Genomic DNA, 144,179 nt, shown 5'->3' with positions numbered 1-144,179 from the left:
AGAGTAAACAACACTAACAGGGAAAATTTCCAAATGAGCAGGCCAGGTAGACAACTTTTTCTTCCCAGGACGAACAGTTTTTACAACACGATCACAGCGCACTAAAAGATTTTTCCCAAGTAGAATGTTGGCAATCTCCTCTGTCTCTAAATTCCTATCTGATTCTAGAATATCCTTGAGCTCCGGATTGTTTTTCAAGAAGCTCACAAAATCCTTCCCTCTAAAATACTCAACACGAGTCTCCTGTAGAACAGCCCATCTCGAAACCAATTCCTTGTGGTCTCTAACCTTCTCAGCAAACACCTGGAACACATCTTTCTTGACAGCTTGTTTCTGAAAACAAAGAAACCCCAACTCAGTCACAAAATAACATAAACAGCTCTTTTATCGGTAAATAAAAGAGGCAGAATAGCAAAAATCGAAGCCTAAATCAATAATCAAAACGGGAAATGACATTCTACAAACGGGAACAAATAAAAAAAAAATAGACATTTCAGCATATATCGAAGCCTAAATCAATAATCAAAACTACACACACCAGATCAAATGTCAATAAAAACTCAACCTGGCTTGCCAAATTCTCTTTTGCCATAAAAAACACTAGTGAAATTGAAAATGGGGAAGAAAATATTACAATCACAACAAAAACCCTATTTGGAGAAATTAAAAAAAAATTGAGCTGAAAACATGGCACTATCACACACTCACGCCAAAAGTATAGTGCTTAACATTCTTCCGCGGTTACAATCAGTACATTACCGAAAGCCAAACCCCCAAAAAAAATTGAAACCCAAAATTTGATCCGATGTGTGATTTGGTGACAACGAAAATGAGAAGAAAAGGCGTAGAGTGAGATTAAGAATGAGAGAAAGATAGGAGATAGAGGGATTTGGAAGTGGAAAATTGAAGATGGGAAATGAAAACCCTAACCCTAGGAGGGACGTCGGAGGCGGGATCTGGTGCGGAGGAGCGTCGGGGCCTCTTCTTGTCACCTGCGCCTCCCGAAGACTTCTTCATTTTCTTGTCTCTGTTACCCTACTCTTTCTCTCTCTCCTATTTTTCTAACATTTTATTCACACTCTTCTGAATCTTTAGATTCAACTTATACATGTCCAAAAAGAATATCTTCAAATTCAAGTGTAATTTAACTAAATTTTTGACAAACAATTATACTTATATTTGACGTTTATTATTTTAAATATTAATTAAATAATTTAAAAAAATTACAAGTATATATATATATATAATACTATAAATTATTTAATATAAAATAATATTATTTTCTTTTCTCCACGAAAAAAATCATAATTACATAAACATGCAGTAATAACAAGATACATTTAAAAAGTTATAAAAATATTAAAATTAATTTACCATAACAATAATAATTTAAGATAGAGATAACTAATGGAATGGGACAAGATAAATACGCATATACCTAGAATTATATAATCAAGTGTTATTTATATAGGTTTACGAGAAAAAAATAATAATATACATTCACGGCTTCATTTAATTGCAAATTATGTGAGAAAAGTATTGGTTTGCTATTAATTATTTTAAAAGTTATATTGGCAGTTTTTATTTCGCTGACAGTATAAATTTGTCACTTCATCTTCAATAAAATCATAGTTTTGTTGCATTTAAAAGATTGAAAAAAATACGTATTCACCCATGACAAATTTGTTAACTTATAATAATTATCTTAACATATCAAGTAATATAAAATTTCTTTCTTTTAATTCTTTTAATTATCATATTTCTTAACTGAGAATGATAGACATTAATCTTAAAGTATCAGAACATGTTTAAAATAATATATTCTTACAACTATACGATGCTTTTACAAGGTCGATGATCTTCTGTGTTCAGGAGATATGATGTGTCTCCTAATACACTTTAACATTCAGATTAGTAAAGTAACAAATACGATAAAGAGTAGCATGTATAATTTAAGATTTTCACATATTTATGTTATTATATTAGACTTTTATTTGTATAGGATGTATAGCCAAAGGGTGTTCATGCATTATTGTACATTTTTAATACATTTTTCTATAATTAACATTTTACAAATATGAAAATATTTTATCCATTATTGCACCGAAAATAACAAAGAGTTGCTAAATTATTGGCAAAAAAAATAACTAAACAAATGTTGTGAATGATTGAATTTTAAACTTTCACAAATTTTACATATGACAATACTAAAATTATATATATATATATATATATATATATAATCAATTAATAATATAATTTGGTCTCTATTTTAGGTTGTTACGTTTTGATTTTCATTTTTTTTACTTTAATTTTTATTTTTTAAGACTCAATGTGATATCTTCTATTAAATTAGAAATATCATTTAAAAAGTGTCGTGAAAATATATATTAATCACTTGAAGTCCTTCCACTGGTCCAACAAAGGTTATAGACTATGGTTATTTTAGGATTTACTCAACCGTTATAAAATTGTAGTATATCAAATTGTAATTTAAAACAAATATCTCAGATTACGATTGGAATCATAATTTTTATTTATAGACCATGACTCTTGTACAAGGTCGATTCAAGATTCAAGGGTAAAGCAAGTAAAACACTCGCTAATTATAAAATTATGTCTAAAAAATGCCTCAATTATTTTTTTACTTATATACCCATATCAAATTAATTATAAAATTATGTTTAAAAAAATGCATCAAAAAAATATTTTATTACTAATATAGCACTATTAAATTAATTATAAGTTGATGTTTGAGAATAAAATTTAATTAAATTATTATTAGTGTGTTATTTTTTATTGGTATTAAAAATGATGATTAATGAATTAAAACTTTTATTTAGTAAATTATGATTTTGTTTATGAGAAAAAAATGATTAGTTATCTTTATTCTCTTATAATCAATTCGAATTTTATTTTTTTCTCTTCTCTTTTTGTCTATGTGACTTATGTCTCTCCTTACTTTCTTCTCTTACAAGAGTCATTTTTTTAAGGTTTTGCTAGATTACATTGTTTGAATATCATATTATCCATGTAAACCAATTTTTTCATCCTCATATTTGGCTAGTATGTTTTTCTTTTCTATTTGTGTTGTTGTTTTTGTTCTGGTTTGAATTTGTATGTGAATTAGAAATGTGTTTTTTTTTTCCAATTTAAAATTTCGGTGTTTTTCGATTTACGAGTTTCGGAAGTTTTTTTGCATATATCTTAACGACGAACTTGAATTTTTTTACAAAACTATTACTTAGATTAGTGTGTTTAGTCTTTTGATGGATAATAGATTAATTGGAGAATAATTCAAAGTTGGATTTTTTGTAGAAAGATAATTCAAGTTCAGAAAAAGAAAGACTTACCATCAAGAGTTGAGAAGAACAATAATTTGTTTTAATTATTTGTATTAATGATTAATCTTAATTAAACTCTGCAAGTTTGTGAAAAGTGTTAGAATTGAGAAGGAAAAAGATACCTGAGAGACTTCAAGATACTATAAATCTACTTAGAAGTTTACTTTCTTGACAACCATAACCAAGTTTTATTGTTTTAACTCATTCATTTTATATACTTATCTTTAGTACTGTTTTATATATATTATAATTTTTATTTTATATAAGATATATAGATATGTCAACTAGAAAATTTGAACAAACTATTAAAAAGTGTAAAAAAGAGGAGAATTGAGGCTTTAATTGCATCGCATAAAGGAGTTATGAATAAATTTATAAAAATAAATAAGAAAAATGAATTAAGAAATGATGCTTTTTGAATGAACAAGATAATAACAACATAGGTACAAATAAAAACAACAACAATAGAGAGAGTAGTAGTTAGAGAGAAATAGTTAATGACGGGGATAATTCTGATTTCAAACTCATGGTAACGAGGAGGAGATTAAGAGACTAAATCATGATTGTACTCTTGACAAAAGTATATACATCAAAGCCAATGGTAGAAAGAAATTTCTTAAAGATAAAGATAAAAAAATATATTTAAAAGCAACAATATCTCAAAATAAATTAAATGTTTTATTATCTATTAAAAATTGTTAAATTAAATTAATTATCACAATTTTAGGTCTTCCAAACTCTTGAGTCAACGAAACCAAATGTAATTTCAAATATACTTCAACCTTAATATAATTAAAAAAAACGTTAAAATAAACACCAAATAGATTTTTTACGATACAGCAATACTATATACTTTTATTATTATTTAATTATAAATATTAAATATGACAAGACCAAAGTGCCCTTTAAGATATCTATATATCACACATGGAAGGTTGGATTTGATTAAATTTGAGTAAATTCCTTACCAATTCCAACAAAAATATCTTTAGATGAATTGAGTTGGATTTCTCTATTTTTCTGGTAAAATTTATAATTTTAAAATATCTATATTATACTCTTCTCTAAAAAAACAATTTATTTAATATTTAAATATTTAAATAATTTAATATGTCATCACATTTATAAAATTTTAGTTGATTAGAATTCACCTAATAAAAAATCACTGTGCGACAAACAATAATACTAAAAATCATAAAATTGAAAAGGTCGGTGTCATGAACACCAAAGGTAAAAGACACAACATTATCTTCAATTTCAATGGTTGTGTGTTGTGTGTTAGATATTTGGGGTGAGTGAAGGAGCAGTTCCAGTTTCCATTTTCCATTTTCAATTTCAAATGCTCTCATCCATGCAACTTCTTTGCTTCTACCAGCAGCCACCATCATCATCACTGTTTGTTTTGCACACTAATGGAGCCATTTTCAAGAACAAGAGGTTCATCACAAACCCTTCTTCTTCTTCTTCTTCTTTCAGTTCTTGTTCTGGGATTGTTCATGCATCATTGAAGGAAGATTCACAGTCACAGCAATATGAAGTAGAGCCAGAAAAAGCCAGAGAAGCACTCAAAAAGCTTGATGAACAAATGCAGTCTCTCTCTAGTAAAAAACTACCCTCCAATAATGCTCCAAAACTCAAGAGTACTCTCTCTCTCACTTCTTTTCTTCTTTATATCTTCAATCCATTTCTGAATCTTTTTCTGCTTTGAATTTTTCAGTGATTGATGATATATATTATATGATTTCCAGTGACCCCATGAGAGAAAATTTTGAAATTTAAGTTATTTTACAGTGTTTTTAAGGTGTAATTTTTCTGCTATTCAGTATGATTCTTGACCTGCATATTTTTCATTATTCAACCTTTTTCAGTTCCAAAAGTGAAGCTTCCCACAGAGCAGAGAATTGACAAAGACAAGTTAGAAATTTCAGATTCGTTTCTTGGAAGTGTAGCTGGTGTTCTGATTCTCTTCACTATTTTCTATAATGTTCTGTTTTATACAGTGATTAAGCCTTCCATTGATGGTTCATAACATGTGGTGCTGGTGTGTGTGTATACATAGAAAAAAGTAGAAGAGAAAAGCATAAACTTTTTATAGCATAAGAACCTCATTTCATTTTATATGTATATGTATATGATATGATATGAAATGCAGAGTTGGACTGTATCAGTGTTCTGAAGATTAGAGATTCAGAATTTGGATGCCATTTTGGAAGAAATCACTATTTCATCTCACTTCTTTGAGTTTTCTACAGCATTTACACACCACTCCATTCAATTAAAAGGTAAAGTAAAATTAGAATCTAGAACTTGTAAGAAATCTGATGTTAATTAGAGATAGATTTTATCTTACCAAAGAGTTTGGTTAGACTAAATTAAGTTTAAAATCCTTTGAGATTATAATTTATTATCTAAAGTTTTAATTTTATAAGGTGGACTCAAGGTGTTTTTGGATTGGGAAAAAGATAATAGGGAGATGAGGTGGATGAATTCGAGGGAATATAGAGAGAATTGTGGTGTTGTTTATTTTAAAGGATGAATAAAGGAATTTGGAAGAAAAATTTGTGAAAATTTATAAATAATTTAATTGATGTGATGGATAAAAAAATATTTTAATAGATAAAATGTGTAGATTACTATTTTGTGCTTATGATTAAAATGAATATACAATAAAAATGTAAATGATATTATTAATAGGGTTAAATATGTTTTTGGTCCCTCAAGTTTGAGCGAAATTTGGGTTTAGTCCCTCATAAAAATTTTTGACCAATTTAGTCCTTCATCTTCCAAAATGCGTGAATTTAGTCCTTTTAACCAAATTTTGTTAAGTTTATCTGACATTTCAAGCGCATTTCATAATAGTATTTAAATTATTTATACTGTTTGACACATTTTTGCTTCAATGTTAACTTAAATACTATCATGAAATGCGTTCGAAACGTCAGACTAACTTAACAAAATTTGGTTAAAAGGACTAAATTCTCGCATTTTGAAAGATGAATGACTAAATTGGTTAAAAATTTTGATGAGGGACTAATTCTAAATTTCGCTGAAACTTGAGGGACCAAAAACATATTTAACCCTTATTAATATAACAATAATAATTATCGTTGTATTGTTATTATTATTATTAATTATAATAATTAATATTATTATTATTATTGATATAATTGTTACTATTAATAATAATATTATTGTTAATGTGATTATTATTCTTTAAAATTGTTGATATTAATAATTAATATTATTAATTTTTAATATTATAATTAATATTAGTATTATTAAGCGTAGTTGTTTTTTGTTTGTTGTTATGGATTTCGTAATTCGTTCAACATGTCGGTGAAGCTTTAATTTAAAACGAGGACGAAGTTATTTTTGGATTTATGTGAATATGGATGTTATTATAATCTTTCCATTCATGTTGAGCAATATATTTGCATCCGTCCCTTTTGTTGGAAGAGTTGTTGTTCATAGGATTTTCAGTTGAATTACTTTTTTTGGTAGAAATAACCATGATATAATGGGTTTTTTGGTTACTCGTTTCGGTTTCTGTAATGAGCTATATGAAGCCACTATTACCATTGAATAAAATCAGGCTTTAAGAAGTACAATTAACAATTTTTGACCGTGACACCATGGGCTGCTTCTTAGAACTCCAAGCAACTAAGCCATTTTAGGCTGAATTTATTTTTGCATAACCATTTTCATAGCTTGTTGATGCATAATTGTTGGAACTTCTATGAAACGAGTCACCAAACTCATAACATACATTAGGCTTGGCCTAGTGGCAATTAAGTAACTAAGACTTTCCACCATTTGCTTATATGCAGTAGCATTAACCTTCAACCCTCCAACATTCTTTGTGAGCTTACACCATAGAAAGATTGGATTTTTGACAGATGAGCAATTTTGTAATCCAAATCTTCTCAGCACTTCATTAGCACACTTCCTTTGACAAATAAAAATACCATTTGAAGTTTGTGTGACTTCCACGCTAAGAAAATATCTCATGCATCCGAGATCAGTCATCTCAAATTCCCTTTAATTGAGCTCTTACTCTTCAAAAATTTTCTCACTCTTTTATGTAAAAATGAGGTCATCTACATACAAATTCTCAATAAGAACACATGTCTCCCATTCATTCTCTATAAACAAAGTGTGATCATTTGTGCTTCTTTCAAAACCTTCACAAAGTATGATTTTGTGAGGATGGTTCATCCAGAACATCCCTTCCAATCCATTTGTGCAAACACTCTCAAATGCTAAAAAACAAACACATCATCACACAACCGTCCATGCCTACGATTCATCCCTTAATCCAAACACAAGTTATAAGTCAAGACTAAATTATAATGCAACAATTGAGTTAATAATATAATTCAATAATGCACAAGAATAAAAACTTACTCAAAACCGAAACCAACCTCTCTTGAAATAATTTTTCATAAAACATTAAAAATTAGTCCATCCATTTCAAGTACTAAAATCATAAAAAAAAACACCTTTCATACCATAATTTGTTTCCACAAAGTCCATATTCATTTATCTTTGAAATGTAAATAAAATTACAATTAAAATATGGAATATTTCATCTCTAAAAATTTAAGTCGTAAATTCTTACCAATAACTAAAATATAAAGATTATAAAGCTTAACTAAATTTTTCCAAACCATATCATGCATTAAGGGTTTTAAAAGGGTTAAATATGTTTTTGGTCCTTTAAAATTTATTGAAAATTGAAATTAGTCCATCTTCAAAACTTTGAACCAATTTTATCTCTCATCTTTATAATACGCAAATTTAGTCATTTTAACTAAATTTTATCAAGTTTATTTGACGTTTTAAACATATTTCTCAACTAACATTAAAATGAAAATGTATCATATGATGTAAACAACTCAAGTGCTATCATGATATACATTTAAAACGTCAAATAAACTTAATAAAATTTGGTTAAAATGACTAAATTCACGCATTTCTAAAATTGGAAGACTAGATTGTGTCAAAGTTTTGGAGACGAATTAATTTCGATTTTCATTGAAAATTAAAGAATCAAAAATATATTTAAACCAATTTTAAATAATGTACACAAAAATCTAAGTTACCTATCGTTTTAAATATATACATGCAAATCAATATCCAGCCTACCAACCCATTTCTTCTTCACACTTAAAAGAAAGAAATGTGAAGAAAATAACTTACCTTCTCTTATTTAATTATGGTGTGCAATATGCTAATCTAGATATTTAAAGGATTTAACTTAGAATTTTCAAAACCTATGAATCATAAAAAGTTTAGTTTTTGAGAAAAAAAAAAGAAATGATGGAAAAAGAATTACTAAGCCAAAAATTAATTAGTTCTCTCTTATATAAGGGTTAAATATAAGGTGGTAAAATGGGCCACGGTCGTGGGCCGGTTTAATCCGTTGCTCTGTTTTGGCCTGATCTGCCAAATTGATAGACAAAAGATAGGTAAGTCCGCTAGCCTGTTTTTTAAATTTAAAAATTAAAATAAAAAATAATTTAAAAGATTAATTTTTCTAAATAATATTTTTTAAAGATGTAAATAGATAATACTATTGTAATTTAAATCATTAACAGTTACAAATTAAATTTTAATTATTAGTTTAATAGTAATTTAACATAGAAATCTAATATTTATTTTAATTAATTCAATTAAAAATATTAACTAATCAATTAAAAACTTACAAAATATTTATATGTTTAAATATGATTTTAATACTCATTTATATGTATATTTATAAACAAGTTTTAAAAGTAAAAAAAAAAAAAGGTATCCGGCAAGCCTTTCAACCAATCTTATGGCAAGACAAGTTACACCTGTTAGCCTGTTTAGTTTCGTAGGCTAGGCCGACACGCCTTGTTTTTGGCAGACCAAGGTTGACGGGCCAAAATAGGTCCGATTGACCTTAAATATCTTTCTTAGTCCTTAAATATTGATGCAAAATTATAATTTATGTTCCAACCTATAATACAATTTAGTCTCAAAACTTTAAAAGTGAAAAAATATATTTCTCCCAACTTAGCTGCATTAAATTTTATTTGACGTATTAAGCCACGTTTTATATAAAAAAAATAATTTTACATTTAAATTTAAATTCAAGGAGGGATTATAAAGATCTTAAACCCTTTTTATAATTACATTGTTGATAACAAAATTATGCGTGTGTTTTTTTTCCTTTTTTATATATTTTAGATAAGTAATTGTAGAAGCATGTAATATGTTGTATTATTATGGATAATGATCATTTACTATCACATTTTGACAACATTTTGACTCCATGACGTGGCGAGCTGACGTGGTAATGATTTTGAAATTTAGTGAGTAAATTACGTGGCATTTGTTTTTGAAATGAATTAATGTAAAATTAAAAGAGAGTATGGCTCGAAGAAACCCATGTGAAGTGCGGTCTCTCTGCCATTCAAAGTTTCCATTTTGTTTTTCCTTCCATCTTTGTGTTTTCTGCAGTGCTCTTTCTCATTCTCCTTTTATTCCAGTAAATGTTTGTGTTCATGCATTTTGATTGAAGTCCATCTAAAGCAAAGAGAATGCAAATGAGTTGTCTGTCGCGAGAAGGAGTAATAGCAGAGGAACAGAGGTGTCTGTTTTTAGAAGAAGGAATGGCAGAGGAACATAGGGTTTCTCCACCATAAAAAAGCGAAGGTTTCTGTGCCCAGTTGGCAGTGTTGTGGGGTTTGTGGTCTTGACCATTAAAGTAAGAAAACAGAAGCGGTAGTAAGGGTAGGGAGAAGAGTATTGTCTCTGTCGTTGGGGTTAGGGAGAACAGGTGGAGGTGGTTGCTGTGTCGTGCAGAGGAGCAAAGCGAAAAGACATGAACTTGAATTGCTATTCTTGAATCCCTAAGGCGAAGCCCCTCCTCCGTCACCCTCTGTACAAATTTACAATCTTAGATCACTCATAAGGGAGAAAATATGTTCACTACCTTTAAGAAATCATACCATGCTAATAAATTGTTTTCAAGGTTAAATAATATTCGGGTGGTTTAAAATGTGATAACTTGTCCAAATAATCCAATATCACATGATCTCATCTCACTGTAACTATTACTTGGTGACCAATTAACAATTAAATGGTGACCAATTTATCCATTTTTGTACAAGATCACAATCTCAAATTACTCATAAGGGAGAAAATATGTTCATCGTCTTTATACATGCTAATAAACTGTGTTCAGGGTTAAATAATATTCGGGTGGTTTAAAATGGGATAACTTGTCCAAATAATCCAATATCACATGATCTCATTTCACTACAACTATTACTTGGTGACCAATTAACAATTAAGTGGTGATCAGTTTATTCTTTTTGTACAAGATCACAGTCTCAAATCACTCACAAGGGAGAAAACATGTTCATAGCCTTTAGGAAATTATACCATGCTAATAAACTATTTTCAGGGTTAAATAATATTTTGGTGGTTTAAAATGGGATACATTGTCCAAATTATCCCATGTCACATACCTCATTTTCCTGCAACTATTACTTGGTGAACAATTAACAATTAAGTGGTGACATTCTTATCACTTCTTGAACAACATCAAAATATCATATCACCAATGGGTATAAAATATGACCACCACCTTTAGAAAGTCATACCATGCTAATAAATTGTTTTCAAGGTTAAATAATATTCGGGTAGTTTAAAATGAGATAACTTGTCCAAGTTATCCAACATCACATGACCTCATTTCACTGCAACTATTACTTGGTGAGCAATTCACAATTAAATGGTGACCTGTTTATCCTTTTTGTACAAGTTTACAATCTTAGATCACCCATAACGGAGAAAATATGTTCACCACCTTTAATTATATTATATCAAAAGTTGTTTAATGTGGCATTAATTGGCCAAAATAGCCAACAACACATGACCTTATTTGACTGCAAATTTTATGTATTCACCACTCAATAATTAAGTTCTGACCTCTGCTCATATTTTTTGCACAAAATCAAAATCTCATATTTTAGAAAACCAATTTTACTTTCTTCTTCACCATAAAAATATGGTTCGCACACCTTATAACAACATAACTCAAACTATTCAATACACAAAATATGAATCAAAAACACAAACTAATGCAAAACACATGCAACTAAACTTGATCCAAAACTACAAAGGGAGTCATAACCCTAAAGGCACAACATCAAAAACAATAATCCTTCAACCAATTGGGTTTGAGATTGCGTTAGGGTTCAACAATAAGATAGAAACTTCGGAAAATAGGACCATAGAAATTCGTCTTCTCCCACACCCTATTCTGGATTTAACTTCAACCCTAGGTTCACCAAAATGGTCGCGCTTCACCTCTTCTCCCAAATCACTTCAACACGAAGAAAAATCTCTTCTCCTTACCACTTGTGATAATGCGCGAGAGAGAAAACACAACAAATCTTCCACCTAACCCGTTCTCTCTTTCCCTTCCTTGGTGAAACAATCAATTGTTTCGCCGAGACAGTAAAAATGTTCGAGCATGGTAAAAGACTTTATGCGAGAGCCACTTTTTTTTTTTAAATTGAAACTGTCACCACAATTTTTACCTAAGTTCTTTTATTAAATAATTTTAAATTAAAAAACAAAATCCACGTTTGCAAGCCATGTCAGGAAGTCAGCTTGAAGTTAAAAACTAGTAATTAACATACCATTATCCTATTATTATTAGGTTAAAATACCTTTTTGGTTCTAATTTTAGTCAAGTTTTTTCAAATAAGTCCTAATTTTGGTTTTGTGTTCAAATAGGTTTCAATTTTCGTCAATTTTATTCAATTGGGTCCTTTTTTGCTAACATCGTTTAAATCATTAACGACCATGAACAGTGACTGCCACGTGTCACTTCGTGGTTTTTTTGAATTATTTTTATTTTTATTTTTATTTTTTTTAAATGTTTTTTTCAAATTTTTTAATTTTTTTTAAATTTTTTTAAATGTACACGTGTCAACCCAAGAGTGTGACACGTGTCACTTCGTAGTCTTTTTGAATTTTTTTTAAAATTATTTTAATTTTAATTTTTTTTAAATATCCACGTGTCAACCCAGTAGCGTGCCACGTGTAAAAGTCAATGTTCTAAATTCAATTTGGTCCCTATATTTGTTATTTTTGTTCAATTAGGTCCCAATTTTTGTTAACATTGACCAATTTGGTCCCTCTCCAAATTAAAACCAAATTTAATTTTTATATTAAAATTTATTTTTTTATTAAATATTTTTATATAATATATTAAAATTCACATCATTATAACTTTGATATAAAAATTAAATTTAGTCACATTTTTGATAGGGACCAAATTGGTTAATGTTAACAAAAATTGAGATCTAATTGAACAAAAATAACAAATATAGAGAACAAATTGAATATAGAATATTGACTTTAACACGTGGCATACTACTGGGTTGACACGTGGACATTTAAAAAAAATTTAAAAATTTTTAAAAAATTTAAAAAATATAAATAAATAAAAAAAAAAAATTCAAAAAAACCACGAAGTGACACGTGACAGTCATTGTTCATGACAATTAATGATTTAAACGGTGTTACCAAAAAAGGATCCAATTGAATAAAATTGACGAAAATTGGGACCTATTTGAACACAAAACCAAAATTAGGACTTATTTAAAAAAAATTGACGAAAATTGGGACCAAAAAGATATTTTAACCTTATTATTATTATTATTATATATATAATTTTTTTTCATTTATTTCCATATCATCAATATTTGTAGTTTTGAATTTTTTCAATCTCTATTTTTTGTCTATTTTGTTAATTTCAGTCATTCATCTCATTTTTAGTGTTTATTTTTAATCCCTTTAGAGAAATATTAAAGAGTAAACGTAAATTATTCACATACTTAAAAATAAAAACAATAATATTTTCAGAATTATTTTTAAAACAATTTTATTAAAGCAAATAATATATATTAATCAGCAAAAATATTCAAGCTCAATTTTCTACAAATTTCTCAGGTAAAAAGACAACACTTCATCCCCTTGTTCCCCACCTGTGCGTGAGTTTCCACTACAATCATCACACACTGCTCACAATAATCACAGTTACTGCGAATCTTTCTACTCAAGCTTGAGAAAAGTGCTTCCCAGATTCGTTGCTTCCACCATGGAGGAACAAATCCCGTTTAAGAATCTCCATAGCCGAGAGTATTCGGGTCACAAGAAGAAGGTACCCTTTTGCTCCCTCTTTCTCATTCATGGTAAACGCGTTCAAAGCTCGTCACTTTCGTGCCTCTTATGCTTGAAACCTTTGGTTTGTGTGGAAAACAAGCCCCTTTTCAATTTTCTGCTTCAATTATGAAATGGGTGTTTTTTGTTTTTTCCCCAATAGGTGCACTCTGTGGCGTGGAATTGCATTGGCACAAAACTTGCTTCTGGCTCTGTGGACCAAACTGCGCGAATATGGCATATTGAACCACATGGGCATGTGAGATTACTCCTCATTGCTCCCCTCTATTTTTGTGTTTGTGGCCCAAATTTTAATTTTGCATTGATATATAATAGCTGTCTGAAGAATGAGACAACATGTTATCTTGTTTAATTTCATTGATTAAATTATATTAGCCTTCGGTCCGGGCCGACTTGTAGGTTGTTGTACCTGATTATGGCTTGTGGCTATGGAATAAAAGTGTCATTATTCACGAAGAGATTCTGTCATTTGATTGGAGAAAGCATAAGTTAGAGTTTACAAAGAATGTAGTAGGAGTGCTGTTTGTGAAAAAATTGAATACCCAAGTGCTGATATCTTGTTTAATAATTTTCACTTTGAAATTACTTTGGGAAGCTTTTTACTTTATGGGGATTAGATAAGATGACCTCTAAAGGATTTGGGTTTAGAGATTTAACCAACGGTTAATCCTTGAAGTATGTTAGCAGAAGGAAGAGTTAAACTTAATGTGGAGATGTATCTAGAGCAGGGAAAGGACTAGAGTCTGTTGGAATCAGTGGATGAGGGTTTTCAAATTGATTACTTCTGTGATCCAAAACGACGGTAATGTTAGAGAGGATGTTTCTATTAGAATTCGATCTTGTTTGATCAAATCAATAATGACATTGTGAACTCTGCATAATCTGAAAGGAAATCCTTACTGAAGCTTTAGGTCAAATGTTTATTTTTCCAGTCTCGTTCAGTAAATGAAACATGATGTTTATTGTAGGGCAAGGTCAAAGATATGGAACTGAAAGGTCACACTGACAGTGTGGATCAGCTATGCTGGGACCCCAAACATGCTGATTTGATTGCAACTGCATCGGGTGACAAGACTGTTCGCTTGTGGGATGCTCGAAGTAAGTGATTATTCAGATACACAGATTATTTTAGAGTGTCATATCAGAAGGGAGGAGATTTATTGTGGCTTTTTATACTTTGGGAGACCTTAATGCATTGCATGGTTATATTTTTTCTTGATCCAATACAAACCTATACCATAATGCACAAATAATTGTTTTTTTTACTTGAAAATATTTCTGTAGGTAAGATACGTGCTTTTTTTGTTAATAGTTGGAAAAAATGCTAATTGAGTTAGCTCAACGGAAGTCTAAAATGATGTAAACAGATTATTTATTATTTTGATGGAGGGCCAGGGAGGGGGCTTGGAAAAGGTTTATGATGTTTGGTTTCTGCAGGTGGAAAATGCTCACAACAGGCAGAACTTAGTGGGGAGAATATCAACATCACTTACAAACCTGATGGGACTCATGTAGCTGTTGGTAACAGGGTATGTGACACAATCCATTTGCTTTAAGCTCTGAAATGCAGTTGTAGTGGTGATTGGATATCAGTACCAACTATAGGCTGTTTTGCTTGAATTGTTTCTTGCTCTAGAATCATTAGATCTGTAGTTATTAAATAGACTATGTCTATGGTTCGCTTGCTGTTTTGGTGTGGTAAAGTTATTCCTTGTTTTGTGTTTAATAGGATGATGAATTAACAATACTGGATGTTCGGAAGTTCAAACCAATTCACAGGCGCAAGTTCAATTATGAGGTATAAACTAGTTTATACTTCATTCTTGTTGTTGGATCCGTTTCTTTCAATTTGTTAAAGCTGTTATTGAGGATAAGAAATGATGTTGGAACTTGAAAATTATGAGTAACTTGTCTTTAATTAGCCTTTACCAGCGTAATTGGTAAAATACATGTTATGTTTGTTTATTCTTGAACTATTGAGCCCATAAACCCATTAGTATATGTTGTATATAAATATATCCCTTTATTTTTTATTTTAAGGGAATACAATTAAGTTTCTACATGGTTTTAGAGCGAGGTTTTTTCTGCCCTTTATTATTAAAAAGATGTCTAGTTCATCCTCTTCCAAGTTCGTGCCTTTTTCTCTGCTTTCACTTCTACTCCAGCCATTGCAACAGAGAAAGTATGGGGTTTATCCATTTATGTTTTGTGGTCCAAGGCTGTTGAGAAGTGGTGTATTGGACAAGGATTGAAGAATCACCTCTACACTAAGCTTGAAGGTGTGAAGAGGATAGGGAAATTTGCTAAAAATGATACTTTGTTGTTCTGCACTCTGATATTAGGCCCAGAAGTTCATTAGTATATTTTTGTGTATAGGTATATCCTTGTACTCTTATTTTTCATTTAAGTGAATAGAATTCAGTTTCTACATGGCAATCTGATTATCTTCACTTTTAGACCTTCCAACCATGTTGAGGAATAGGAATTGAAATTTGCAGTCCAATAAAGGGCTTGGCTTTCAATTCCTTGCTTTTGAAACCTGATGAGTCTTTTAAAATATACATAGTGTTGTTTTTTCACTATATCCACACCAGTGTAAGTCTTTAAGGATTCACCCTGTATGGAAAATAGTGTGGATTACTATATGAACGAATACCATAATGCTTCTACTTCCCATAACATACCCTCACTTTCTGAACTAACCGTATTTTTTGGTTCCTAGCTTTTGTTTTCTTCTCTTTTTGCATTCATCTCAATTGAAGTTCTAACTCCTTCATTATCATTGTTTTTGTCAATTACACCAAACTTATATTTTGGGAGGTCATACGCGTCCATCTGTGATTTACACACAATACTTAAACAGTGTTACATCCTTTATGTTTAGCACAAAGGGAAACATAACTCTATCAGGAAGAATTGATTCCATTGAACTCAATGATTGTTTTTTTCTTTTTCTAGGTAAATGAGATTGCTTGGAACATGACAGGCGAGATGTTCTTTCTAACAACAGGAAATGGTAAGATCATTGACTGACTTGGTACTTTCTAAAACATGAATCTCAACTTGGGCTTTCTAAAAAATAAAGTAGAGGACTTTCTTATATTTTTATTATTACATCTTGCCCTCTCAGGGACTGTGGAAGTACTGTCTTACCCATCCCTTCGACCTCTTGACACTCTCATGGCTCATACAGCCGGTTGTTATTGCATTGCAATTGATCCAGTAGGAAGGTATGTTTCCAAATGTTTGTCATGTCTGGTCTCATTGATAGCATTTCAATTAAAAAGTTAGATACAAATATACAACCATATATCTGACTCTAAATTTTTAATTTGTTGTTTTCATTTCCATCAATTGAGTATCCTTACTTTCCAATAGAAAAAGTTTCTACAAAAGGACGTAACAAATAAATAATGCCATCTTATTCTGGCAGATATTTTGCCGTTGGAAGTGCTGATTCCCTTGTCAGCCTGTGGAACATCTCAGAGATGCTCTGTGTGCGTACCTTCACAAAGCTGGAGTGAGTTTTCAATGTTTGTGTATTCAGCTTTCATTCTTTAGGCTATATTGATTGTTTATCTTGTTTTTGTGACAAATATGGAATGCTTGTTTGTTTCTTAGGTGGCCTGTCCGGACAATTGGCTTCAATTATACTGGGGATTTAATTGCTTCTGCAAGTGAAGACTTGTTCATTGATATAGTAAGTTACACGATTCTCTTTCTTGGTTTCTTTCTTAAATGCTTCTGCAAAAGAAGACTTGTTCATTGATATAGTATGTTACATGACTTTCTTTCTCGTTTTCTTACTTGCCTTCTTTTTTGCTTGTTTTCTTGCTTTCTATCTTGCTTGCATTCTTTCTTTCTTGTTTACTTTCGTTCTTGCTTTCTTTCTTGTTTTCCTTCTTTTGCTTTCTTTCTCGCCCGCTTTCTTTCCTGCTTTCTTTCTTTCTTTTTTGCTTTCTTTCCCACTTTTTTTTTTCATTGTTGCTTTCTTGCCTTCTTTCTTGCTTCTTTCCTGCTCTATTTCTTGCTTGCTTGCTTTCTTGATTTTTTTTCTTGCTTTCTTGTTTCCTTTCTTTTTTGCTTTCTTTTTTGCTTTCTTTCTTGATTTCTTCCTTGACTGCTTTCTTGTTTCCCTTCTTTCTTGATTTGCTTTCTTTCTTGCTTTTGTCTTGCGTTCTTTCTTGGTTTCTTGCTTGCTTGCTTTTTTTCTTGTTTTTGTTTTTGCTTTCTTTCTTGTTTTTGTTCTTGCTGCATTTGTTCCCGCTCTCTTTCTTTCTTGATTCCTTTCTTGCTTGCTTTCTTTCTTGATTCCTTTCTTGCTTTCTTTCTTCCTTGCTTTATTTATTTCTTTCTTTCTTTCTTTCATTCGATCTTGCTTTCTTTCTTGCTTTCTTTCTTTCGTTCGATCTTGCTTTCTTTCTTGCTTTCTTTCTTTCATTCGATCTTGCTTTCTTTCTTGCTTTCTTGTTTCCTTTATTGCTTTCTTTCTTTCTTTCTTGTTTCTTGTTTCCTTTCTTTCTTGCTTTCTTTCTTGTGTTCATTCATGGTTTCGTTCTTTCTTGCTTTCTTTCTTCAACTCTTTCATGGTTTTGTTCTTTCTTGCTTTCTTTTTTGCGTTCTTTCTTGCTTTTTTTTGGCTTGTTTTCTTTCTTGCTTTCTTTTTTTCTTGCTTTATTTCTTGCTTTCTTCCTTCCTTTCTTGCTGACTTGATTGATTGATTGCTTTCTTTTTTGCTTTCTTTCTTGCTTTTTTCTTGATTTTTTCTTGCTTTCTTTCTTGCTTGTTTTCTTGCTTTCTTTCTTGATTGCTATCTTTCTTTCTTTCTTTCTTGATTGCTTTCTTTCTTGCTTTTTTCTTGGTTTCTTTCTCTTTCTTTCTTGCTTTTTTCTTGCTTGCTTGCTTTCTTGTTTCCTTTCTTGCTTTCTTTCTTTCTTATTTTCTTTATTGTTTTCTTTCTTGCTTTCTTTCTTTCTTATTTTCTTTCTTATTTTCTTTCTTGTTTCTTGTTTCCTTTCTTGCTTTCTTTCTTGTGTTCTTTCATGGTTTCGTTATTTCTTGCGTTCTTTCATGGTTTCTGTTAAGATATCTTTAATATCTTATTTTCTGTTTCTATTGTTATTATTCTTCATATGTATTTTGGGCTTAGCCCATATGTTCTTTATTATAAATACAACCTCTATGTGTATTTTCTGCACAAGGAAGATTAATCTTAATCCCTATTTTTCTTATATTCAATATGGTATCAGAGCTGATGGTTAAAACCGGCTCAGACGAGTGCAATATGGTTCTAGTATCGAAAGTCTTCCTGGCAAGGATTCAAAGTAAGCATGTCCCGTTAAGAACGACGGTACAGAAAAAGGCAGAAAAGGAGTACTCGTGGTTGGGAATAAATGAGAAAGTAGAGCACTATATAAATAATAAAGATCCATAAACTCATTGCCTTAAGGTTTTGGGTTGAGAGTGGTGTCAATACTTTATGTTGGTTCTTTTTTTGCTTTCTTTCCAGCTTTCTTTTTGCTTTTTTCTTTTTTGGTTTCTTTCTTGCTTTCTTTCTTGTTTCTTTCTTGCTTTCTTTCTTGCTTTTTTCTTGGTTTCTTTCTTGCTTTTTCTCTTGCTATTGTTCTTGCTTTCTTTCTTGTTTCTTGTTTCCTTTCCTGCTTTCTTTCTTATTTTCTTTGTTGTTTCTTGTTTCTTTTCTTGCTTTCTTTCTTGTGTTCTTTCATGGTTTTGTTCTTTCTTGTGTTCTATCATGGTTTCGTTCTTTCTTACTTTCTCTCCCGCTTTCTTTCTTTCTTATTTTCTTTGTTGTTTCTTGTTTCTTTTCTTGCTTTCTTTCTTGTGTTCTTTCATGGTTTTGTTCTTTCTTGTGTTCTATCATGGTTTCGTTCTTTCTTACTTTCTCTCCCGCTTTCTTTTTGGCTTTTTTCTTTCTTTCTTGCTTTCTGCCTTCCTTTCTTGCTTACTTGATTGATTGATTGCTTTCGCTTTCTTGCTATTCTTGCTTTTTTATTGCTTTCTTTCTTGTTTCTTTCTTGCTTGTTTTCTTGCTTTCTTTCTTGTTTCTTTCTTGCTTGTTCTCTTGCTTTCTTCCTTTCATTCTTGCTTGTTTTCTTGCTTTCTTTCATTCTTGCTTTCTTTCATTCTTGCTTGTTTTCTTGCTTTCTTTCATTCTTCCTTTCTTTCTTGATTTTTTTCTTGCTTGTGTTCTTGCTTTCTTTCTTGCTTGATTTCTTGTTTCCTTTCTTGCTTTCTTTCTTATTTTCTTTCTTGTTTCTTGTTTCCTTTCATGCTTTCTTTCTTGTGTTCTATCATGGTCTTTCTTGCTTTCTTTCTTGTGTTCTTTCATGGTTTTGTTCTTGCTTTCTTTCCCGCTTTCTTTTTGGCTTGTTTCTTTCCTGGTTTTTTTTTTCTTGCTTTCTTCCTTCCTTTCTTGCTTACTTGATTGATTGATTGCTTTCTCTTTCTTTCTTTTCTTGTTTTCTTTCTTGGTTTCTTTCTTTTTTTCTTGCTATTTTCTTGCTTTCTTTCTTTCATTCTTTCTTTCTTCCTTTTTTTCTTGATTGCTTTCTTTCTTTCTTCCTTTCTTTCTTGGTTTCTTTCTCTTTCTTTCTTGCTTTTTCTTGGTTTCTTGCTTTTTTTCTTGCTTTTGTTCTTGCTTTCTTTATTGCTTTCTTGCTTTGCTTTCTTTCTTATGTTCTTTCTTGTTTCTTGTTTCCTTTCTTTCTTGCTTGCTTGATTGATTGCTTTCTCTTCCTTTTCTTGGTTTCTTTCTTTCTTTCTTGCTTTTTTCTTGCTTTTTTTCTTGCTTTCTTGTTTCTTTCTTGCTTGTCTTGCTTTCTTTCTTTCATTCATTCTTCATGGTTTTGTTCTTTCTTGTGTCCTTTCATGGTTTCGTTCTTTCTTGCTTTCTTTCCCGCTTTCTTTTTGGCTTCCTTTCTTTCTTGTTTTATTCCTTCCTTTCTTGCTTACTTGATTGATTGATTTCTTTATTCTTGCTTTTCTTGCTCTCTTTCTTTCTTTCTTTTTTGCTTTTTCCTTGCTTTCTTTCTTGGTTTCTTTCTTACTTGTTTTCTTGCTTTCTTTCTTGGTTTCTTTCTTACTTGTTTTCTTGCTTTCTTTCTTACTTGTTTTCTTGCTTTCTTTCTTACTTGTTTCTTGCTTTCTTTCTTTCATTCTTCCTTTCTTTCTTTCTTACTTGTTTCTTGCTTTCTTTCTTTCATTCTTCCTTTCTTTCTTGCTTTCTTTCTTGCTTGTTTTCTTGCTTTAATTCTTGCTTTCTTTCTTTCTTCCTTGCTTTCTTTCTTTCTTCCTTGCTTGCTTTCTTGTTTCCTTTCTTGCTTTCTTTCTTGCGTTCTTTCATGGTTTCGTTCTTGCTTTCTTTCCCGCTTTCTTTTTGGCTTGCTTTCTTTCTTCCTTTCTTTCTTGCTTTCTTGATTGCTTTCTTTCTTGCTTTTTTCTTGGTTTCTTTCTTGCTTTTGTTCTTGCTTTCTTTCTTTCTTTCTTTCTTCCGTTCTTGCCTTCTTTGTTGCTTGCTTGTTGCCTTGTTTCCTTTCTTGCTTTTTTTCTTTCTTGCCTTCTTTCTTGCTTCCGTTCTTCTGATCTTTCATGGTTTCGTCGTTCTTTCTTGTTTTCTTTCTCATGTTCTTCTTCTGATCTTTCATGGTTTCGTTCTTTCTTGTGTTCTTTTATGGTTTCATTCTTTTTTGTTTCCTTTCTTGCATTCTTTCATGGTTTCGTTCTTTCTTGCTTTATTTTTTTCTTGATTTCTTTCTTCCTTTCTTGCTTACTTGATTGATTGATTGCTTTCTTTCTTGGTTTCTTTCTTGCTGTTTTCATGCATTGTTGCTTTCTTTTTTTAATTGCTACTTTATGAAACAGTCAAATGTTCAAACTGGAAGAACAGTGCATCAAATTCCTTGCAGAGCCGCTATGAACAGTGTTGAGTGGAATCCTAAGTACAACTTACTTGCATATGCTGGTGATGACAAAAACAAGTATCAGGCTGATGAAGGTATCATTTTTTTTTTTGTGTGCGTCTGAAGTGTTAATTGAAACACAATGACACTGCTAACTTCTGTGCACTTTGGTTGCAGGTGTTTTTCGCATTTTTGGTTTTGAAAATGCTTAGTATTTGTTAAAGGCATATTTTTTTGGTATTTATTTGAGTATGCAAAGAAAGGGAAATGGACACTTGAGAATGGAGGTTGATTTGTATTATGAATGGATTGGATTTTTGGACCATATATGAATAGGGTAAAGGAATTTTTTTTCATTTTTTTTAGTAATTTTAATATTTTTTTAACAATTTATGTTATAGAAGTTATGACCTCCACAGGATAGAGTTATTGATGTAGTTAAAAGTATTGATGATACAATTCTCCAATTAGAATTGAAGATATCACTCTAGTAATCTAGACATATATAATTCGACATCAGATTGTCAATTGTAAAATGCTGAAAAAAAAAAAGAAAGAATTTCAATTTATTTTAATTACGTTTTAAATTATTTGTAATTTGGTAAATCTCCTTAATTAGAGGGACTATCAACTTATAAATTGGTTTCAGTTTGGTAATTAATAGTATCATTCAATCAAGAATTTTGTAACTGTATGAATTTTGTAACTATATTATTAACAGTAAAAAAAACCACCCTATTGATCTGCTTCAAGTTTGTTGCATGAAATGCTCTTATCTTTCCAAGAACAGCACCAAAACCAGCATCAAAATGGCATTAATTTCTTATCTACCAACCTACCAAAAAGCTTTATTTGGGAACAGGGAACACTCGCAGGTTGAACGAACATCAGCCAAAAAAAGACAGAATTTTTTTATATTTATGGGAAATAAGAATAATACAATGTTACATGAACTAAACAAAGAATGAAAGAATTTGTTTATAACTTTGTGTGAAATAAGAATAATAATACAATGTCGTTACATTGAAATGAATTGTAAAAAATTAGATCTTGTACACACACACTTGGCTAGATTTATTGCAAGAGATTGTTCCAAGAAATGAAAGGATGAGTCAAAATTGAAGCAGCAAGCAGTGGTAACTGCATTGTAGATAGAGTTCCCAACATTGTAGATTTGTCAAGAGCACACAAGAGGTGTTACTTCCAGCAATCAGCAACACAACCATCGAGTGAATCCTTCTCAAAATAAACAATGAACTTCAAAAATGTGTCTTCTGTCTCCCATAGGTGGTCCTGTAGCATGAAATATCACATGCTCAAGCCCCTCTCCTTGCAAAATCTGAACTTTGCATTGAAACATGAGGCTTCTCTTTTGTTCAAAAGGGTTCATCGGACCAAATCTGCTTCATTCCCCAGCAAAAGACTAAACAAATGAAACAGACAGACCATAAAAAACAACAGTATTTTCCTCAAATTAAGGAACAAGCTTTACCAAGTATAAAGTTGCCATCTTTAGAAACATCGACTGTGAAAAACCAGAAATGGATTTTGTATGTAAAAATTATTGTAGACAAAAATTGTACCACAACAAGTCCCTCAGCAACAAATTGATGCTCCAAGGAGGAGGCAGATCCATGATCAGAAGCCACAGAGGAGCAACTTGGAAACAGGAAACATGAAACCTGTAAAACAAACAAGGGAAATGGTGAGTAAGTTCTTAGAACACCAAGTGAGTGGTCCCCACTTGATCTCAACACTGGAACTCTTCATCCTCTTTCCACTGTTAGGCTCCTTAGAGAGATCAAAACTAGCCCCTTTCATCCTCAATTCCTGAATGCACCTTGTCACAGCCCTCCCATCACTCTTCTCCCTCTGCAACTGCCCCCACACCTTCCAATACCTGTGCACCTTCACCTGAACAAGAACCACAAACACAAGGGAGGTGCAGAGGGACAACATGGAGGGAAGCCACCACTTGTGGCAAACACTGTGGTGGGCCTGCTGGGCCTCTTGGTGGGCCCTGGCCCATGAAGTGAACAAGAGGGTCAGGAAGAAGCCATGGAAGATGAAGAAGAAAGAAGACAGTTGAAACAGTTCAGCTTTGATGGTGTCCATCCTTGTCTCCTTGTGAGCAATGCGTTTTGCAAAGAGTTCTTCCTCTCTCTGCCATAGCTTCAGAAGCAGAAGGTGGCCTGGACTTTCTGAGATTTCTGTCAAAGGGTGATCCTCTATTGCCTCAATCATGTTGCTTGTCATGGAACACAACACATTCTTGGGATGAAGATGGTGTTCTTGCTCAACTGGGATTTCTACTACATGGGTATCTTTTGTTTCACCCATTGTTGTTATGAGAAAAGATTAAAGTAAGAGAAGAATGTGATAACACAAAGATGGTGGATTGTTCTTGAACAAGGAAGAGGAGAGAAGAAAGAAATGAGAAATTGTTGTTGTTGAGAAAGAGAAAGGGAAAGCGAGAGTTGAAAGTGAAGTAGTGTAATTGAGAAGAGATATCTAACGTTATATATTATTTTGGTTATCAACCGTTACAATGAAGGTTCCAACGGTAACATTTCCCTTTAAGATCTTTCTCTCTCCTTCTGTGCTCACTATTCTCTTTAGTTTAGTACTGTTAATCTCAACGGATACTTCTGTTCACTCACATTTTCTTATTGATTAGTTCCATATAAATTAATTTTATATTTATAACAATTAATTGTGGAAATTGAATTTTGTAACTATTATATATATATATATATATATATATATATATATTAAGTTTTTGTTATGTACACAAACCACACATGAATACTGAAAGTGTTTCATTTTATAATTATAATCATGATTAAAAAAAATTATAATCGGACTCGGAGAAATGAAAAAAAAAAAATTAGAAGAAGAAAAGAAAGGAGAGTATACCATTAAAATTTAATTTAACCAAAAAGTGATTTCAATAAAGCTATAGAAATCTAAACATTTATTTTTATTATCATTATTACATGTATATTCAAACAATTTTTTCATAAGAAATTAAAAAATAATAATAAAGCAAATCAAATTAGTATTTCATAAGTTAATTAGAAGAAGCTTAACATAAAATAGTTTTAATTCATAAAATGTTTAGTCATTTATTTTATAGACTCTACTTATTTATTATATACTTAATTCCATTTCTCCGTAGTTTTCTTCATTTTTATTAGAGATATGAAAATCGATTTTAACCCGTGAGTCAATCTAGTTAATCATAAGTTTGAGCTGAACTAAGTAAAAAAAAATTCAGCTTTTATTTTTAATGTGGGTTGAAGTGAGTTTGACTCAGTTAATCTACAGATTAAACAGGTTCAAACTGAGTTGAAGGTAAGTTAATCTATAACTCATTGGCAACAACACTTTATTAGTATTTTTTTTATCATTTTTTATAAATTTTTAATTAAAATTATTTACTACTTTTAATTATATAAATCCACAATTTGATATTTTAAAGTACTATAATACTGTTTAATAATATTTGAATAGTTTAGATATTTAATTTATTTGTTTTTTCTGATGGTCAAGTTAGATGCTTTAATTTTTCAATTACTATCTTTATAATAATATTTAGAAAATTAGGTAAACTCCTTGATTTCACTATTATAGAAAAAAATTCAACACTATTAATCGAGTCAATCCATTTTTATTGTACTATAATAAATATATAAAATAAATTGCAAGAAATAAAACATCCATAAATGAGTCAATCTAATAACTTGTCAACTCTTTATAAAATATATAGAATCGAACTGGTTGCAAAAGTTATGACTTACCAAAATATGAGTTGAATTGAATGACTATTTTTTAACTCAATATATATCAAACAATCCGTGTAAGCCAAGTCTACTTGACACCCCCTAATTTTCATATTCAACCTTATGCTTAATGCTTAATGACACAGAAACAGAAAATGAAATATACATATACAAAGTGATTTTGAATTAATTTTATTAATATTTTAACAATACTTTATAATAAAAATTATCATTATAGAATAGCGCACTTAAATCTATAATCAAATTTATTATTCTAGAATAAGGTTTAAAAAACTTTAAAATATATTATAGAATGGTTGTTATAGAATATAGAAACATCTCTAAATGCTTTATTCCTAAATTTATATAATAATATTTATTGACTGAGTTATTGGATTTATCAGAAAAGCTTCATCAAGAAGACATACTTATTATTGACTTTTATCATACTTTTATTGTAACGACTTTCAAATTCAATTTAGAATAAATATTTTAGAATATATCTTAAGTTTTTTGAAAGGTTACTTTATACAAAAAATTAAAAAATAAGCAATTCTTAATTGTTAAGAATTGACTTTGGATTATACATTTTCATATGTATTTCATAATCTTTATTTTGAAATAAGTTCCTTTATAATAGTATACGATCAAAAGATGTTTAATACATTTTAGATTATATTTTCCAATAACCATACAGACTTTTAAATATCATTTTTGTTATTCCATTATAATGGAGGTGTGGTAGAAAAAACAATTGACCATTCGACTAAGGGAAAGTGGGCTTTACCAGTTTTGGATTATGAGTTTCCCTAAGCAAATGTTATTCGTATTTTTCTTTCTGCATTCCATTATTACTAATTGCACTCCCATACCAACAAAGAAATATTAAGATATCCATTCTTTTCTTCACTGCTCCACTTAAAAAAAAAAAAACTCAAAAGAGAGGAAGTTATTACTAGAAAAAAAAAACCTTTTTTTTTCAAAACGTATTTTAATCGTTTGAAAAATTTGTTTCGAAAAATTTATTCCAAAAAGTGTGTTTTAGAAAACTTATTCTACAATATATTTTTCCTCCGGAAAAAGCTTATTTTGAAATGCATATTTAATGTGTTGTAGAAAACTTGTTTTAGAAGTTGTGTTTCAGAAATCTTTTCTAAAATTTTTGTTTTGAAGAACCTATTCTCGAGATCGTGTTATGAGAATTTTAGAAAACCTAGAACAAATAATTTAGAAATCACTTCTTTTACAAAAGGCAAATTGTCATTTGAAAAATTATAGGGTGTAGAAAGAAAAAAGTCATTTTATTTTTGTTTGTAATACAATGACATGCCAACTCACCCACTTTATATATACTCTTCATTGTTTCATTGTCAAGGTTCAGACTTGACGATGGGACATGCAGAGAATGTCTTGGTTCCTCTAGTGGAGTATTGGAACCCCACCTCCATCCATTAACAAGACAACAAGGTTCAGACTTGACAATGGGGCATGCAGAGAATGTCTTGGTTCCTCTAGTGGAGTATTGGAACCCCACCTCACCCATTAACAAGACGACGATTGTGATGTCTATGAAGAAAATTATGACATGTCAATCACAAAAATTATCTCATGTCATTGAGATATCTTCAATGTTATATATATATATATATATATATATATATATATATATATATATATATATATATATATATATATATATTAATAGATTAATTCACTCAAATCATGAATCCACATATATTAGATATTTAATTTTTAAACTGCACATGATTGCACGTGATATTATTTAATTGTTTATTTTTATTTTTCATTTTCAAATGTTGAATAAGTTTCCTAGTAAAAGTAAATGTTCCTAGATTTTAAAAGAGAATATCTCAATTAGGTTTTTCTTCTATTAAAACAGTGTTATAAATGTATTTCAAATGAAGAGGAAGGTGGACATGTACACATTTTGGAATAGTTTTGATGGAACTAATTAGCAATAGAAAGACATTGGACAATAGTTTGGGTGAAGAAATGTGTCACTTGATTATCGTAGGATTCTAGACAACATGGAAAACATCCCACAAGTAATTGATGAAAGTTTGAACCTTAATGACAAAACAATGGAAAACATATGTAAAATGGTTGAACTGACATGTCATTGCACTACCCCTGAACCTAATAAAAGGCCTGATATGGGGCATGCCGTGAATGTCTTGGTTTCTTTGGTGGAGCAATGAAACCCCACCTCCACCCATCAACAAAGAGATGGTTATGATGTGATCTATGAAGAAAATTCTGACATATCAATAACAAAAATTCTCTTAAGCCGTTGGTGTGTATATATATATATATATATATATATATATATATATATATATATATATATATATTTTTTTTTTAATGGATTAATTCACTCAAATCATGCATCCATATATTATTAGATATTTATTTTTTAAACTACACGTGATGTTTTTTATTTGTTTATTTTTCATTTTCAGTTGTTGAATAAGTTTCATAGTTAGAGTAAATGTTCTTATATTTTAGGAGATAATATCTCAATTAGTTTATAAATGTATTTCAAATGACGAGGAGATCGGACGTGTACACATTTAGAATAGTTTTGATAGAACTAATAAGCGGTAGAAAAACATTGGAAGTAGTTTGGGTGAAGAAATGTGTCCCTTGGTTTCATGGTTTCGTAGGATTCTGGACAACATGGAAAACATCCCACAAGGTAAGTGATGAAAGTCTGAACCTTGACAATGCAACAATGGGAAGCATATGTAAAGTGGTTGAGCTGGCATGTCATTGCACTGCTCCTGAGCCTAATAAAAGGCATGATATGAGGCATGTAGTAAATGTCTTGGTTCCTCTAGTGGAATAGTGGAACCCTACTTCCACCCATCAACAAGAAGGCAGTTGTGATGTGATCTATGAAGAAAATTATGACATGTCAATGACGAAAATTCTCTCGAACCATTGAGATATCTTCAATTATATATATATATATATATATATATATATATATATATATATATATATATATATATATATATATATATATATATTAGATATTAATTTTTTAAACTGCATATGATTGCACTTGATATTTTTTATTTCTTTATTTATCATTTTCAGTTGTTGAATAAGTTTCCTAGTCAAAGTAAATGTTCGTAGATTTTAGGAGAGAATATCTCAATTAGTTTTTTCTTCGGTTAGTGCAGTGTTATAAATGTATTTCAAATGTCGAGGAAAGTGGATGTGTATGCATTCAGAATAGTTTTGATGGAACTAATTAGTGGTAGAAAGGCATTGGACAATAGTTTGAGTGAAGAAATGTGTCACTTGGTTTCAAGGTTTTGTAGGATTGTAGACAACATCGAAGACATCCCACAGGTAACTGATAAAAGTTTGAACCTTGACTATGAAAAAATGGAGAACATATGTAAAATGGTTGAGCTGGCATGTCATTGCACTGCTCCTGAACCTAATAAAAGACCTAATATGGAGCATGCAATGAATGTTTTGGTTCCTCTGGTGGAGCAATATTGGAACCCCACCTCCACCCACCCATCAACAAGAAGAGGATTCTAATGTGATCTATGAAGAAAATTATGACATGTCAATAACGAAAATTCTCTCAAGCTATTAAAGTATAGTCTCTATTTTTCTGTTATGGGTTGTTAAAATCATTTCCTTTCTGTTTTGCTTTTCTTCAGAACTTAGCTCTATATAAACTAAGTTTCTGTTTTTTTAAGAAGTGTGTTGATCAATGAAAGTTATATGTCTTTTCTCCGCTCATTACCCTATGTTATTTTCAATAAACTAACATGGTATCAGTTTGGTAATATTCTTCTTCGTTTATGCTCTCTTTCTTTCTGCTTCTTGATTGACCATGGCTCAACCCAGCCAAAATCCTCCGGATCATCTCATAAATCCGGCAAACCCTTTATATCTCCACCCGGGTGAAAACCCAGCCCTTGTTCTTGTTTCATCTCCCCTACTGAAAACACCTTCCATCAATGGCAAAGAGAAATTGTAACATCCCTAAGGAATATTACTGATATTAAATAAATAAAAATTTGAAATCCAACAAGTGCTGCATTTAATATAAACTATTTCCCAAAACACGGAAAATTTAAAACTTTAAAATTAAAAATCCATAAATCCAGGAGTTCATAATTCATAAACCGAATTAAAAGTCAAAAACTCCCAAAGGGATTACATAATTTCCTCAAAGTTAAAAATGTACATCTATACAAAATTATCCCCCTGCTAGCCCTCGCTTCGCGTCTAAGTGTCTCCTGGCCCACCTGTCACATCATCTGCTCCCGGATAACAAGTTATCCGATCATCGCCACACACACACAGATAGGGTGAGCTATGCACAATAAAACATAAACAGATATATGTGAAGTAAATATGCTTCCCCACCCAAAACAATATAAGTACAAAACTCATAATTTCCAAATCACCCAACCATGACCTCATAGTCCTTCATGAGTCATAGATATGAACTAGGTCTTGGGACTTCCTTGTGCTCCCACGAAACTGACTCATTCGTGGTCCAACCCTATGAGCCTATCCCGCTCATAGTCCTGCCCTATAGACTCCTCGTCTGTAGTAAAAACATCCAAGTCTCACACTTGGACCCTGGCACGCACGCAATCACCGTATTATGGACTCCTCGCCCAATAGTAGCCGACAGGAACATAACAGTTCCTTGCCCATCGTGCGCCCGACACATGCAATCACCATACTAAGGACTCCTCGCCCATTAGTAGCCGACGGGAACTCAACCAGTTCCATGCCCATCATGTGTCCAACCACCGAGCACATCCCAGACCCCTATTGGACTTAGTCCTTCAAGCCCAAACATCACACCACATGCATATACAAATCCATCCTTATGATAAACAACCAAAACACGCACTCACAAACACATGAAAAACAGTAACTCACATAAACTCGCTTAAGTTAGGGACCTCTCGCCCAAGCTAAGCCCTCAGCCTCGCTTAGGCTAGCTCACCTCGCCTGAGCGAGCTTTAAACAGTGCCCACAGTACGTTATCTCGCTTAGGCGAGATCCCCTCGCCTGGGCGAGCCACCAATTCGCCTAAAACCACATCCAACCTCGCCTAGACGAGTATTCAACCACACACACACACAAGAGAACACTTCGCGAACTTGCTTAGGTGAGCTACTCTCGCCTAGGCGAGAGTGTCAGTCGCTCAAAACTCAAAACATCTCGCCTGGGCGAGATATCGCGCTCAAAACTTCCAGGTTCTCCTCGCGACCTCACTTAGGCGAATGCCTCTCGCCTGAGCGAGAGACCATGTCGCTCAAACCTCTCCTGGGTCGCCTAGGCGAGAACCACGAATCAGAGCTCAACGTGAGATTCTGCAATTCTCGCTTAGGCGAGGTGGACCCGCTTGGGCGAGACTTGCAGGGTTTCGAGTCTGATCACGCACCCACTTCGCCAAAACCATACCAAAATACTATCCAAACGCTACCAACACAATGTAATGGAAAACAAACATCAGAAACAAGCATTATCTCCAATTAAGCTACCAAAACACAATACTTAGGCTTCCACATCCATTCCATACCTAAAACCCTCATTCCCAAAACATATAATGCATTACAGGATTATGCGCACAACATCAATCAATAAAGCTTTCTCTCACCATACATAATGTACGAATTTCATGCCACAGAAATCAATTGAAAACAGAATTGACCCAAAACCATAACACATGTCAATCAATTTAAGCGCATAAGGACAACTCCCCTAACCTGTGAATCTTTGCTTCCAAAGGTTGCCTAATTCCTGACTTTGTGATTGCTAGAACCCTCCCTTTTTGCTCTCTCAACCACCACCGCTTTGCTCTTAATCCCGTTTAGCTTTCTCACTCAAAACTCGTAATCCTTTCTCACTCAAGTTTTCATACTTCCAAAACCCTTCTAATGGCCTAATTCTCCCTTTTTATATGACTCCCAATTGTGGTAAAAAAGAATAAAACAAAAATTGACTTTTTAATGCCTATTATTACCTTTCATAAGCTATTATAGACTGTTTTTCTAACTCCCTTGGCTGGCCCACTACCTCTAGGGCTTTCCCACCCTTTCACATTCAGACCACAAGCATTATAGCAAAAATAAAAAGATTAATTTGCTCTCATCAAGGTTTGAACCCATGACCTTCCACTCATAAGGCCAAAGCACAACCACTATGCCAAATCCCATTTAGTGATACACACAATCAACATATGTTTACATTTCAAATTCCACACTCTTACATATTATTAAAATAAATCATAAAACAACAACACAAAATTGGCAAACATAGGACTCAAACCCAAGTCCTCTCACACAATTAAAGTACTCTTAACCACATGAGCTAGTACTTTTCCACACACATTAAACCACAATTAATGCCATAAAGGTGTCTTCTACCCGCCTTTATTAATTAATTAATTATTTAATTAATTAATTTTCCTGGGTCTTACAGAAATGATGGTGGCTCTCGAAACCAAGAACAAAGAACAGTTTGTAATGGTAGTCTTCCATGCCCTCCTATCGACGATCCTCTCCACGATGCCTGGCGTCGCTGCAACGCATGGTCATGGCTTGGCTCACACGCTCTATGAGTGCTTTAATCGAACAGTCTGTCATGTGGATGGACACTGCTCTCGAGATATGGATTGATATTAAGGAACACTGTCAGTATAGAATCTACATCACATGAGTCACAACAAACCACTGAATGTATATCACGAGTTTCTACTCGTCCCAAGAAGCTACCAAATTTCAACTATGGACTATTTCCAAATTAAGTTCAAACTTTAGGGACCAAAAGCATATTTTTTCCAGTTTTGTGAAAAGCGTCGACTAGGCTGATGCTAGTTTTTTTTTATAAAAAAAAAATTAAATAACACGTTGCACGCCGTTTGTTATTTTTAACGTCGTCCAAAAATAGGGACTAAAAACAATGATTTTGAAAGTACAGGGACTAAACAATGACCAAGTTTCAATCAGAGACCATTTCCAAATTTGGGTCAAACTTGAGAGACCAAAAACATATTTTTCCCTAAATTTAATAATTAAAATTTATATTTAAACTCATGTTTCATACCATAATTTTTAAATAACTTTAATATAACTAATATAATCATATCAATAACAATAATAATAATTATAATATTGTTATAAAATATTATACTATTTCTTTTATATTTAATTTAATTTATTTACAAACCATTCAAAATATATATATATATATATATATATTATATTTGTCTATATTTAAAAACATATTAGTCATAGATAAAGTGAAAACATTTCATCTTCATTCTTAATGTGACTCATCATGTGGACCACACAATTGGGACAACAACTCTAGTCAGGTGATGAAGTAGCTAATATCAACAAATGATTGCTAGTCCATGGGTCCATGGTCCTTTTTTTTTGTCTCTAAAATTTTAAGTCTCTTTTAAATTTTATTATTTGAATGGTTATGTTATTAATATCCGATTTACATAAACTTCATCTATGACTAACATTTACAATAAAATTTGGTAATACTCAAACAAATTGACTTTATGTAGTTTCTATTTTAAAGTTTGTTACAAACATAACATAATAGTGTTTTCCTTATTTTATGTCATTGTATCGAAAGTTTATTTAAAAAAATTAAATATTTAGGTTTAATTTTTATCATATTCACTATTCATTTTAAGAGAATTTTAAAATTTTTAAATAATTAAAAACAACTTCTAACATTTCCATAAAAACAAAATTGTAAATGACTTACACGATAGACAATAATTTACTTATTTGATTGATGAAAGAATGTAATTCTTTCCTTTAGTATGTGGGATCAAGTAGAGTCCAATTTTATGTGTCATAATTTACTGAGAGTTGTTGTTGATTATATATGTGTGTGACAGAGAGACAGAGAAAGTGTGTGTGAGTGCATGTAGTCATTTCTAAGGAGGAAATACTGTGTTATATGATTATACTTATTTTTTTTCTTACTTTCTTTCTTGCGTTCTTTCTTGCTTTCTTTCTGCCTTGCTTTCATGCTTTCTTTTCTGTTTTTTTCTTGCTTTTTTTTTCACGTTTTCTTTCTTGTTTTTGTTCTGGCTTTCTTTCTCTGTTGTTGCTTTTGTTCCCGCCTTTCTTTCTTTTTTGCTTTCTTGCTTTCTTTTTTGATTCCTTTCTTTCTTGCTTGCTTTCTTTCTTCCTTTCTTTCTTGCTTATTTCCTGCTTTATTTCTTGCTTGCTTCCTTTCTTGCTTTCTTTCTTGTTTATTGCTTCATTTCTTTCTTGCTTTATTTCTCGTGTTCTTTCATGGTTTCTTTCTTTCTTACTTTCTTTCTCACATTCTTTCTTGCTTTCTTCCTTCTTTTCTTGCTTACTTGATTGATTACTTGCTTGCTTTCTTTCTTGGTTAGAAGTGAAACAACATTAGACGACTAAGAGAAAAAGTCTAACAAATATAATAAGGTTGATCAATTAGTGAAATTTCTTAAGTAGATTGCTTAAGAGATTGGTCATAGCTTCAGGTGGAGGTGAACTAGTATAAATCCTTTAAGTACATTTTCTCTATCCCTACTCTTTACTTTGAATAGTTTGTGTGTTTTCTTGTTTGTGTTCGTATTGTTTAAATTTGTTACATGCTTTATTTGTCCTCCTTCTAAAGCCACATTACACCAACATGTGTATGTCTAATGCAAAAGTAGTCATTTCCAAGGAGGAAAGACTATGTTATATGTTTATATGATATATTGAATGATGATTCTGAAGAAGATTATCCTAACTCTTTTAATTATCAGACTTATAGAGAAAGATATTTAAGTGGAGATTTGATGGAGGATCCTACAATCTAGAGAGGGGTGGTATGAAAAAGGATTGTGTCTCGTAGATAGAAGGATTTACCTATCATATCATAAGGATTTACTTCCTGATATGTAAGTCCAAGTAGAGTCCAATCTTATGCCATATTCTCTAAGAGGGTGTATAACAAGTGCAAAATATCTAAGTTTATTCAATGCATAAGTCTCTTGGAAGAAGAACATTGTGTCAGTAAAAATTATTACATCGTTTGAATGATATTGTGTATCTTGGATGTGATGTGTAGGGATGTGAAATCCAACTATTATTTGGATATCAACTACTCCTAACTAAAACCTTGAGTATTAATTAGAACTCAACCACTCCTAATTAACCTACAAAGTATTGTTTGGAACACAACCCCTCTTGGATAAAAATTAAAATATTTACAAAGAAAGTAGTTTAAGAGAGATTACGAGATTAGTCATTATAAGAGAGGTTAAGTTTTACGAAAAATACAAGATAATTCCACTCTTTTAGTACTCTTGAACACAAACAATGTTCGTTTTTACAACTACAAGGCTAAAGATAGCTTGAAAACTTGAGGTTGTTCTTGTTGCAATACTTCTATGAACCTTCTTTCTTTAAAGAAATCTTTTATATATAGAGCAAAAGAAGGAAAGAATAATTGCACATCCTTTGTAGTTGTTGTGAGGGTTTTCTATTAGTACTACTTTTTCTTGCATTTAATCATTCATTAAGGTTTCAAGACACATTAAATGTTCTTGAATTAACATTGAATGTGTGTGATTTCTTTGACAACACATTTGGAGCATGATAGAACTTCACAGGCCAAGACATGTGGCTTTTCTTCATACTTTGAGCAAAGTGTATGGCTTAACACAATTTACTGACTCTATAACATTGTCCACCTTTTCTAGAAAAGTAGTTTGCAAGAAGCAACTTTCAACATATTCTTCTTTAACAATTGAAGAAGCATATAAACTTGGCAAGCATAAAATAAACATTTGTTAAAGTTTGACATGTATTATGAAATGTTTCAAACTTGTGTGTGTCAAGTCAAGTATACTCATTGTTTGTTCAAACTAAAGTTTATAAGATGAAATATGTGCACAACATTTTGCATTTGTCAAATGAAGCATAATATAAACATTATTTACACTTGTCCAACCACACAACTTGTGTTTATTGGGCTAAATTAGATACTTTGTGTCTAACATGATCTATGACACATCAAACTTAGGACAAAGGTTGGATCACAATAAAGAAGATTGAGTTGTACTGGTTCAATGGTATTTAGTACCATTAAAACCTGAATAATCTTGAACATGTTCAACTCAATCTTCCCCCAAGTGACTCAAACTTTATCCTAAGTTTGACTTCTTTTTTTACTAACTCTTTTTTAACTTTATCAAAGATCTTTTCTTTAGTACGCAACACCCAAACTGAAACAAGTTCAGAAATCCCATTTCATTGTAGTTTTTTTTTTCATTGGTAGTAAAAATGAACCAAGGTGAGAATTGAGGTTCGATTTTGATTTTAAATGTCATGAAAGTAAAAAAAAAATGCAAACTTTTTTACCATATTCTCACAAACAAACATGACAAACAAAACAAGAGGATATTGATGCAAAATCATGATTGAGTTTCCCTAATAAACAATCACCGTCAAAATTGAAAATGCAAAGATTAGCAAACAAATCTCAACGGCAAAGCAAAGCCAACGACAACGCAAATAATCTCCAAACCACCACCATTTCGTTGTTAGAGAACAAACCATAACCCGCAAGAACATTTTCGTTGTTTTCGTATAGTAAGAAATGAGGAAGACAACTCTGAATATGATATACAGAAAGAAATTTATGTGTGACATCTTATTGTTTGATGTAAAACAGATCATTATTGAACACTATATAGTCGGACATATATTAATATAACTTATTGGTGATATTTTTTTATGTGGATTTCTTCACTATCAAATGTAAATTACATGCCGAATATTTTTGTATAAATGCATGTTATCTATGTATTATGTTTTGTAAAAATATAATATCTTTTGAATATTGTTATATGTGATTTGTGTATGTATAAATGAAATGAAGTTGTGATTATATATATATATATATATATATATATATATATATATATATATATATATATATATATATAAAATATGAAATGAATTCATGTATATATAATTATTTGTTTACGTTCTAACAGTTTCATCTCAATTAAAACTCTACCAACAAATGATTGATTTGTACCAAAAAATCCCAATTAAACAGTTAAATATCGAAGCAGTAACTTCATCCTTTTTAATCCAATTAAATAAAAACCTATAAATACAATTAATACACTCTTTAAGTTAAAGTCTTTGCAAAAAAAACTTCAAACAAACTATGTATATAACAGTTATAATATATAAATAGGAATAATTTCTTATATCGGTTTTACAAAATTAAATTAGACTCAATTCATTTTAAAAAATATACCTTGCAGTCAAGGCCAAACTACCCTAGAGAGGGATTACTGTAAGAACACCAAAACGAAGAAGAACCAAATCCGGCACTGAATGTTTACCGATTATGATTGTAAAACTAATTATCTTAGCTAAAACTCGAAAGCACAAGAATGAGTTAATAGCTTATTAGTGGCTAGCCACTACAGTAATGGAACTATAACAACATTTTTATGTTTTCTTGAAACCTATGATGCACCGAAACTTCAATTTGGTTTACGTATTCATATTCGACACGTATCATGTCCGATACTTTAAAATATTGAATGATACTTATCAATGAAGTATCTAATTTATAAAATAGTTGTACACTACAATAAAATCTTTGAATAATGACTAATTTTAGTGATAAACAATAATTAGTCACTATATATTGACCAAACTGACAACTAAAATAGTTTCAATGATGAATTGATTTTTAAATTGGTCACTAACATTAGCTACAAGGTTTTAACTACCAAAATAATTGGTCTCTAATTAGAAAATTTGGATTCACACATTAACAATCATATATTTATTATGTTTGTTAGAATTATTGTACGTTTTTTATTATTCATATATCACGTATCTATCACGTATCGTATCCTATTATTTTAAAATAAATGTATCGACGTATCGGATACACGTATCGTATCTGTTGATGCACTTTTAGTACAATTTTAATTGTTAATTATTATAAACATAAAAAATAGTAATTTATTTGATGATAATAATCACCACATATTTGTTTTATCAAGTAAGCATCTCATTGACCAATCCAAAGTTTATATTATAATAATAATAATAATAAAATAAAATACTTGATGATGAACCATGCATGATGTATGACACCCCTTTAATCCTTGTCCATCCATTGTAATCAAAGCACTAACCTAGCTATCTAGCATGACTTTAACTAAGGATGAAATTACAAAAGGACAGAACAATAGCCATAAATGAGAGAATATACATATTTCAGTGTGTTCCATCTGCATCACAAAACTGGAAAAATAAAATACGTGTATGTTAATGTTATTGAATGGGTTCTTCACCACTTTTTATTTTATTTTTTATTTTATAATTGTTTGGGTACTGATTGGAACATCTTCGTCATCTTTAAATCTGTGTCGCACATTAATTTACGTAAATGTATGTAGGGAACATGATGAGGCTTCACTTTTGGTACTAAAGTTATGCAAGTTCGTTAATGGAGGCATCCCATGAAGAATGAGAGTACCTATATTACTTGTTATATTAAAATGTGATGAAAAAGGAGTAGGGATTTTTTTAATCACGTGTCGTTCATACGGTTTATGTTACCTTTGATGGACTGCTAGCAACATTCAAGTCTTTTCAAATATAGTTTACCCATCAACACTAACAAAAGTGATAGAGATTTCTGAGATATGGAATTTGATTATGGTTCATATCACTTCCAATACAAAATATATTAGGTTGAAAGGAAAATACACACGTTGTATGACTTCAAACAAAGAACAAGAGGACCGATAAAAAGAGAATATAATTATTCAATCTATTGGAAATTTTATATCGATTATATATATATATATATATATATATATATATATATATATATATATATATATATATATATATATATATATATATATATGTTAGAAGTTGACTTTAAGCCTAACTTAACCCCACAAAACCACAAAATTGACTTGTTAAGAAGTGAGTCTTATCTCTAGTTGATGTGGGACTTCCATCACACCCCCTCATGCCAAGTATATACATCTCGTGTGTGGGACTAGAAATTAATGAGTGGTCCGTTAGCAGTCCAATAACGGATGGAACAGAATGTCCAAGGAATCTCGCTAGGATAAGTTTTTTTTTCTTTTAAACAATGACTCTGATACCATGTTAGAAGTGAACTTTAAGCCTAACTCAACCACATAAAACCGCCTTGTTAAGAAGTGGGTCTTATATCTAGTTGATGTGAGACTTCCAACAAGATAAGATACATTTACAATATATAAGTGTAAATACCACTTTACAGGTTAATTTTGTAAGGTTAAGTTAAACTTAAAATTCACTTCTTAAAATGGTATCATAGCATCCAAAATTTATTGTAACATGATTTATTATTTGTTGAGTCTATTGTGTCATTTACTATCGTAATTGTGTAGTCTTATCCTGTCAACATAAGAAATGTGTTGAAGATCTCGCATCAACTAGAGATAAAACAGATTTATTATGAATGCAAATTTCATTTTATAAATTAATTTTATAAGATTGAATTAAATATAAATTTACTTTTTTAATAAACTATCAAGTTTATCTCAACAAAATATTGAAGATTTTACATTATTAAAGACAAAATTTCACTACTTTAACATAATATCAGAACTATGAGTTTATAATTTAGATTTATTGTTTCATCCATTATCAAAATCTCTCAATTCCTATGATTGATGTTATTAATGTTAACATAATGAGAGAGATTCACACCAACTAAAATTAAAAAAAAATTCATAATATAAAAGTTAAAATTAATATGTCTATCAAAGAAAGAATTCACTCAAAATATATAAGACTACTGAAACACAAATTTAACATGTTTCAACTTTCTTATTTTTTATCCGATATAAAACATAAACTCACGCTTTGAATAAACCTTACTTGACTTACTATTTCAAATGTTTATTTTTTTATGAAAAAAGAAAAAGTGATACAAAGAATGGAATACTATGATGTATAAATCATTGTAGATCTCTTCTCCATAAAAAAAGTTATAATATTATTTAAGTTTCGTTGATGAAAGATAATTCCCTTTTATTAGAGAAGTCCTATATTATTTTTTATGATTAGTCAAAAAGGTGATGGTGTATTAATTCTTTTTAATTAAATAATGATTAGTTTTGAAGCTCTCAAACTTTTAGAGATGGATACCAAATGTTGAGATGGTTGGTTATTTATAATTAAATAAAATAAAATGTGTAGATGATTAGATAGGTGGCATATATTGGCTTTTCGTTTGATTTGGTTGGTGCGCATTTATAGCTGTATTTACTCCATCATTATAAAACTGCTGCAGACTTATTTATTACTACCGTCTATTTCTTCTACGCCTCTGCTCTGTAAAATAACATCCAATATTTTAATTTTGTACATAGAAAAAATATAATAAATATATAAATTTATTAGTGATCATCACTACTAAGTATTTTATTAAATTCATATTCTTTAAATAAGATTAAGTTTCAGTTTTATGAAAGAAAAAATTATTATGGATAAGATTTTATCAGTTTAACTCGATCCTATTATTATATATGTGGTAATGCATTATTCTAAAATAAAAATCAATAACAAACTTAAACATGTTTTTCTTCGAAAAAAAAACTTTAGTTTATATTTTAATATTTCAATTTATTCTTTTTAGTATATATACAAGGGAAATATTAATATATTTGTAATTTTAAAAAATTATGAGAATATATATATATATATATATATAATACTTCAAGTTATGTTATTTTTGACATGTATCTATATTGATATTTTAGAATATTTAATCCATATTTATCGATTAAGTATTTAATTTATAAAATAATAATATTTTTATATTAAAAATAATTTAAATTCTTTTGTTAAAATTTTTTATATATATAATTTTAATTATTCATAAAATAACAATGTTTATCATATTTTTTAAATTATTATATACTTTTTAATATATATAATCACATATTGTATTTTATTAGTTTTAAAATAAACATACAGATGTATCCTATACTTATAGTATTCAATACACATATAAACATATGATTTTAAAAAGTGATTTTTGTTACAAAAGAATTTTATACAAGAGAAAAAATATAATTCTCTTGCTAAATGCTACTTCATGTTTTGTTGGATAGAAAAAAAGAAGAGAGAGAAATTAGTTCAATGAAAATAAGTAAATGTATGAAGAGAGACGAAGAAAATAAATAAATGAGAAATAATATAATAGTGTCATTATTATTTAAAATTGTTTATTCTCTCTTCCTCCCATTAAACATACCATTTTAATTATTTCCTCTTCCATCTTCGTTGTCACAATCAAACATAACTGTCATGGTAAATAAGTTAAAACTGACCCACAAGAAAATAACAGAAAATACATAAAAATCATTATACTTAAACATATTTTAATTTTTTTAAATATTGATAATTCTTTTCGTCTTTTAAATTAATTTTTTTAGTTTCCGAATTATAGAAAAGTACTTTTTTTTTTTTATCTCATGTTGTGACTAACAACATCCACGTAAGTAACTATGTTAAAAAAAACTAAGTGTACAGATTTACATTTTAGTTTTTTTAATGTAATTTTTTTAATTTTAAATTTTGAATCAAATTTTATGTTAGTCCTTCAAAATATAAAATTAATACTTTTAAGTTCTTAAAATCTAAAAAATAATAATTAATTCTCTAAATTTAAAGATAATTATTTAGTCTTCAAATTTTAAGAATAGTGTTATTTTGATATTAAAATATAGTGGTTGTGATCATAATGAATGACTACAATATTTTCTTTTTATTAAGTTTTTGAAGTTTAAAATTAATAGTAAATCTATCATAAAATAATGATAAAGTTATCAACCATTAGCACTTCATAATTTATATTTTAATTTAAATCATATGAAATCAAATTAAGTCATTTAGAATATTTAAACCTATTAAATGAAAGGAAAATATTCTTTTTTAGTTAGGAGAAATTCGTTAATCAAATCTTTCTTGTCGCAGCAAATTTTTTCACAAATTTACAAATTTTTCTATAGTGGATTTTTGCATACAAAAACATCTAATTTCATTGAGTGAAGTCCACTAAAGAATTACCTAATTCCCCTCATTTAAATTTTGTTTTGAAAAAAAGTATACATATATCAACATACTTATAATTTGGCAAAGATCAATCATTCATTTATTCCAATTCTATTTCACATTATAATACTCAAAATATGAAGCTAAAAAGAATATAGCTTACACTTAAAAAAGCCAATACTCTCCACTCATGCCTACAATACGTCATTTTAAATATAATATTGGAGGGCGAATATAATGCATAAAAAATTAAGTATAATATATTATTATAAATATTTATATATAGGTATATTATATAGATACAAACATCTAATAACATTCATAGTACTCAAAATCAATGTATCAATCTTGAAGTTTCTTCCTTTCACTCTTACCTACAATAACATGATAAGTACTAACAATTCATATGCTCTAAATTTATAAAAATATATAAGCAGTGTTGAGTATTTGAAGATAAACTTTGAAGGAAGGTTTTTAATTTTTGGGTTAAATATATTTTTGGTCCCTCAAGTTTCAGAGAATTTTGGAATTAGTCCATCTTCGAAACTTTGTACCAATTTAGTCTTTCATCTTTAGAAATGCATAGATTTAGTTCTTCTTACCAAATTTTGTTAAGTTTATTTGACATTTTAAACGTATTTTATGATAAAATTTGACTTAACATTGAAGCGAAAATATGTCAAACGGTGTAAACAAGTCAAATACTATCATGAAATACGCTTAAAATGTCAGATAAACTTAATAAAATCTGGTGAAAAGAACTAAATTCACACATTTCTAGAGATGAATGACTAAATTGGTCAAAATTTTTGAAGAAGGATTAATTCCAAATTTCACTGAAACTTGAGGGACAAAAACATATTTAATCCTTAATTTTTTAATAAACTTAGAAAACAAAAACAAGTTTAACCTAATTTTTTCTTTGTCCAAACCAGGCCCCTAACTTGGTAATTTATTTCAATCTTGTTATTCAAAGTGAAAGATTCGTATTCCCTTATACACACTTTTATATATATATATATATATATATATATATATATATATATATATATATATATATATATATATATATATATATATATATATATATCAACACCATTGACTCAATATATTATCTTAACCAGGACATTAATTATAAAATCATTTGGAACCATTTCAATTTCTCTTTGTTAAGTGGGTTTATCATTTTGACTTTCTTTTGGGACGTGACCACGTAGTTTACATTTTAGACCAAAAAAAAGGTACTTTTTTTAGATTGAATAAAAAAACAGAAGAAGCTTTTGAAGACGAAAACCGACGCAGAAACATCGCATTCACCACCCTCAACTTTAGGAACATATTCAGATCTAATAAAGAAAGAATCCAACGTTAGTATTCGTTTTCAAATGTTTTTTTTTTATTCTGTCGCAACCAAATTGTATAGTAATGAGTACAGTTGTGTGCCATGTAAGCAAAAAAAAATATAGTTTGTTCATATTCTTTTATGTGTTTTTGGATTACATCACGTGACTATTTGAGAGGTGAAAGAATGAGAATTGGATTTATGGTAATTGGAATGGAAGCAATTGTGGTGTTTAAAATCCAGGGTAAAGAGAGGGAATATTTGGGTAAGATTTGTGTACATGATACACGGTTCACGTTTAAAGATTGTGCCACAAAATTTCATTAGATCTAGTAAAAATAGATACAAAAGTACACCATACCTTTTAACTAAAAATTAAATTATATTGATGTGATTTTTTATGCATGTAAACTATAATTTATATAACTTATATACTCTTTTATATGTTTATGTATACATTTAGTAGAGATGATTTAAAAAAAATAAAGGTTGGAATTTTAACAATCTAATAATTTAATTTACAAATGTATTTCTAAATTTCTTTCTTTCTTTTATTCTTTTCATCTTTTTCTTCTTCTTCCGACACCATTTCTTATAATTTTTCAATCAAAAAGTGCAATTTAGAATATAATAGTGTTTAATACAATCCAAATTATATAATTAAATTGTAACTTTGAATAAGTTCTTTCTCTCTTTTTCTTTTTTTCTCTTTTTGGTGTCAAATTTTCTCTCCGTCTAAGTTCATAGTAATATTTTTCATTTATAAATCAAGTCCAACGAAAATAAGTTAGCATTTCTCTAACTATGCCTAACTTTTGGACACAGGAGTTGAGGTAAAAGGAATTAATTAGATTTTTGTATAATATTATAATTTTATTTAGTTAGGTTAAATTGAATTGATGATTTGAAGTAGAGTTTGGTTGAATGTGAAGTAGTGAGATTTCTTGATTGATGTGTTAAATTAAAGTAGAGAATAAGAATAAAAATTACATCTAATCATTATTGTATTGAATAATTAGACATGTGGTTACAATCATTTAGAAATGATGTTAATTTACTTTTATGTTAAGATGCAATTGGGGTTTGAAATAGTCATTTTGAGTTTAAACGTGTTTACATATAGGTTGTGATGGAAAATTACCTACTTTTAGGTATTGTAGTATATTGGTTAGTAAAGATACATGTGTGTTAGTGAATGTTTGGTAATTGTTATCAACTTTTGTTTTTCTTTTTATATCTTCGTTCAAACAAGAGATTTTGTTCATAGTAAAGCAAGTGTTTCCTTTGATGTTACTCAGGTAAAGATCACAAAAAGGCAAATTATCTTTTCTTAAAAGAATTTTCACTTAATCATGTATGACGAGTTTTATTCAAGTGATGACTTGGCTATTTATGTCAAAATCATCACAAAAATAAAGTTAGTTATTAGAGTTGATTTTCACTTAAGAAAAAAAACTCGTTCAAGCAACCTTTTTATGAATTATGTTTGTGTGTATATCTAATGTTGTATACTGTAAATCATTAAGTGTGGTTGGGAAAATGTTGTGAATTATTGAGTTCATCATAGAAATGATGTGAATGTCGAGTGTGACGAATGAATTTATATGTGATAGATTATATGATGAGTAATTGAGTAATCGTGATGAACCCCTAACCCTTACCAAAAATGGAGGAAAGAGTTTAAGGAAAATAAGCATGATTATGAGGGATTTTTTTTCACCTTTCTTCTATTAATTTATTTAGTTTTTGTCTTAAATAAATTCTATACTCATGTTTGTATGTTGTTTTTTGTAAGTTTGGTAGTGGCACCACTCCTTTTGACGAATATGGGAATGAAGGTCTTAGGAGGAACCTAGGTTAAGGTAATGTACTCACCACACCTCTAGTTTTGCTAAAGAGATATCCAAGGAAGCGGAGAAGAGAGCATTTTGGAGCGGTATTTAAAAGGGTTTTTACCCCATTTGTAAAGGATTGTTGAATGAAGAAATAACATTATTATAGTCATTTTTGGTGAGCTTGAAGACAAACAAGAATAACATGAAGACAAGATATTGTAAAGCTTGAAGCTCTTAACAATCAACTAATCATCTAATTTAGTTGTGTATGATATTGGTTGTTGACCAAGTTGGGAAGTTGTTATCTCCTAAACATCAAACTCATAACTTTTTCAATTATAGTTTTGGACATGCCATATGATTGATCTTTGTTCATTTTTCCAAGTAAAGTATGTTGGAAATATTTTAATATAATTTAAAAAATATATAATTAAAATATTATGCTATGGTTACTAATATTTTTATGGACTTTTAATTTTATGGATAAATGTTATTTATGGTTAACAACTATATTTTTATTACGAATTAATATTTTATTTAATCAAGACTTATCAATTGACTCTTGAGTCTCTCTCTGCTATCTATAAATATCTACTATTTGTATGAGAATAAACACAACAAATAGCTCACATACAAGTGTTTTGTATTCTTCTCTACATTACTTTTTAAGACATTGGTGTTTATAAGGTTCGAAGATCTTTTGTTGCACTCGATTGATTTGACGGGTTATTGTATATTGGGAGAGAAGCGCATATTTCTGCTCCTTCCCTCATTTATTTTTTATCTCTCATTAATATTATAATTGTTGGATCTCTATTAATATTCGTTGATTTTTTACATATATGTCTTACGTAATGTTCGTTTGAGGGTTTTATACTGTTTAAGTAATTTTGGGAGAGTGGATTTTGGTACGTGGACGCGTTCGTTTTAGATGAATTGGAGGGATATGCGAGAGGAGATTTAGGGGATGGATGGATTATCCCATCCCCTCAGAAGTGCGAGGATATGCGATTATACTGCATATGTTTTGTATAGATTACGAAACTACCCTTCAGTTGTTTCCCGTTTCCAAAACCATGTGCACATATTCTTCCTCTAACTTCCTCTGCCAAGATTCCTGAAAATATTCCTGAGTCCTTCCTCCATTCTTTCTTTTCGAAGCTCATTTTAAAACGATGGAAGCTGTGAATGTGAATGTAGTGTGCTTGTGACCCGTAGTAGTGTGCTTGTGAATGTCATCCGCTGGTGTTTTGAGAGGTGAGTTATGGTGTGTGTGTGTGTATGTGATTGTTGAGTGCATGGAGGGGAAGAAGATGAGGTGGTTTGGGATGTGGTGGTCGAGGAATGCCATGAAGGCGTGGTCGTGCTTTGTTGAGGTGGTGGTTAGTGGTGTGGTTGGACGATGTGGTTGGGTGGTTATATGCATCAGTGTTACGGTGTTGTGGTTTTTTGAGAGGAGGATGACACCAATTATGTAACCGGTACCTTAGTTTATAAAGGAATGACACCGGTTACGACACCGGTGTCGATGGTTTTTGTTTTTATTTTTTTTTTACATTAAGTTTCGTTTTTTTGCAGGTGGAGTAGTTGGTTGAAGTCGCCGGAGTTTTCGGAGGAGCTGTGTGTCTCCATTGCCGGTGAAGGTGGTCGGCCGGAGCTGATGGTTTCTTCGCCGGAGTGAGTTATTTTTTGCCTGTTTGGTTTGTTTGCAGGGTGGAGGTGTTGCGGAGTTGCAGGTTGCGAGTTGTCGGAGTCGTGGGCCTCCATAGCTGGTGCAGGATATCAATGATGCAGAAAAAAAGTTGAAGACATGTAAGATTTGCATTTTATCTAATTAAAAGTTCTCCGCACAAAGGCCAAAGTGCAGGTTGATTAGAAGGCTTTTGTGACTGTGTATTTTTGTTCTAGTTAAACTAAGACATTCATAAATATATAGTATAATTTTATGATTCATGTAAAAGACTCTAATCTCTGGAGTGAGTCGGCCTACTTGTTCCTTTCACACCCCAATGGTTACAAAGGTAGAAGTCAAATTCATTTGGATGAGTGATCACTGAATCAACCACAGTCCCTGTAGGAATGTTTTCATATAGAAAATGGTTTTGACCAAATCAACATTGAAACATAACTCATCATGAAAACCATCAAATGAATGCAAAACATGGACCAAACCCTTTTGATTGAACTCTAGAGATATACAAAAATATGAATTTTAACCCCAAATGAGATTTTTCGTAAGTTGTAGTGATTAAATTATTTAGTATATATTAAACTTCTTAACCATAAAACTAAGAAAAAATTTAATATTTTATTGTAGTATTTTTTTGACATTAATAAAAATTAAAAAATTTTATTTTTTTGTTTTTCAATTAATTTTAATTATTTTTATAATGGAAATTAATTATTTTAATTTAATTTAAGAACATCAATTAAAAAAATCCATCTCTTTTTACACAAGGATATTATAGTAACTTAATAATTATATCTATTTTAACAATTAATTTTATCTATCACACCAATCAAATCTCACTAACTTTCATAAAACTTATGTCCAAATCTACTTACTTTACTATCTAAATTCACTTAAAAAAACAAAAAAATTCATCCACTAAAATCTACACAAATTCATCTTCACACTCTCCCTATATCCATCCTCCCATAGGAACAAAGCCTTAGGGCCTGTTCGCTTTAGCGTATTTACTGTTGTCATGTAAATCTGTAGATGGATTAGGAGGGATAAAGATTGTTCGTTTTCCATGATATGCAAGCGAGGTTTACCAATGATCTGAAGGATACGAAAAATTTTTCATCCCGCTTATTTAGCTCAGATTGAGAGTTTTATGAAATTACCCATTTACCTTGATCACATTTTATTATTCACGTGTTGCATGTGCTTGGTGCCTGTCATGAACCATGATACTGGAACATGTTGCTCTTGTTGGTGCGAATGAGAGTGAAGAGAAACACCAAACTGGTTACAATTCCAAGCAGCGCTTGTTGTTGCTCTTCTTGGTGCGAATGAGGGTAAAGAGAAACACCAAACTGGTTCCAAGCCGCGCTTACTGTCACGCCAATGACGGTGCAGTCCCATTGGATCCAATCTGAGAACGGATATGAGAATTCGCAATGCAGCTTGGAACGATATTGGTGGCCTAGAACAGATCCAAAGGTTTCTCATGCAGCTTGGAACGATCCAGTGAAACTTGAAATCGATCCCAGAAGTAGCAGATCCGATCCCCAAGCTTTGGAACTGATCCCTCCATTCGTGGACTTCGTGCAACGTGGTGGAGTGGCGCATGGGAGAACTTCTCTGGCTTATTGGAGAGTGGAATCGATCCGTGTTTTGCCACTTATAAATATTATTGCTCTTCAAATGACATGGATTGTACAATGGTGGTGTTCCATACTAATTTTTTAATTTCAAATAAAATGATATTCACAATGGCTTGGTAAAATTTATTTCAATACTATGAAATAAATAATTTATCTTATTAATTTTTGTAAATTATTTATTTAAAGTGTAGCATTAAATAAAAAATTTAAAAATTGATTAAACTCATACAAATACAAATTTATACTACTTATTACATAAGGGCAAAATGGTAAACTCTCTTTTAAATATATTAAAACATTTTTTTAATTTATCATATCAATCAAATCACTCACTAACTCTCACAAATTTTACTAGTAAATTCACTCATAATCACCTCTAAATCCCTTAAAGAAAAACAACACACCCTTCAGTCTCAAATTCACTTAAACCCATCATCTCCCTCTCCCTCAAATCCATTTAAGGAAGTGAACAAAGTCTTAGTGTTATTATTGTTCTAATAATTATTATTATATTATTTCACAATTTTATTATTAATAGTATTATTTGATTAATCATTTTCTAACATTCTTAGAGAGAAAAACCTTATTCATTTCTAACATTCATTTAATCTTTTTTTATTAGTTTTATGAACTTAAAAATATTATTTATAACATGAAATTAAAATGAATTATTTGATATCATGCTCATGATCATGCGTATGCTGATATAAAAAAAAATCATATCAGAAATTGAGATGGTCAAGTAAAATTAAACTTATCTTGCAGAAATTATCTTATTCTTAAAAAGAAGTTTTTCATGTTTCTGGATTTAGAAACTTTCTTTATGCTCAACAAGGTTATGAAGTGTTTTTTGAGTGCAATAGAATTATCACTTCTAGACATGTGTTTTGGTTGGTAAATGATATATTTATGATAGTTGAGAAATTTGGTTAGAGACCATTCAAATTATAAAATTTTACAAAATTAATTAAATAGAGAAGTGATGATACATGTCTATATAAATGAGTTTTTGTGTGTAAAACTCATGATATTATTCATTTAGTAACATCTTCATATAGTGTACGGTGCTCATCGGTGCAGCAAAAGAAAAAAAATGCTTCACTATGGTAAATGTTAACTTTATATTCTACTTGCCATATTTTGAATATAAAAGGTTGTGATAAAATTGAAAATTATTTTGTTGTTTTGATGAATCATAGTATGATACTAACCTTGATCCATGAGAGATCCTATAATAATGTAGGATACTAACCTTGATCCATGAGAGATCTTATAATAATGTATTCTTCAATCTCTGTTCTTCAACCTCCTTTTCCCAATTTATCTCTTTGCCTTCGTTACTCCTCTCACAATCTCTTTCTTGATGGCTTATTGTAAGAGAATCTTATGACCAGAGACAGAACCCTAATATCCTTTTATAAGCCAAAGTCCATCAAGTTAGGCTAAACTTTATTTTATTTTATTACGATTTCCCATGATAACCAATAGGTCCTTATATTTTATTAAATCACAATTAGACCCATCATAATATTTTAAATGAGTCACATAATAGAATTAATTTGTCAATTAATTCTAACAAAAATTCCTTACGAGTTATGGAAAATAGGAAAATCATATTTAAAATATTTCAAAGTGTGGGAGTATCTTGCAATGGTTAATATACCTCTTAATAAAAAATAAATAAAATTTCTAGTTTATATATTCTAAAGTGAGTGAAAATATACCTCTAGTACTATTTTGTCATCTATTGATAATATTATTTGTGTTTCTTCTAGTTATGACATTCAATATGTCCATTTTTTTTTTTGAGATTATTGAAGGATATATTAATGTAAATTGGATATTGATTCTAGTGACACAAAATCAACTACTGGTTATGGTTATGTTTTAACCTTGGATGGAGGTGCACTATCATGGAAATATGTTAAAAAGTTGTTGTTTTGCAAGCATAAATTATTCCTATTTTCAATGCATTCTAACAATCAAATTGTTATATTTAAAGTTTCTAGTAAAAATGTTAATGAAAAATTGACATATGAGAATGAAAGACAAATTTATTAGAAACTTACCACTCCATGTATTATCTTTCTTAACTTTGTCAGGTTCAAAAGACATATTGCAGATCTCCTTATCAAAGAGTTGATGCATCAACAATGGGTATTCATCTCCACTAGAATGGCGATCCCATGAAATGGGGTTCAATAGGTAACAATGAAGTTGTTGTTGACTAAAGTACATAAACTAATTTGATTATATTTTATATCTCATTCCTATGATAATGTGTACTATAAATTGTGACAATAATAAGGTTGAGGTATGTGTATTATTATGCTTATTTTATAAAATGTGTCTTAATAAACCCAATGACAATTATTGTACGAGTGTGAGTCACAAACCACCCTTTGAGGGTTTACCAAGTGAGTGTGATGGTGGGCAGTGGCGGATCTTGACCAACATTGTTGGGGGTGCCCAAATAATACATCCAAAATTTATACATTTCATTATTGTCAATCACACAATAAAAAATGAAGTATACGAAGAAAATTGAGAGACATAAATACCAAAAATGATTTATCAATATACCTATTTAAATAATCTATTTCTTTATTCTTCATCAATATACCTATTTAAAAAAATAATACTAAAAAATGATTTATCATAATCTAATAAAAAATTGAGAGACATAAATATCAAAAGAAAATTCGATGATAATCAAACCACACTTAAAATTCAATTATAAAAAACACACAGTACAATCATTTTTTTCTTCTATGTTGATAAAATAAAAAATTAATATAAAAGAGGCTCATTAAATAAATTATTAAACTAATATTTCACTATCAAGTGAGACAAAAGAGAATTACCTTCTTCTTTATTTATTCGAATGGAAGACAACAGTTGAGAGATGAAAACAAAAATAATTAATCTTTTTCTCTTTCGAAAGAAAAGAAAATAGGTAAGAATGGAAGATAAAAACAATTTGTAAGAAATTCAAGACATAGACATTAGACGTATAAAAGAGGCTCATTAAATAAATTATTGAATTAATATTTCACTATCAAGTGAGACGAAAGAATTACTTTCTTCTTTTCTTCCCCGAAGATGGAAGAGAATAAAGGAGAAATAAGAGAAGAAATAATAAATCTTTTTCTTTTCAGAAACAAAAGAAACCAAATGAGAATGAAATATGAAAACAATTTATGAAAAACACAATCTATAATGAAAACAAATAATAAAAAATATCTTGATAAATCTTTTTAATCTTTATTCTTTATTATATTTGATTTTATATTTTATTATTTATTAGTATTAATTATTATGTTTATAAAAGAAATAAAATATTTAAAACAAAATAAAATCAAAATACCTAATATTTATAATAAAAAAATCAAAATATCTATATAAAAAAATTTTCAAAATTTTTGGGGGGGCCAAGGCCCCTCCCTGCACCCATGATGATCTGCCTCTGATGGTGGGGCAAGTCTCTAAGTGACACTCATGAAACAAGATACATGCACAAGATCGTAACGTGCAACCAGTGATTAGAACAAAAAATGAACACCAATATTGTATGTGTTATTTATTAAAACCCGGTCACAGGGGATATAGCTGAAGACAATTAAGTCTCTACATCTTTCTGGGTGGAAATTTATAAGCATTATGTGTAAGGCTTAAACTAGGAAAGTTCCATAAGCTGAAATACAATATTTTGTTTTAAAAGATAATATATTCTTGTTTTATTTTATTTTATATTTTAAATTATGTGAGGGACTGTTGGGAATATTTTAATATAATTTAAAAAATATATAATTAATATATTATGCTATGGTTACTAATATTTTTATGGACTTTTAATTTTATGCGTAAATGTTATTTATGGTTAACGACTCTATTTTTTATTACCAATTAATTGTTTATTTAATCAAACTTATTACAATTGACTCTTAAGTCTCTCTACTACCTATAAATACCCCCCACTATTTGTATGAGAATAAACACAACAAACACTAGAGCGCGTACAAAAGTGTTTTGTATTCTTCTCTATATTATCTTTTAAGACATTGACATTCATAAGGTTTAGATATCTTTCACTGCACTCGATTGATTTGACGGGTTGTTGTATCTTGTAAAAGAAGTGCATATGATTTTGTTTTGCTTAGGGGTATTTTCTCTCTAAAGATAACGTTATGCGTGCTCAACCCAAACTATTTCTACTTATTCCCTCATTTAGTTTTTTATTTGTTATTATAATTGTTAGGTTTCTAATTAATATTCATTTATTTATATACATATCTTAGTATTATTATTGTTCTAATAATTATTATTATATTATTTTATATTTTATTATTAATAGTATTATTTGATTAATATTTTCTAACAAAGTAGTGATATCTTCAAGGTATTGATGTCTTCTTTACAACATACACTCCGTGTTGATACCTTATTCACAAACATGTTACTTTTAAAACAAAGTTCATGCATTCATATAGATTAGTTGTCATGTGGTCAAAACCCTTGCCTCTATAACATGTTTGTGTTTACTTGTCTATGATTTATCTAACTTGTTATCTAATACATATTGTATCAAACAATTATATACGTGTAATTTAATGTATGTTTGATCATCCTTTTTGTTCACACTCAATTTTCCAACCTTCACAACACCATGTTGATCAATCTAGTTTTCAACCATATTCAATATGTGGATATCATCATCAACAAGTTCCATACACCTATAATATATTTTTATCCCAACCAATTTTTTTTTTATCAAATATGTTTGTCTCTTATATAATGTCATCACCTTCAACATACAATCTAATGTCACTCATGAATTGTTATAGACCCACAATCCACATAGGTTCGATCATGAAACTGGAGATGACAAAGATGAACATAAAAATGATAACAATGTTCCACTAAAAATTTGTACACAATTTCAACTACAACAGTATTGAAGACTCATGTGACAAACTAGAAGACCAATTTTTAATAAATACATATCTTGTTTAACTTTGCTTATGTATTATTTTTCCAAAGTAATTTTCACTTGTTTTTGTATATGATTCTTTAATTTATTTTCAACCATAGTCTTTGTAAGACTCACTTTTTCTACTCCTTATATTTAAGGGGCCTGCCCTAATCAGTTGGGCCTAAGATTGGTCCATAGGATGCCCAAAACCCCTAGACCAGCCCTAACCCCCTCATTATGCTCTTTTTAGAAAAATAGTTTCCCATCCCCTCTCCCCTTTGCTGCTACGTGAGCTCTGCTAGGGCTTTGCTCCCACTCTTCATTGAGTTAGAAGAAGTCCATTTTATTCCACGTAAGTTGTTTCTCAACTCGTACCCTTCCTTTTCTAAGCTCTATTTCGTGATTTCCAACAAAGGTGAACATTGATACCCTCGTTTTTAATCTGTACCGTTGTTCCCAGTTTTCGAATCTATTCCTGGAGCTGTGGTGCTTTGTTGTTCGGTGCTGAGGTTATATACAAGCCCTTTCTAGGTAAGGGAAGCTAGAGCCTTTTTGTCTGGTGTGATTGTGGTTTGTGCTATTTTGATTTCATGATTTTTTGAGTGTGTACTGTTATGGATGCCTGGATTGTCTGATTATTTTGTTTGGCATATGTATATGGCTGATGCAGATGCGAACAGTGGCGAGGGATGATAATCTCGTCCAAGCGAGCTTGCCTCGCCTAGGCGAGATGAGTAGAGACTCGTCCAGGCCCTTCCACGTGAGTTGTCGCTCAGGCGACTAAACCTTATTTTGCGAGAGGATGTCTTGCTTAGGCGAAGGGGGTCTCGCCTAAGCGAGACTGCGCAGAAGGCCATTGTTCCTATTATCGAGCTCTTGCCTATGCGAAGGGAGCTCGCTTGAGCGAGACCCTTCAACCTGAGCGAAGAGCTGGGCGAGAGTGCGTCCTGGTTTGATATTTTCTCTGTTCTTGGATGCTTGGCATGTATTTGATTGGATTATTATATAATGGCATGAGGTGAATGAATATGCATGAGTGAGAGGGTGTATGAGTTGTGAATGGTGAACTTGGATAATTCTTGGCATGTAATGAACATGAAATGGTTGGTTATGAAAGTGGCATGGTATTGATATGAGGTAAAATTCTATATTTATGGATGGAGAATGATGAGTTGGTATGGGTTTAACCTGGAATATGAAAGAGGTTGGTTACAAAGGTTGACATGAGATGTATATGGATGATAAATATTACTTGGTTGTTTGAATATGATTGGTATGTGGTCAGTACGTAATTCTATGAGCCTCTAGGTGAGACCTCGTGGTAGTGCTTCAGTGGTCGGGACGTAATTCCATGATCCCTGCTAGTAGGAGTTCATGGTGGTGCCCCATCTATATAATTTGGTAAGGATTCAAGGTAAGGTTGCATCCTGACGCTCTAAGGAGTAAGTTAGTCTCACATAGAGCGGACTGACTCTTGTGGTGAGAGTAGCAGGAGGCCTGAAACTCATTAAGGGCTAACCTTGTGTGTGGGGCTTTGAGATATTGTAACACTTAGCCCGGGGGTGAGCAGAGAAATCCACCACAAGTGCAAGCATCCACTAAATCCGACTAAATTATACGTATTCGGATGAGTCATGTCGAGTCTTAGTGTATTTGGTGGAAGGTCATAACATGCTTGGATGATGTATGTATAAATTGACTGTGAAAGTGTATCTGATTGCATGATAAAACTATTTTGGCTATAGCTTACCCTTCTGTTCTTTGTTGCGTGTTTTGCTGTGTGGTTCTCTCTTTTTGCGATGATCATCAACTTGTTGATGTCAGCAGATGCGAGGAACACCCGTGGTCAACAAGGAGGTGATGGTTCCACTGCATAGCTTGTTTGGGGGTGGATTCTGTTAGTTGGGCTCTCCTTTAGGGCTCCGGCCCATGTGACTTTTGCTCTTGGGCTTTAGCTCCAAATACTGTTGTTTAATCATTATACTTGTTTCGCATTGTGGTGTGCCCTTTTTCCTTTCAAACTTCCTTCGGATAATTGTAAGAAGTAAGGTTTAAATTTTTGGACCGCGTTTCTATATATTTTGTGTGACGCTTCCTTTAATTAGCTTTATTAATTAAATGAGGTGTTACAATCTTATTGTTTTATATTTTATAAATAACATCGAGTGAACATTACTAATTTAATTAATCAACCACATTATTAAAAAAACATGTAAATTAAAATAAACACACACAAAATATTTTAAATTATAAAACATAAGCAACCTCATAGTTTTTGGAAATAATTTTTTTAAAATAAATAGAAATCCAATAATTTAATTCAAAAAAACAAACACATAAAATTAATATTCATTTTTTGTTAAAAAATTTATAAAAAAAATTAACAAAATCAAAACTAAAGAAATTCAAACTCACAAATGGTAATTCAATGTACTATTTCCTTAAAAAAATAAATAAACATAAAGAAATCGAATGAGTTAAGATTTGAGTTTTTTTTTATCAACAAAAAATGAACAAATTAAATAAAATAGAGTAATTGGGGTACTTTAACCCTTCTATAAAAAGAGTTACAAGGTACTTTCACAAAAGATTTATGTTGCAGGTGGCAGCAATTGTCCCGTAGAGGCCGGGTGGGCCGAGTCACAATCAAATCATGGCGTTTGGGCTCATACGCTCTTAAGTAGAAAGAGTTGCGTTCTGACTAATAGCTATAATTTTTGACCAAGTAGTAAGTGCTCAATCCAACAATTTACACATTTTAGAGGTACTTATACTAACAAAGTGTTGAGGAAGAGACTAATATATTAGTCAAATGTTACATCAATATATAATTGCATAGATGTTATAGAATGATAAGTATATCTAGTAACATAATAATCTTTCAAACCTATTCACTTCATATTAATCCACAGGTTACATAATCACATGAAATAACATTTCTAATATGATGTTATGTTGACATAATCGACATAATAGGATTAAGATTTGAGTTAGAAGAAAAATAATTGTATTTCAATGTACAATTTGAATTAGAAAAACAATAAAAAAAAAACTAAAAACAATTTAGAAACACTGGATGTAAGCCCAAAATAATTTTTGAAATCATGATCCAAAATGCAATTTGCCCAATGTGGTAATTTTCTTCAAATATACTCATTTATATAATATTAAAACAATCATCCTAGTCTTGTGAAAAATGAACCTTTGAATATTCACTAGTGACTAACAATAATTCTTTTTCCTAGCCAAATATAAAGTAGGTGAGCAAAAGTACCATGAAAAGATCACGTGTGAATAATAATATGCGTCTAGATATTTTCTTCAAAGTAAATTTAAACCTCGTGTTTTGAAATGTATTTTTTTAAGAATAAATGAAAAATCCATGTAGAATTAAAAAAAAAGTGAAAAAAAGGGAAAATTAAGAAAACCAAAAAAAAAAACATTTGTAATTTACTCTTTTAAAAAGGAGTTCAGAGTTCTTTTATCGTCTACGTTTCCACTATTTTAATCTTAAAATCTTAAAATAGTGCAAGTTGAATGATTCATCTTTGGAAAAATGAAAGAAATTAAACACAACGAAAAGAGTTATTAGATTAAAACCGTACATCAAAATGAAAAGAAAAAAAAACGTGGGATTCTGGTGTGAGTAGAAGGGAATATTCTGGTTTGTGAAAGTTTGGCACAGGAAAAGGAATAATGGTGGTGGAGATTGGAGAGAGAAGAAGAGAGAGTGTTGAGTGAAGAAGGAAGAGTATATTCCAATTTTCCCTTTATAAATTGTAAGTAAGAAAGATACATCAGAATCTTGTTAATACGTGTGTGTGTGTGTTAAGGGGACCAGAAGTGGCTTTTCTTTTGTTTGTTTGAGGTATATAGCGGATAATGAATTGAAAAAGAAAAACTTAAAAAGAGAAAGGAACACTATGCTCCAATATTGGATGTACATCTAGTTTGCAAAAGAAAAAAAAATGGTTTAGTAACTAAAGTTTGAAGTTTGATGTAAAATTTGAAATTTGTTTTTGTCTATAATTTTGATATTCAAACTTTGAAAATAAATTAATATATAATCATTTTAATTTATATATGTTAAATTTGTTGATTTATCAAACATGTTTTATTTTAGTATTTGAGTTGTTTATTTTATTTGACACAATCCTATCTTAAATGTTACTTGGGAAACACGCTTAATATGTCATAAAAGTGTAATATAATTAGATTAAAAAGATTATATTTATTCATTTTCAAACTTTGAGAGCTAAAATGTATTAAAATTTCATACATAAATGAATTTTATTATTATGTTAAAATTAAAGAACAAAAATATATTTAACCTTAAAAAAGTATTTAACAGATTGAATATTTTAATTCACAATTCGTTTAGGTTTATTCCATGTAACCTGTAGTTCATAATAAATAAAGGTGGGACCTAGAAAAAAAAGTATGGGACATATTGAATATTTTAATTCACAACATGTAGGTTTATTTTGTATAACTTGTAATTCATACTAAATAATGGCGGAAAAAAAAAAGTACGAGAGAGATTGAATATTTTAGTTCACACCCTGATTTATTTTGTATAACTTGTAGTTCACAGTAAATAATGGTGAGATCAGTTAGATTAATTCAGATAACCCTTTAAAAGAAATTTATCATATTTTAATATTTACTAGATAAAATTATATTACATTTAATTAGTAATTTGATTTCAATATTTAGTTTTTCGATTCATGTTGGTCTCTGTATTTTTTTCTCTACTTGATTGAGTCTCTACTTAAAAAGAAAAAAAAAAACCCAATTCAGTTTATATTTTTGTAAAAAAAAAATACTTAATTTGACCGCTTATGGTAAATTGACATTAATAATGTTTGGAGGTGCCATGTGTCAAATTTTGACACTCTGCCACATGTCAAACTTTGGGTTATCTTCAACTTAAATGGTATTGTGTATTAAAATCTTCCAAGATAGAAGATAACCTAGATTTTTACATGTGACAGATTTAGGTTTTGATATACTGATTTAATGGAAGATGCCACATTTAATTTTTTTTTTTATAAAGACTCGATTGAATAAAAACAAATATAAGAATTAAAGTGAATCAAAAGTATAAATATAGGACCTAAATTACTAATCAAACCATTATTTTATTTTATTTTGTTTCTTTCATTATATGCTTGATGCTTAAATTAGTTCTCTTGTCTACCTTTAACATTGATTGATTATTATATTTTGTTTATAGTTTAGACAATAATTTATTTTATACTTTTCTATTCATCAAAATTTAACATTGACATATTCATTTTACTTAATTTCAATTTATTGTCAATGGTAAGCTCACTTGACACTAAAAATAGGAATGATAAAATGGGTTAGTCTGATTCATTTAGTTTGACCCGTAATTGGCCCGCCAAAAACGGATTGGGTCGAGTTAGATCGTAACTAGAAAACAGACTATAGTGTGAAACTCGTCCTTCAAGATGGACTGGCGAATTAGTCTGTCAAATTTGACCTATTTTGTCACCCTTACATAAATTAAATATTAGAATATTTATATAAAATTATTTTAAGAGTTTATTTATGCACACTATCGTGCATACCAACAAAATTAGCCTATAAATCTTATGTCATATGAACCAAACTTATCATTTTTTCCAGGTAAAACCTATTCATATTATCATCTTGAAAGTCAAATTCTCTGTATTTTCTTTATTATTTGTTTATTATATTTTTACAATATTTTGATATCATTATATTAAAAGAGTTTTTCTTATATTATAAAAAATTAACATTAATATTCATTAACATATTTCGAAGTCGCATAAAAAAATAATATCAAAATATTAAAAAAAATAAAAAGATATCCAAATTTCTAATTCTCACATTCTTCATTATTATTTTATGGGTAAAAGTGGGGACTCCATGGCCCTAACTTTTAATACTAACATCTTCCATTTAACATTATCTTAAAGCCTATGTTTGTTTATGTGATGCAACTATTATCATAGATATCAGAAGATGGATGTGAGAGTAGGTCGGTAGTTATGATATAATGATATTTCAACTTAGATCATGTATCCGTGTTCGACACATATCTTGTTTGATACTTTAAGATATTTTAACGATAATTATGAATGAAGTGTCTAACTTATAAAGTTGTAGTACACTACAATAAAATTTTTGAATAGTGACCAATTTTAGTGATAAAAAATAAATAGTCACTATATAGTAATAAATTTGACAACTAAAATAGTTCTAAAAAATTGTAACTGATCTCTAAATTGATTTTTAAAATTTGTTTTTAAAATTGTCACTGACATTAATAATTTGTTTTTAATTAGAAAATTTGGATTCACACATTAACAATTATATATTTATATATTTATTATGTTTGTAAGAATTATTGTAAAACTTTCAATATTCATATATCATGTATCAAACATGTATCATATCCTATTATTTTGAAAATAAACGTATCGACGTATCAGATACGTGTCATATCCGATATATGTATCGTAATTTGTGCATCATAGCTTGATAGTTTGATAAAAACAACTCTACAACTTTATTATTTTATTTTCTTAATTTTCATAAAAAATAAAAAATTACTCTATTTAGTAATTTTTGTTTTATCAATATAATGTTTGTCAAAAAATTATTTTTTGCTTATAAATTAGTTAAGAATATATTTACACACATGTATTCATCTGATTTGACAATATTCTCTAGGAGCCATTCAATTCATAGGGCAACAATTTTGAAAATTCCATTTGCATAAAATTTTGTTATGAAAGACCTAATAACTAAAGCACCCATCTTTCATAGGCTTGATGAATTTTATAGTTATTTAAATCACAGTACGTTTCTTCTTTCCAAAGTTACATGAGTCTTTTCTTCCTAAACAAGAAGCCTTTATTATGTCAATATTTGAAAAATATAGATAAAGTTTTAAGTGTCCAAATCTATGAAATGACAATTAGGTTTAAACCTAAATTTCCTTTTCAGCTACTTTTTCCTCGTTAACTAGTACAATAACGCTTCAAAAAAGACTAATTAGGTTTAAGAATAACATTTAAAACTAGATACTTTAATTTTTTTTTTTAGATTTAGTTAAATCTTAAGTTACTCGTAATAAATTTAAATATTCTGGTTTTAAATTTTATTAAAAAAAGTTTTTTTATTCAGTATTTAAAATATTTTTTATTTTATTTTAATTTAAATATTTTATTTTGCCTACTTTTTTTTGTTAATATAATGATCTGATTATTATTTCTTTTTTATTTTCAATTTAACAATTAACTTTATTTTATTTTTTAATTTGTCGGTCAAATTATTGTTTTCTTTTTAAAAAGTGAATTGACTAATAAGTAAAAGTATATTGAATAACAAAAAATAAAAAAATAAAAGCTGATTGGTGAATTGGAAAAGAAATAGTAACCAGCCAAACTAAAAAGTATTTCCAACAGTAAATAAAAGTAAATCTAAATTTATGTTGTAAATTTTAATAAAAAACTTAATTAAAATAGCTCTAATTTTATGTTGTAACTAAATTTCTTAATTAAGCTCTTATTTTAATTTAAAACCCGTTGTTACTATAATAGGACGAAAAGCAATATACTAATATGCCACCAGAAAAAGAGGAAAATATGACTTTTTCTCTTAAATGGTGAAAGTTGAGAAATTATTGAGTAACTTTTTGGTATGCTGATAAGCATATACTCATTTTCCATATTTTGTTCAGCTGTGTTAAAATTTTCATAAACCCCTATGCACTGTATAAAATAATTTTAAACTGTTTTTTCTTTAATTAGATTTAATTGACGTGAAATATTAATGAAAACAAATTTGGTCAAATTCATGTGAAAAAAAAAATATGGACTCTAACATCGCAACTATTTATTGGTTTTAATATTATGCACTTATATTCATATTCATACATCGTTAAATTTATACGAGACAAATCTAAAAATTTATAATATTTCTACCTACCATCTATTTTTTTTTAAATATATTAGATATTCTATGTCTTATTTTTTATTTATTATTATTATTATTATTTATATTCATAATCTCTTTATTATAAATACATTACTTTGTCTGAATTTTAATATAAAAAAGTTAATCTTATACATAATTTTTCACCGTATATTTAACATAATATACATAATATCTGATTATAGAGAGATAAAACATCGTATTAGAAGTGAGATTATAGGCCTACCATCGTATTAAATCAAACTTATGGTGAAATCACAATACTCATTATAAATTAGAAGTAAGATAATTATTTTCTTAACTATATGAGTAATATATGAATAATTATGTATCTATCTTATAATATAAAACATATAAAAACCTAAAAAATTAATATTAAAGTTAAACTTTAGCTATTAACATCTACTACCGCTTGTCTATATTATGGTTCATATATTATTGACCAATTAATATATATATATATATATATATATATATATATATATATATATATATATATATATATATATATATATATATATATATATATATATATTTTACTTAAACCTCAGTATACGAATTGGACGACCAATTATATACTTGAACAATAATGTTTCGCACCCAAAACATTTTCGAGTAAATTAGTAATAATAATTAAATAACATACATAAAAAAAAAAAATTGTATAAGATGCACGATTGGTTGTAATAATCTATTAATAATTCCTACATGCATGTTTTGGACATCAATTTATACATATCTTTTATATCAAAATCACAGTTTTATTTTAAATTATGATGTTTTGAACATCAAGTAAAAACATTCGAAGTTTTTGACATATTGTTTGTTGGGGTTGAATGAAAATGTCTCGAGAAAACATTATCTTCAATACACTAGAGAAACAATTTATAATATTCAAATGTATGATTTTGTAAATGTGGTGGGAATCTAATAAGAGATATTGTAGCGTTCTCAAAGAGACAATACTCCTTCATTAACTTGTTGTAAGAGAAGTTGATAAGTTAGAACTGATATTTGAATGAGAAGTTCCCTTAAATGTGTTAAAGAAAACATTGTTACATAGCTCTTAGAAACATAGAGAGATAGAATAGTGATTGATTTTTTTTATTGTAGAGATTGTCATTAAAGACTCTAACCTTTATAGAAAATTGTAAAATTATAGAATAAAAGACATTTAAGCAATGTAACAAAACAAGATAACAACTACGTCCACTCGGTAGTAACCACATAATCTGATCAATAAAAAAAACTTAAACAATAAATATCTAATTAAAATTTAATTAAACTTTTTTGTATTATTGTATTATTGTTATTAGCGTAGCTTTTTTCTAACAATACCTCTACTTATAATTAAAAGTAATTAACAGATTTAAAAGAGATACAAAGTATCATTCCATTAGAAAACTAATAGTTTTGTTTTGTTTAAACTTTTAGTTATTTTACAAATTGAAGACAAATTTATAAAATTCACGAGTTATACCTTTATTTATATCTATTATAACTATAGTATTGTAATTGGTGATATAGTTGTTCAAGTAAGGACATTCTATTTTATAATAATAATATTAAACAACTAAAAAGTGTTTTTACCTGTATTAACTAATTTCTTTTATCCGTCAGTTAAAATTATTCAGAAGTTTTTTATACAAGGAACAAGATCTATGATATAATTTTTTTAATGAATATAACTGATAGAAATAATTAAAGATACTACTACATTCAAACAAACATGTCAGAGCGTTGCAAAAACTTATCATATTGGAATTTACTACTGTTCGAATCTTACATAGGTTCGCATCAGCAGAACAGAACTGGGAGAGAAAAAAAAAGAAAAAAAAAAAAGAAAAGAGAAAAAAGGTTTAAAGTAATTCCGCACCTTGAATCTGAACTGAATAATGAAGTAAAGTCAATCCCAAAATGCAAACCCCCTAATTAAGTCTCCTCTTGCTCCAATAATAATAACTCTTTACACTCTCTCTCTCTCTGTGACGCGACTCAATTCACCTTTTTCGTGTTCACAAAGTTGCTCTCAATCTTCAATCCTATATATACGCACGCATTCCCAAACAAACGCCACCACCAAACTCTCTGTATCTTCGTTTTTAGCATTTCTCCGAAACCGATACCAAAATGCATCTCTACAATGCATGGCTTCCGCCGCCGGTGGCCGCTCAGACAGCCGCAGAGCGCGACTCCTTCACTCGCGTCATCGCCGCCGTCAAGTCCTCCTTCCGACCCGACGATCCCGAATCCGTCTTCTCCACTCTCAAATTCATATCCGTCCTCGACCTGTCAGTTTCTACTCTCATTTCCAATCTCCGTCTCTTCCTTTTCCCTAATTCATCATTAATTTATGATTTCTGTTTTCATTTCATCTCTTTTAGCTTTCGCTTTCGGCGTATTTCTCCGCCGTACGGCTTAATTGAGAAGATTCTGGAATATCGCCTCGATTGATTTTTATTTATTTTTTTCGTTTTAAGTTTTTACTTTTAGCTAGTGCTGTGGTGCGAGGTTTTTCGTGCTTGTGCCGTGAGGAAATGCTGTTGAATTTGTGATCGGAGGTTTCGGAGGAGTTAGTAAAACGCCGAGGAGTGTGAGATTCATGGTCTTGTGAGCGGTTTTGCAGATTATGTGAATTGATGAATAGCTTCGGGGAGTGGGGGTTTGACTTTGTTTATAATTGGGTTTGCATGTTTGATTTTTCTTAATTACTAGGAAATGACGTTGAACTTGTGATAGAAGGTTGGGAAGAAGTTACTTAAAGGCTTAGGTGTGTGAGAATCGTGGTTTTTGTGAGCAGTTTTGCAAAGTATGTGAACGGAAGGATAGTTCCGGAGAGTGCTGGATTGACTTCGTTTATAATTGTTTTTGCATGTTTGATTCTGCTTAATTACAAGGAAATGATGATTGTTTTTCTCTTCTAAATAAATTATTCGAACAAGATTAAGTAATTTCTTCCGCTGTTTGTTGTGAAGTTATTTTGTGCTTAATTAACACTAAAAAGGACTTAGTATTTTGTTATATTAACTGTTAAATTTCTTCAAAGGTTGTGTAATACTGTTATTACTCGTTTTGGTGTATGTTAGCTGATGGAACACTTTTCTTATAAATAAGGTTTTAAATTATAATTGTAGTCTTAGTTTCATCACAATCCTTGAGATTGTGGGAATTTTTGGACAAACGCGGTTGCTGCAGCCATAATTGCAGTTGGTGTCATTCCAAAAAACCTTATTTGTTTTGCTTGATTTGAAACCACGTTCGAGAACTGTTGTTTAAATCTTTGGTTGCAAGTAATGGCTCTGCTTTGCTTCCAAAACTGCATTATAATCTATTAGTAGTGGATTTGAGTTTTTCCCCCACTCAATTTGTATTCAGAGACAGAGTTTGTTGCTGGGTCGAATCTAACTTTTATGCTTGTTGTGCAGTTTCATAAAGGCAAAAAGTGATGTTTCTTTGGAGGATGTTCGCGACCTTGCTCAGATGGGCCTTGAGATATTTCATGTGGCCCGTAATAAGCTTTATGCTCAGGTGCTGCTGCATTTTATCTTGGATGAAACACGGAGTGTTTATTTTTGGTCTCTGCTTGCTCTTAAATGATTGTATCATTTTTTGTTTATTAGGTTAGATGGGGAAATTTAGTGGTCAGATTACTCAACAAATATAGGAAAAAGATTACACTGAGTGTTGGATGGAGGCCCCTGTATGATACACTGATTACCACACACTTTACTAGGTGAGTTTTATATCGGTACTGTTTCTGCTTCAGCCTTAATTGGTTTAAAATTATTCTGTACTTAATTTGTGATTCTTAGTTAGCTAAATAAAAAGAACAAAGGAAAAATAAAAGAAATGAAGACTAATCTCAAGGATTCAATGCTTGACGTTGCAGTAAATCACAAGTTACCTTTGCTATAAGCATAAGTTTGTCTTTGAATTCAATTTTGTAATTTATTTTTCATTTACTTTTGAACTTAATAATCTCTTGTCTCTTAATCAAAATATAGAATTGAAAATATTCAACAGCTTATTTCTTTTCTGCATATGAGATTTCAAAATTGTTGGTTGGGGATTTTGAATTATATTCTCGTTGCAGAAGTACAGGTCCAGAAGGTTGGAGAATAAGACAACGACACTTTGAAACTATAACATACCTTGTCCAGTCCTGCCGGAGATTCTTCCCATCAGGTTCTGCCTTTGAGATATGGTCTGAGTTTAAGTGAGTGCTTTGGTGATGTTTCCTCATAATCTTGAATTATTACGAGAGTTTGCCTTTTATTTTGTTTTGTACTTTATATTGATATTGATGATGAGCTGAATTAACATGAAATTCCTGTGGATCAATACTTCCATTGAATGGAATCATACTGGACCTGCACTAGGAATTATACTCTTTTCCCAATTTAAGATTATTTAATTTGTTTTCTTCTTAATTCCTTTTCTTTGGGTCATTTGATAATTTGTAGATCTTTGTTGCAAAACCCGTGGCATAATTCATCCTTTGAAGGTTCAGGCTTTGCAAGACTCTTTCTCCCAACAAATATGGATAATGAGGCCTTTTTTACCCAGTAAGAAGCATAAAATTCTTAGGACTTTTTTGGTGTGATATATGACATGACTTCCTGTGGAGTAAAATTTTATAATTGGATTGGCAGTGATTGGATAAGAGAGTGTATAGACTTGTGGGAATCTATACCAAATTGCCAATTCTGGAACAATCAATGGGCAGATGTCATAGCTCGTGTTATCAAAAATTACCACAATGTTGACTGGGACTGCTTCTTGCCTTTGCTTTTTGCTAGATACTTGAATATGTTTGAGGTGAGTGTGTAAGTTCTTCTGGGAATGTTTGATTAGATATTTTTTCATTCTTCTGACAAGGTTGATTTTATTTACACTTTGATTAAATATTTTAGCATCAGGCGTATATGAACTGAAAATGATTAGGAAATAGATACATTTTATCACTCTGAAGACTTGTTTATTCTAAAGCTTGAATCTTGTTATATTCCTGTCCTCTTTCTTTGTTAAATTAATATTGAAAACCTTAAAGGGTTGGGGCTCCCCCACCTAATGCATATTTTTTAGAAACTCTCTCCTGTGACTTCTCTAAATTTTTACTTTTTAATTTGTGCGTGAACTAATTTTAACTTATGCAGAAATTTATTTCATTTTTTTCTTCTTATTTTTCTCTTCTGAAAGTCTTTATGGAGAAGTTTGACCAAACAGACCCTGACATAATTGATAGTTAGGATAATAAACTGCAACTGGCATAACTAACTACATCTAGCAAAGGCTAATCTATTGCTTTCAACAGAAGCTAAAATACTTAAGCTAATATACAATCACAAATACTTTCTTCCCCTCTACAAATTTAGGGTGAAAGCTACGAACAACTGAGAACTCTTGAGGTTGGCTCTTAGATTCTAGAACTGAGCCTCTTTAGATGAGACCGGCTGAGAATGTCAGCAACTTGTTCTTAAGCAGGAACATGGTCAAGAGTGAGAGATTTATCAGCACCTTCTTCAGGGCAAAGAAAATATTTAATTTTGTGTGCTCAGTCTAAGAGTGAAGCACATGACTGTTTCTTGGAGCCACACTACTCGGATTGTCTGAGTAGATAATAGTGGTTCTGGTAGGAACCTAGAGCTCACGAAGAAGAGATTGAACTGAAATGACTTCAGTAGCTGCCAAGGCTAAGGTTCTGTATTCTTATGCTTTAGCACTCAAGCAAGCAACATAAGTCTACTTCATAGAGTGTCAAGAGATTGGATTCTGCCCTAGAAAGAGACGGGCATCTGAGGGTGGCCGTCTATCATCCACATCAAATGCCCAAGCAGCATCACAGAAGGCACATAGGCTCAGTGAAGTGTAACTTTTAGCTCTTGTTGTGAAGTCCTTACTTTGCTAGGGAAACTAGCTAATGCATTTTCAAATTTCTGTAAGAAGTAAATTGGGCATCCTTTGGCTACACCATTATGATTAGTTGATCTGTTGATACACCCTTGTCTTTCCCTGCTGTGTTTTGTGTAAATTGTATTACCTCAGCTAATTGATCTATATTTGCATTGATTACCTTATGAGATTCACAACTTGTTTAGTAATTTGGATCAAACCATTCTTGTAAATCACAGGTACCTGTTGCTAATGGAAGTGGTTCATACCCCTTTTCACTAGATGTCCCAAGAAACACTAGGTTCTTGTTCTCTAATAAAACTTCTACTCCTGCAAAGGCTATCTCCAAATCAATAGTAAGCAAATATGTTGCTATTACTTTTGTGAGATTCTAACATTGGAACCATGTTCTGATTTCTTAATTTTAGTTTAGTAATATTTTAATTGAAACTGCAGGTATATTTACTAAAACCTGGCAGTCCATCACAGCAGCACTTTGAAAAATTGATCAACATTTTGGAACAGTTTGTTTACTCACTTATTGCTCCAAATACTTTGCTTAACTAAGCTTGCTTTCTCTTTAGTTCTGTTGTTTACTTAATTTTTTATTGGCATTTATTCTTGTAGATATTATCATCCCTCAAACGGGGGTCGATGGACCTACGCCTTGGAACGGCTTTTGTTTCATTTGGTGTTTCAATTTCAAAAGCGTCTACAGAATGAACAGTTGTAAGAATCAATTATAAATTGTCATATACTTTTTCATGTGTGTCAGTTTTCTGCAACTGAAGTGGTTCTGTATGACAGGAGCACAAATAATAGAAGACCCACTGAACAGCTTCTTGGGGAATCAGAGAGGGTTTTCTTTGTTAATTCAGTGCTTAAGTTAATTGACCGCGGTCAATACAGCAAGAATGAACATCTCTCTGAGACAGTTGCTGCAGCAACTTCTATACTGTCCTATGTAGAACCCTCATTAGTTCTGCCATTTGTGGCATCTCGGTTCCATATGGCCCTTGAGACGGTTAGTAATGTTTCACAAATTTTAGGTTAAAGTTGAGTAGCTATGTGTGATCAATGTCATATGGAAAGAATAATATTTTTTCTTTATAGAATGTCTCCCAAGGTTATGATATATTCTTGTCAATGTGTAAGTGATATATTTGATTATATTAGTTTCTCTTCCTGATCAAATTCTTTTAGCCTGTCCAGATTGTATGATATATTCTTTTGAATCTATAATTGATATATTTGATAAGATTACTTTGCTTTTCTGACCAAAATCATTGTGCCTAGTCAGATGACTGCCACCCACCAGTTGAAAATTGCAGTTATGTCAGTGGCATTTGTTGGGCGTTCACTGTTTTATACATCTGTATCAGCTTGCTCCAAGAAGCCACTTGATCTTGGTGGTGGTGATGAAACATTCGTTGATCTTATGGGGGTTTCATTATCTAATGCATTACTTGGCATGGATGCTAATGACCCTCCAAAAACCTTGGCTACCATGCAATTAATTGGTTCCATATTTTCAAATGTAAGCTTTCAACTTTTAGACATATTGAATAAATAACTTCTTATATAGGTAAATCTTAACCTTATCTACCTTATAAATGCAGTTGGCTTTATTGGATGATAAAATTGATGACCTATCATTTATGCCTATGGTCCGCTTTTCAGAGTGGCTGGATGAGTTCTTATGCCGTCTGTTTTCCTTACTTCAACACTTGGAACCCAGCAGTGTTATGTAAGTAACAGTGCTAAGGTCCCCTCAGTTGCATGTTAAATTTATTTGAAAACCATGTTTAACTGGATTTTTTATGTTATTATGCTTTATATTGAGTAACTGGTTTCTGGTACATTAGAAATGAGGGTCTGCAGTCATCAGCAACAACAGGAACTTTCCTAGTTGATGATGGTCCATACTACTTCTGTGTGCTTGAAATTCTGTTTGGGAGGCTTTCTAATTCACTGTATAATCAGGTATTACTTTGTGAGTTTAAAATACTTAGTAGTTATTTCAATTTCTCGGCTAATATATTGTCTTGCATTTCACGGATATGTCAATAGGCTCTGAAGAAAATTTCCAAGTTTGTGAAGACAAATATTCTTCCTGGTGCTGTTGCAGAGGTTGGACTGCTCTGTTGTGCCTGTGTTCACTCGAACCCAGAAGAAGCAGTTAGTCAACTTGTTGAGCCAATCTTACTGTCTGTGATATCTTCTTTGAAAGGAACACCACGCACTGGATTTGGAGGAGGAGGGACTTTTGATGCGTCTGCTTCACCAAAGGCACCTTTCTTGGTCCTGTGATTATCTTTTACTGCTATACTGCTTCTGGATTTTCTTGAAAGCGGGCACTTTTTTTCAGGTTAGGTCCACAATTTCACCAGCTCTTGAGGCTGCAATTGACTATCAACTTAAGATATTGTCAGTTTGCATCACATATGGAGGTCCAGCACTCCTTCGCTACAAGGATCAATTCAAAGAAGCTGTCTTCTTGGCTTTTGACTCACCATCTTGGAAGGTCTTTTTATTTCCATGCTTATATTTTTCTTCAAATAGGTTGATTATGTTACAAATAAACGTGAATTTCTGTGGATAATAGTGGAGTTTCCATTGGTTCCTAATCTATTTGATTGTTACTTCCAATGATAGGTTAATGGGGCTGCTGATCATCTTCTTCGGTCTCTTCTAGGAAGTCAGATTCATTATTATCCAATTGACCAGTATAAGTATGTATATATAAGTGTTTGACTATGTTTATTTAGTTTTTTTCAGTCCTCATTCTGTGGTTTATATCTTTCTCTGGAAATTTAAATGTTAAATTTTTTGTTTTATAGGTGTGTTCTTAGTCACCCTGATGCTGTTGCTCTTGAAGAATGGATTAGCACAAAAGGTTTTTCCACTCAGGAAAGCTTTATCCCAAAATGGCATATTCCTTGTGATGAAGAAATTCATTTTGCAAATGATCTTATAGACATTCACTTCCAGTCAGCTTTGGATGATCTGTTGAAAATATGCGAGTCTAAAATCCATGCAGACCAAGGTATGAGAAATAGGCATGTCTCAAGTAGTTTATAATTTCTTGCTGATAAAAACAAAAAAGTTTATACTTTACCTCGTCATCCTTAGCAAGATAAATTATTTGAGTTCCCTTTTGACATGACATGGTTAAAATCTGGTATTGATTATGAATTTTATTTCTTGAAAAGAAATTTCCTCCACTGCTTTCCAGTGTAACAATCTGTTGATCATGATGCAGACATATTGGGATGGTAGTGTTCCATGAAGGAAGTTCTTCCTAGCTTAATGCAAATTTTAACTGTTATATTGAATGTGATTTGTCACGCAGGGGATGAGAAAGAGCACTTGAAAGTGACTCTTCTACGTATTGAATCAACATTGCAAGGGCTTTTTTCATGTTTGCCTGACTTTGTTCCAGACTCAAGAAATGGAATGAATGAAGATTCAAACAATCTGTTTTTAATTGCTGGGGCAACAGGTTGTACTGTTGGTAGTACTGCTCTGAGAGAAAAAGCTGCTGAGATTATACATGTAGCCTGCAAGTAAGGATTATGCTATGCTGCTGTACATTGTTTCTTTAACTTATGTTGCTGTTCACAAATCCTGATAATTTTTCTTTTTTTGGATTAATAGATATGTCCTGGAGAAAAAATCAGATGACAGCATCCTGTTGATACTGATTATTCGCATCATTGATGCTTTAGGAAACTATGGTATCCGTGTCTGAATAAGTTTTCAAATATTAATCTGTATAGTTTGTAAATATGCTGGCTAATTTTGTTTCATTCCGTTTATCCGCAGGAAGTTTGGAATTTGATGAGTGGTCTAGTCATAGACAGGCCTGGAAATTAGAATCTGCTGCCATAATAGAACCACCCATTAATTTCATTGTATCATCTCATTCTAATGGAAAGAAAAGGTATTGGTAGACAGCTCATCTATCTTGATTACAGGAACAGTGTTCCATTCCAAGACCATTTTAATAAATCTCTGATGCTTGGTGTCTATCCAGACCAAGGTGGGCACTTATCGATAAGGCATTTATGCACAGTACCTGGAGGTCTTCACAAGCATCCTATCATCTTTACCGTACAAATGGGAATTTCTGCCCATCTGATCACGTAACTATTTTGATGGACGATTTGCTGACTCTCTCGCTGCATAGCTATGAAACTGTTCGCCTGTTAGTGAGAAACCCTTGGCTAACTGAAACATTAATGTTTTATATGTTCTACTTTTTTGCATTAGCGTTTCATTTGAGATATATATATATATATATATATATATATATATATATATATATATGCATGTATGTAAATTCTCATGCTTAATCTTAGTAGTTAGATTAGCCATATTCAATGAACAATCAAAGAATCCCGAGTTCTTTGAAGGAGGAAAAAATAGAATAATGAAATTAGTTCAAACTTAAAAAGGGAGAAAAAAGCTCGAATTTTTAACCTGCCTCATATTTCCATTCTCCTCTAAATTTCTCACCTATTTTACCTACACAAAAAAATAAAGTATAATTGTAAAAGTATAACTTAAAACAGTTTCTCATTCAATTATATAACATGCTTTCTTAATATTGGCACAGTACTTTTCTACACCTGATTGAAATTTCTCATATAATCCAGGCTTGCAGGAAAATCTCTAGTGAAGCTGATTAAGAGATGGCCATCTTTGATTTCAAAATGTGTTATCACTCTAACGAACAACTTGAAGGATCTCAATGCCGAGGAATATGCAGTCTTGGGTTCTTGTTCAGTCCTTGCCTCACAAACAGTTCTCAAACATCTGACTACAGTAATTGTCAAGGATGATGTTCTTAAAATTGTTTTTCTGGATGGTTAATTCTTTTATGTCTCATTATTTTCTTTGATTTCAGGATCCAAAGTCATTTTCTTCATTTATCTTGGCAATTCTTTCAAGGTAATTCCATTTTCTCTGTTTATTGTTTTGGATGAATTTTGTTCTGGTGTGTAACATTAGAGAATAATACTTTCGTGGTTTCTTTTTGAAGTTCTCATCATGAATCCTTGAAAGCTCAGAAAGCAATTAATGAGGTAAACTTATCCTGCATCGGATTATCACAGTTTCATTATGTGCTATAGATGATTCAACATTTCCATGGTTTCAACAGCTTTTTGTGAAGTACAACATTCAATTTTCTGGAGTATCTAGAAGCTTCTTCAGGATCTCAGACAAAGAAAATCATACTGGTGGACTGGGGTTCTCAGATTTGGTTTCTCAGATTGGTTCAATGAGTTTTGATTCTACTGGCTTGCATTGGAGGTAAATGTGAACCATTTAGCTCGAAAATCATTTGACACTAATGATAGATGAGTTCCTCATGCATATTTGGATTCTGTCTCCCTGCTATTTCTTATTTATTTGTCATAGCTTACATGCTGCCCAGCAATTTTTTAACAAGTTTATATTCTTTCATATTTAAAACATTGATTTAATAGTTACCTTTTTCAGGTATAATTTGATGGCTAACAGAGTTCTGCTTCTTCTGGCTTTGGCATCTCGGAACCATCCAAATTCATCATCTAAAATTCTGAGTGAAACTGCTGGTTTGTATAGCTTCTTTTCTTTTTGATCTCTGTATTTTATTTTATTGAACTTTCCTTTTGCAGTTCCAAGTAGTATTACTGCTTTGATTTTTTTCAATGTCTTTATGTCATTCATGTTGTTGCTCATATAGGACACTTTCTGAAGAATTTGAAAAGTCAACTTCCTCAGACAAGGATACTTGCAATTTCAGCTTTGAATACACTATTAAAGGAATCACCATATAAGTCGTCTCTTGGTGCGAAATCGGCTGAATTTGAGGAATTGCAAGAGCATGTCAAATCATCCCTTGAAGGAACTTTAACTCAAACTTTTCAGGAAGAGGGTTTCTTCAATGAGACACTGACTAGTCTTTCTCATGTTCATATAATAACTGATACTGAAACTGCTTCAAGAGGAAGTCAGGGAGATTCGAGTTTCCAAAGCTTAGCAGACAAATCCATAACTCGTTTTTATTTTGAATTTTCCGCTTCATGGCCACGTACACCAAGTTGGATCTCATTTTTAGGAAGTGATACATTCTACTCAAGTTTTGCACGTATTTTTAAACGACTGGTACAAGAATGTGGCATGCCTGTTGTGTTGGCTCTTAAAGGCGCAGTAGATGAGTTTACAACTGCTAAGGAGAGGTCTAAACAATGTGTGGCTGCTGAAGCATTGGCGGGTGTGCTACATTCTGATATTGATGGTTTATCAGGAACATGGGAAAGTTGGCTGATGCCTCAGTTGAAGAATATCATTTTAACCCAATCTGTTGAATCAGTTTCAGAGTGGGCATCTTGCATACGGTATGCAGTTACTGGTAAAGGGAAGTATGGAACAAGAGTTCCTCTTTTGCGACAAAAAATTCTGGATTCTTTGATGACATCTTTACCCCCAACAGTAGCTACCACTGTAACAGCCAAGCGATATGCTTTTCTGGCAGCTGCACTTATAGAAATATCCCCTCAGAAAATGCCAGTATCTGAAATCCAGCTCCACAATACACTTCTGAAGGAAGTTCTTGGAAATATGCACCACTCATCAGCCCAAGTAAGTATCCTCTTTGATCTCATATCTGCAATAAATCTTGAATTGAATATATCCCTTCCAATACTCCTTATCTGTTATCTTCCCTCCTATCTGTTGCCAGCCAATTGGAGACAGGAAATAAAACTACAAAACCATGGATTGACTACTCTTGAAATACATAATGATTTAAATAGTTTTATCTAACATATACAGTGTCACTATCAACAGCATCCTTTTGAAATACAACTAGCCTCTACACTAACTATATTTGCGATTTGTTGTCTTAGGTATTAAATTGTAAACTGAATTTTGGTCCTCCATGCTTTGTTCAAAGTGGCTCATCAATTGACAATTATATTACCTTGATTGTTCAGAGTTAATTCATATTGGACTTATTTGTATACCTTGATAGGATTTGCCAAGCTGGATAGTTGATCTAGATTCAGGATATTAATTTGGTATAGTTTGATTGATATACTAATAAACTATCTGAATGGATTTTTGTAATCAAGAAACACATTAGGTTTAAAATTTATGTTAGATGGTCATTCAATAGTTTAAAACACTACCGAACCTTAGGCTGCACTTGTAACATTATGACTGATTAATGTGATCTATTACATGGACAAATTAATGTAATGATGTTTAAGTTTGTTATGTCATTAACTAATGGATTACATTCTTTGGCATTTATTTGAAGAAAGAGGATTAAGCGATAGGTGATTTTGCTGGCGTATGAAATCACTCTTGGTTGATTGTTTAGGCTCATGCTAGCAAGTATCCTTGAGTGTTCACTTGTATATAAGCTGTGTTTTTTGTTTATCTCACTTTAGAATTAAATATAATATATATATATATATATATATATATATATATATATATAGGTTTGGTTTGGTTTGGATTATAAGTTAATATATTTTATTTAAAGTTTTAAATTAACCTATAGTCCTCACATTAGGCTATTTCATAAGGTCTTTTAGACAAAAAATGGAAATCTTTGCAAGAAATTTGTCAAAATAGTCTGTCAATTTCTTAACCTAAGTGTGGTCTGGTTGTATATGGAATATATTATCTCCATTTGTTTTCTCAACACATCCTTGCTTTACATTTGGATAATACCATAGTGGTGCAAATAAATGGTGTATGGTGTACTTTTTCTGGGTTAAGTAATATGAATATACAAGTTGAAACAAGTTTCTTAATTGTTTGTGGTTCTGACCTATTTCAATTTGTCTATGCAACAGGTGAGGGAGGCTCTAGGGGTTACCCTTTCTGTATTGTGCTCTAACATTAGGCTATACCATTCGAGTCATCAGGATGGGAGAAGTGACAATGTTGATAGTTTGATGAAAGATGAAAGCTGGGTTCAGTTTCTTACAAAGCGAGCAGCTGAAGCAGTCGTGAACATTCAGATTGCTACACAGTCGGATAAAGTAGTGAATCCTGTAGATGGAAGTTCTCAAAATGGGCATGTGGATGGTGATTCACAAGATGACATGAAATGGATGGAAACGGTACCAATGAAATGACTGAGTTTAGATTTTGCTTTTACTTTGAATTATTGCTAATTATTTACCATTCCAAACATATGTAGCTACTCTACTTCATCATCTCATCCTTGAAGTCAGGGAGATCCTCGTATCTACTTGATGTGCTTGTGGGGCTTCTGTATCCTGTGATTTGCTTGCAGGTTTGAGCTATATATTGACTATAGTTATTTGAACTTTTACTTTGACGTCATTGTAACTTATCTGATTTCTTAACATGTGATTTTCGTTGGTTTATGCTTCTTTTTGACATTTTGTTTGGTTTTATGTGTATGCTTTTAATTTTCTTGAGATTTTTGCACTTGATTCTTTAGCAACTCCAAACTTTTGGGCATCTATCTTTTTCCAGGAATTAATTTTAGGTTGATATATGTTGACTTGGTTTTCCATTGGTGTTAACTTACCTCCAAGATTCTAGTTCTTCCAATGTTTTAAACAGTAATAAGATTGACCATAGTTACATCTAGAATATATGTTCCTGAAACTCTTAATATTTTGAGGCTACTGAACGAATACTTGTGAATCCTTTCATCTAAGGACACTTCAATTGAGGTGTAGTTTTATGGTAATACAAGTTTGGTGATCAATAAAACAGACATATAAGTGTTAATTTATGATTGCTTACGTTGGAAGACTTAATGAAGGTGATACTTTTCACATTCTTTTACCTGTAGAGCATCTGTATTAATTAAAAGTGTAAAAAATGCAATTCTCGAATACCTATTCTATTTGGTTCTATGATCACTCAAGTAGAGAAGGTATCAATTATCACACTTCTGAATAATTTTATTTTCTTTTGAAGGAAACATCAAATAAGGATTTATCAACATTAGCCAAGGCAGCATTTGAATTGCTTAAATGGATGATCGTTTGGGAACCTCACCTTCAGAAGGCTGTATCTGTGATTCTCTCTGCTGCCAATGATTCCAACTGGCGGACTAGATCTGCTACATTGACATATCTGCGTACCTTCATGTACAGGTACCATGATCTTGTGTCAGGTTTGCTTTGGCATACCATACTCTAAATGGCTACGAATGCCTTATTATATGTATCTAGCTTCATGAGATAATATTTTCTCAACAGTTATTGTATTTGCATCCATGTTTTTAGTATCCGCAACACGTACTTAACAGAGTTTTTACACTGATTATTCTATTCTCATTGATTTCACACTTTTGTTTGTTCTGAAGCAAATAAAATTTTTTGTTCCTCTTTTAACAGGCACACTTTTATTCTCTCAAGTTCAAAAAAGAAAGAAATATGGGGAACTGTTGAGAAGTTACTAGTAGACAATCAAATTGAGGCAAGTTCTTTCTTAGAAGTTATTTGAATAGAAATGCAGAATACTTTTTTTCTTCTTTTAACTTTAAAAAGAAATTTGGGTAATATAGCTTGGGATGCTTGTGCTTTACAGAACATGCTATCATTACACTCTTTTTACCCTAGTCAACACTGCAGTTTTTAGCAGTGAGGTACCTGTCGTGCCTTTATAAACTGAGTTGTGGACAGGACTTAGATAGCAATACATGGGAGCTTGTGATTTTCCTGTAGAGGAAAGCATGATATACCTTAAAATGCTTATATGTTGTTCCCAATAGCAGTTTTCCTTTTGCAGACAATCCATATCAACGTATATTTTAGAGAGGCCATTCATTATTGATGGTTGCCATTTACATTCAGTCTTAATCTTTTCACCAGGTAAGAGAACATGCTGCAGCCGTTTTAGCAGGCTTAATGAAGGGCGGAGATGAAGACCTGGCTACAGATTTCCGTGGTAGAGCATATATAGAGGCAAATAATGTACATAAAAGAAGAAAGTCAAGGTTATTCTTTGCCTCTTAATCTTCGAAAGTTTAGTTACTTTTGTACAGAAATGGACCTCAAAGCAAGCCTACATTCTGGTTCATTTCTTTTTATGTAATATCATCATCATCCATTGTGCATGGTCTTTTGGACGAAGTATTTGTAGTTTAATTTTAGACTGCTGCCTAACCACCTTAATTGTGGTCATCCTTGATCTGCCTTAGTTCTGGCCTCTTTGGAGGTTGCCGTAATGGCAACATCAAGAGCGGTGGTTTAGTCCCACACAACTAGAGATATAACTAAAATACTATTAATGCTAAATATTATAGGTTTCTATATTACGCACTCCAATATTGGTAAGGACAAAGAGGGATTGCATAGGCTATGACAAACTTGCATATGTAGCAACGGGAAGCCTTGTGCTTATGTTAGAGGCTGTATGGCGGGCTACAAGGGAATAGCAGGGAAATGAGAGGTTGGCTTTGCAGTTTGGTAGTTTTGGGTGGCTCTTGCCTTTGGGAAGAGAAGGCTTTCTTATTGGATTTCTATTATTAGTCCTAGCTTTCTGTGGTACTGCATTTTCCTTTTTAATCAGAACTCTCTTCTATGGAATTTTCCTTATTAATTTCTTAATAAATTAAGTTCCTATCAGTTTCTCCATGTGAAGGATAAGCTTGATTGTCTAACTCTAGGATATTATGTATTGATGAAAAAAAGAAGTCATGGTATGCATGCAGTTATTGTCTTTGAAAACATTTTATCTAACATGTAGGCCATAGTTATTACAAGATGGATTTACTAACACTTTTGTTGTTGTCATCTAGCAAAGTCTTATTTTTTATTAGCTCTGACATGCCAAGTTTGTTAAAGTGGGGAGCATTTTTGTAATACAGAAATGCACGTTCTGGTTCAACAATAGCATCTGTTCATGGCGCTGTACTCGCTTTGGTTGCTTCTGTATTATCTGCTCCATATGACATGCCCAGGTTTGTCCAGTCATCCATGGCATATGATTTATATTGGTAATTTTGAATGCTTGTAATGATTGAGTTTTTTTAATAAAAAACAAAAGCTTATTTGTTCATATTGTGAAATCCCTGGCTTATACAATATTTTGGTACTGCTGTCTTCAATTTCTGCATCAGATGGAAATTTGAGTTCATTTGTGAGTATATAAAGGAGCAATACCAAACCTCAAAAATATGTGATGCTCCTATACTGTTACAATGAATGACTTAAATGGTAGTCTTACGGTCATAATCTAATATAAACTTTTTTTGCAATCATAAACAAATTTTACTTGTATATTTTGAGCTATAAGCATCTCTCTTCATCTCTGTACTAGATTTATAAGACATGAATTTATTTTTGTTTTGGGCACAAAGGAAGGTGTCTATTGATTCCTTTACTTGTAATTATCTGACAGCATTAACTACTTTCTTTCAGTTGGTTGCCTGAACATGTTACCCTACTGGCCCGCTTTAGTGGGGAGCCATCCCCTGTCAAATCTACAGTTACTAAAGCAGTTGCAGAGTTCAGGCGGACCCATGCTGATACATGGAATGTTCAGAAAGAATTATTTACTGAAGACCAACTTGAGGTACTTATCTCTAGAAAATCTAAACATATGTGGTTTAAAATTCTGATTATTACGTTGGTTTTTTGGTTCTTCATCTAGTTTTTTTTTTTTTTTGCTAACTTTCTCTCCGTATTCACAGATTCTGGCAGACACATCGTCTTCGTCATCTTATTTTGCTTGATTAAAAATACAAAGATGCTATTGGGAGAGAGTACTGAAAATAATAGTTAGGAAAGTATGTTTTTCATTTTTTGTTTATTGACTGCATTCATAGTTGTAAAAATAGTTTTTATTTACATTTTGTACCATTGATATTCTTTTCAAGTAATTTATTCCTTAGTCTAGTCAGAAGTTGAGCTTATAACTTTCGTCTGCGCTGTAAATTTTTTTTAAACCATGGGGTTAATTAAATCATCGGCTGGTAGATCCCACACGACACAATCTGAGTTGAATATATTGGATAGATTTCTAATTTCCTTGGTGGCCTCAGAATCATCACCATGTTCCTCTTCAAGCTTTTCATGCAATTGGCTCTGCCGATCCATGGCTGTGCATGTGCTTCCAGTGCATACACTCTGGCTCCATGGAGATGCATCACCTTTATTGGCGAAAGATGGTGGAGAGAATTGATAAGCAGATATTGTAGGGAAAACACTATAAGGCATCACAAAACTTGCAGATGTATTTGGTGTGGAGTCCCAAGGTTTATTGGAGGGCATCATTTCAGGTTCTTGTTGCATGGCCTTAGATAGGTCAAACTTGATCTTCTCAACAGTTGCGTCCTTTTCATCTGGCTTACAATTAATGTAATCAGTGAAGTTATGCCCCAGTGCTGCAGCGGAATGCTGGCCCTGGAAGTTAATCGGCTTCTTGGTAAGAAGGTGGAGCACCTCATCTTTGAAACAGCCAAGGGCTGCTTCAGCCAAGTGAGCTGCCTGTGGGGGTGCCAATGTGGTAGCGATTTCGGCCATTAGATGGGAAAATGGCTTGTGGGTTACAGGGTCTATACCCATGCCTGACAGTTTCTTTTTCAGCTTGGTGTTCCAGTGGTTTTTTACATCATTGTCGGTGCGTCCCGGCAGCTGGGCTGCTATCAGTGACCATCTGAACATCCATTTAAGTAACATAAAGATTATTATCAATCAACTAACTACGTTATTAACAATAACTTAAATACATGATAACGCTCAATGCACCTGTTACCGAAAACTGAATGAAGCTTCACAATGGTTTGCTCTTCGGAATCCGAGAATTGCCCATGTTTGAGATCAGGACGAAGGTAATTAGTCCACCTTAGCCTGCAGCTCTTCCCACATCTCTGGAGGCCTATTTAAATGAATAATATTTGTGTTGGCATTGATACGATACGAGTGATATCAATATAAATAGAGTGGAGATAGACTAACCAGCATTCTTGGGAATGAGACGCCAGTTGCGAGTGCCATGTTGAGCAATGTAGGAGGAGAGTTTGTGATCTTCCTCAGGTGTCCACTGTCCTCTTTTCACGTTGTCCTTCTCACAGCATGGAATACGCCCCATGTCTGCTATTATTTTTCCTTTTCAGTTTGTTAATTCTCCTACGCCAAACAAATTCCTATTTTTCAGGTTTTTCAGGACTAGAATAATTGAGGTCAGTGTTGAGTATAAGAAATTGTGTTTTCTTTCTTTCAACACAACTTGTGAATTCTCTCTACCCGTCTTTGAATTCTTTGAGGCCAAAAGGGAAGACGTGGAATATTTGTTTGAGTTGGTTTTTGTTTTTCTGGTAGGCCTGTTATTCTTAATATATATATATATATATATATATATATATAAGGGGTGCCAATTGGAATTGCATGGCATAAAGGCATCAAAGGCGCATGATTTTGTTAAAGAATTTCAACGCCATTGAGCGTGTGAAGGGAAGGTAGGTAGCTCACCCGCAAGATGCTTGGTCAACATCTCTCTCTCTCTTTCTCTTTCGTTGTTGACCGCTTTGCTCATTGTTTGTGTGCTTAATGCATCTGTTGGGTAGGTTTATGCTTTGATCACACAAAACCTCCTCATCTTTCTTCACAGTTACTTATGTCAAGGTTCACGTGCGGCGTTTCAGTCTTACATAACATTCTTGATCATCAATTTTCCTTCTTACTATACTATGGCAGCAGAAGAGACCCTGGAAAGTGATACCGATCCCACCACACTCCATGTGTACTTTTGTTCGTTTTCACAATACTTCTGCAATAATCAGAGCACAAGAGCATGGATAATTAGGATCTTCAAGGAGCTTCTTCCAAAAGCTTTTACAAAATAATATAAAATTAACTTTTTTCATAAAAACCTTTTCATCTAATTTTTTTTAATTTAAACTGTATATTAATTTCAATTTTTTAACAAATATATTTTTCTCTTCCACAACCTGTATCAAATTCTATTTATCATTTTACTGAGCAACAAATCTTAGTACTGTATGATGTGCTCCTCGTCCAATTGGTGATGTCATTATATCCTCATTTACTGTTAATTTAGTGAAATCTTAGTTAAAGAGAAAAAAAATACACGGATATTTTTACCAGACTGGAATGGAAAGTATAATGCAGTTCAGGTACAGAACAGATTTCCTTAAGTCTCAAGTATGAAGTGAAATGAAGGCATGACAAAACCTGCTTCAAAAACCGGACCTGCTCAACTTTTTTATTCCATGACAAAAAATTGCGTTTAACTAAAGTATTACAGATGGAACTAACTAGTTTCCCAAGAAACTAATGCAATTCTGCAACCCAGTTACACTTCTTTACTACGTCACGTCTTAACAGGAAGAGCAGCCGAACCTTGAACTCATCAAATGCTGATTAACGTTGAATTTCAACACAAAAAATGCAACCACAATCTATTTTCTCAGTTCAACTTCCAATTCCGTTGAAAGCTCCTCAATTTAGTTTTGCAGAAACTATCCCTTCAATGGATCCAACGAGAGTGAACAGTCCCACCACAAAGCCAACGATGCTATAAGCCCTGAGCAGGACCCACTGAGACGACCATGGCTCAATATTGCTCTGACTCAAGTACATTTCCACCGGAAAATATATGGACAATGGATAATAGATGATTCCAGCCAAAACTCCCAAAATCTGATTGAAGTAGGGAAAGAGCATTGCAATCACAGTTGTTGATAAAACATATGCAGTTCTGAAAGAAAGCCTCAGAAAACTTAGTTGGAAAGCTGGCAACAATGGGAGTTTCAACATGTATACGTGATTCACAAATTCACTGTCTGGGAACTTGAAACGTAGCCAATTTTCAACATTGGCAAAAAGTGGCTGGCTATACACCTGCACCAGAACAACATAAAACCAATGACACTTGGTGGAGAGTGCAAGGATAGCAGATACACCAGATGGAAGAACTGTAATAAAATTTATACATGTACCTGATATGCACCAACCAGGTGAATCACTATACAAGCATTGGCAAAGTCTACAATCCAATGCTGTTTATTAGATGTAAACCCTGTTAAAAGGTTTCCTGGTGTATCATTACCAAAGGCTGCATATCCTAAACACCCACAACAGAGGTAGAAAAATGTTGTCACAATGACAGATATTGTTGACGCCTTCTTCATGGTTAGGTGTTCTGGTGGAGGCGACTTCAAAGTATCCTTCAACAATTGTACCAAGTTATATTAACCTTATAATTCTTAAAGCTTCTCCAAAAAGATGTGATAAAGTTACATTTTCTGATTATCTTAGAGATACATACCTGGATTTCTATAAGAATCACCGAGAATGGATACGAGAATGCTATGTCACCAAGCGCTTGAGCAACCAGCCATATTTTATCAACTCTACTGGAAGTAGGGATTCCACTAATACTACCATCAGCTCGTCCATTTTCTGATCAAATGATTGCAAAAAATCAAAAACATAATGATTTAATTATATACTTTCAAACAACTGTCCATGAACATACCCGTAATTTGTCCAGCAGAAAGCCACATTCCTATGAAAGCATAAAAAAAGGACGTAATTGCTGCTACAATTGACAACCACTGAATATTGTGGAAGTTGGGTGTCTGTGAGAGAACAACTTGGATAGCCCCAAAAATAAGCATCAAATATGCACCATCAAATCCACATTTTGTTTCATCGTCTTGGCCATGGTAACAGTTTGATATTTGGATTGCTCTGCGATCACACACAGTAGTCCAAACTAATGAAGTTGATATTTTGGGAACACCCTCATGTTTTCATGACGTAGTACATGTGAGAAATAAATTTTTGTTTGCAACAAGTAGCAGAAATCAAGGAAATGGAAATAACAAAACAAGAGAGAAACCATTGATAAGTTAGTGAACACACCTCATACTGATAGCAGCAGTAATGACATAAGCAATTCCAAAACCATATAAGCTCACGTTTACAAAAACACCACAGAAACGGCTATTCCCTTCTCCTGTAACGTAACCATCCATTTAGCATCGTCCAAAGAAACAGGTTAACATGATCTTCCAAACTTGCTAGCATATTTGATCAAAATAAAGATTGATTTGGAAAAGAAGAAGATGATGGATTTGAGTAGACTAGAAAACGAAGTTTGTGTTGTTATTTTCGAGGGATATGTAAGTGAGAGCGAGTGAATTTAAAAATAAAATTTGTAATGATTTAATTGATGTGATAAATTAAAATTAAGTTTAATCGAAAGAAAAACAAGATTATAGAATTGTTTTTAATGTTGAAAATAATCTAAACTTATATCTAAATGAGCTAGATTTATTTTATAAAAAATATTTAAATGAATAAATTAAAAAAATAATAAAAATATAACATATTTACTTTTTTAACTTTTCTTTTCTATAAATAATTTATAAATTTGGGATATTAATCATTGTAAAAATAATTATTAACGTGAAATAAAAAAATGAAAAATGAGTCGAGGAGATAATTGTAATCTCCTTCAAAACATTCAAATTTTTTTAAATTGAAACACATAATTCACCCTAAATCACATAAAGATGTTGATGTTTCTCAATATTAAATTAGTTAAAGTCAATTGTTATAATTTTCTTGCTTGAGTTTTTAACTTGGTATCAACAACCCCTGATGGTCGAAAAAGTAATATATTGTTTTTATACAAGAATAAATACAATAAAGTATAACCTTAGAAAATCACCATACCAACATGGAATACATATCTCTTGTTCTTGTATTATTAAGAATTAGTGGATATAAAAGCTCAGAATTCAATCATCTGCCAAATACACTCTGAAAAATAAAAATAAAAATTAAAAGAGATGCTTAAATAATAAAATATATTATAGGGAGAACTAATTAAAATTTTATAATTTAACAATAAAATTAATATCTTCAAGATTAAGAATTTTAAGATATTTGGATGATAAATTAAAAAAGGCAATTCGCTATTAGAAATTTTAAATTATTCTTTAGTAAAATATTTATTTGGATAAAACATATATTAAAATTAAAATTTTAAAAGAATTATAACAGAATTTAGTTATTTTAAATTTTAAATTTCAATTTCGAAAAAAAAAATTATATTGTTAAAATAAAATCATATCTACTTTTAGATGTGACTCTAAAATTGAGGTAAAAATGTCAATATTTGTATCTTTACAAAATTAAACATTATTTTATTATTAAATATTTAAAATTAATTAAATTTCATTTTCATGAATTCAATTTTGAAATATATTTTAAATTTGTTTCTATACTTAATAAAAGTTAAATTATCATATTACACTTAAACGAATTTACTCAAATCAATCATCTAAAAAAACAAAAAATCACATAAAAACACTTCTATTATAAAATAGATAAAAACAAAACCTAAATCTCAAACATTCCAAGTTTATTAAATTTCTCAGGTAAAACATAGATCTGGAGAAGTCACAAATTACGAATCCGATAAATATATCAAACACTTATCAGACACAATTTATTAATTTAAAGATTCGTATTCTCTCTCTTGTTATTTATTACGTGGTTTGGTGTGGCTTGTGAACAAAGTGTAACGAGAAAGATGTGGAAGCATTCAAAAGGGTGAAGTTGTGATCTGAATCTGAACACAACAAAATCAAAAGATGTAGTTTCCGTGACACACTGAACTACTTCACTTAGACGTGTCACACATCACTTTTTCCAATTTTCATCTGTTGCAAAGGGACAATGGTAGCTTTATACACTTACATTCATCTAATCGAGTGTAAAAATGTGTAAAAGTTTTTTTTTTTTCCGTTGCAAAATATCAATAAAACAAATCTTGACCCATTATTGCCTCAACCTTTTCACACAATCACGTGTCATCAGAAGCAGATAACAGCAAACACCAGCACGAAAACAAGAACACCAGAAAGAAACAAAAAATGGTAAAAGCAGAGTATTGAAGGTTACCCTTATGGAGGTTAACAGCATCAAGGTATGAGGAGCTCCTATGAGGGCCATGTTCAGGGTCTGGACCACGGTAGGTGTTGCTGAGAAGAAAAGCAGAAAGAAGAGTGATGCAGGCAAAGAAAATGATTGTGAGAGGCCCTCCAATCCAACCAAGCTGTGCAATGCTCCATGCTAATGACAACACTCCTGACCCTATCACTCCTGTCACTATGTGTGCCACTGCAGTCCACACTGTTCCTGTTTTTTTCCATCATTCACAACATCACACATAATCACTCTCACATCCATCATCAACAATTCAATGCAATTCAATTCTCAATTCTCAATTTCCCATCATAGTTTACACAAGCAATCGATCAAACAATAAGAAGTCATTAATTCTATCATAGTTTACACAAGCAATCAATCAAACAATAAGAAGTCATCAATTCAAGATATACCACTTCCAAGACAAAATTCAGTAAATTCGTCTATTTCTGATTGGTGAATGACGATCTTGTTAATCACAATACAAGATTGAGAATCCTGTTACCATCTTGTAAGAAAATAGCTGGCAAGATTCATGTAACAGTAACAATGCAGAAGTATGATTCAAATAATAACAATAAAAAAATGATTAAGATGAGAGAAGAAGAGAAACCAGTTCTTTCAACATGATGAGCGTTCAAATACTGAGTCTCCAACAATGGGGTGCTGTCAGTTGCTGAACCTTCTCGATCATTCATGGTTCTTGATCAGATGGCCTAAACCCAATGGATGGATCAAACAGGTTTCTTGTTGTTCACTCTCAGAAGTAGTTGTTCATCGGAAAACTGAAAGAATCGGTAGTAAAAGGAGTTTTCTTTTTGAAAAAGAAACGATCTTTGAATCTGGTTTTGCTCTGATTGGTTTGTGGGTGAGTGAGATCACTGACATGAAACTGTCTTTTGCCACATACAAATCCAAATTCTCAATTACTTGTGGAAGTGTCCAAATAACGTGTTATATAGTGAGAGAGTGATTTTTTTTTTCTTTTTGTTTTTTTCAATACACATTGTTTAGGTTTTTCGCCTTTATTTTCGGTAACCATGACCACTATGCATCAATTTCTTCTTGTTTTGTAACTATTGTAGTTTTTCCTATCCACATGATGATGATAAATTAAATCTAAAACTATGTTAAATTTATGGCTTAAAACCATGCAAATTTGTAGTTTTATTTTCTATCAAACTTTGGTTGTGTATTTAATTCTTTAAAGTTTTAAATTTTAATTCATTATTGATATAATATTGTATGTTAAAATGTTGCCACGTACATGAATAATAAAAATCTTATTTACTTATTCATTAATTATCTTTAACATCTTGAAAATACATTCACTTTGATGATTATTAGAGAATTATTTAATTGTAAAAATATAAAAATAAAAAAAAAATATTATTTTTATAAGGACTAAAATCATACAATTAAATACTTACCAAAAGTTGGTGTTTGATCAAATTTATTAATAAACTACACTTTTGGAGGTTTATTTCAAATATTAACTATTTTTAATATTTTGTATTAATGATTAATGTTTTTCCATTAGTACACCTTTCCTTTTAACTTTTGTTTACTATTGTGTTTGATGTAATGATTAAAGATTGTGTACATTGTGAGAAAAACAAAAGTACATTGTTTTCACAACTTCATAGAAAACGGTAACAAAGACGTTCAATAAGGAAAAGAAAAACAGTATTCTGGTCTGTCCAAATATAAGACTATTAAAACCTAAATTTTAGGTTTTTTTAATTGTTATTGATGTGTATAAAACAAAAAACATAAATTCTAGAATTATATGACCTTTTTCTTTAAGGTGTTAAAAGGGTTCTTATATATAAAGCTTTTATATATATTTAAGGTGTTGTTTAAATTTCTAAATTTAAGTATTTATCATTATATTATTTCTTGAATATTTTCTAATATTATCATTTAAATCCCAATTAAAATATTTTTTTATTTCATTTCTTTTTTCTACTTTCCACGTTATTTCCTTCTACTTTTAACAAAATAGACAATTTAACTTGAATATCGAATAGTTGGACATTTGTTTTTATTTGAAGTTTAATTTATTATAGTGTTTCTTTGTTTAAATCTGAAAAGTAATCTGTATTATGGAAATATGTAGAAACATGTTTTGGTGGCATCATTATCTATAAATGTGGAGCATAGTCATTGGTTTGAAACTTTCTAACCAAATTGTTTTTCTCATCTTTGTCTCTCACACTCAACCATGTGACACTTGTCATCTTCCTTATATCATTAAAATTTTGACATAAACATTCTTTGGCACTTTTTCATGTACACTTCAAATCAATCATTGATTTTTTTCATGTGGCAAATGTTTTGGTACGATAGAAACGTTATGATGCATGACTCCATATAATAATATCATATTTCAATGTTTAAACATTATTTATAAAAAAAAAAAAAATCTTCTGAAATAAGTTAGAACATATTGTTAATATCAGTTATTATATTTAAACTATTATTTTAACCGATATACTTTATTCTAAAAGGCGCTTAAAAGAATTAAAGAAAAAAAATAATTCAAAATTACTTTTAGTATTGTTAGATGTATCAAAACAAACTATCTAAATAATTCGATATAAAAATTTATGTGGTACATCAAACTAATGTGAGATTTAAATTCCTGTCACTTTATTTTGTATATATTTTATATAATAAAAGAAAGATAGTAAATAAAAGAATTATATTAAATAAAATAGAAAAATAAGCCTAAACTTTTTTCTATCAACAACAAATTTTCAGTAGAAAAAAAGGTTGTTTCAAAAAACTTATTTTTTTTCTCTATTTAAGTAATACCGAGTCACTTTCTTTCATTCCAAAAAATTAATCTAATTTTTATTTGAAAAAATAAAAGAAAAGTTTGGAGATAGTTATAAATGATAAAAAGATATAATTATGTTTAATAAAAAAAATGGCATATTAACGAATTGGTCTATAAAAATACAACAAAAGGTGGAGAGATTTTTTCTAAAAAAAAGATGACGCTATGTTGATTCACTTTAAAGTTTGGAATTCCTTTTACTCTTAAAAAAATGAGTAAAAGAATTAAAAAAGAAAGATGAGAAACATTGTGCATCTAAAGGGTTATCTAAGTCTATATTTTCTTGAAATTTTCATTTATAGTAATCATGCGTTTTTGAACTTGGAAAGAGATTTTTCAGTAACCTGTACAAACACCATGTGCTTGGAACCAAACAAAAATAATGAAATTTCAATGGGAGAATTTCACTATGATACGCATACATGACCCAACCAAAATTTAGATAACAATATAAATATAATAAACTCATCATCTTAAAATAGCAATAGAATAAACTAATTAGTAGTCAACACAACATTATCTTCTAAATAGTGAATGTGTATCTAAATTATTTAAAATAATAACATTGTCATCTTTATTTAAAACTGGTCTGCATGTTACTGAAATTGGTGAATTTGATTTATGTAACACTTTTTTTTCAGCTATGTGCACTACTTTTAAGAAGCATAGTTGATAAGTTTGCAAATACAAATTCTCATAAAGAATGAATAACATTTATTGATTAAAATTATCCAAAGAATGTATCACAACTAAAACAAATTAAGTACATGTTCTGAAAACTAAAGTTTCTGACTAATGATTCCTTGAATTGATCCCACTAGACCCACAACTGTGACAGTGAAGCAAAGAAAGCTAAAGATCCTAAGAAGAATCCATTGTTTGGTCCAAGCTCCAATTTCCCTCTGTTGCAAGTAGATTTCCACTGGAAAATATATAGCCAATGGCCAGAAATTTATGGCTCCTAACACTCCCAGAACTTGGTTGAAGTAAGGAAACAAAATTGCAATCCCAGTGGTTGAAATCACATACACTGTTCTAAAACACAACCTAAACAGATTCAGCTCATAACCAGGGATTAAAGGCAACTTTATTTTGTAACTCTTGTTTGCAAAGTCACTCTCAGGGAATCTTCTTGAACACCATCTATCAGCATAAGTATATATTGGTTGACTGTACATCTGATCAAACATCACAAACATCAACAAAAAGTGTGGATGGTTAGTTAACATGTAAAGACAGTAAAAGAATGAATTTGGATTCTCTGCTGAGTTTTTTTTGTACTGTTCATCTGCTATGTCTTCAAAATAAGGAAAATCAACAATGGAAGGTTATAGTAATAGTAGTACCTGATATCCTCCCACCAAATGAAGAATGATGCAAGCATTGGCAAAGGCAACAAGCCAATAAGGCTCATAAAACCCAAACCCTGTCAAGATGTTCCCTGGCGTACCATCTCCAAAAGCTCCATATCCAAAGCATCCACAAGACAGGTAGAAGAATGTTGTCACAATGATTGCAACCATGGAAGCCTTTTTCATGGTTTGATTTTCTGGTGGAGTAGACTTCAGAGTGTCCTGTGTTCACAAAATTCAATGCTTTGTTTTAGACACAAGATTTGTTTATTTCCAACCTTTTTTTATCATCAAATAGGAAGATGAAAATATAAAGTTACCTGTATCTCAAGAAGGAGCAAGGCATATGGATAAGCAAAAGCTATGTCACCAAGTGCTTGGAACACTAACCATAACTTGTTAGCTGTGTTAGTAGCTGGTATCCCTGTTATGCTACCCATAATTCTTCCATTTCCTGCCAGTACAAAATTTTAGAGTTCAGATTCTCTACTGAATTTTTGTGTTATTGTGTAACTAAAGACATAACATAATGAAATTGTAGGAGTTTGTGTGGACAAGAAATATCAGTAATGTTTGCAGTGTATATTCATGTGATACTAAACATAAGAGTTTTAGAATGATATTATTTTTCTTTCTTCACCTTGTTGGTTTAATCATCAGAAAGCTTGAAATTGAAAAATAAGCTAAATATTAAACCAACAAGAAATGCATTGCAAGAGAAATTACCTATAACCTTTGCCATGCCAAGTCCTAGTCCAATGAAAGAGTATGTAAAGGACATAATTGCTGCAAGAACTGAGACCCATAACATGTTATGGAGGTCTGGTATGAATGACATTACGATTTGAACAGCTCCAAACATCACCATATAAATATTGCCCCCATAAACACAAGGAGCTTCATGCCCTTCCTTGTGATAACAATTTGCTCTCAGAATTGCTCTGCATGGCAGAATAAACAAGTTTCATTATGACAGATACTTGGATATTACAAAATGATTAAGATTATCTGAAATTCTTAGCAAAGTGTTTAAATGAGTAAGAAAAAACTAAAAACTCAGCACTTTCTCTCTACTATCATGTTCACAGAAATACTGAGTAGTGATTTCCTCATTTAACATGGGAAGTACCTTAAACTATTTGCTGTAGTAAGTACATAAGCACAACTAGTCCCATACAAGGTCAAAAATTGAAGAAATCCAGCCAACCATGTTCTTCTTTTACCTGAACCAATAAAAGAATGCAATTGTAAGTTATCATTAACGGTCAGAAGTGTATTTTAAGCCTAATTCAATTTCACAAAACCAGTTTGTAAGATAAGGTTTGCACCCCACTGATATATGTGAATTGGTTTTATCTCTAGTCGACGTAGAAATAAAAGAGCCTAAAAACAATGATTGCATGAGAGAATACAGGAGAGTTCACTACCAAGATTGACTCTAACAGCATCCATGTATGAGTAGTTTCTTTTCCCAGTGACAGGATCAGGAGTTCTATAACAATCAGAGAGAAGGGATGAAGAAACATAGGTGATGATTGCAAAGCAAAGCAATGCAAGTGGCCCTCCAATCCATCCCAATTGGGCAGTGCTCCATGCAAGAGATAGAACACCAGATCCAATAACAGCAGTGATGATGTGAGCCACAGCACTCCATAAATTTCCTGTAAAAATTGATGGCAGAACCAAGATCTGTTATTCAAATTCATGCAAATGAAAATGGGGTGGTTATGTTGCTATGAACTCTTACCAGTCCTTTTAACATGGCCATCTTCATCATAAGCAACAAGTGCAGTTGTAGTACTCGGCAAAGAGTTTTTCACCTCCATCTTTGTCCAAGGTTCAAACTCAAATACTCAATAGAAGCTGGTGGAGGAGTTTACTGCATGTTAACACCATAGAAAAATCTTAAATGGCAGCATTGAAGATCAATTTTTTTATTGCTACAGTCACATTCAAGTCCATGCGTATGATATGAATATGTTGATATAAAATTTCAAGAGTGTACATATATAAAAAAAAAATGTATTATAATTTATAAACCTTAGAAAAATTTTGTAAATATAGCAAAAACACAACATAAGCTTTGTGTAGTACCAAGTAATGATGATAGTAACAGTAAACCAGAAAACACAGACTCTGATTGTTGTGTCTTTATGATTTTTGACAGAAAATGCATCAAGACAATAATGGAGAAAAGGGGTCCTACTCAAATTTGATAATACTAATGATTAATAATAATACAAAAACTCAGAGATGTAACCTTGTAGACTCAACAAAGATGCAGATTTGAAAATTTGAAAAAGAAGTTAAAGTATCTTACTCATGTACTGTGAGATTAAATACTGATATAAAGGATACGGCATACAAAACCAGAATTGCATGAAATTGAATTATTACGCGAGTGAATAATTTAATAAAGACAAAGACATGCGTGAAATAAAAATTTATTGAGACCTTTATCATTCCATGGATGAAAAGGCAAGAAGAAAACACAAATTAATATTTTTGTTCAAAAAGTAATGTGAACAGAACCCTTAGCAGCTTCAAGTAAATAGTTGAGAAACACATATTTTTATGCAGCAAATATGTCATATTAATTTCACACATATAATCACAATTTCAACCATTCTTGATCCTGGCTTAGGGCTCTTGTATGAAGATTTTTTTTCTATTTCAATGAACATGAAGAAAAGTTTTGCATTGACATAACAAAAACATGGAATAATTGACTGAAACAGAAAATTATGAGAGAAATACCTGTAATTGACTGAACTAGATACCAAGATCTCACGGTGCATGTATGTGTGTGTAACAATGGCGATATTTGGAGTGAGGATAGTTATGAATGAGTTTTTCATCAATCAAATAAATAGAGGGAGATCACACTGGTAGAAAGATAACTTTAATGTATAAGAGATAGCAAAAGATAACTTAAATAAGAGATAGCAAAATCTTAATCATCTCTCACAGTAATGTATCTCTTAAATCTATCCTAAATTTCTATATATAGGTGCCTAGGATTGAGGAGAAATAGCAAAATATCTTTATTTTTATATAACAATAAAATATAATTAAATGTTATAATTTTATTATAGATAATTTTTATTTATTCTATAGATATTATGTTATCAGTTATTTTAATTTTTAAAAATGCTTAAATTTAAAAAAAAAATGTCAAATAAAGAAAAGGTTGAAGTAAAGAAAAAAAAGATTACTTAAAAATAAAATTAGTAAAATTAATTTAAAAAATATATTACTACTACGAAATAAAATATGGATAACAAAATAGATAACACTAGTGTCTCTTATCATTTATAACAAACTAACTACATGTCTCTTATCACAATGTGTTTGTAACCTATTTTTTTATTTTTGATACATTTCACACGCTTGGTGTGATCTCATTGGACTCAGTCTAATAGATAACGGGCATTTTACTTGTTTTAGATATTGTAACATATTATACGCTTAATTATTTGACAACTCTTTTAATCTTTATCAAAACTTTAACTTTTTAATATATTAAAATCTTATAATTCAATAAAATTAAGTATCAATAAATCTAACCTAGAGAATAAGATATTACCCTATAACAAAAATCAGTTTAGCTATCAATATACAATAATTTTATAGACCGATTTTCGACACACTTATATAATTATTAATAAAAATTATATTTTCAAAAAATAACAATAAACAATAGATATAAATTTCAAAGGTAAAATGAAATAGTTTATATTGATAAGGGTGAGATAGATAATGAAATATGTATAATAAGAAAACAATTATCTACTAATTATGGAAGAATTCCTTTATTAATATTTATAGGAAAAATATAAAAAAGGAAGTATTGCAGTAATTATTAAAAATAATTTCCATTTATTAATGGTTATAGAAATATAAAAAAGAAAGGATTGTAGCGTAAGATATGTTGATACTTCAAGTTGAGTTACTTATTTGTATAAGATATTTTATTAAGTCGTAGTACACTAGAAGAAGATATTTGAATAATGACTAATTTTAGTGATAAAAACTAATTAGTCACTGTACAATGACCAATCTAGTTACCAATACAAATTATTGGCAAATAAAATAGTTACAAACAGTTATAATTGGTCTCTAAATTGATAATTAAAATAGCATTTATTATGAATTAATTTTTTAAATTAGTTACTAATACTAGCTACCAAGATGTGGTGTTGATTATCCAAATAATTGATTTCTAAATTGCTCACTAACAACAGCCCAACATAATTAGTCTTTAAATTCGTCTCAAACATATTTTGGTTACTAAAATTTGTCATTATTTAAAAGTAGAGATTTCTTGTAGTGGTAGTTTTATGATGAGAATAATCTATATTTTGTATATTGACAACTTTAATACATATAATTTTAATTTGGATTCACACAATAACAATCATATATTTATTAAGTTTTTAAGAATTTATTTATTTTTAAATTTTTAAATATTCATATATCATGTATCTATCATGTATCATGTATCTTATTATTCTATTATTTCTAAAATAAGTGTATCATATATGTGTCTTATATCATATATGTACATCATAGATTGTAGTGATTATTAAAACTCATAAAAACACCATGTTCACTTTTTTATTGTTATTATTAAAAAATATAAATAGACATTATATTTTTATTATGAGTGAATTTTATTGATTTCATAAAAAAGAAAGTATAGATAATTATTTTAGACTAAAAAATTAATTTAATTAAAAAATATATATCAAATCTAAGAAAAAATAATTAAATTTTAAAAAAGTGTCAATTTCAGATAAATTAGTAAAATAATTAATTTAATTTAAAAAACATTATCTAAGAGATAAAATACAAAACTAAATGTGAACATAAATAATGTATCTAGAAAAATAAGTCAATTTTATTAATTTTTATAACTTATATGTATAATTTTCGTCTTAACAGTAAAACTAATAAAGTTAGATTTGATTTAAAAGGATAAAAAAAAAACTTAAAAATGCATATAAAAAACAGTTAGAAAAGGCAAAATTGCAAGGAATTGAACATAAAGAACAATTATAAATGGAATTGGTATAGATATAAATTTTATGAAAGAGTAACTATATAAATGAAATACAATTTTGTTAATATTATTTCATATAATAATATATATCATAATATATGTATATATTATCTTATGCAATATTTATATTATTAATTATTTTTATAATTAAATTTAAATTATAATATTTATTAGAGTATTAAATCAATAAATAATCATTTAGATAATTTAAGATATTAATTATCATTGTAAAATCTTAAATAGTTTTTATGATATAAAAACTGTTATATAAATGAAATATACGTTTACAATTTAATTTTCATAATTTATGATTTCATATTAAAAGTTTTTTTTTTTAAATGTTACCTTTGTTACAAAGAAATTAACCATTACTGGTATTATTTTTTCAATGTGAACAAATTATTCTTTATTAAATTAAAACGTTTTTATTCTGTGATAAATTAGAGAATTTATAACAATATATAAAGATATTTATCTTGTGTCTATTTCATAATATCAGTTTTATCCTTCATTACTTTAAAAATTAATTATTTTATAAATAATTTACTTTTAACCGTTATTCTAAAAATCTTTTTTATCTTAAACCATTATTTAATTTTTTTTTCACATATCTTTTTTTTTAATTTTACATTTAACAACTATATTAAAAATTGATTACATATTTGTTATTCATCTTAACTTAAATTTCTTAAAAATTAAAAATCAAATATAAACGTTGTTACGGTTATGTGTTATCTAGTGATACATCTAAAAATAATTGCATAACTAAAATATAATTTTCTAATTCTCACATACATTTCTTTTGTATAAAACTAATTATTTTTCATATTTTTAAAATTTTATTACTTTTATGAAAACTACCCGTATTACATTGGCAGTGTACTTTTATAAATATATTTGTTTATCCCTTATAATCCTTTTGAATTTTCTTAAAAATTTGAATTAATTTGTCTTTGAAACTTTAACTCAATTTATTTTTTCAATTTAAAATAAAATGTGAATCTAGTTTTTTTAAACAAAGTGTAAACAACTCAACTAGTATAAGAGTTGGTTTAAAGATAAGATAAGTAAAACACTCATTTTAGACCTCTAATAAAGAAGGCCTTAACAAAAATTTATTACTAATATTGCTCTATTAAATTAACTATAGAATTATATTTAAGAAAAAAGGTCTCAAACATTTTTCTAGTACTATTATAAGAGTATTAAATTAATTATAAAAATATGTGTAAGAAAAAAAAAACTCAATTTTTTTTATTACTAATATAGCTCTATTAATTAACTATAAGTTTATGTTGGAGAATAAGATTTAGTTAAATTATTCTTATATGTCAATTTTTATTGGTATTAAAATTGATAATTAATGAGTTAAAACTTTTTTTAGTAAATTATGATTTGTTTACGAAAAAGAGAATGATTAAATATATTTACTCTCTTATAATTCATTTACATTCTATTTTTATTTTCTTATTTTATTTATATGTGATTTGTCTAACCTCTCTTTACTTTCCTCTTTCCTACAAGTCATTCTCTTAGGGATTTAACATATTACATTTCTTAATCTCACATTAAATATCATATTGTTTTTGAATTTCATGTTGTATGTGTGTACTAATGCTTTCATCCTCATTTCTGGTTACTATGTTTTTTCTTTTTCTTTTTATTTGTGTTGCTGTTAATTTTATTTTGTTTTGGATTTGTATTAGAATTAAAAATTTGTTTCTTTTGTCCAGTTTTATTTTTCGGTAATTTTCAATTTACAAATTTCGAGTTTTTTTTTTTGCATATATCTTGTCCATTTACTATAGTGTTGAGAAAAACATAATTTTGTTTAATTATTTTTATTAATGATTAATTTTAAAATAATCTTTATATATTTGTGAAAAAGTTAAGACTTGAAAAAGAGACTTGAGACTTCAAGATATTACAACTTTACTATCAAGTTTACTTTTTTGACAACCAAAATCATATTTTATTGTTTTAATTCATTTGTTTTATATACTTATCTTTAATTGTTAGTATTTTATATATTACAATTATTTATTTTTTACCACACCTAGCCGGCCTTGCTAGAATATCAACACACATCACCCTTGACCGACATATCTATATCGGCAAAGGCTGGGAGACTGGTGTACCACACCGAGCCAACTTAGTAAAATAACAATAAACGATCACCATGTTTACACGCAGAATCATTCAAGTAACCGGCCTGAGCTAACCTAAGCCTAGTCGGCCTGCACCGGTAACATAAGACGCTAAGAGGAATAACCCACCTAAGACAGCATATGCGGACCGTTAAAGAGAGTAGTCGATTCAGGCCGACAACCTTAAGACACTTAGCTAAATCAAATCCCTCTGATATCCAATAAGCCCACAATAATCGAACTAAGGGCCTGGGCTAGGGCCTAGGCCCACTTACAGCCCAAACTAGAGCCCAACCCATGACATGGCCAGACATAATTAATACTCTATAAATACGCATGGACCCCAGTAATTAAAGGTACGCATTCATTACTCCATTAATCACCTGAGTTGACTTTTTGAGAGCTTTGGTTGACTTAAGCTTCAGAGTCCCTTCTGCAGGTAATCCCTCCCGGTCCAAGCTGACATATGCCAACCGGGAAAGAGGCAAACTGAGGAGATAACGGACTATGTGAATAAGGTGACACTTGTGCCTAACTTATCTTGTTTGTTCTTTGCAGAAACAATTTCATTTAAAAATATATACATATGTCAACTAGAAAATTTGGATCAGACTATTCAACAATTCAAAGGAGAAGAATTGATGCTTTAACTGCATCACATATAGGAACTATAAATAAATTTATCAAAATAGATAAGGAAAATGAATTAGAAAAATGCTTAAACCTTAACAAATCTTTAAAACATCTTAAGGAAAATTATAGATTTGAAAAATGATAAACCAATTAACATTCTTCATTATATAAAAATAATTGATTATTTTTCATATGCATATATAACTTATAGAATAATGTTAACAACTCCACTATCAATCACTTCAGCCGAAAGAGATTTTCCAACGCTAAAAATAATAAAAACTTATTTAAAATCAATAATTTTTCAAGATAGATTAAACGAATTAAACCTATTATCTATGAAAAAATACATGTTAAATGAAATTATGACAATTTAATAAATAATTTTGCATAAAAAAACTCAAAAAAAAAAATTAAAATAAAAGACATCATTCTTTAAGTTTATTTTAAGCCTCTCAAACTCTTGAACCGCCCCTGCCCTGTTTAGTATATATTTGAAACATCATATAAATATATCAAATTTGATTATAAGACCTTAATCCACACATTCACTAAGTTAATTCAAAATTTTGAAAAGATACTAATTTTAATTTTCACTAAAAGTTAGAAGATAAAAAACATATTTAATGTTTATTTTGTTATTATAATTATAAAATTAAATATGAATAATTTGGATAACTTTGTTAAAAATAGTTTATTTATTTTGTAGGTAGTTTTATAATTAAAAAATGATTAAATTAAAAAAAAACAATCAAATTGAAAAACAGTTAAATTTTAAAAAGAAATCTCTTAAAGAATAAAATTGATAAAATAATTATTTTAGTTTTAAAAAAATTATATTTAAAAAATAAATGTGAAAAAAAATACACCTCATAAGTATAAATGTGGACACCCATATGTAAATGTGTGTTTGTAAACAATTTCTGTGAAAATCATTATTTAAATATAATTTACATTGTATCCTAACATTATTCATATATAATACATTTATTTTATTATTATATTATATTTTTTCTTGTCATACCATATTCTTATTGTTATTATTTAAATTATTATTCTTAACTACTGTTCCTTTCTAATGGTGAAAGGAAAATTGAATGGTAAGTGAATTTAAAATGAGTGACATGGGGAACTTTGTTTTGTTTCCTATGAGAGTTCAATACTACTGAACTTGAAACAGTCATGCACCAGAGGAAATATGCTTATTTAGTTTCATCACCATTTTCATAAATAAAACTATACTTCACCATTCAAATCCTCGTATGCCTTAAAAATGGCTAGATCTTGTGAACTCCATAACCTGCCTCCTCTGATTTCAAATCCTCGTTCCAACTCTCAAATTCTGCTCCACCAAACATTACTTGCTTGATCCCAACAAAACTATCAAAAACAAAAACAAACAACACCTTATCTCATTAACAAGAACGAATCAAAACTGTTCATTCCTAAATAAATAGTTGAGTTAAATATGTTTGTAATCCTTAAACTTGGACACAAAACTGAATTTCATCTATTTTTCAAATTTTGATATATTTTTATTTATAAACTTGTAAACTAAATGAATATAGTCATTTTAAACCAACGACATTAAACCTCTTTTACATGTTAAACAACATTATATAGGCTTGCATCGAAACAGGAACATGTCAAATGTTGGGCCAACCTGAAACGTCGTTTGACACATCAAGTTTAATTCGATTTAGTTAAGAGAACTATATCTATTCATTTTTAAAATTTGGTAACCAAACAGTATCAAAGTTTGGAACATGAATGAATTCTAACTTCGTGTTAAAGTTTAGGTACTAAAAACATATTGAACCCTAAATAGTTTTGGTTAGTGGCTTCTTGTGATAGGGTAATTTTGAGGAAATAACTGAACCAAAGTGATTAATTGATAGAATAAGGAAAGTGGAGATCATACTCGGAGCTTATCTGTGTCAAAGCATTTACCAAAACATCCAGAAGCAAAGGTTCAACAGTTCCAATATCCACCCTATTATAATACAAGAAGAAATTATCAGCATTTGCAGTTCACCATTACAGTAACATGTACAAGGAAAATGCAATTGACACTTCACCATATTCGAGCCAAGTTGTCTTGCACCTCAAGATTCCCAATGTTGTAAAATGTGGTTGGTTCAACATTTGCTCCTTGAATGTAATCATAACTTGGTCGTGCATCCAATGGAGACTGTGAAAGCTAAACGTACAAATGCTAGTTCTATAAGCAACAATGTTTAAAAAGTTCACAAAAAGTTAAACTACAAAGGGAAAAGGAGAATGAAAATTTTTGTATCAGCCGCAGAAGAGAAAAACTTACTTGCATATTCATGGAATTGCATCCACCAAGACGGCCAATAATGTGCCATGATCGAATTGTCTGCAAAGACCCAATTCAACACAAATTTCACTAAAGCATTTGTACGTGCCTATCATGGAGAATGAACAACAAACTAATCACAGAGAAAAGTTCCTTACATCACAAATTAAGGAGATGTCTTTGGCCAATGGAACATTGTAGAATTCAAACCATATGAATGAGTTTGAAAAATCAAATCTGGAAATACCATCATTAACTGTAAGATAAATAAAATACTTTTTCGATAAAGAAGAAAAACACAGAATATATCATTTTTGCATGTGTTTTTGACTCGATTGTTACACCAATTACAATTTTAGTCAGATCTTCATTCCTTTACGAAACCATACAAATTCATCATAATTTAACTAACAGGCTAAACAGTAGACACTTCCCTGAAGAGTGTTATAAAAATTGAGTTTAACAATGTATTGCAAAATATCTCCCAACTGCACAGTGTCATTGTTGCACATATCATTGGAGCTTCAACTGCAAGTTACGGTTCTGTTTCCACAATTTGTGGGTTGTTTTAAGTCACTAACCACCTATAAATAGGTGCTCTTTCTCACCTCTAAAGACACACAACTCTCACGTATATCTTAGGGTTTACGGTTTAGGGTTTAGGAATTAGAAAATCCTGAGTTCATATTTACTCTTTAAAAGAGTTCTTTCTTGTTAGTTCTGAATCTTTAAAGAGATCCAATATGTTGTATATTGTGGGATTTGCGCATATACCACAGATAAATCCTTAAAGACAGTGATCTTTTACGTCTCCGGAATTTTCTTTTTCGTGTTCTCATCAGTTATTTTCTAACAAAGAGTCTGGTGCACAATTCTTTAGTTTAGGAACATCTCAAAACAAAACTAACAGTTAAGTCCCTGTTTTTGGATAAACTTCTCTATAACCACTTATAGGAGAAGAAGGAAAAAAGGTAAAGTGAATTGTGTTTTCTCCTATCAACAAAAATCAACTAGCGCGTTTCAGCTTTTGGAAAAGTTAAATGAGAAACCTTCTATAAAAGTTAAGTACATAAGCTAATTTTAACTCATTATAGTGCCACTTACATGCTAATCATAAGAATAAACATACATCTAACTAGTAAATGCCTAAAGGCTACAATTACCAGTAGAACACAAGAGAGCAAATATAGCAACACTAGGCTACAATTAATAATTCATATATCCAAAGTAGGAATTAGAAAATCCCGGTAACATCATCATCTTAAATAATCCTTTTTTTCCTTACAGACATCAAATTGACTCAAGTCATTCTACTAAGCCTTTTTATCTAACCTTAAATAGACTTAACCCAGCATTTTCAGGTTTCTGTCAAAGATTTAACTTGAATCTGAGCTAGTTCAGTGGCAACTAACTCAAATATTTAACTAATCAGTCCACGTCCATAACAATTTAATGCAAATCTCTCAAACCACTAACTAAATATAAATAAATAAAACTACCATACCCCAGTGATAAGGCTTTTTAGCATATGCAAAGAGGTTGGTTTCAAATTCAAACCCATGTTCAATTAGTCACCAAGAAACAACTATAACTTTGCATCAAGGTTTGCCCTCTACCCAAACCACTGCACTTCAGTTTTTTTCTAAAGTTGTTTGACTTAAGGTATTTGCATAATACAATCAGAACCAAAATTTTGAGCATAATCTTCTTAGAATTTGAGTTTCTCTTCAGACCATGCCCTGGGCAAGTGCATAATCTGAAACTAATTTGAAAACTTATTCCTATTCCACCATAAAAGTCTTGAAAATATCCATGTAAAGCATATCGTATCACTTTGATCAACAAAGAGACTACATCAATGTCCTATACATGCTAGTTGGAAAGACAATATGAAAGAGAAAGTATATATTGACAAATCTCAACCACCGTACCATACACTAACAATAACAACAACTATCATTCCTCAACTGTACATTTCTACCACTTCACAAAGATACTACACCAGTAAATAAATATGAGAGGCTATTACACCAGTAAATTCTGGCACACCAAACTGAGGAGAAATTTGAACGTCAGAATAAGAAAAACACAACTACACAAGCAAAATTGCACGAAGAACAGAAAACTGCAAGATATAATCACACATATATGCATGGTTGAGCTTACTTGTTAAATGACACTTTCATTGGTTTACCAGATCCAGTCTTTGTGTGCAGTACTTTGTGCCTCTTCTTTCTTAATCTATCTTCCAACTGCAAATATATCAAGCTCAGTCGATTAATTTAAGCACAAATAATATCCCTCGGTATTAGAATTCAAAGTAGCACACAGATGCTATTCTTTAATTTTTCAACAACAACAAATGTAACAAACATCACACATAGAAAAAAAATACCCCTCCTCCCCACCACCACCACAAGATAAAGTCTACAATGCAAGGCTGAAGTTGTCAAACCATTAATACAGTGATGCTTACTTGGGATTGTGCCTCTTGGGGATTCTCCAGAAAACTCCCCAGAATTGTACCGAGTTCTGGATCTTTATCATAATCCTTCTCTGGCCTACCTGTATATGATCCTCGATCTGAATATCCAGCATCATCATCTTCACCATCTTGTGCTGCTTCTTCAACAATGTTCTTTTCATCACTTGTTGCATTCAAACCTTGACCCAAAAACGCACCTTCGCCATCACCCCGGAGCTCCAAATCTTCCTTAATGACGTCTAGATTGAAGTCCATACCATTCAAATCTTTCGGCTGACTACTAGCACTACATAAGAATGTTCTTTTCCTGGCATTGTTCGGGACTATCCGGAGAGCCATTGGAGATGGCACAAAGTGATTGTCATGAGAAAAAGGTTTCGAGCATGTAATGGTGGTGCAAGAAGGAATGAAAGCAAAAGGGTGCAAGACAATCATGGATTGTGTGAGAAATTTGTAAGGGACGAGTGTACTGTTGTCTTTCAGCTCTATTAACCTGCTGCACCATAATGTTACCACAAGTGAATATATAACACAAATTCCAAGTAGCCCCAATTTTCCCAGCCCTATATAATCAATAACAAATTTTCAATTAGGACCTCTAATAACAAAATTCTTATCCCAGTAAGTGAGGTCAAGTACACGGATCACACAACATTGTTCCGCACACACTTAAAAAGACCGAATCTTCAGAGAGATTATTTAATTTGAAATCCTTGTTATCAGCTGCAACACAAATTTCAAGTACTTCCAATTTGCCTAGCTCGGTATGAACACCAATAAGTTTTCAATCTAAACAAGAAAATGCTTGAATTCAAAGGAAATGGTTTTTGTTTGGTCCATTCGAATTAACCCAACAGCATAGCTTTCAATATTGCACCAGGAAACTAAAATGTTAGAATAACTACATGTACCCAAAATAAAAATCAGAAATAACCACCAATAAAGTTGTGAAATTTAAAATAAAGAGGAACAATAGAAACAGTGCTCCAGAATCTCTCGAAGAAGTTTTGCTAACATTAGCTAACAAAACCTCGTCTTTGCAGATTATAAACCCCACAATCTAGAAGATACAAAAAAGAGAAATGGTGGTGAAAAATACAAGCTTTTTGAGGAAACATCAAGATTGAGTAAAAGGGTGAAAGATAAAGGATGGGTAAAACAAACGAAGGTCTTATCCAGAGAGAACTCACCAAGTTGGTAGGTTTGTACACTCACTGTGTGCTCGGTGCAGCAAAAGAAGCCAGGAGAAGGTGGCTACTTCCTACACATGAATAAGAAACAGAAACTTTGCTAAGAGATAACACAAAGTTCTTTCTAAAAAACTTTAAAAAAATCAAATTTTTTTAGCGTTCTTTGATAAAACTCGTTGGTGCGAGTTTCTGAAAACATCACGAAGTTTGAAACATCTTGTTTTTCATTAGATTGGTTTTGTACGGGAATTTTAAAATCTATAAAATTTTATTTTTACTCGATGTTAATTAATAGTAAAAGTGTTAAAGATAGAAAAAGTGTTATAATATATATATATATATATATATATATATATATATATTCTCACCTATGATGTGATGTACAGATATGATATGTGTCAGACACGACAGTTATCTGACACGTGGATATATTTATTTTGAAAAATAATAGGATATAATATTTGATAGATACGCTATATATGAATATTGAAAATTGTATATTAATTCTTACAAACATAATAAATATATGATTGTTATTGTGTGAATCCAAATTAAAACTACATGTACTAAAGTTGTCAACATAAAAAATATATTAATTATTGTCATCGTAAAAGTACTACTATAACAAAACTCTCAAATAATGACCAATTTCAATTACAAAAAATATGTTAGAGACCAATTTCCTACTTAAAAACCAATTATTTTTGTACTCAAAACATTGGTAGCTAATTGTAGTGACCAATTTATAAACCAATTCATAATAAAAACAAATTTAATTATCTATTTAGAGACAAATTACAATTTTTTGGAACTATTTTAGTTAATAATTTTTAATTTTTAAATTGGTCACTATATAATGACTAATTATTTTTTGTCACTAAAATTAATCATTATTCAAATATTTTCTTGTACTGTACTACGACTTTATAAATTAAATACTTCACTGATAAGTATCGATAAAGTATCCTAAAGTATTGGACATGGACACAGACACGTGTTGGATACGGATACGTAATCTAAGTTGAAATATCAATGCATCATAAGTTCTTACCTATTAACATTTCTTCAAGAATTAAAAAACTTATCTTGTAATATTTTTTTTAAATAATTATGACTTCTGAATAAATCTTGTCAAAAACTCATTTCAATTTTTTACCATTGTTATTAGCCATTTTTATCAGGGGCGATCCGTTTTAACTCACTTCTCTTTAGTCTGTCAAAAATAAGTCAGGGTGGGTTGGTTTTTTACCGAAAAATGGATCAGAAATTACAACTCGTTTCGCCGAGACGAATCAGTGGATTGGCCCACCACTTTTTTTTAAAAGAAAAATAAATTTTATTTATAAAATTTATTTATATATATATACACTTATAAATAAATCTTTAAAGCATATTTAATCATATAAATATTTTCTAAGCTTTTAATTGATCAATTAATATCTTTAGTTGGATAAATTAAAATAATTATTATATTTACATATTAAATTACTCGATCATAACTAATAACTGGAACTTAATTTGTAAGTGTCAATGATTTAAATTATAATAGTATTACATATTTACATTTATACAAAAATATAATATAAAAAATTTACTTTTTTAATTATTTTTAATTTAAAAAAAAATAAATAAATAAAAATGAGCCAGCGAGTCAAGGGCGTGTTGGCCATCCTTTGGTCGATCAGTTTGACGAGTAGGCAAATTGGGCCAAAACAGGTTAGTAGGTTGAAAAGTATAACTCATTCCACCCTTTTCTTGATGGGTTAGGCCCGCTTTCGACACCTCTAATTTTTATGACATATCTTCTTTTATTTATCTTCACTCCTTATATATATATATATATATATATATATATATATATATATATATATATATATATATATATTGTCTATTTTAAATTAAGTGTAATTACCATAAACAAATTGTTCATATGATATTATGATATGAAGTTAGAAAAAAATAATGATTTATAAAGATTAAATATAAGGATCTAGATAATGGTTTGAGAGTTGTAGCGATTTTAAAAATGATACTAGATTCTTTTATTCATACAAAATTCAAATAGAAATAGATTTAATGTTAATTGAGATTCACTTTATAAATGTTGTCATTCTTAGAAACTTTTTTTAAGGTTTCTTCTGCCTTCTCTTTAACTTTCTAACTCATCTCTCATGCTATCAGTCAATTCACGACAGAGAGATTTATACTTCTGATTGATTAGAATATAAAACATTGTAAGTTCACTTTTCGCTTTATTCTTGAGTTAGTTTAGCATATTTTTTTTAGACATACATGGTTCTAGGGTCTATCTTATGACTCAAAATAGCTCAAAGTGGATTTTTGTTTAGTTATGATCGTTATGATATGCTTATACCTATGATATGATGTTTGTATAAGTAGTTAGAACATCTTGTGAGAACTAAAATTTTAGGGGCAGTCTTGAGTAAGGGTTTTTTTACACTAGACAAGGGAAGTTAGAAATAATTACCTTTGGTTGTACTTGTCTTTAATCCAAATGTGTATCTATGATAAGCTTGTATGATGATTTGGTGTGATGTTGTTTTGATAGAAGTTCAATTGCGAAGAACCTTGCTCGGTGAACTTTGGATTGTGACATTATGATAAAATATGTTAAATTGAATGTTGATTTGTGGAATAATTGAGAATGGGCAAATTGGTTTGAACAATTAACTTTTAATGGATATTTCAATTTGATTTGGTATCAACTATGATTTATAAAAGAGATAAAACACTAATTAGATTTAATTGAGCAAACTAACGTGTTTGTTTTTTCTTTGATTTTTGATATAGTGTCGAGCGGTGTTAAGGGAGCATTGGGCACAACACTAAAAAAAAAATGAAGTTGATGAGCTCCTATGGTATATGGCACTATCTGTGTGTGAAAAGTCACAAGAGCCTTTATATGTATGATATTCTTTAAACATTGATGTTTTATTTGTAAAAAGGTGTATGTTTATTAAAATTTAGTGTTTAAAATTTGTGAAAAGCCACAAGGGTCTTTATATGTATGATATTCTTTAAACATTGATGTTTTATTTGTAAAAAGGTGCCTGTTTATTAAAATTTAGTATTTAAAATTAGTGGTAAGTTTTAATTTATTTTAGCTCACCCTATTGTGTGTTGTGTTGTGGTTTGTCCACATGTTATTATCATATATTATACGTGAGTAGAGGATAATGCATGTAAGAGTGATAAGTAGTGTTGAGACTACTGAAAGTTGATAAGAAGTAGTTGTTGCTTAGGTATATAAATTATTCATATTATATAGATTTTCCTAATTAATAAAAGATTTACTATATTTTGAAAGTTTCACTCTTTTTTGTTTAATGAAGAATAGTAAATTTAACTTATATACTTAAATTTGTTTGTGTTTGTTTTATCAATTGTGTAATGTTATAATTAGTAAGATAATCCTATTAAATTAGAGTGTTACACTAAAAGAAGAACTAAAATAAAAATATATAAGAGTTAAATTAGAGTGTTACACTAAAACAAAAACTAGAATAAAAATCTATAAGTTACTATAAGAAAATTGATAGGTGAAAAATATATCAAGCTATTAAGGCATTGCAAAATTATAGTATTGTTTTCCTTAATAAAGATTTTATAACAAGTACTTTTTTCAACTGTAGTTTAACTTACGAATATTATTAGTGTAAAATATATTTTCTTTTATTATCTATAAATGAATTTATATTATCATTTCATTACATTGGTTAACACTGGAATAAAAGCGTAGTTTTATTAATTGATTGTGATCGGACCTCCGATGTAGAGATGGCAACGGGGTGGGGCGGGGACGGGTTTCACTATCCCATATCCATCCCCGTTAAAAAAATTCATCCCCATCCCCATACCCAAACCCAACGGGTATCAAACTTTTGTCTCATCCCCATCCCCACCGGGTACCGGGTGTAATTTCGTACCCATACCCATACCCGTTTTCTTACTACTTTAATATTAATTTTAATTAATTTTTATAAAAAATTACGGTAAAGGAAACATAATATTATTAAATATTCAATATTAGGAGTATGGTTGTTTCTTCGATATCAAATACTTTGAAATAAATTATAATTGTTTACATTTTAGATTATAATACCAAATAAAATTTGATGAGAACCAAAACATTTATTAAATTTGCAAACATTAATGAAACCTAGTTGATAAATTTTAAGAATATTTTTTAAAAAATATAAAAGGAAAAAATATTTTTTTAAAAATATAAAAGGAAAAAATATTTTTTTAAAAATATAAAAGGAAAAAAAATATTTAAATTAAAATATATTTTAAATGTTTGTTTACTTCAATTTTTTAAATTATAATGAATCTATTTTTTATACACTAATAAAAGTTATAATACATCACTTGATCAAAATGACGCAAAGAAAAAATAATAAACATAATAATAAAACTTTAACATAGATCTTGTATCTTTTGAACCACAATATATATTGGATGGTTGTAAAAAAATTTCATGGCAATTACATTAAATTTTTATATTGTAGTAAATAAAAATTATTTATACAACTATAGTGAAAAAATTAAAGTATGAATGTAATGAGTTAGAAAATAAAAAATAATTAGATAAAATTTATCGAAATAATATTCTACATGATGAAAATACACAAAAATAAAAATATTAAAAAATTAACAAATGTGTGTCTTTTAAACAATTTGAAGACTATTGGAAGGAATTGCACAAAGAAAAACAAATGTATAATTAAGGGTGTGATAAGACGAAAAATATCTTAGAGATCTAAGAAAACTTTTCAAATATCAGCATATATACTCAATAGTTGAGAAATAACAAAAATTGTTTTAGCGAAATAAAAGAGTTCAAATAAAACAAAACTTAATAATAATAAGTAAAGAATTTTTTTTATATTACCTAGTAAATGAAATGTTTATCCTATTAAACACTTAAATTGAGAGTATTAAACATTTTCATGTGAAAGGAAAATATACAATAAATAAAAATATTAAAAAATAATAAAAATATTCAAATGTTAGACATAACTTTTTTTTTAATTTACATACATCATTTTAACATAATTACATCAAGGTTATGATAAGATAAAAAATATATTTGGAGATGTGAATGAGTTTCATGACAAACCAAATATTTAGAACAAATAAAAAATAGAAAGAATATATATATATATATATATATATATATATATATAGGGTTACTTAATTAATTGTGAATATTTTAATAATTTAAAAGAGGATGGAGATATGGCAGGGACGGGTATTATGGCGGGAATATATTCATCCCCATCCCCATCCCCATACCCAATCAAAAAAATCGGGAATTCCCCATACCCATACCCATACCCAGTCAATGCGGGGATTCTCCGTCAAAACGGGGACGGGTTCGGGCAATACCCACGGGGACGGGTTTATTTGCCATCTCTACTCCGATGAAAGACTCTTTCTAAAAAGAATTCTTAAATTTTTTCTTCCCATTAATTGTTTTAAAGAGTGAAATGCATCTTTAGTCTTTAAATTTGGACATGAAATTAGATGTTATTTGTCCAAAATTTAGTATATTTTAATCAAAATTTAAAAAATAAATGAATATAATTGATTTAATCCAATTATATTAAATATTTTTTTCATGTTAAATGATTGGTCTCAAATGTGATTTGACAAATGAAAAAACTTAACGAAATTAAAATAGAAGAAATATATATATATATATATATATATATATATATATATATATATATATATATATATATATATATATATAAAATTTATATTTAATTTTAAAGTTTGATGACCAAATATCAAAATTTGAAATAAAAATAAATTTTAATTTTCCATCAAAATTTAAATTCTAAAATCATATTTGAATTAAAAATGAGATAAAAAAGAAAAAAAAATCTTCACTTTTTACTTTCTTTTCAATTCAAACAATTTGTTTCATTTTTTTTATTCATAATTTCAAACAAAAATTAATAAATATATTTTAAATAAGATAACAAAACAAGTTAATATGATCTGTTTTGCTTTCGTCTATTATGGCAAAATGAAGGTGGAGTAAATTATCCTGCATCAATAAAATTAGTTGAAATTTTTGATTCATTTTCGTCATATGACAATTCAGCTTGTTAATTTTTTTTATAATGTTTCTAGAATCTTGAGATTTCTTGAATGGGTGCTCAAAGGTATAGTCCTTCAAGTTTTTGTCATTCGTTACCTTGTGTGAATTATGAAATAGGGGATATATGTAGAAATGGATTCCGACGATTAAGTCAACAAAAACTCTCAAAATCAGAATTCGAACTAGGATGCTAATGAATTGTGTACCTCTAATTACTTAAGTCCACTTATATTTATAGGGATTTGATTGTCCTTGTATCATATTATTTGTTTTTCATGGGCCCAAGCTTTGGGCTTTGAGTACGCTTAATTGGCTTTTACTAAATTTTACTGATTTTAACCAAGCTTAATTGGGCCTATATTATAGGCTCAGTTCCCTTTGGACTTAGCTCACTTGGTTTTGTTTTCGCCTAAGTTAGAGGAGTTTCGTGATCATACTAGCATGCTATATTTCTTTTTGTTGCTCGCATACTTGTCATCCGCTGGTGTATTAGGTTGAACACTCATATCTTCTTTTCTTTTAGTTGATGGTTCCAAGTAGCATTGACCGCAAAATATATAGTTAGTTTCCTACCCTTTTAACGATATGGGAAGTACACGACCTTCATAGTCTCCTAAGTACTCATTTTTATTATACCGTTATGTATTCAGTCGTGTTGTATTTATAGGTCTTTAGTGTGCAGCCTGCCGACTCCTATAATACAAAAAATATAATTAATTATACAAATATTTTTTAAAATTTAAATTAATTAATTAATATTTTGAATAAAATAATTATTATTATTACATATTGAATTATCTTATTATAATTAATAATAAACAAAAATAAATTGATGAATTAAAAGCAACTTAACCTGTCAAAATTTGATAAAGTGAGAAGCCGAAGTTCATCTTCACCCCGTACCCTGACGGCAAAATAAAAATTCTTCAAGTTTTAAAAAACATTGGACACTTCTAAACCCTACATACTTCTAACTATTATTAAATGTTACGCTTGAAGAAATGTTTCTAGAAATTGATCTCTTCAAAACCAGATGGTTCTTTGATGAATAAAATATATGTTAAACAATCGAATCTTATAAATAAATATATTTTACACTAATTCATTCAGTTAGTTAAAATAACAAACAAAATAATAAAGAAATACAGTATTGGGTAAAACTTTTTTTCTTTTAAAGGTTATTTCTTCCTGCAACCTCATAATTATTAACTGCACCTTCATAATAAGAGAAAAAGGCTTACGTCACTATAGTCTTGTCGTTATTATTATCACCATTGCCGGAGAAAGAAGAGTGTGAGAATGCTACGGGGAAGAAGAAGAAGGGAGAAAATATAAGAAAAAAAATTTTCTACAAAGTGTTTTTTAACGTATTTTATATATTTTGGAAAGTTCTTCCCGAAATAAATTTTATAGAGAAAAGTTTTGAAAAATTCACTCCATAAAGGATTATACGAGTTTTTTTTTTTTCTGGAAATCTTATTTTAGAAAATTTATTTCATAATCTATTTCATACGTTTCAAAATAGCTTCATTCGGAAAATTTGAGATGGTTCATGAAGAAATTGTGGGGTACAGAAAGTAAAAAACTTCTTTTTAATCACTGACTCATGGGTTGATTATTGGCCCATTTTTGTATGGGCATTTTGTTCCTTTCATCATGTTTTTAGGCTTTTTCTATATACACCTCCTAAATTATTAATCATACTTTTATAAAAATTAAAAAATATTTTAATATCCACCTTCATTATTATTTAAATATTATGTTTCAACTTTCATTGTCATTATTATTTGAACTCTATTTCCACACCTTCATCTCCATTAATTTTTAAATCCAAAATTTGCACCTCTTCTTTGTTATCTTAAATCCTATGTATTTTCAATTTATATTGTTAGAAGTCTCTTATCAATTAGAAATAAGGTCATTTGATAGTATATAAGTAGGGTACAAAGTTCACCTTACGAGTTAGTTTTATGAGGTTGAGTTAAGCTTAAGCTCCACTTCTTAACATGGTATCAGAGACAAGTTAGAGTCTATTCTAACGATTTTTTTTGGATATCACGCATGAGATAATATATAGGTGGGATACAAACCTCACCTTATGAACTTCACTTCTAACACTTTCATTTTTCCTCTATTAAAAATAATTAAATATCACCATAATTTTAATTTTTACATTGAATTCAACTTTTCCATCAAATTCAATACCAACATGCTAGTTTATTATCACCGATGTGATACTGATATATTGTGCAAATCAATCATATAAATTATAATGTGTTTTCATAAGTAACTTATATTAATATGACGCATTTGTTTGTCAAAAAAAAAATCGGCTTCTTCTAATATTATCAAAACTCACTCTAGAAAACATACACCTATTTTTAGAACTTTATAATAAAACAAAGTTTTAGAAAACGCTTTTAATATGAATATTTATTTTTTAAAGTGGTCTTTGATATTTTTTTCACCATGACTCAAACGTTAAAAACTTTAAACGATTCCAAGTTCAAAAAAACACGTGTGTTGAAAGAATAAAGGGAATTCAATGAAAAAGAAAAAGAAATGGAGGGAGAACTATGCTTATAAAATAAGTGTGAGGAAGTTAACAATCTCCACACAAAAACAAAGAATAACTCATAAATAAGACAAAATGTTAATATTATGCGAAGAATTCTAGTGTAAAGTTTGAAGTGTTACATTAAGTAAAATAAACATGATTAAATTAAGCAATATTTATTTTAAAAAAACAATCAAAAGGGGTAGATAGATTCATAGACACATACATAAAAGAAAAAAAGAATGTTAATAGTATATTGTGAGGTGTAAATGGAGGTTTAGGTCTTTATCGAATATAAGTAAAGCACGTGTGGAAGCATTTTATGATTATACGAATTGGTGTTTTCTTTACCAATGCTTACGTGATACCATTTATTTTGACCTTCAATTATTGTTTCTTTGTTTGTTCTACTTTCTAACCAAAAGTTTAGGTTCTTCATTCCATTCAAAGAGACAATACTCCTACCCTACACTTTCTTTGGTCAATGCTACACCAATGAATTTTCTTGCAAATTCTTGCCTTCCATTTTTTTCAAAAATTAGAAATCCAATATTTTTAAGTTGGAAAACCTTCACTTCCCATATATCCTTAGTCATAGAGTTTAAAATGTATAAATAAGTAAACTGAGTTAATTAGGATTTTAGTATCAATATCACATTATATGTGGATTTAAGATGAGATTTGCACTCCACTTATATACTATGAAGTTGGCTTATGTGAAATTTCCAACAGATTTAAAAAGATTTAATATGATTATTTCAATTCAATTGATATTAACATTGTTTCGAAAGTGATCACATATTAATGTTTTTACATTTTTCTTTTCAATTTTTTTATTCTTCTTTTGTTTTATTCCCCTTCCCCTTCTCAAGTGGTCACCTCCAAAACATTTACTTTATGAAAACAAATATTTTAAAAAAAATATTAATTAACATCAATTTTTAACAAAAGAAACTAAATTAATTTTTTAAAATAAAATAAAAAATAAATTGAAGACAAGAGAATCAAACAAATTCGTTAAATAAACTCTCTCTCTCTATATATATATATATATATATATATATATATTTATTGAAATCAAAATATAAATAAATTTTTAACTCATAAACCAAGCAAAATTAAGTTTCACCTAAATTTAAGTAGCAAAGTTTTTGAAAGAGTTAAATTCCAATTAAGACTTTGTTCACTTTCATGAATTGATTCTTTAGCGGATGAAAGGATGATGGTTTTCTTTGTTCAGTTACGCTAATTTGTCAAGATTTAAAAGAGTATATTTAAGGGATTAGGGGTATGATGAATTCATGCCCAAATGCAAAGATTAGAGGGTATTTACATTTTATAAAATCTCTTTTACTTAAATATCCTGTTATCATTTAAAATTATATTGGAGTTATGTGTAAAGAGCATAAAATGAAAAAAAAAATTGCAAAAATGAATAGAGGATCAATAGAAAAGAATTTAATAATAATAATAATAAATAATAAATAATAATAAAATAATAATTATATTAATAATAAAATTAAATAATAATAATATAACAATAATATAAGCTCATACAAATATTAATTACCTGAAGGGTAATATAGTAATTTATCTTTTATATCTATTAAAATATTTTTTTATCTATTACATCAATCAAATTACTCACAAACTTTACTCTCAAATTCACTTACAATCATCTCTAAATTCTTTCAAAAAAACAACACCCAATTCACTCTCATATCCACTCAAACTCATCCGCCCTTTCTCCCTCAAATTTATCTCTTCAAATGAATAGACCCTAAAAGTTTTATGGCACCGAAATGGAATAATAATGAGTTAATCATGACAACTCTAAAAATAATATTGATAATGAATTATTATTGTTGTTATTACATAGAGATAATCGTACTAATAGTCACAACGGGACACACTAACAGCACAATTATAAATGAATAAAACACAGAAACAAGCACAATATTAATATTATTATTACTATTATTTATTTATTTATTTATTTATTATTATTATTATTATTATTATTATTATTATTATTATTATTATTATTATGATGATGATGATACTATTATCACAACATATAATCATTTATAACTATGGATACATGAACACGTTAGCCTAACATGCTTTAGTATAATTATTACTAAAACAAGAATTACAATAGTATGATGTGAAGTGCAAGAATTAATTATATTTTGTGATAACTTTTTTCTCAAGGAACAATATAAGATAAAATTGTTTTTGCCTTTTGTCACTAATTAAAAAGATTCAAAAACAGGATAACTTATTTTAAGTTCTTTATTCTGACCACACTTAACAGAATCTAATTGTTTAATTTATCTTTTTTAGTAATTGTTAATAACATATAGGAATAAAAGGATATATCCGGTTAAAATTGAAAAAGACAGATTTTATCATGAATAATCAACATTAAAAATGCACACTGGCACGATATTAATTTAATTTAACCATTTTAAATTTGAATTCAGAATATAGAGATTTGAGTTAAATATTTAAGGTAGAAATTTGTATTTCATCATGATTTTACAAGTCTCAGTCAAAATCACCTCTAATGAAAATATGGTTTAAACAAATAATATTAAAATGAAAAATAATAAATATATATATCTCCATGTATATTTATTTTTTACTTCTACATGATTAATTTTGTACTATATTTTAGTTAAATTAATATAATTGTCAATTAACATCATATCTAAATATTAATGGTAATACATTAAAAAAATTACATAATTATTAAAATTTAACACTCTAGATTGATAGATTTTTTCTACTAAATAAATAATCTCATTATTGGTATTAATTATAAAAACTATATATTCATTATTACCTTATTCATCAATAATGTAAAGAAAAAAGTTTTCAAATACGTAACAGGTAAACAAAAAAGTGATACTTTATGTGATACAACAAAAGTTAACATCAGTAGCTTACATTATCTACACCATTATAAGACTATCTTACTATTGATTCTCTCATATTCTCTTATATGTATTATCTTCTACTCAGGTATAATGTACAATCATCCTAGATGAATAAAACTCCAACAAACACTAAAAACAAGGGTAAGCTAAAATTATTTAAGATTATTTGATCAGTTGCACAAAACAAGAAATATTACAATCATAAAGGCTCTCAAGGAGCTTTCGTACTCATCATACATCATGCACGATCTCTGAAGGACTCAATGTATTGATTAGAATATGAGATCATGCACTTGTTATACTCACCCTCACCTTTCATGGGTCCTTGCCATCCCATGGCCACATCCTCGCCATCACATGGCCACATCCTCGTCGTCTCATTGTCATATCTCAAACCAAGGAGTATAACAAGGTAAATCACTCATATGTAGAATTGACCATCAAGGCCAAATCTACCTATGAGGACTTCTTTCAACTCTCGCCCTAAGTATCTTTCACTACGTGAGTCAAATAGTTAGTAGAATCAGGATAGTCTCACTTCAGACTTTAACATCTATACATTCCACACAACATCCAAATAGTAACATTCCCACCTTAGGAATCATTACCTCATCATTCATATCAAACCAAAGTAAAACTACAATTACTTCAAATTACATTCAACATTCACACGTAGTTCATACATTACATTCTTATATAATCTTAAATCATCACACCATGTACTACATATGTACCTTACTTCCATCTAAACTCATCACATATCATTTAATTCAATTGAAATATTAATAATACATTCAACCACCACTATTGTCGTGTTTAGATCCTTAATTTACAGTGAATTGTTTACCTAATATATATGTATGTGAATGTAGTTATTTCTAAGGAGGAAGTTCTATATTGAGAGGTTATACGTTGTATAATAGCGATTCCAAAAAAGATAGTATTCTAACTTTACTATATAGAAAAATATTAGGTGGTGATAGCTAATGGATGTTCCCATGACTTATATTGTAGTGTGAAAAAGAACTGTGCCCGATAGATTGTAAAGAATTTATCTTATCATATGAGGAGGACTTTGTTTCCTGAGATGTAGCTTTGTATGAATGTAGTTAAATAGGTTCAAAATATTTGAATATAATTTTATGCACGAGTCTTCTGGAAGTAAGGTTGTTGCCAATGATGATTATATGATTTTCATTATTGAATGATATTAATTAAACAATGGATGTGATGTGAAAATGTGCGATTGTGTGAATTTTGACCTTATAAACGTGTTATACTTTTAAAAGAATGTTACCTTACCATATTTGTCTCGTTTGTGCTACTTTAAATGTGATGATTTATGTGCGTTTAAATTTCCTATAAAGAAGAAATAATTTTATTTTTAAACGTGTTTAAGGAAAATTGTACACACATACACACACATGTGTGGGAAAAGAGGGAGGGAGGTATGAGGGAGGTATGTATTTAATCTAAGTTTTGATGATGATTAATAGTAATAGTTAGATGAGATGTTACACTTGAGACTTGAGTAAGATAAGTGTTGAGATCATTATCTCTCCTCACAAACAAGTGGCACTTAAATGACAAAAGGTCGCACAAAGGTTGATGAATGATGGTGTTGCATGGGGTTGCAAAAGTTATGACACTAAACATTTACATGTCAATGCTCAAGTGACAATGTGGTTGCCTCGAGCATTAGTAAAGTGATGTTTTAGTGTTTATAACTTGTTGGACCCTACCAATGAGTGTCAACAGTCAAGTGTTGGGACAACACTCAAGCAGTATGTGCTTAAGTATTAAGTGAGGGAGAGGCTAACCCAACTCAATTTCCTTTGAAAATGGATGCTTGAACAACGAGAGCTCGCTCAAGCGAGATAAATGTATTTATTCTCTCTCTTCTAGGGTTGTTATTGCTCAAGAAAATAAGTCTTATTTTGTGTGAAGAAATAATGTCACTCAAGAGGGATGAACTCACTCAAGTAACACACATGATATGATGACCCTTCTATGATTTTGTTTCCCTTTATGAGTGTGTTGTGACTCTTTATGGATATGCAATAAAAGATACCTTAGACCGAATGATCATAATATTAAATATGAAACTCATTAGGAAAAAAAAAATTCTATGATTTCCTAAGGTGGTGATAAAGTGAAAGAATTTGGCACATCAAATTATTATAAAGTATGTACATTAACTATTTACACGTCAAATTGTTATAAAGTAAGTATATTGACTATCTAGACAAGGAAGTTGATAATGAATTTCCAACATGCTATGTATGTTAATGATATAAAATAATGTTTCTAGAGTGAAATTTAAGAATACCAGAAAGAGTTTTACAAATGTGACCCAATTAATTTAAAAAAATTAATTAAGATAAATCCTAAATAAATCTGATTAAAGTACACCTATTTATATATTATAATTTAATTATCTCTATTAAAAGTGGTTATTATCACTTTTTAATATTTGATGGAAGTTGATATTGTAACATAATTTTATTTTGTTAAAAAGAATTATAATAACACGGTTTTCCTTAAAATAACAGAAGAGAACAACCATTCTTATGATCCTCGTAAACTAAAATAAAAATAAATGTTTTAACACACAATTTTCTTATTTTAAATTGAAAATTACAACATAAAATTAGGTTGTAATTACTGATTTTTAATTTAAAATAAAGTTAAATATATTTTTAATTTTTAAACTTAAATGCAAAATTAAAATTTTAAAGATTGATATATTTTTATCTTAAAACTTGATAAATAAATAAATATATTTCTCTTAACTTAACAATTTCTTTTAGGTGTTAAATTTTATATGACTATGTTCATTTTTTTTAAGGTTAGAGTACCAAATTACATCATAATTTGAGACAAAATCGAATTACAAATTCGCCTGAATTAAAACCATATTTAACACCTTAAAATATAAATTTTCATTCTTTATATATATATATATATATATATATATATATATATATATATATATATTAAATCTTATATATTTTTTTATATTTTTTTAAATTATCCTTTTTTAAAAAAAAAAAATCCATGATACCAAGTGACATCCATTTGTTTCGTAAACCGGTGAACCTTAATATCAACGGAATCATGTTTTATGCCCTCCCACTATTTGTGAACTATTTTATATCAATGTCCATTCATGCTTCTAGTTCCAACATTTACATCACTTTTACGTTTTTTTCCAACCTAAAAATCAATTCAAATCTCAATAATCGTGTCTGCGTTTTTCTTTTTTCCTCAAGTCTTAGCCATTGCTTTTGCTAGTTGAGCAAGGAATAATTCAAACTATCAATAATAAATAAGAAAATGGAATAAATCAAACTTGCGTTGAGAATATTGTAGAAAGGAAATGAGACTTTTTCCTTAAAAAAAGTAATATTTTAAGAGTTGGGGATGTGAGAACTATATATGGATGGGAATAAATTAGGTCCTACACGTGGATTTATGGTTTAGCTTGTAATACTTAAGTTACGTAATGTTAGACTTTTTTTAAATAAATATTATTAAAACAATTTCTATTTATGTTAAATAACAATAAAATATATAACATAAATGTTATAATAGAGTACCATGTAAACTAAAAATATTCTAATAATTTAAAACATGATAATTTATAAAGATAATATATATATATATATATATATATATATATATATATATATATTATAAATTGGTAATATTTTCGATTGATATGAAATTTTTAATATATTCTTCTCAAGTTAATAATATAATATATTTATATCGAAAACATTAAGTGCAAAAATCGAAAAATTGAGAGACTTAATGGTATATGATATGATAAAGTCAAATTTCAACGATAAAATTTAATACCATATTAAAAATAAATTTTAATTTACTTGACCAAATAAGATCATATTTGTTTGTACTTATATTATAAATTAATTTTATTCCAATACTTTTATCAGTGTCTAATATTAAATAATGATTATTTATACAAGTAATTCTCTTTAACCATAAATGGCTAAAATACGTATAGTTAAAAAATAAATAATTATTAAATAATGTTTATTGATCCACGCATTTTAATATATATATATATATATATATATATATATATATTATTAAAAAAACAAATTACTTATGTAATTATACTCGAAAGTGATACATAAGTTTCAGCATATTTCAAATAAGTAACGACTTAGAAAACATTGCATTGTATTTTTCTATGAGAAAAAAATTGATAAACATTAAAAAAACAACATAATGTATTGTAATCTGATACTTTTCAAAGTTAATTTTTTATGAGTATGATAATGAGAATAATTAGGTCGATCTATAGGAAATGATAACTTAGTACATATTAAGTTAGGCAGGTTTTAGAATTAAAAAAAAAATGTTAAGTTAGGCTTTAAGTTATTAAGAAAGTTAGTTCTACCGGGTTCAATTATTTAACTAAATATAACTAACACATTTTATCAATATTATTGTAATATTTTAAATTATAAATTTATTTATCTCACCTACACAAAACGTTAAGTTTAAAAATATGTCATGTAAGGTAGCATAAATTTTCATTCGGTACCTATATTTGAATAATTATAAGGAATAATTAAGCAATTAAATATATTTTTATTGTGTAAATAAGTATACAATTATCTGATTTTATTATAAAATAATACTATATTTTTATTTTTAAATTTTAAAACTGTTTTTCAAACTAATTGGCTGCACTTTGAAGGGAAAAAATATGTAGCTAGCTAACTTCATGACATCTTGGAAATAAATAGTTAGATAGAGTAATATAATAAGGATAAATGTTTAACTTATACCTGAATAAAAAACTAAATAATCATTTAACCATATCAATATTGTAATAAGTTGGTGTGTTACATAAAAAGAATCTTTAAGATACTTCAAATAAATGTCATTAATTTATTTTAAATAAATATTTGAAATTCAAAGAATTGAAATTTTAGAAAGAAAATAATTAAAGAAAAATGTTTTACAAAAATTAAATACACATTGAAAATAGTGTTTTCAAAATTTTGTAAAACTACTTTTTTTTTCATAAGAACAACAATCCAAATTTAATAATTTTAAGAGCAATGATATATTTATATCTATTTTAAGTTTAATTTATATCTATTATTAGGGGAACACATTTTATTCTATCAATCAACAAAAAATAATTTGGATTCTAGTTAAAAAATGTAAAGTAATCAATCACTTAAAGACAAAATTTCGAATTTTATAACGAATAATATTTTTAAATGCGATACACATATAGATATAACTAATAATCATTAAATCATAAATTAATATAATCTTTTTTGATGAAGTACAAGTACATACATTAACATCAAACAACAAATTTGTCAAAACTCCCAAAAAAGGGAGTTCAATTTTATTCACTTTCATCAACAAAACTTGTATTATTCCAATGAGTAGTACCATTTTATTCACTTTCATCCATTCCCCACAATTTCTCACTCTATCTATATCTCTGAATAACACTAACATCATCAACTTTAAACCTTTTTTTACATGAAACATTACAAAAGCATCACCATCTATGAACTCAAATACAGTAAGCATTATACTAAGGGGAGTGACATGAAAATTTCAGCTCATTTTTTCTTTTACAATGCCAACAACTGATCCTACTAACCCCATTACACTCACAAGAAAACATGCAAAGCTGAATGTTCTAAGAACAATCCATTTTCTACTCCAAGCTTCAACTTTGTGCTGCACAAAGTACATCTCTACAGGGAAGTATATAGCCAATGGCCAGAAGTTTATGGCTCCTAACACTCCTAGAATTTCGTTGAAGTAAGGAAACAAGATTGCAACACCGACCGTTGTAATCACATAGGTTGTTCTAAAACAGAACCTGAAAAGGTTTAGCTGAAAACCAGGAACTAAAGGCAGTTTCACTTTGTAGAATTTGTTCACAAACCCACTGTTGGGGAATTTTCTTGAAGCCCATCTATCAGCAGTACTGTATATAGGTTGACTGTAAACCTGAGAACAAAGCACATTCATGAAGAGTTAGGTGACTTCAAAGAATATATGTTCATACCAAAACTTTTTCATGCTTTTGAAATGAGAAAACGTGTGAAGTAAGAAAATAAAGTGGATTTATTCTGTGTTGGAGTTAAACTGTTTTGCAGGTTTATCTCACTTAGTATATGGTGTATTCACGTTTCTGTTATGTGTTTTCTTAGTTTAAAGATGTTCGATCATGGTTGGAATGATGGAAGAACTGTTCTTTATTCTTTATACTTGAAAGCTTGAATGTATAAACAAATCAAATTGCATGTCTCGAAAAAAATTGTATTTTGTTGTCAGTGACTTAATTGTATCACCCTTATTCAGAATAGGTCATATACAAACAGACAGAGGGAAAAAAAATTTCAATTCAGTGACTGATTAAAATAAGTTAAGATCCAAACAGAGTTTTGTATGGCTACAGATGAAGTTAAAAAGCATAGCATGGCTTTGTTTTTGTAAATAACCACATGTTTATGTCAGATGACTTGTCCCTTCTGATGTTATTTATTTGTTTGTGCTTTTCTTATGTGGTTGGAACTGTGATTCTGTGATGCTTTTTTGGACATTGAGCAAACACAGAAAGAACATCTCATGTGCAATGAATAAGAAGGAATATATTGTTTTTGTGTCATTTTTGTTTTTGATATGGAACGTTATAGTATTACCTGATATCCTCCAACCAGATGAATAATGATGCAAACATTAGCAAGGTCAACAAGCCAGAAAGGCTCATAAAACCCAGAACCTTTCAAAAGGCCTGTCAAGAGATTTCCTGGTGTGTTATTTCCAAAAGCTGCATATCCAAAACATCCACAGCATAGGTAGAAGAATGTTGTAATGAAGATTGCAACCATTGAGGCCTTTTTCATGGTCTGGTTTTCTGGTGGAGGAGACTCTAAAGTGTCCTTCATTCCAAAAAGAAAAATACAAATTCAAAACTTGTTTCAACTATATAAATTATTTTCTTTCTGTCTTATGTACACTCAACACACCCAATTTGAAGATGCATGAAATAGTAAGGTACCTGAATCTCAAGAAGGAGAATTGAGTATGGATAGGCAAAGGCAATGTCACCAAGTGCTTGGAAGATTGCCCAAAATTTGTCAGCAACTGTATTAGTTGGTATTCCTGACAAACTCCCCATAATCCTTCCATTTTCTGCAAAGTGTAACAAAAGTCCTTAGAACCAATGTTGGATTCAGGACTAATAGTTCTCTTTCTTCATGTTGTTGCTTTAGTTATCAAAGATCAAAGCTTGATACAATTTCTTAGTTGTTATTGGTGTTGTTTTCCAAAGATTATACAAAATTATGCAGATGTAATTCCAATAACACCAACATATACAGAACTGTAAATAAGAACAAAAATAAGAACATGAAACTGTCAATAGTTGATTGAAGATGAATCATACTTATGACTGTTGCTATGCCAAGTCCTAGTCCAATGAATGAGTATGTAAAGGACATGATTGCAGCAACAACTGAAACCCATTCCATGTTATGGAGATCTGGTATGAATGACATTACAATTTGAACAACTCCAAACATCACCATATACATGTTCCCCTCAAAATGACAAGGAGCTTGATGCCCTTTCTTGTGATAACAATTTGAGGCCAGAATTGCCCTGTGCAGTAGAAAGAATGAACATGATTCATTAGCTTATATGGCTACAGAAGAAAAACAAAGGTGGTTTTCTCATTTCATGAGGAAAGTACCCTAGACATGTTGCTGTGGTTAGAACATAAGCAATTCCAGTCCCATATAAAGTCAAAAACTGAAGGAAGCCAGCTATCCATGTTCTTTTAATACCTGAATAGCAATGAACACAATTAGACATTACAGTTTAACTTGAGTTATTGTAGAATCACATGAGAAAGTGTTCAATGTGTTACTACCAAGATAAGTTCTAACAGCATCCATGTAAGAGTAGTTTCTTTTCCCAGTTACAGGATCAGGAGTTCTGTAGCAATCAGACAGAAGGAATGAAGAAATATAGGTGACAATTGCACAACAAAGCAGGGCAATTGGCCCTCCAATCCACCCTAATTGAGAAGTACTCCATGCCAGAGAAAGAACACCAGAACCAATAACAGCAGTAATGATATGTGCTACAGCACTCTTCAAATTCCCTGCCAGAACATGGAAGGGTTAAAATTCAAGATTCAAATTCTTCAAGAATACATCAAAATGGATAAGTTTTGGTGCTAAGAACTTTACCAGTCCTTTTGGCATGTCCATCATCATCATAATCACCCGTAGCACTTCTAGTTATTTGTAGAGAGCTTTTCCCATCCATATTTATCACAGCATCCAATTCAATGCAAGCTTATGGAGATTACTGCATGTTAAACAGTATAAAGGCTTAAACAGTATAAAGGCTTACTGCATCTACTAAAAATCAAAGTGAGTATATATATCTTGGGAAACTACATCATTTTTCCTGCTTATCCAAATCTACCAAAGTTAGTTGCATTAAAGAACATCAAGCACATGCTAAATTGCTGAAATAGTTTAAATTAATCTTAATTCTGCTAATGAACATGTGCATGAAAGGCTTGTGTTTTGACAGTGTGTCAGTGTAGGTTGAGTAATGAATAATGCAAAATCAGACTTAAATTTTTGAGGACGTGTTGGCTTACCTAACTAGCTTGTGTAAAACAAATTACATTACCTGATTTCTAGGCAAAGAAGAAGCTTGGGAAAATGTCTTTGCACACTTGGTCCAATGCAGATTGGGTTGAATATAGTTATAGGCTTGGAGGAAAAAGGAGGAAAAGATGCTAAGGCTTACGTAGCTTCTTAGATGCTTCATGATGTGCGATTATAAGCTAATTATTAAATAAGGTTTTTGGTAAGGTAGCCTTATATAACCATAATAATTGAGGAATCAGAAGTCATACTCACCAAGGAATTTTTTTATGAACCCTTTTTTTTGTTACTTTTTAACTCTTACACTGTGATCTCAACAGTAAAAAAGATTCAGAATCTGTGGACCAGAGAAGTCAAGTGGGAACGTTGTAGGGTGTTCTTCAAAAAAGACCAAGTGGTGGTGAAAAGTTGAAAACCATGTTTTTGCTGACTTTTGAATTGAAAGAACACCATTAGTTTCAGATCATGGTCACACTCACACATCAAATTTGTCCCATACTGTAATGGAAGTTCATTTCAACTTCTCTATCCTAATTTAGGCCACTTACGTCCAGCATCTTTCACCCTCAAGGAACAACACACACACACACAATTTTAGATTTCTCTTTCTGATTGCAGAGTACATACATACACAGAATCATTGGAGTAAAAGCAACATCTTTTTTCAGTTGAGTCACATCTAGTGTTGAAGTTTCTTTCCCTATGTATGAATGAATGAATGAAATATCATTTGTTTCATCATCCTAACAACTAATGAATGCTTCTACTTTCTACAAGTTGAGGACTTACCAAGCTGATTTCTGAGAAGACACAATGAAAACTCATAGAAGGAAACATGTTAGTCTCTTTGCAGAAACTTGTAACTCTGTGTAACCCACATGGTTCTGATGAACTGATGCAGTTTTTTTGTTTGTGTAAGAGGGTTCATAAGATTGCTCCATTTTATAACCATCCCAGACTTATGGATCAGGACGAGTGTCTCTATGCTATGGCTACCATACAACCTCACAACGTGACAATTTGGACCGTGGAAGCATCATTATTGGAACTATGTTTTTTAATAGTTTTCAGTAAAACTTTGTAATGTGAGCTAAGAAAATTTTCACAGAAAATGTGGCCTATGAAGAAGCTTGGTCCTTTCTTCTCTGACACATGGACCCTTTGGTTAATTCCCAGAAAAATTTCCCAAAATGCTGCAAACTTGACAAGAACAAGTGAAGAAAAGTAGATAAAAATGACAAAAAAAGATTCTGAAATATTCACTGCTAACAGGTAACTAAATAAAATCAACAGTTTTAACTGTGGTTTATTGAGAATTTCACCAATACTTGGATATAATATGATATTTTATTTACCACTTTTTAGATAAAATGTTTATTCAGAACCCTATCTATTAATGTTTCAATTTTATTCAAAAACTTACCTATTATGCTTCAGTTTGTAAATATCAAATTTTGTATTACTAAATAAAAAAAAAGCCGAACAATTTCTAATATATATAATTACATTTAATAATGTAGTCAATATTTCAGACTAATAATATTTATTATATAAAAATATTAACATAGTTTTGACTATTTTTAGTTCAGCAATTTTATAAATATAACAATAAATACTTGTATTAATACAGATAAAAATGATAAATCTGAACTATTCTTGCTAACAGGGAACTAAATAAAATCAACAGTTTTGACTGTTATGTATTGAGAATTTCACTAATACTTGGATATAATTGATACGTTATCAATCACTTTTCAGATAAAATGCTTATTCAAAACTCTATCCATTAGTGTTTCAATTTTATTCAAAAACTCAACCGTTATGCTTCACTTCTGGAAGGATCAAATTAGGTATTACTAAATAAATAAGTAAATAACTAAACAGTTTTTAATATTTATTATATATATAATTACATTTAATAATTTAGTCAATCTTTCAGACTAATAATATTTACTATATAAAAATATTAACATAGTTTTGACTATTTTTAGTTTAGCAATTTTATAAATATAGCAAAAAAACATTTTTGTATTTAATATCCATTATTGTGCTATTAAATATTAATAATTTAGTCAATATTTCAGACTAATAATATTTACTATATAAAAATATTAACATAGTTTTGACTATTTTTAGTTTAGCAATTTTATAAATATAGCAATAAACATTTTTGTATTTATATCGATTTTTGTGCAATAAAATTAGCAATTAAAATATGAACTTATTAAATATAAAATTTTTAATCGGGTTTTTATACACAAGATAGATGAGAAATCAAATGGCTCCTATATATCCATTATTTAATCAATAATGCTGAATTATAAATATATTAGTTTATATAGTGCGTGCGTGGAAAAATTTGGGACCTATTAAATTTTATGAATAAAAAGATAATTGGTGTTTATAAGAGGGTAAATATGTTTTTGGTCCTCAAATTTCACTAAATTTTGGAATTAGTCATCAGAGATGACAAATAAACCCGTGCCCGTGGGTATCACCCGAACCCGTCCCCGTTTTGACGGGGAATCCCCGCTTTGACTGGGTATGGGTATGGGTAATACCCGAAATTTTCAACTGGGGATGGGGATGGGGATGGGGATATATATATACCCGCCCAAATACCCGTCCCCGCTTAAATTACTAAACTATTTATAATTTATTAAATAATCTAAAAAATATATATAAATAAATAATATATTTACACATAAAATATAATATAATATAATATAATATAATATAATATAGTATATATACATATAAATAAAATATACTTATTTATATATATATATATATATATATATATATATTTACACATATACATGTAATATAATATAATATAATATAATATAATATACATATAATATATATACATAATAATATAATATAATATATATAATATATACGTATAAAACAAATTAATCATTTAACTAGTGAGATCTTTTATAAACAAATTTATAACATGACAAATTTATAAAAATTTAAAAGAAATATATATATATATATATATATATATATATATATATAAATAAGCATAAAATATCTACGCATATACATATAATATATATACATAATAATATAATATATATTATTATATTTATATTATTATATAATATAATATAATATATACTTAAAATAAATATATATCTATAAATATATATATATATATATATATATATATATATAAACATAAGATATCCACACATATAATATATATACATAGTAATAATAATATAATATATAATATAATATAATATATATAAATAATTATATATATATATATATAAACATAAGATATCCACACATATAATATATATATACATAGTAATATAATATATAATATAATATATATATATATATATATATATATATATAAAACATATTTCTCATTCTCTTTGTTTTTTGTTATACACTTTGTTTACTCTCTCAATTGTCTGGTTTGTTTTTCAAGATTTAATTTTGAAGGTAATTTTTCTTCTTCTTATTACATAATTTTTACTCTCTGTACATGGTTATGTTCAAATAGGTGTTCCTCAATTTCATTCTATGAAATAATTTTTAGGTTACACATTTGATTATCTTTATTTATTTATTTATTTTCATGAAAATGTTTGACTCTTATTTTGTAGCTCTTCTTTTTTTTACTTTGGTTATACACTTTTTTACTCTCTTTTAATTGTTTGGCTTGTTCTTTAAGGTTTAAGCAGATCTTCAAGGTACTTTTCCTTTTATCATAATCTTAATTATACATTTTTTTTTCCGTTATGTTATGTTCAAATGGATATTCTCAAATTTGGGTCACACATTTAATTATCTTTACTCCTTTATGATAATTTTATTTATTATTTATTTTTTGTTTCATGATAATGTTTAATTATTTACTATAGAGGCTTTGATGTGTACAAGAAGTTGGATATGGAACTCAAACCATCTAGGTAAGTTACTCAAATTTATTAATATTTTTTGTTAGTATTTTTTGTGAATTCTCATCTAATATTCTACATTTGGTGTTTGTAGGTGTTAAAAAATTAAAAGGAAAAGATGTTCTCATGAGTGAAAATGAATCTGATGAAGAAGGTACATTATATTCTAGTAATTAAAATTTTCAATTTCAATTATTATATCATATCTAATTTTTCATTTTTTTTCTATGTGTAGGTGGATCGAATGCAAATGAAACCACTGATCATTTGTAAAATTAATAAATATTTTGGTTATTATAAAATTTTAGTAATGTGTAATTTTTTAGCTTTTATATAATTATTTGAATTTTATTTAGTTGTTATTTGATACTTTAATTTGAGATTTATACTATTATAATATTTTTCTTAATATTTGACATCATGAAAATCAAAAAGAGTATGTTATTTTAATATTGAATATTTTGATAGTATCGTGATTCCGTTGGTGTGATTTTTAAATTTTTTTTATAAAAAATATTTAATTGATATATGGAACAATAAAAAAATGGGTATGGGTATGGGTATAAGAAAATACCCGTTACCCGGTGGGGATGGGGATGGGTCAAAAGTTGTATACCCGTTAGGTTTGGGGATGGGGATGGGGATGAATTTTTATTATGGGGATGGGGATGGGATCATGATACCCGTACCCGCCCCGCCCCGTTGCCATCCCTATTAGTCATCCTTCGAAATCTTATACCAACTTAGTCTTTTATTTTTAGAAATGCGTAAATTTAATCATTCTTATCAAATTTTGTTAAGTTTTTTTGACATTTTAAACGCATCTTATGATAATATTTGAGTTAACATTGAAGTGAAAATGTGTCAAACGGTGTAAACAATTCAAATACTATCACGAAATGTGCTTAAAACATCATATAAGCTTAACAAAATTTGGTTAAAAGGACTAAATTCACGTATTTTTAAATATGAATGACTAAATTGGTCAAAAGTTTTGAAGATAGACTAATTCTAAATTTCACTGAAACTTGAGAAAGCAAGAACATATCTAACCCTTTTATAAAAAATAAAATAAGTTAACAAAATTTTACAAATTATATGAAATTAACTAAGTAAAAGTACAAACTCTAATTTTATATTATAATGTAAACCTGAGTTGTTGGAAACATTATGGTGTCATAGTACATGCAAAAAACTATATTATTATATGATGCACCGATATTTCAACTTGGATTATGTATCTGTGTCTGACACGTATTTATATATGATATTTTATTGATACTTATCACTAAGTATCTAGTTTATGAAGTCGTAATACAATACAAGAAAAGCTTTAAATGATGTTCAATTTTAGTGACAAAAAATAATTAGTTACTATATAGTGATCGATTTAAGTACCCATTTAAAAACTAAAAATTATTGACAACTAACATAGTTCAAAGAAAATTATAATTAGTCTCTAAATTGATAATTAAAATAAGTTTATTATGAATTGGTCACTAACATTAATTATCAAGATTTTGACTACCAAAATAATTGGTTTTTAAATTTGTCACTAATATTAGCTACCAAGGTTTAGGATTTAGGAAATTTGTCTCTAATTAGGAAATTGGTCTCTAACGTATTTTTGTTATTAAAATTGATCATTATTTAAGAGTTTTCTTATAATGCTACTTTTATGATGACAATAATTTATATTTTTTATATTGACAACTTTAGTACATGTAGTTTTAATTTAGATTCACACAAAAAATCATATATTTATTATGTTTTTATGAATTATTGTACAAATTTTTCAATATTCACATATCGCGTATCTATCACATATGAGATCCTATTATTTTCAAAAAACGAGCGTATGTATCGGATATCCAATACACATATCGTATCTGTACATCATAACTGTTATTAAGTTGAAAATAGATCTATTGATGAGTAAATATGAAGGTATATCATAAATTAAATTAATTATTTAAAGAATACAATTTGTTTTCCCCGATGAATTCGGTTATAGTAAATAAAAATATTAAAAATTGATATATTATTACGGTGAAAAATCATATTTTTATTAATTATTAAAAATATTAATGCCCAGAAAATGCCATTAAAAAGTTGAATGTTTTATCATTAGTTATTAATAATATTAATTAGAAAAAAGATTATTAAGTATAATATCAGTTATGTAAATCTAAGCTAATAAAATGATAATATAAAATAATTTAAAAAATATCAACACATATTTGAAAATTTTCAGTTATAAATTAAAAATAAATGCTAGTCAGGAAACAAATAAAAAATTGAAAGTGATTTATATATATATATATATATATATATATATATATATATTCACTTACCTACATACAATTAATTGGACAAAATGATATCCAAATCTTTAAATAGACTAGTTTCAAAAATTATTTCAATTTTTTACTAATTTTTATTATTTGTAGTATCTAATTTACTTACAGAAATTTAAGATTCGGTTGCAAACCTTAATAATATGAGAAGTAAAATTATAAAAATTAAATTATTTGAATGTAGAAGAAATTAAAAAAAGGGGTTGTGTGACTTTCGTATAATATGTTGAGTATTATTATTTTTTTAATATATACTATTGTATGAATATTATCCATAGGTCAAATTACATCATTTTAATAATTTGTTATAGTATTAATAGTTAAAATAATAATAAGTAAAAATCTATGAATTAAAATATTTTAAAATTAAAATATATTATATTAAAAAATATGTGTTATGATTTTTCTAAAACGATGTCAAATTATATTAATCGCTTGCCTAATTTATTTACTTACTTTTGTGTATATAGATTAGTCTAATATAAAACTTGGAACATTAATGTTTTTGAGAGAAAAAAAATATTATAATAACTGATTAAAAAATTAATTTATTAGTATTAATTATTTATTATGTTATTAAATAAATACTGTTATGCTATATTATTCATTATAACGATTAAGTATATGTCATTTTATAACGATTGGGAAGAAGTTAGGTTAATTTAACAATTGATTATAATTTTAATAATATTAAAATATTACCAATATAATTAGTATCAACGAGTACATATGAATAAATATCATGAATTTAGTTAATTATTTATTGTATATAGTTTGATTTAAGAATCAATAATAAAAATACAAATTCATATTTTATCATTGCATTACAATAATGGAGTGTCTTTTATTAATTATTACCAATATTAATGCAAAAAATTATTGTTAATCAATAAAGTATAATGAAATAATTTTTTACTAATTGGTACCATATTGACCGGAAAAATAAGAATAAGTATAATTTAATATATGATATAAATATGTAATAATATAAATATACATTTGAGTCAATTAAATAATCATTTGAAATTATGAACAAAATATTATCATCATCATTATTATTAAAATATTAAATCATATTTGAAGTTTTTTTAATGAATGTAAAAAGTAATATCAACAAAGACAAATTAAAAATTAGACATGGCTTTAACATAGGGATACTGTCTAAGACAATCAATTGGACACAATGAGATACAGATCTTCAATAGACTAAATACTAAAAAAAATTCAATTTCTTACCATATAATTTTGATTCTTTAGAAATAAGTGTGGAACTTATTTACAATAATAGAAGATATTTTGTTACAGAAATTATTAATCATTAATAGTATTAATAATAAACAAATTATGACTTAAAATACGTAAATATATTATATTAAAAAAATATAGATTCTGATTTCGGTAAAAGATTTCACATAATACTATAATATTGTCTTGCTGGTCATGTAAATCTTTACCAAAATAAGTAAAATATATATTTTTTTTCAATTTATTATATATGTTCAATTGATTTACAGTATATAATAATAATTGATGAAAGCATTATTTTTTTAGCTTTAACTATTAATTGTACGAAAAATAAAACTTGTGATATCTTATCAATTATAACAATAAAATAATTAGATATATTTGATTGTACATATATTATCCTTTAGGGTTTGTTTTTATCGGTAGAATTAATGTAGTCAATGGATAGATAATGATGATTTACGAGAAACATTGGTGTTCGTTCTGGATGAAAGGAAATGAATTACAAGTGATTATTTGTGAAATTATTTCATTTTGGATTCAGCTATTTTTAGGAGATTTTTGAGAGAAATTTGTTATTTACTACTTTGTTATTATATTAAAAAATCTTTTACCATTCTATCATTGATTTTCTTTCATGGAAATACATGTCTAATACGAAGAAGTAATGGAACGAATACAATGAAGTTATATTCGATTCCAATTTCATTCTCCACTTATCCGGAACATCTGTGATGTATCCGGTTCAAATGTGCTTGAATCTTTTATCCACATCCGTTTTTGCTTTAATTAACAAATTTTAAATATTTTATTTTTCACTTTAAAAATATTATAATATTTTCTTCAATTAATAAATATTATTCATATTTTTATTTATGAAGAAAAAATTTAAAATTAATTACAACTTATCTCATTATAGTTTTATATCACATTTAACACCAATGACAAATTGATAATCTAATTTTTTCATAAATTAAATTTTTTATTAGTCACATTACTCAAATTTTACACACTTTCACAAAATTTACTCTCAAATTTACTCAATTATCATCCCAAAATCCCTTAAAAAAATAACACAAACTTTATCCTCAAACTTTATCCTTAAATTCACTCAAATCAATCATATTCTTCTCCTCTCAAATCTTTCCACTCATAACAACACACCCTTAAAGGAAAAAAAGGTGCAAGACAAAATTTAGAAAAAAAATTAAGAATGATATATTTGCACAACAATATATACAATTATTTATACTAATACATTTTAAGAGTGTCGACATTATGCAATAGTCCATATTCCACCTATGAATTTATTTGAATATTTTTAATTTTTAATAGCACTTTATATAGATATACGAAGCACACAAAAAAATATAAGGAAAATAGAGAAACCACTTGTTGTGAACTCTTACATTAAAATCAATTAATGAATGGTATGGTATCTCTCTCTTACACTGCTCTTATTCAAAGACTAATTATTTAATAGTTATGGCTACTGTATAGGCATGCCATTGCATCCACTTTCAATTTCAAAGTCTTCCTCTAAAGCAGTTTTCATGGTGGTCCAAAAGTTTCAGCTTTTCTTTTCTTTATCTCATAAACACCATCTTCAGGAATACAAGAAAGTCTTCACATCAAAGGTTATGTGGTGCATATTATTTGATAACCTACCAGTTCTGATATTTTATTGGTAGTAATTATAACGTTTGACTGTTTAAATTGTTGTTAACTTTTATCATTTTGCACATGTAACATTTATTATAAGTTGAAAGGTATGGTTTTGGACCAGAGTCGGGGTCTAGATGATAAAAATATTTGTATTCGGGAATATCTTTTCATAAAAAGTTAAAATTAAAATTTTATTTATGTTTTATTAAGTTAAATTTAATTAAAATTAAAATTATTTATTAAATTAAATTTAAATTAAATTAAAATTAATTGTGGATATCGTTTTATTTATATTAAAATTAAAATTTTATTTATATTTTATTTGTAAGACTTCTTTTTTTTGTCTTCAACGTTTAGAGCTTGGTCTTTTTAGTTAGACCGAGGTTAGTCCACTTAGTATCTCAAGACCCTTCCAGTCACTTACCCACTCATTTTGTCTCCTTTTTCATAAACAGATCCCCTTCCTTTCACAGTGCTGAAACAGAAAGCTCTGCTAGAACATAAGCTTCTTCCTTTTCCGAACTAGTTGAGCTCAAATCCTCCCACCTCAATCTTTCCTTTACTCTTTTTCTATCTCTGTTGCCTTGGTTCTGTCTCCAGTTTGTTCGTATAAATTTACTATTGTCCTTATGTTTGTACTTTACCAACCATTTAGTTCGTTACTGGAGCTGTGGTGCTCATCTGTTGGGCAGGGCGGAGCTTCTATGAAGCTGGGAGGGGCCTTGGCCCCCCAAAATACTTTTGATTTTTTTTAAATTATATATATGTTTTTGAAATTTTTAAGAATTTTGAAATTTTTTTAAATTATAAATAGTGTATTTTAAAAAATAAAGAAAATTAAATTATATTTTTTTATTTCTTTTATAAAATAAAATATTTAATACTAATAAATAATAAAACATAAAATCAAATATAACAAAGAATACAAATATTTATGTTTAATTACTTTTTTTATCTATATTTTTATCTAAAAATATCAAATTGTGACTAAATTGAAATTAAATTGAGACTAAAAAACAGGGGAAGATCTTGATATTTTTGGAAATATTAACCAAAAGAGTAATTAAACAAAATATTTAATAAGATATTTTTTATTTTCTTTCTCATTGTCTTTCTAGTTTTTCATTCTTGTATTTTTTTTTTGAAGAAAAAATAAAGTTAGATATATATATATTCATTATTTTTGCTCTTATTTCTTATTTGTTTCTTTTCTTTCCGAATAACAAGATGTAACTCTCTTGTCTTGATAATGAAATATTAGTTTAATAGTTATTAAAATTATTATTTTTTATCTCATGAGTATCTTGTATATTCATTTTTTATTATTATAAAAGTAAAAAATAATGTATTATGTGACTTGACTACCATATATTTCTCTTTTATAATTATGTTTGTTAATTTTTTATTAGATTATAACAAATTATTTTTTAATATATTTTAAAAAAAGTATATTGATGAAGAATAAAATAATAAATGTTTTTTTAGAAGTGATACAAGAAAAACTACGTGAAGATGAAAAACAACATAGACTCTACTTCTTCACATATTTTGAAACATTATACTAATGATTCAATTGTTCAGTTACATAAGTTATTTTTTGAAAACATTATACTAATGATTCAATCAAAATCAAATAACCATATTACTTTGGCCCCTTCAACATTCTTGATCAAGATCCACCACTGCTGTTGGGTGTCTGTTTTGGTTTGCTAGCATCTATCCAGGTAAGGGAAGCTATGGTTTTTCACGTTTTTAAAATATCTGCTCATTTTTAGTTCTGTTTCATGTTTAAAATGCTTACTTGTTGTGGTTGTTTGGAAATGTTGAGATGTTGCTTTGTATTGCTTGAATCTGATTTGCATGCGTGAACAGTAGAGAAAATTGGTATTTTCGCCCAAGCAAGCAAGTCTCGCCTAGGCCAGAGTAGCAGGAACTCCCTCCTGGTTTTGACCCGAGTTGTCGCTCTAGCAATGAACTCCAATTTTGAGCGAGAGTAATCTAACTCAGGCGAGGAGGTCTCACTTATGCGAGAATTCGCAGGAACCTTGCAGTGCTCACTATTTGAGCTCTTGCTTAGGCGAGAACTCTCTGTCGCTCGAGCGAGATAGGTGCTGGAGCGTGTTTAATTAATTTCTCTCTATTATTTGTTGGTTGTCTTATTCCTTAATGGTATGATGCTTTGTATGTTGCATGTGATATAATGAGACTGAAATTGACGTGATTGGTATGAAATTATTTATGAATTGGTTGGTTGGTGATGCATTGGCATGAGGTTGTAATGCTTGAGGTAACATGTGGATTTGATGTGAGATCATGATTATGGTATGAGATAGACGTAATTTCATGAGTCTCGTGGGGAGATTTCATAGTGGTGTTGTAGTGTATAAAATCAGATAAGGATTCAAGCAAGGTTGCATCCTAAAGCTCTAAAGAATCAATCAGTCTCACATAGAGCAGACTGATTCAAGTGATGAGAGTAGCAGGAGGTCTTAGATTATCATTATCATGGACTAACCTTGTACGCGGTAGGGTGAAACCCATTGGTAATGACATGTTCAAAATTTCTTTTTACTCTAGCTTACCATTTTCTCTTTGTGTTTGTGTTCTTTGTTTGACTTTTCCTTTTTGCAATGATCACAAATTATTTGGTGTAAGCAGATGTGGAAATCCTTGGTGGTCATCAGGATGATGGACATGCTGCAGTTTAGTTAGGCGCTTGGGTCTTGTTTTAAGTTGAGCTCCTTTTGAAGAACCTTTCTTTTAAATTTGTAGTTTAGTTGCTTTGTGAGCAACCTTTTGGCAAACTGTCATGCTTGTTGTTTATGTTTTTGGGGCATTATTATGTGTCAGTGACTTTCTTTTTAATATATCTTGGATGACTGTAATGATTTAGTACATATATACTTCATTGTCGTATGTTCTATTTATGTTATATTTATATAATATTGTATTTAATAGATTTAAATGGGATGTCATGTTATTAAGTTAAATTTAATTAAAATTAATTTTATATTAGATTAGATTAAATTTAATTTAATTTAAAATTTAATTTATATTTAATTTAATTTATATTTATATTTATGTGTATAAGTTATATTTAGTCATGTCATTGGTTAAAATGTTAAAAATTGTTTTGTTTTTTGGGAATGTAAAATATTTTAGACGGGAGTTAAAAAAAATCCCTCATCATGGTGATATTCATTTAAGAACATTCTTTAACAAACATAGTTCACATGACTAAATTTCTGATCAATTACATAGAACAAAATTATCCTTCAATCATGTTATACCATATTTTTTTTTTAAGTTTTATCATTCACAGAATTTTATAGTGTGTTTGGATAAAATAATTTAAGAAAATAATTAATTTTTTTGGTGAATTTAAAAATTATTGGAGTAAAATATATGTCTGAATGAAAAAATGAAAAGAAAAATTTAATTTAGAAATTTATAAAATATATTTCAAATAAATAAAGTAATAAAATATGAAATTTATTCAAGAAATAAAATTTTACAACTGGTTACTTTCCTTTATATACACCTATATTGAAAAAAAAATAAATTGCTAAATATTATTTGAATATTTAAATTTGACTAATATTTTTTATTTAATTGTAAAATTTTATTTTTATAATAAAATTTATATTAAAAGAAAAAATTCAATTACTTTATTAAAATCTATGTATATATATACATAAGATATATAATTATTTTATTCAAACAAATATAAAAAAAAACAATTATCTAACAATTCAAATATCATGCTTTTTAATTTTTTATAATCATCAAAATTTCTTATCCAAACAAAAAATATTAACTATTAAAAGTTACATTTTAACTAAATTCAAACTCGTGCTATGGGTGGTTGAGCCTGAAAAATACTATTTTCCAACAACTCTTTATTATTTGATGAACTTTACAATAAATTCTTAAGCAAAAACAAAAGGAGACGTAAATTTGACAGAACATGGCACCAACAACTTCACCAAAACAATATTTTAAGGAACAAGGTACTATTTTCCTTTTACTCTTAGGTCAAAGCACAAAAAGGTGTCACAACAATTTTTGACTCATAAGTAAGAAGCCAAACCTGGTTGACTTAAGAAATTTTGTTTATTATGTGTGAAGTGTGCTAAACTTGACCTCTGAGACTGAAATTATTGTTGGACCCAATGTGTTTGTGAAGTCTATGGAGTGTGGGTTGGGTTAAATATATGCATAGTCTTCTTCGAAGATGACAAAATAATAAGGGCCCAATAATATTCACTAAATTGTTTTCTGAGTCATCGTGATTCACCCCAATCTTTTCATTAGTCCTTTGTCCCTCCTATAATTGCTCTAATAACCTTGCTTGTTCACACACCACATCAATACTTCGTCTTACATTTTCGTTAATCACATTATTATTTAGCTAATATATATAGATATTACAAATCGCACAATAAAAAAATAATATCTTTTTAATAAAGTTGACTCATAAATAAGAATATAAAATATAAATCAAAAAAGCACATAATATTTTAACATAGTTTCACACCGTAAAACCTGAATCCATGAATATTTAACCAGAGTATTATTATTCAACATGCAATCTTTTGATAAAAACTTCAAATTTATCGTGCAACTTTTCTAACAAAAGTTGTAAATCATCTCGTATAATTTTTTTAACAAAAATCTCAAACTCTTTTGAGATATACACGTACATCTAAGAATCACAAGAATATTCGTACATGCAAATGTCTGTAAATAAAATTCATGACAGATAATTAATATCAACAGATATTTTTTACTTGCAGGTAATGGGTAACGAGTATTTAATTACCTATTTATAAACAGATAGGATGCATGTATCATATTATCTGTATTCACATATATTCGTTACACGCAAAAAAATAAAATTAAAAATTAAAAATATATTTTATTTAAATAAATTTAATTAAAATTAAAATTCATTTATATTTTATTAGATTAAATTAAAATTTAATTTATATTTTTTTAATTTTATTTAAATATTATTTTATAAAATTATAAAATATCTTTTTTTAAATATTCGTGAATATCCACGGGTTCTGCAAATTTTAAAATACCCACATATTTTTTAAGCGTATATCTAATGGATAAACGAGCGGGTAGTGTATGAATTTTCTTTGATGCAGATCGAGTTACGGATAAACACTATTTGTGTCCGACCCGACTCGTTGTCATCCTAATACACCCAAAAGACTTATTAAACAAGGGTCATACCTATAATCAATAATATATATAATTTTCATGACAAAAACTACAAATTTTCTTTTCTATTTTTTGAGTGAGAATTATAAATTATTTAATGACATACACCTACTAGTGTTTTATATATCTAAAAGATTTATTGAGTTACGTTGTCAACTTTCACAATAACTCTTCACTTTTATAGTATCCTTCTACTATTCTTCTACTAGTTTCTTCTTTATTTTGTTTGAAGTGAGGCTTTGGATCCCCACTCTATATCTTATAAATCTATTATTTGTAAAACGAAAAGGACTAAACTTTTTTTAGCTAAATGACCCTTTTGTACTACTCTTGTCTTTGATGCAATGAAATGTGGTTCATATCCCTGCCATCATTTCAGAAGTTGTGGTGAAGTTAGCATGAGACAAATTCATGTGCAGGGTTGGTAAGGGTAAAGTATATAAGGAAAGTTGCATCTAGACGAATGAGAGAAAAGAGAAAAGAAACAAAAATATTGGGATGGACCATAGCTTTTAATTTCAGCTCACTTCTATAATCTTCACATTGTTTTTGACTCAAAGGGTCAATGTTGTCACTTAATGATGTCATGTTTCGGAACTTTAAATCACAAATTCTAATGTTGTAGCTCAATATTGACTACAACATTTTTTAATGTTCTTCGTGTTCACCTAGGGTTCTAGGATTTGGATAGGATTGAAAACTTGAATGAGAAGATAAAGTGCGTGTAGGTTTGGTGTTTGTAGTGTTGGATTTATGTTTTCAATATGAAAATTCAAATTATTTGAGGTTGTTTTAGCTTGTAGATTATGAATTCATGTTTAACGTTATTCTAATTATACACAAACAACATAATTAGTTTAGACGAAAGATTTAAGTTATACTTATGGAAAATTAACACTTTTTTCTCTCTCTTTATTTGGTGTATTAAATTTTGTTATTATATGAACTCAAAATTTTGTACAATATATTAATTCCCAAAATGGAATGTTCCTTACTCATTCTTTCGGAATTAGGATTACCAAACTTTGACACTGAGTGACATGTGCTTGCAAGAAAGAAAAAACGGGGTTTGGTCTTTGGTTGTTCAGTCAGAAATTTTTTTCAAGTGTTGAAAGTTTAACACATGTTTATTAAAATAATGAACAAGTGACAAGCTTTTTGAGACAACAAAAAAAGAAAAAAAAAAGAGTTTGAACTTTTTCTGTGGTGATTGGAGTGTTTTTCTAAACGTTGAAAGTTTAAGACGTTTTTCTATTAAAAAAAAATACAAAAAAGTAACAATCTTCTTTTGAACAAGAAGAGATGTCAAAGTAATTTGGATGTAGTTAATGGGGAAATTTCAAAGACAGAGACTAAATTCAAAGTCGGAGAAAATCAACAAAGTAAAAGACAACATTTGAATATTCTTTCAAAAACTGAATATAATTTTCTATGCACTAATTGGTCGATACAAACACTAGTGGAGTGAAGTTTAGGATGTATTTGGATTAATTTCTTCATAGATATTTTTTTATAAAAAAAATAATAATGAAAACGTGAAACAAACTTTTAAAGTTAAACTTGGTTTATAAGATAACTTATTAAAATTATTTTATATGATTTTTAAATTTTTAATTCTAAATGTATATTTAGGAGGAGAAATGGTTTAACTAAAATTATTTATCAATATCCACCACTTATCAAATTCATTTTTGTGTGGATTTAACTTTTTTACGAAGAAAAGGAAGTTAAAAGCTTAAACTTGAGTAAACAAGTCTTAATAGATAAGGGAAGTTAGTTATGTATTTTATATTATTTATAACAATTAATTACAATTTTTCATTCATAATAATAATAACTTTAGTAATCAATAATTTTTTATTTTGTAAATTGATATTTAAATTAATTATTACAGTGACTAACGATTTTTGTCACTAAAATGAATTATTAATGAAATATTTTTTTAATGTTATTAAACAAACTAACTAATTATGGATACGTAATATAATTTAGTATAGTGAGAAAAATTCTTCTTCTTTTTTTCTTTAAGATTTATACAAGAATAATGTGAACATCGTGTGAATGCTTATTTATTTTATATTGATTAATAGTAATGTAACTCTAAGTGAGACGTCACATTATAAGTTAATTTTAATTAAATAAAAAAACTTATTTTATTAATATTTCTTCTTCTTTTCAAATAATGTTTTCAGAAAAGTTTATACCATAATACAATCCACTTCAGTTTCATTGTATTTCAGCACCTTGCAGGTGCAAGATGAACAAGGAGACCTACTTGTTGTGTTTTGGTATAGACAAAACTTGCAAAGGGTATAGGAAGGTATTAAGGTTATAACTTCAATTTTTGTGAGCAACCACATATGTATTTCTATTGTTCCCTCCAGCTAAATTACCGTGTATAAGCTGTTATTTGTGCTACTATTTGTAATTTTTATTCAAGGACTAAAGAACCAAATGAAGTTCTATGAACTATTATTTGAGAAAAAATTTTAGGACAGAAATTTCATGGATATAAAGAATAACTTTTGTCTGTTAAAAGTTTCACATTTACTAAAATATGACAAATTTATAATATATAAGTAGGGGACAAATTTCATCTTATAAACCAAATTTATAAATTAAACTTAAACTTTATTTTCTAACCGTCTCGGTACAACATATTCTTAGCCCTTATACGGTTTATATTTTTTGAATAAATGTTAACTCGACATTTAAACACACTTAAAGACTTAAAGATAAGGTTAAATTACTATTTTGTTCCCTCTATTTGTTATCAAATTTTAGTTTGGTCCTCAAGTTTTTTGTTGTCTCAATTTGGTCCTCATTTTCTTAAAAATGACTCAATTTAGTTCTCACAGTTAACTTTGACCAGATAGTGTTAAAGTCAACACCATGTGTCAATTTTTTATTTTTTTAAAATTTTTTAAAATGTTTTTAATTTTTACACGTGTCAGTTCACAATTGTGTCACGTGTCAAAAATTAACAATTTTGATACGTGGCACAACTATGAAGTGACACGTGTAAAAAGTAAAAAAAAATTCAAAAAAATAAGAAATTGACATGTGGCGTTGATTTTAACACCGTCTGGTCAAAGTTAACAATGATGACCAAATTAAGTCATTTTTAAGAAGTTGATGACTAAATTGAGACAACGAAAAACTTGAAGACTAAAGTGAAATTTCATGACAAATAGATGGATCAAAAGAGCAATTTAACCTAAAGATAAATAGGTAATTACATGTGAAAATTTTGTCTCTCTCTTCTTTTTTTTCATACTGTTTACGCCAAATTTAGAAAAAAATAATGACTAAAAAAATGTGCTAACACTTTTTTAAATAATTGAAACTTATTTATTTTTAAATGATAAGGACTTGATGTAAAATTTGACATTTACGTCATTAACGTACAATACGATATAAATGTTGATATTTATATCGGACTTTAGATTATTTCAAATAAAATAAAAATTTTCTAAATTTTGCAAATGCAATGCTAGGAAAGTAAAAGTGCTGAAAAACTAAAGACCGGAGAGAGGAAATTTTTACTTATGTTTCTACTTTTACAAAGGAAAAATTACTAGTGTACACATTCATTTTCTCATTTATATATTAATTTGTGTGTAAGAGTGTTTCGACATATTTTATTGTCTACTGTTCAATTGAAAAACACGACAATCTTACGAAAATCACTTCCTTTTGTAATAGATTCACACCTCATATCGAAAAATTTTCTCACCATTTATCTTGGACAAAAAGAAATAATTCTTCAATATTGACTTTAATCATAAAACACTAATTTTCTTCATGAAGTATCGGCCTTTAATTACTACCTACACCTCCATAATGTTTAATATGACCACTCTACTTTTCATGGTCCATTTCTATGGTAAACTTTTGGATTATCAATTTTGCGAATATTTTTGGAACAAGGTTTTTGAAACAAAATTGAATAAGGTTTCCAAAACATATGATATGTTGTTGATGGGTTATCCAATCTAGAAGATGATTTTAGAACGACCTATTTGGAAGACTACATAGACATCCACCTCTTTATAATTTAAAAAAAAAAAAAAAATTAGGCTACAGAAAGAAATGGCCGAATTAAAAATTGCAACATTGAAGGATTCAAAATAGCTTTTGCTTTATGCATTTCCAACATTACTAAACGGACCTCCATATTAAAAGTGTTCTTCATTGCTCACCATTGTTTTCGTTACCATTATTGTCGTCACAGCCATCATTGCCACATAGGGAAAACAATTGCAGAAAAAGAAGAAGAGATAAAATGTGCTACGAAAGAAATTCTTTATAAAACATATTACATATGTTTCAAAAAACTTATTTTACAATACATTTCATTTCTTCCAAAAAGTTTGTTCTCGAGAAAATCATTCCATAAGGTATTATATACATTCCGAAAAGCTTGAAAATTCAACCTTATAAAGCTTGTTTCATAAAGCATTCCAAAAGTTTCGTTATAGAAATCTTATTCCAGAAATCTTGTTTCAGAAATCATATTTCAGATATTTTAAAAATCTTGTTATAAAAATTTTCGATAACAGATGATCCAAAAATAAAGGTGTCAAAGACAACTCGTAGTCAGGTTGGCTGACCATGAGTTGAGTCAATAAATGATTAGTTCAATTTGACTCACTTTTTTATAAGTTAGAAACTTTGCAATTCGGCTCGACCCACCATGGATTAGTGGATTAGTGGGTTAGTGGATTGACTTACTTAAAAATGTCTTTTATATATATATATATATATTACATTACAATGAAAGTGAATTGACTTGATTTATTTTTTATAATAGTGAAATTAAAATATTCACCTAATTCTCGAAAAATAATTATAAAGATAGCAGTGAAAGATTAAAATATCAATGCATATAATTTGGTAAACAAATAAATTAAACATTCAAACTATTCAAAGATTTTTTAACAACATTCTAATATTTAAAATTATCAAATTGTGAACCTATATAATTAGAAGTAGTAAATAATTATAATAAAAAAATTGTAAAAAATAAAAATTAATAGTGTTCTTGTTGGTGGGTTGTGAGTCAATCTATCTTCAACCTGACTTGAATCCATCTAACCCATGGGCAATGGCGGACCTTGCTTGGGACAAAGGCGAGTCATGGCTCTCCCAAGCTTTTAATTATATATATATATATATATATATATATATATATATATATTTAAAATTTATATTATTTTATTACGTTATATATATATATATATATATTATATTTTTATTGTTTAAAAAGTAAAATAAAAATTAATATGATGGATTAATAACTGGATTAAAGAGATTAGGATTTTATATCTGGTTATAAGGTTTATCCACATGTCATCAAAAAAGTATGAAATAAAAGAAAAACAGATTAGAAAAAAAATTTTGGAGAACAGAGAGAACAAATATGCATACTCACACGATCTCATGAATAAGTATCCTAATATGATATATGTATGTTAGATTTATGATTCTTCCATTACGATATTTCTCCCAAATTAAGTTTCTCCAAATTAGTATGAACTCTAACTATGATTTTAGGATTTTTTCTTTATAAAATTGGCATGAACCCTTTTTTCTCAAATTAGTATAACCCAGCATTATAAAATGTTGCTATTTTGTATTTTCAATTGCATACAATGAATTAGTTGAATACTCTTGAATTGAAATAAAAATTAGAATACTTATTTATGTGAATTCAAAAAATTAAGAAAATTAAAAATTGAAAAGTTTGAATTGCATGATTTAAATAAAAAAAATTAATTAAAAAAATTATATATAAAACATCTAATTTGGCACCCCTAGATATTTTCACCAAGTTCCGCCACTGCCCATGGGTTAAGTGAGCCGGATTTAGTTCAACCCACTTTTGAAAAAAAAATTATCAATCAAACCTGACTTGAACCCGTGGTGAGCCAAGTTAGTTTAGAGGTTGTAACCAATGTTGAAATCCATATTCGTAAGTTGCTTTAAAAAGAATAAAATAGTTATGGGGTGAAAAAATATTTATGGGGTAAAGAAAATAAAAGCTTTCAAAATATCAAGTTAAGTTTTCATTTATAAGAAATAATAAGTATTATTGTTGTCTGTGATGGAACTTGAACAAAAATTATAGGGGTGTCAAATTAGATTTTTTATATATGAATTATTTTTTCTAATTAAATAAAAATACTCTTCATTTCTTCTGTTTAAACCATCTGCATTTTCCAATTTATAATATTTCTAATTCATTGAATTAAGATAATAGGAAATTTTAATCTCTACTCTAATTCAAGGCTATTCAACTAATTCATTTTGTGCAGCATGATTCATACTACAACCCAAGCTACATTCATAAAATTTTACAAATTTTACCATATACAACCGAAAACAAAAAAATTCTAAATTTTATAATTTAGGTTATAATAATTTCGGAATAAATATAAATAGAGTTCGTGTCAATTTTATTAAAGAACCCCACAATCATAATTATGCATACTAATTTGGAAAAAAATCTTAATTTGAGAGAAATATCATAATAGTTGAATCATAAATACATAAATCATAATAAGATACTAACATCGATTCACGAGAGATTTGGTACATCTTTAATCTTTTATTTTCTAATCTATCTCTTTACCTTTCTTTTTACTCTCATTCTTCC

The 144,179-nt window shown here is 29.3% G+C and overlaps 11 protein-coding genes across 16 annotated transcripts in view; 3 read left to right on the top strand and 8 right to left on the bottom strand.

Annotated features, from left to right (window-relative positions):
* LOC114188707 (translocation protein-like protein) overlaps positions 1-1,091 on the bottom strand; it is a 4,652-nt gene extending 3,561 nt beyond the window's left edge. The window contains exons 1-2 of the mRNA XM_028077324.2: positions 931-1,091; positions 19-333 (exon numbers count right to left, since the gene is read on the bottom strand). Coding sequence (XP_027933125.1) covers positions 19-333; positions 931-1,017 — 402 coding nt within the window. The 5' untranslated portion in view covers positions 1,018-1,091. The remainder of the gene's footprint in view (positions 1-18; positions 334-930) is intronic.
* Positions 1,092-4,602: 3,511 nt separating this feature from the next.
* LOC114187648 (uncharacterized) lies at positions 4,603-5,576 on the top strand. Its single transcript, XM_028075955.2, has 2 exons — positions 4,603-4,984; positions 5,213-5,576. Exons 1-2 carry the CDS (start codon positions 4,684-4,686, stop codon positions 5,371-5,373), a joined length of 462 nt encoding a protein of 153 aa, XP_027931756.1. The 5' UTR covers positions 4,603-4,683; the 3' UTR covers positions 5,374-5,576.
* Positions 5,577-13,337: 7,761 nt separating this feature from the next.
* On the top strand, positions 13,338-22,004 carry TEX1 (Transducin/WD40 repeat-like superfamily protein). The gene is made up of 11 exons (XM_028077333.2): positions 13,338-13,551; positions 13,714-13,809; positions 14,540-14,669; positions 15,009-15,100; positions 15,301-15,369; positions 16,530-16,587; positions 16,702-16,801; positions 17,005-17,091; positions 17,193-17,271; positions 21,453-21,585; positions 21,668-22,004. Exons 1-11 carry the CDS (start codon positions 13,489-13,491, stop codon positions 21,700-21,702), a joined length of 942 nt encoding a protein of 313 aa, XP_027933134.1. The 5' UTR covers positions 13,338-13,488; the 3' UTR covers positions 21,703-22,004.
* LOC146885833 (uncharacterized) lies at positions 19,786-21,235 on the bottom strand. The gene is made up of 2 exons (XM_085674658.1): positions 20,750-21,235; positions 19,786-20,423 (listed from the first exon to the last, which is right to left on the bottom strand). The coding sequence occupies exons 1-2, from the start codon at positions 21,233-21,235 to the stop codon at positions 19,917-19,919; spliced, it is 993 nt and encodes a 330-aa protein (XP_085530784.1). The 3' UTR covers positions 19,786-19,916.
* Positions 22,005-22,640: 636 nt separating the features above from the next.
* Positions 22,641-23,977, bottom strand: LOC114188713 (RNA polymerase II elongation factor). Of its 2 annotated transcripts, none has more exons than XM_028077334.2 (2): positions 23,074-23,977; positions 22,641-22,913 (listed from the first exon to the last, which is right to left on the bottom strand). In XM_028077334.2, the coding sequence occupies exon 1, from the start codon at positions 23,828-23,830 to the stop codon at positions 23,129-23,131; it is 702 nt and encodes a 233-aa protein (XP_027933135.1). In that variant the 5' UTR covers positions 23,831-23,977; the 3' UTR covers positions 22,641-22,913; positions 23,074-23,128. The 2 variants fall into 2 exon arrangements, with proteins under 2 accessions (XP_027933135.1, XP_085530996.1); XM_085674870.1 differs by having other exon boundaries at positions 22,774-22,913; positions 23,077-23,977.
* A 38,854-nt stretch (positions 23,978-62,831) lies between these two features.
* PA200 (proteasome activating protein 200) lies at positions 62,832-78,697 on the top strand. Of its 2 annotated transcripts, XM_028074601.2 has the most exons (35): positions 62,832-63,191; positions 64,326-64,428; positions 64,521-64,633; positions 64,994-65,116; positions 65,364-65,465; positions 65,553-65,718; positions 67,032-67,148; positions 67,249-67,316; positions 67,420-67,521; positions 67,600-67,816; positions 68,093-68,329; positions 68,412-68,539; positions 68,658-68,775; positions 68,863-69,081; positions 69,161-69,316; positions 69,448-69,524; positions 69,633-69,838; positions 70,145-70,358; positions 70,450-70,529; positions 70,618-70,735; positions 70,829-70,999; positions 71,451-71,619; positions 71,702-71,745; positions 71,837-71,879; positions 71,957-72,108; positions 72,298-72,392; positions 72,524-73,422; positions 74,646-74,915; positions 74,996-75,091; positions 75,751-75,929; positions 76,173-76,254; positions 76,650-76,774; positions 77,648-77,740; positions 78,201-78,354; positions 78,473-78,697. In XM_028074601.2, the coding sequence occupies exons 1-35, from the start codon at positions 63,031-63,033 to the stop codon at positions 78,512-78,514; spliced, it is 5,439 nt and encodes a 1,812-aa protein (XP_027930402.1). In that variant the 5' UTR covers positions 62,832-63,030; the 3' UTR covers positions 78,515-78,697. The 2 variants fall into 2 exon arrangements, with proteins under 2 accessions (XP_027930402.1, XP_085531010.1); XM_085674884.1 differs by lacking the exons at positions 62,832-63,191; positions 64,326-64,428; positions 64,521-64,633 and having other exon boundaries at positions 65,021-65,085.
* A 25-nt stretch (positions 78,698-78,722) lies between these two features.
* MYB80 (myb domain protein 103) lies at positions 78,723-79,887 on the bottom strand. The gene is given in 3 exon segments (XM_085674885.1): positions 78,723-79,437; positions 79,530-79,662; positions 79,665-79,887. Coding segments are annotated over 3 exon segments (1,056 nt in total). The 5' UTR covers positions 79,873-79,887.
* A 1,092-nt stretch (positions 79,888-80,979) lies between these two features.
* LOC114187182 (putative amino acid permease 7) lies at positions 80,980-85,701 on the bottom strand. The gene is made up of 7 exons (XM_028075346.2): positions 85,360-85,701; positions 84,720-84,956; positions 82,671-82,764; positions 82,282-82,496; positions 82,072-82,205; positions 81,743-81,970; positions 80,980-81,644 (listed from the first exon to the last, which is right to left on the bottom strand). The coding sequence occupies exons 1-7, from the start codon at positions 85,442-85,444 to the stop codon at positions 81,243-81,245; spliced, it is 1,395 nt and encodes a 464-aa protein (XP_027931147.1). The 5' UTR covers positions 85,445-85,701; the 3' UTR covers positions 80,980-81,242.
* A 2,584-nt stretch (positions 85,702-88,285) lies between these two features.
* Positions 88,286-90,891, bottom strand: LOC114189184 (putative amino acid permease 7). The gene is made up of 7 exons (XM_028077890.2): positions 90,688-90,891; positions 90,368-90,601; positions 90,070-90,163; positions 89,667-89,881; positions 89,261-89,394; positions 88,935-89,162; positions 88,286-88,766 (listed from the first exon to the last, which is right to left on the bottom strand). Exons 1-7 carry the CDS (start codon positions 90,764-90,766, stop codon positions 88,368-88,370), a joined length of 1,383 nt encoding a protein of 460 aa, XP_027933691.1. The 5' UTR covers positions 90,767-90,891; the 3' UTR covers positions 88,286-88,367.
* A 6,973-nt stretch (positions 90,892-97,864) lies between these two features.
* LOC114187019 (oxidoreductase/transition metal ion-binding protein (DUF3531)) lies at positions 97,865-102,989 on the bottom strand. 2 transcript variants are annotated; one of them, XM_028075121.2, is made up of 8 exons: positions 102,778-102,989; positions 101,579-102,080; positions 101,269-101,354; positions 99,261-99,339; positions 99,103-99,162; positions 98,861-98,982; positions 98,704-98,775; positions 97,865-98,162 (listed from the first exon to the last, which is right to left on the bottom strand). In XM_028075121.2, exons 2-8 carry the CDS (start codon positions 102,020-102,022, stop codon positions 98,060-98,062), a joined length of 966 nt encoding a protein of 321 aa, XP_027930922.1. In that variant the 5' UTR covers positions 102,023-102,080; positions 102,778-102,989; the 3' UTR covers positions 97,865-98,059. The 2 variants fall into 2 exon arrangements, with proteins under 2 accessions (XP_027930922.1, XP_027930921.1); XM_028075120.2 differs by having other exon boundaries at positions 101,579-102,083; positions 102,778-102,953.
* Positions 102,990-119,768: 16,779 nt separating this feature from the next.
* Positions 119,769-124,050, bottom strand: LOC114188669 (putative amino acid permease 7). 3 transcript variants are annotated; one of them, XM_028077253.2, is made up of 8 exons: positions 123,892-124,050; positions 122,671-122,791; positions 122,349-122,582; positions 122,169-122,262; positions 121,863-122,077; positions 121,476-121,609; positions 121,117-121,356; positions 119,769-120,421 (listed from the first exon to the last, which is right to left on the bottom strand). In XM_028077253.2, the coding sequence occupies exons 2-8, from the start codon at positions 122,747-122,749 to the stop codon at positions 120,020-120,022; spliced, it is 1,398 nt and encodes a 465-aa protein (XP_027933054.1). In that variant the 5' UTR covers positions 122,750-122,791; positions 123,892-124,050; the 3' UTR covers positions 119,769-120,019. The 3 variants fall into 3 exon arrangements, with proteins under 3 accessions (XP_027933054.1, XP_027933057.1, XP_027933056.1); XM_028077256.2 differs by lacking the exon at positions 123,892-124,050 and adding an exon at positions 123,125-123,297; XM_028077255.2 differs by lacking the exon at positions 123,892-124,050 and adding an exon at positions 122,884-123,035.
* Positions 124,051-144,179: the final 20,129 nt, after the last annotated feature.

Source organism: Vigna unguiculata, chromosome 6 (genome assembly GCF_037176805.1).
Source record: "Vigna unguiculata cultivar grain cowpea cultivar isolate G323 ecotype 2 chromosome 6, ASM3717680v1, whole genome shotgun sequence".
Taxonomy (NCBI): Eukaryota; Viridiplantae; Streptophyta; class Magnoliopsida; order Fabales; family Fabaceae; genus Vigna; species Vigna unguiculata.
The sequence above is the reverse complement of the archived record's forward strand: the minus strand, read 5'-3'. Positions and strand labels throughout refer to the sequence as shown.

Bases quoted from the DNA above. Each gene is read 5' to 3' on its own strand.
- LOC114187648 (XM_028075955.2), top strand. From the start codon at position 4,684: ATGCTCTCATCCATGCAACTTCTTTGCTTCTACCAGCAGCCACCATCA. The intron at 4,985-5,212 runs GTACTCTCTCTC...AACCTTTTTCAG, and splicing joins TAATGCTCCAAAACTCAAGA to TTCCAAAAGTGAAGCTTCCC.
- TEX1 (XM_028077333.2), top strand. From the start codon at position 13,489: ATGGAGGAACAAATCCCGTTTAAGAATCTCCATAGCCGAGAGTATTCG. The intron at 15,101-15,300 runs GTATGTGACACA...TGTGTTTAATAG, and splicing joins ATGTAGCTGTTGGTAACAGG to GATGATGAATTAACAATACT. The intron at 16,588-16,701 runs GTAAGATCATTG...TTGCCCTCTCAG, and splicing joins CTTTCTAACAACAGGAAATG to GGACTGTGGAAGTACTGTCT.
- LOC146885833 (XM_085674658.1), bottom strand. From the start codon at position 21,235: ATGAAAGATCAGAAGAAGAACATGAGAAAGAAAACAAGAAAGAACGAC. The intron at 20,424-20,749 runs GAATGAAAGAAA...CCATGAAGAATG, and splicing joins GTAAGAAAGAAAGAAAGGAA to AATGAAAGAAAGAAAGCAAG.
- LOC114188713 (XM_028077334.2), bottom strand. From the start codon at position 23,830: ATGGGTGAAACAAAAGATACCCATGTAGTAGAAATCCCAGTTGAGCAA.
- PA200 (XM_028074601.2), top strand. From the start codon at position 63,031: ATGCATCTCTACAATGCATGGCTTCCGCCGCCGGTGGCCGCTCAGACA. The intron at 68,540-68,657 runs GTAAGTAACAGT...CTGGTACATTAG, and splicing joins TTGGAACCCAGCAGTGTTAT to AAATGAGGGTCTGCAGTCAT. The intron at 70,359-70,449 runs GTAAGGATTATG...TTGGATTAATAG, and splicing joins ATTATACATGTAGCCTGCAA to ATATGTCCTGGAGAAAAAAT.
- LOC114187182 (XM_028075346.2), bottom strand. From the start codon at position 85,444: ATGAATGATCGAGAAGGTTCAGCAACTGACAGCACCCCATTGTTGGAG. The intron at 84,957-85,359 runs GTTTCTCTTCTT...GGAAAAAAACAG, and splicing joins TCATCATGTTGAAAGAACTG to GAACAGTGTGGACTGCAGTG. The intron at 82,765-84,719 runs GTAACCTTCAAT...GTTACGTTACAG, and splicing joins TGCTGTTAACCTCCATAAGG to GAGAAGGGAATAGCCGTTTC.
- LOC114189184 (XM_028077890.2), bottom strand. From the start codon at position 90,766: ATGGAGGTGAAAAACTCTTTGCCGAGTACTACAACTGCACTTGTTGCT. The intron at 89,395-89,666 runs GTAATTTCTCTT...TTGTACTGGCAG, and splicing joins TGGCATGGCAAAGGTTATAG to GAAATGGAAGAATTATGGGT. The intron at 89,163-89,260 runs GTAACTTTATAT...TTGTGAACACAG, and splicing joins TGCTCCTTCTTGAGATACAG to GACACTCTGAAGTCTACTCC.
- LOC114187019 (XM_028075121.2), bottom strand. From the start codon at position 102,022: ATGATTGTCTTGCACCCTTTTGCTTTCATTCCTTCTTGCACCACCATT. The intron at 99,340-101,268 runs GTAAGCTCAACC...TGGTATTTCCAG, and splicing joins ATGAAAGTGTCATTTAACAA to ATTTGATTTTTCAAACTCAT. The intron at 98,983-99,102 runs GTAAGTTTTTCT...TTGTACGTTTAG, and splicing joins GCAATTCCATGAATATGCAA to CTTTCACAGTCTCCATTGGA.
- LOC114188669 (XM_028077253.2), bottom strand. From the start codon at position 122,749: ATGGATGGGAAAAGCTCTCTACAAATAACTAGAAGTGCTACGGGTGAT. The intron at 122,583-122,670 runs GTAAAGTTCTTA...ATGTTCTGGCAG, and splicing joins TGGACATGCCAAAAGGACTG to GGAATTTGAAGAGTGCTGTA. The intron at 120,422-121,116 runs GTAATACTATAA...CTTTGTTCTCAG, and splicing joins ATCTGGTTGGAGGATATCAG to GTTTACAGTCAACCTATATA.